Genomic DNA, 144179 nt, shown 5'->3' with positions numbered 1-144179 from the left:
GATATCCGATTTGCTTGGGTTTTTGCCATGGCAAGATGTACTAACATCCAAGCCAACAAAAAAGTCAACATGGATTTTTCGTGTTTTTAGGCGAGTGGAGAAGGCTATTTTTTTCATATCACCACTTTTTGGTACACCATGATCCTGCACATACCCTTGATTTTCATTTTTTGTATAGGATACTTATCGAATGAACGTACCAACACAAACACCCAAAGTACTATTTCCCAAAAGCTTCATCAGTTCACACCACAAACAAAAAACAAAGAAAAAGATCATGAACCATCTCGACTCCTCTAGTCACTTGGGGACATCCTTGAGTCGCATAGGAACATGACTTGTCACCAATTGATAAAAAGATAAGAATAACTAAGACAAAATCTTGCAGCCATACTGATCTATGTCTTTGTTTTGCTTGATGTGATGGTTCATAAGAATGTCTAGTTTCAAAGATTGAATACCCCGTATAAGATTGATTCGTCTAGTTTTGAGTGTACCCTCCCCTGTACAAGACAAGTTGATCATGATTGATTGATTGATAGGGTTGGATGATTCGATTGATAGGACAATTGATCGGTTTGATTGTAGATTCTAATAAGATAGTTTGATCTTGTTGTAAGTTCGTGTGAAGTATTTACTAGATATCGACTCAAGTGGTTGATCTCCGCAAGATACTTTTATTTCAAGTTTTTGTTGTTGATTTTTTTTCGATTTTTAAGGTGATTATTTGATTTTTTTATTTTTTATTTTTTCAGGACTTTTTATATATATTTTGGCATTTTGGCATTTTTTTAGGACGTTTATGATTTTCTTTTGGGATTTTTGAATTTTTTTTATTTTTGAAATTTTTGAATTTTTTTTTTTTTTTTGTATTTTTGAATTTTTTTTTTTGGATTTTGAATTTTTTTTAATTTTTTTGTATTTTGAAATTTTTTATTTTTTTTTTGTATTTTGTGAGATTTTTTTTTTTTTTGGTATATTTGAATTTTTTTTATTTTTTAAATTTTTTGTATTTTTTTTTTATTTTTTATATGTTTTTGTGAGGAGGATGCCCTAGTTTATCAATGCAACTAATAACTATGCATGTTCTATGTGCAAACTAAGATATTGAACTTAATGATCATTAATTATGCATCCTAGCATGAATATACTAACTATGCAAAACTTTCCACCCAAAGAAGGACGATTATGCGAGACTTTCATTGTATCGTACATTAACAAGATTCATAAAACATTTTAGAGATAAGGATCCACTTGGTTCTCAAAATCTTTGGATAACTCAACTCAATGCACCAAATGACTAAGATGTGTATTCAAAGGAGGAGAAAAAATCGCTATTGACTCCCAAAACATTTGTCTTCAATTACCTGTGTGTGTAATTGAGTTTATTTTGTCTCTAAGGCCATTGTCGATCCTTAGAATCCTATGTGACTAGCTACATGATTTATCCTAACTCCAAAAGCATTTTGGATAGAGCCTTGTTGGCAGCAGATGTCTATAGCCTCAACGAGGTTATCACTATAATCTCATGAATATTGCTCCATTGTCAGCGAGGTGTCCATAGCCTCAATGGAGTTAATCACATGTTCCCGAAGCCAAGTTTTTTGGTATTGCATTTTAGCTCATATTTTGCTTTTATATTTTTTGGCATTGGCTCATAAGCAATTAAGATCACACATGTTTGAGAATTACAATGACAATGAAGTAGGATTTTAGATTTTTCACTAGTCTCGTTGTCAACTAGGTATCGACAGTGATGTTGAGAAAATGATTAATGTGTGAAAGATATAACAACCAAAAGATTTTGGTAACAATAGACAACAGTGAATCCTTTACTCAACTAAAGACAAATCCTAACCACAAGGTGATGCCAAAGATAGGAAACCTTGGATTTCAAGAACTTAATCAATGATATCTAAGAAATGAGGTGAACCTAGGATCTCGTGAATGCAAATATGTGACAAACCTACATAAACGCATTTTCATTCGAATGAAAAGTGCTTAGGAAACTATTTGTGAATGCAATGCAAGTAACACAACATGAAATGTAACTATATATAAATGCATTTCCAATAAAGAAAGATGAAATGTAATCAAAGCAAAATGAAATGTGACCAAAACAAAGTAAAATGCAATCAAAGTAGGAGGCACAATGAGATGAAGTTAAATACAAATGCAATGCAAAAAAGCAAAATGAAATGCAAAAGAAAAAGAAAACCTAAATAACTATTATGCATAATACTTCTTTAAATTTATTTTGTTTATAGGTTCAGAGAGTGGATCACCCTCCATTGTTGTCAGATTGTATGCATCATTACCAATGACTTTTTATGATTACATAGGGACCCAACCAATTAGGTTCAAACTTTCATAGTCATTCTCGCTTTGCCAAAAAAAATTGATTTTCTTTTAGGACTAGATCCTCAACTTGAAAGAACCTCTCTCTTACTCATTTGTTGAAATTGCATCTTAAGTTGTTCTGATATCCTTGCAGGTGATTCGGTGCACTCTGTCTCTTCTCATCAAGTGTTTCCAATTCTTTTTACCTGACCACTTTATAGTCTTCATCAGAAATAATATTCTTCAGGGATACTCGCACTGATGACAACTCTACTTTGATAGGCAAAATTGCTTCTGATTCAAAGACTAAAGAATATGGGATAGCACTTGTATCTATTTGGACACCTATTTTGTAATCCCAAAGAGTAAAATTCAGCTGTAAATTCCAATCATGTCCACTTTCATTAACGACTTTCTTAAGGATTTTCAAGATTGTCTTGTTAGTTTATTTTGCTTGACCATTGCTCTATGGGTAATAAGGAGTACCAAAATGATGTTGAATGTGGAACCGACCACAAAGATCGTGTAAATCTCGATTCTTAAAATAGCGTCCATTATTTGTTACTATGCACATTCGGATTCCATATCGACAGATAATGTAATTGAGGATAAATTTGTATATTTACTTGTCATTTGTGTATGTGAGTGGAACAGCCTCTACCCATTTATTGAAATATTCAATGGCCGTCATAATGAATTTGTGTCCATTGGAAGAATTAGGATCAATCTTGCCAACAAGTTCCCATCCCCGTTGTGAAAAGGGCAATGGTGTTGTGATTGGTTGGAGATATTGAGTAGGTGCATGGATCATATCACCATGTATCTAGCATTGTCTGCACTTTTGTACATACTTGTATGCATCTTTTTCCATAGTCGACCAATAATATCCCATGCACAATTTAACTTCTTTGCTAGAGCAAGTATGTTGGAATGAGCGCCACAAATTCCATCTTGTACTTTTTTAAAGGTCAATTGGGCTTATTTTGCATCAAGGAATTAGAGCAATGTTCCATCTAAGACTTTTTGGTACAAGGTGTCTGTAATATGACATATCTAGAGGCTTGATGTATCAATATTTTGTGCTAATTTGAGGAATATACTAATCGTGAAGATAGTTGTATACATCTTTATACCATGGTGAATCAGGACCAACTACCATGCACACACATTCCAACTATGGGATCTCATATGTTGGTACCATTAATTGCTCCACTAGGAATTCAAATTGTGGCACATTACTTAGCATGTCTAGGATATACCCCACAGTTACCATGGTATCTGCTACTTTATTGTGGACTCAAGGGATTTGTTGAAAAACAATGTCATTGAAATACTTCTTGAAGTCATCAACCATCCTCTTGTAAGGCATCAACTTGTCATCCTTAGTGATATAGTCATCATTAACCTGGTTAACTATAAGTTGTAAATCACCATATACATGCAAATCTGTGATCTTCTATTGTACTACCATGTGAAGTCCGATAAGAAGAGTCTCATATTTAGCCATATTGTTTGTGCAAGAAAAATTGATTTTTTATGACCTTGGGATCAAATCGCCTTGAGGCATAACAAAGAGTATACCAGCTTTGGCTCCATGATTGGTACATGATCCATCACAGTATAGCTTCCATTTTGTAGAGGTTGTTAGTGTAAACACATATTCATCCAGAAAATCAATCAACAAGGGATGAGCATCTTGAATTGGGGCTTTTGTCAACTGATCTACTATAATTTGACCTTTAATATATTTTCGATCTACATACTCAATGTCAAATTCGCTAAGCATCATTGCCCATTTAGCAAATCTACCTGTCAATGTCCTTCTACTTAAAAGGTACTTGAGTGGATCAATGTTAGCGATAAGTTGTACCTTGTGACTAAGCATATAATGTCTTAGTTTATGAGATGCGAAGACTATTGCCAAACATGCTCTTTCGATAGGAGTATAATTTAATTCATATCCCACCAGTGTTTTGTTGATATAATAGATCACTCTTTCTCTCCCTTAGTGATCGTTTTGTACCAAGAGTTCTCATAGGGATGCATTAGTTGCAGACATATACAAAAATAAGAGCTTTCTTGGTGTCAGCGACACTAAAACTAGTGGTGATAGCATATAATCTTTTAAAGATTGAAAAGCTTCCTAACACTATTTTATCCACTTAAAGGCAACTCCCTTTCTCAGAAGGTGTTGAAATAGTTGGCATTTGTTTGCTAACTGTGCTATGAATCTCCTGATCAACTGTAGTTTTCCTTGTGAACTTTGCAATTGTTTCAAATTGGATGGCGGGGGCGTTTCTAGGATTGCTTTTACTTTAGCTCGATCAACCTCAATACCCCTGTTCAATACTATGAGTCCCAAGAGCTTACCCATTCTAACTCCGAACACACACTTTTTGGGGTTCAAGTAGACCTTGTGTTGTTCAATTTTGTCAAAGATATTTACAAGGACATCAAGATGGGTTTCCCTAGTTTTTGAGTTGGCTAATAGATCATCCATGTAGTCCTCGATGATATCATGGATCATGTCATGAAATAATGTTGTCGTGGTTTTTTGATATGTAGCTCCTACATTCTTTAACCTAAATGACATTGCATTCCAATAGTATGTTCTCTATGGATAGGTAAATGCAGTCTTATGTTGATCTTTTGGTGCAATTCTAATCTGATTATACTCAGAGAAACCATCCATCAAGGATAGCATTTCATGCCCAGTCGTAAGACCTACGATCATGTATATATTTGGAAGAGGGAAATCACCTTTTGGGCATGCCTTATTCAAATCTCTAAAATTTGTGCAAATCTCTATTCCTCTAGCGAATTTTGTTACTAGTACAAGTTGGAAATCCACTTTGCATAGTCTATTGGTCTGATGAAAGCCACATCTAATAGTTTTTGCAGCTCAACTTTGACTAATAGGGCTATCTAAGGATGCATTTTCCTAAGCTTCTGCATGTAGGGTTTTTCTCCAGGAAGCAATGAAAAATGATGTAAAACAAGTTCAAGATCCAATTTGGGCATGTCGGCATATGACTAGGCAAATTTTATTTATCTCTCCTTGAAAAACTAAACAAATTTCTCTTTTTCTAGTGGTTTCGAGGATCCTGCCAAATGGATTTTACATACTTCACCTTCACCAAGGTTGAATTCCTCTAATTTCCTAACCAATAGTGATTATCTTTCTTGTTCAATAGGTAAATCATCTAATCTCTCTTTGTTCTTTCTTTCGGCTTCTTCTGAATCATCGTGACTAGAGGATGTACTTGCTTCCCCGAAGAATGTTGTTTTGTCTAGATCAATTGCAAATCCACTCTTATGATCATCATAGGGTAGCCCTTTGTGTACACCAAGAAATTTCGCTATTGCTTCATCATTTTGAAACCAATCTAAATATGGCCTTTCTTGTTACCCTCAATCTTCAAGGTTTGGAAATACAAGAGATAGATTTCTACCTTCATCGACATAAGAGACTGTGGTTATCTATAGCGCATATACGAGTGTCACTGTCATCTGTTAATGAATTTGGATCAATGTCTTTGTCCTCATAAGGAATGTCCTCTATGTATGTCTCTACATCAGATGCTTCTTCTTTATTTGGTTCCCCAATAGGTGATGATGAAGGTGTCCTTGTTACTTTAGCTAGATTCATGAGATTATGACTGACTGTTCCTCGTTCTATTTATGTAACTACAAAATTATAATTTCCTGCATGAAATTCCTTTTCCAAATCTAGATTTAAGTCGTCTGATTCAATTAGCTCAGTGGGGATCACATAAAAAACCAATGCCACTTCTACCTGGTGTATCATTTTTGAATCTCTTACAGTGCTCTAATAACTCTGCTCACTTCGTCATGTCTAAATATGTGTGACCTCATCAAGATCTTGTTCTTTTCTGTATTATTCATAACTTGTCTGGGAGGAGGTTGTGTGACCAAAGGAGAATTAGGTGTCACTATTTCACTATCTTGCCTTGGATGTCTTTTTTCTACTTCACTATATCACAAACCCTAGTTTTTTGGATTCTTTGATGGTAAGATTGGTTCAACAACTACTTGATGTTGTACTCCTAAGCCCGTCGTACCCTCATATCCATTCTTTTGTAACATCTAATAGTCTTTTCCATACTAGCCCAAAGGGAGTTGAATTGATTGGTTTTTTTCTTCTTCATCCTTATATAACCATTTGCATACATCTTCCTCTAGGGATTCATCATCCAATTCTTCCCATATAATGAAGGAATGGGAAGGCAAGTTTTGGATCACATCTTTGTCTTTACATTGATCATTAGAATTTGGTGATTGTCTTCCAAAAGATTTCAGGGATAGAGGTAATTTGCCAATGCAAAGTCCCTTTGAATAGGAATACTCTCCACATCCCTTGTCCTGAATTTGTAGTTGTGCATTAGATGTGGCAGGTGTTGATGTTTCTACTATTGTCAAAGATTTAAGTTGTGATACAAGTGGAGCCACTTGATTTATCAGGACATGATTTTCCAAACTCATCTTTAGATTATTGCAATGTTGTAATGAATCTGGATCTCCTGGTATTGTAATTTCAATGTCATTATATGGGAACTTGACGCATTGATGAAATGTAGACGACACTACTTGCATCAAATGTATCCATGATTGGCCTAATAGAATATAATATCATAATTCACTGTCTAGGACTTGAAATGTAGTTTCTATGGTAATTGATCCCACTTGCACTGGTAAAATGACCACACCTTTTGACGGGTGCTCCTCATCCTCATATGCTTTAATATTTTTCTTTTTGATAGGATCAATGTCATTTTCTAAATATCCTAGACATTTGATGAAATTCAAGGTGCATATGTTCAAACCAACTCCACCATCTATAAATACTATCTTAACTCTCTTCTTGTGAACAATAACTTCAAGATGTAATGGATCATTATATGATGGTCTATCTGTTGGAATATCTTTTTTTGTGAAAGCAACATGGGGAGCCACAACCAAATTACTGACCATAGCCTAAAAAGTGTTCTCATCACTATCTCTTGAAATAACTAATTCACAAAGGGCTTTATCCAGGATGGACCTATGAGTTGGGGAGTTTTGCAGCAACTCAAAAATGGAAATTTGTGTAGGGGTTTTCTTCATTTTTTTAATAATATTATAGTTCCTCGTTGGTGGAGTAGAATTTGAAGGGACCCCTTAAAGTGTGACCTTGGAGCAACGAGTGACTATTGCACAGTTAGTATTCTTGGGATCGACAATGATGGTCACAACTATTTCATCTACTTGACTGAGAGTATTGATAGTGTAATCATAGGAGACTCTTGCATAAGTTGCCTTGTTATCTTGCGAACTTGAACTTGAAGCTTTCCCTTTACCGTGTTTAACAAATGGGTCATTGAAAATGATGTGATTTGTATTAGATGACCCTTTGGTATTGTTGAGAGTTATGTCCCCTTGATTAATGAGGTCCCGAATCAGGTTCTTGAGTTTATAACAATTGGATGTCTTATGACCCTTGGTTCAATGGTAGTCATAGAAATCATTATCATTCCACCAAGTTGGTTTGAAGGGACTCGACTCATAAGGTTTTTCTTCAGGTAGTGTTATCAAATTATTTTGGATCAAATTCTTGAGTGTTGACTCTATAGGTTCTCCAAGTGGCATGCAATTTTATCTCAACACATTATTTCTAGGAGGTTGAGGATTGGTGGATTGTATTGCATTTGTTGAAATTGCATTATTGTCCTGAGATGGATTCCTATTTTGAATGAAAGGATTGGCAAGTCCCTGTAAAGAAATGACTGGTTGAGCTCTGTCCACTACCCATGAGTCCACAACTCCATCATTTGTCACATTCTTGTTCTTTGACCAATATATAGATATGTCATTGCTAGTGTTACCTTCTTTATTAATCTTCAAGATTCCTTGATCGATGAGACCCTTTCACGTTTCAAACCCTTCTTAGTAACTTGATGGAAGAAATTTAGACACTGCATTTGTAATGGATACTCGATCTGAGGAATTAGGTTCTCTATAAATATGTCTACTTGCTCTTTTTCTGGAATGTGAGAAGGACATCTTTGAGCAAGAGAGTGTCATCATTGTAGAAAAGAGGAAAAATATTCACCTTCATTTTGTTTCGTAGCACACAAGTCCATTAGCCTAACATGATTGTTTGTGTTATGAATAAAGTTTGTGATAAAGAACTCTGCCAATTCTCCCCAAGAAGTTATCGTTGGGGGTAAGGGTGAAAACCATTCCAAAGCCTAACATATGAGAATTTTAGAGAATAGGCACATCAAATATGTTTCCTCATCCACTGCTTGTATACAGGCTATAAAGAATTCTCTGATGTGATCTTTCAGGTCACCTTTCCCTCTATATTTGTCAAATTTCGACGTTTAAAAGTGCGGAGGAAATAGTGGCATGTACAGTGTATGTTCAAATAGATATGGTTGGAGGTCTTCCATAGTATAACTCTTTTTCTCATTTCTAGTTTGAAGATTAGTCATTTGTTTTTGCAAATTCTAGACTTGCTGAGCAAGAATGTCTATTTGGGTCAATGGTACATTCAACGGATAAGTGTTTCCCACAAAATAATTTGTGTTCGTGTATATCAGGGGTTAGTGAAACATTGAATGATTATGAAGTTGTGTAATATTGGTTCCACTTGGTACTTGAAAAGTATGCAAAGCTTGTGTTGACCTCAGGTTGGGTCGAAGCGAATGGATTAGTAGATCCTTGATTCAAATTATGACCACTCTAAGTCGATCCTAGAGAGACTAACATCACTAGTTGTGAAGTATATGTTGGGGCTGAAATTTGAGAGGTGCTTGTCAGACTCTGGGCTGATGTATTTGCTTGATGTCGCAGTTGTTTGGGATGTGACGTTGATGTATGTTTGTGATATAATGTTAAGACCTGATGATGTTGTACCAAAGGTTGAACTGTTGGTGGAAGCCATGGTGGCTTGGGTTGATTCTATCTGTGTGTTTTGGTTTATACCCTGGGTGGAACTAGAGGACACAAGATGTGTTTGAGAGGAACTTGATGCTTGATTCGTACTTTGATTTAAAGTAATCCTAGGGGGTAAGATCGTTGTTACATCGAAGTTAGGTGGTAGTTTAGCCCCATTTTGCAATAGTAGTGAAAGATATCTATCTCTATAATAGTTAATGAGAGCAGTGAGGATTGAAAGGACATGTGGATCTTTTTGGGCTGCTTCAAGCTCTTCTTTTGTCAAATTGGTTGTAGTTTAGTCATTGAGGATAAACTATCTTGTTTTGTTGGTAAAGGGGGTAAAGTTGCCCCTCTTCAAGATTGTCCTTGTGAATATGTGGATATGTTCATTGTGCTCATTAGATTAAATGTATCACTATTTAGATCTATTTGACTCCTAGTTGTCTGCAATCGAGTAACGACCATAAAGACTCCTATGATAACTTAAGGATGTAATGCATATTCTACGATGGGTTATGACACTCCAAGGACTTGAATGCAAGAATCTAATATGGATGATGACCTAAGTATGCAAACTAGATTGACTCTCTACTGGGGATTAGGACGAGGAGGTTGTTGTTGTTGTAGCCTAAGTCTCTTGAGTCTTTGCTGAAGGATTTCTTTCTCAACTTGGGCCTCAATTCGATGAGCTTTTTTTATCTCTTCGCCCTAAACAATAGTAAATCCTATATACTGGAGTGCACTCTTTTTTAGTTTCCAATCAAGGTTGTAAAAAATGGAGATAATATCTTCTTGATTGTCATTCAATCATAAATCAGGTTGCAAAAATGGGAAGAGATTATCACCAAGCAACACCATCTATTATAAGACTCTTCTAAATAGATTAGGAATGACTTCTAAGATGGATATGAAGACTCTAGTCAAGTTGGTAACATTGTGCAAAGAGTATTGAGGGTTGTTTTGACCTTATTAGGATAATGATTAAGGGTACCCTATACTAGACTAAGGAGAAAGGGCACAATGATTGGTTGATGATATTAGGCCTTTATATTCTCAAAAACTCCTTGAACAAACGTTAAAACTTGACACTAAAAGATATGCAAGCTAAAGAACCTTAAGAATTCTAAGAACAATTGAGGTTATGCAATCTATATGATCCTAAGGGCATGCAACCTATACGCACATGAGGACAATGAAGGATATGCAAACTACGGGGACCTAAGGACAATGAAGGACATGGAATCTATATGCACATGAGGATAATGAAGGATATGCAAACTACAGGGACCTAAGGACAATGAAGGACATGCAACCTATATGCACCTAAAGAGTCTGCGTAGACTTTTTGATCGTAGAAGGATGGGAGGCAGTATGAATTTTTACAGTCAACTTGAGGATTTTTCTGATTGAGGATTAAATGGTGTTCTGGACAAATGCAAAAACATAGACTAATGAATGTGAAATACTGATAGAACATTTGCGAAATACTAACAGGATGAATGCAAGACACTATCTATATGAATGTGAAATCCTAACTAGACTGATGCAAAATTCTGAGTTTTCTATGATAATTTCAGTTTTTTGGACAATCTTAGTTTTCAGTGACAACCTAAGTTTTCCTATGTTTTAGTAAAATGTGAAATTGCAGACAACATGGTTGAAATAAGATAAACAACCAAGCATGATTCCTATAATTGGCCAGGACAATCCCTGTTGGATTCTCACTACGGATAAATCCGAGCCGCACTTATTCAGAGCGGACAACTTAGGAGTTTGGTAGCATTGGCTCCCCCACCATGAAACTCACTTCTAGGGCATACCAAAGTTCAAATTCCCAAAGATTCGAAGATCTAGAGGAACTGTTATCTCTACTCAAAACAGCGAGATTGTGGGACGGCTTTAGAGGTCCAACCTCTTGTGCCAATAGATAGAAGGTTTTTGGAAACTAAAACAATAGGTTCTTAGTTCAGTCATCCATTTAGGTGGCAATACATGTGGTGTTTCACTAAATTAAGAGGCCTCTCAGCCCTTGCAGATTTTACGCACCACTATGGGTACCAGGGGAGATAAACATTGGTATGACACATCAGCACCTATTGCCTGTGAGTTTCCACACATACACATTTATTTATACTGGTTTGGAAGAGCTTGGCCTTAGCTTTTTACCACTTGGGTCATTCCCTCTCACTCGACTTCAAGGGTATCTTGGGAAGCAAGCCCTCTAAAAAGGTTAAACACAAAAGAGCCTAGCACTCAAAATACAACAAACACTTGTTATTTTTAATGCACCAAATCAAAATGTTATCTATTCTAAAAATCACAGACACTTTCCTAATCTACCCCTACAAGAAAATGATTAGTAGTAGTCTATAATTTTGTCTTCGATCGCTCATAATCACCTTTGCTTGACTCCAATTGCTACATGTTGCAGACAAGAAGTTAATAACATAGAAAATAACCAGACACAAACCAAAAATATAACATCAATAATTAAAATCAGGTAGCCGAATGAAAACAAAAGAGCAAAAAATGCGACACAGAATGATAACGAATGCGAAATGCTAAATAAACAAATGCGACACACAAACTAAACGAATGCAAGAAGACAACATAACAAATTGGAAATTCTATAGATATGGATGCAGAATTTGGAATCTTATGCGTAAATCGGTATGAAATCTACAAAAGATGATAAATAAAAATCCAAATTAGTAAGTATGTAGATTCACCAAATGTATTGTGGGAAAAAGATGGCATAAGCAATTAGACTTAATGAGTTAACCACCAAAACACAAATCTGATTGACAAAATCCGCAATAATAATGAAAATAGAATTGAAATCAATAAAGCAATACAAATTAATCAAATAAACTCAAACTCCTTTCCTGATTCAATTGTTGGCTTCCATTGCTCTTCTCAATCTTTTGGTTGAATGGTTCTCAGAATCACACTTGAAAACCTGCATTAAGACACAAAGATTTCAAAGATAGTGGTTGATGAAAATAGGAGAATGATGCTAAATTTATAGAAATTGAAGAGAAATTGATTGATAGGTGGAACTAAAGTGAGCTAAAAAGCTAATTAATTGAATTAATTAATTAGTCAGAAAAGGTGGAACTCGGGGGTGCGTGTTAGTTAGAAATTAGCATGTGATGTAGGAATTTATCATGAAATTACATTTAATTAAATTTGGATTTAAAATTGATTTTCAAAAATATCTAATAACATGCACATGATGCAAAATTACAATTTATAAATTACAATTTTTGGATTGAGAAAAAGATTAATTTAAATGAATTTGAGAAATTTATTTTAATTTGGAAGACATGCTTAGCTAATTAAATAATTTAAAGAAATTATTTAATTAGGGGAAAATAGAAATTGAATTTAATTAAATAATAAAGATTATTTAATTAAAATTATAAAATTGAAATTAATTAAATAATAAAATTATTTAATTAATTTAAAGAAGAAGAGTTTGCATGATGAAATGATTGGAGGGAAATTGGAAGAAATTGAATAATTAGAAATAATGAAATGTGATGATTAATTTAGTTTAGAAGAATAAAAAATAGATTAATTAAATAATTTAAAATATATTTAATTAATAAAAAGGAATAATTAGCATGTTAATAATATGACATTTTTAGGTGTCTAGAGTTTTTATTCAAAAAATTTCTATTACTTAACCCATTAAATATTTTCATATTTGACATAACAAAATTTATTTATTTGTACATTAATTTTAGCATTTTATGAAGGCCTTTGACAAGACAATTTGAAGATGTTAATTTAGGTTACTTTTCCCTATCATAACTTAGTAAATATATTGTGATTTGTGTCATCTATAATATCTAGAACAAGACCAATTTCAATAGCTACAAATATTCAAACCATCAAACTAAAAATTTTATTTATTTATTTATTTATTTGCAAGATGGCAATGCCACTTGATATATTTTATTAATAATAAATAATTTTTACAATATTTTTAAAAACTGGTTCAAACTGAGCTCCCAAAGAAAAGAACCAGCAAGAAAAACTCTTGTCATTGCTCATCAACATGATTATAGAAGAGAAGTAGTGAACAATCCTCTAGCCGGAGCTAGTTACAAAATAGAGATCAGCAAAGGAGCATGCTGACTCATTTACACATAGGAGCATGCAAGCTCGTTTTACAGAATAGGAGCATGCAATCTTATTTACAAAATAAGTTCCTGGGATATCTTGAAGGCCCTGCAACAAAGAACTCCTGCAATCAAAATTGACATGCCCCTACACCAAAAAACAACTGCAACCAAAATATATATATATACTACAGAACACAGAGAATTTACAAGAAATGCAAGGTTCCAAAACATGACTGACACCAATGACATGAGATCTGCTATCCGCCATTATAGACAAATGCCAAAGGAGAAGAAGTGAATGCGGAAATGCTAGAGAAAAATGAAGCCCAAAATTTTTATGCTGTAAATGACAAGAAAGAGGAGATATATCATAAAAAAAATTGACAAACCAAAAGAAGCGGCGTACAGGGATAATCATGAAAACAATGTTGCGTCAAACTTTAAATGACATATGAAGGACGGATTCCCAATGTAAAAATAAATATCTCCAGATTTCGCACCAGAAGAGAGTACCAAACACACGAACAACATCAATAACAACCAACTCATCATTAATGAATGCCAAGTGATGATCAAGTAAAGCAAAGTACCTCAAATCAAAACCAAATGGAATTATGAAAAGAAATACCTCACCAAGAGAAGAGAATATCAACTCGTATAAATGAGCAATCATATAATAAGAAAGATTAAATCCTCAACTCTCTACAGGCTATAATTAATAGGTTTGGGAAGCTCATCAAATCACCCCCCAATTGAGAGGAATCAATAACAGTTTTGTCACAACCCATATTAGCGAGGCAATCAGCCAATGCATTACCTTCACGATAAACATGTGAGATGATGAGGTGCTCAAACGTATCAAGAAGAATCCATATTTGTTCAAGAATATACCGGAAATGCCAATTATCAGCTTTTCTTGCCTTGCATGCATTAATGACAATAGCTGAATCTCCTTCAATATGAAGGTATTTGAAATTCAAATCCTTAGCCATAACAAGACCTTCTAAAAGAGCACAAGCCTTGACCATATTATTTGTGCCAAGAGAAATTGGCATGGATTTTAATGTTAATAAAGAACCCAAATGATCACGAAAAACTATCCCTATTCCTGAATCACCAGGATTTCCACGGGAGGATCCATCAAAATTCAATTTATAAAAAGGGGCATTAGGAGGATGCAATTTTATGGAATTTCTGTCTACAGGTGTTTTCTAAATCCTTGGAAAGGCAGGTGATACAGGAATAATGATACTTTTCCAAGAAGAGATCATAAAATTGTCCCAAGAAGAGAACTCTGAATTCATGTTAAAATATTTCTAGACATGAGCATTAACTTGCTCAATAATACTTCTTTCCAAAATCCCAAGAACAACCGATAAATCCGATGAGTCACATCTAAAAATGCACTTGTTTCTTTCCCACCAAATGGCCCATGTGACTGAAGATGGAATTATATACCACAAACAAGCAAATAGAGAAGATGGATACAAAACTGGCCAAGACTTAAACATGTCCCATAAAGATAAAGGTAAAGGGAATGAAAGAGAACTTTTGGAGGACAAAATGCCAACAACTACTTGCAAACTCACAATGAAGAAAAAGATGATTGACATCTTCAAGAGCTTTACCACATAAGACACAAGAAAATGAGGCTGCAATATTAAATTTGACTAAATGATCACTAGTCAAAATTCTATTTTGCAACGCGAGCCAAGAAAAAACACCAGCTTTAGGTAATACTGAATTATTCCAACAGAACAAAAAGGCATGATGAGGAGCATTTTGATTGGCCATTTGTTGAACAGCAAAATATCCTTCTTTAACAGAGTAGTTTCTTGATTTAGAAGGGCACCAAATAAGTTGATCTCTGATCTTAGAAAGGAAAGCCACTCGATCTTGCAAAATAAATTTAAAATTTTGAATTTCCTGCAAGGACAATGGCAGAGTAGAGGGATCCTTCCATGAGACCTTGTGAGAAAACATATCAACACTATCTACATAATCAACCAATCTAACTCCCCATGATTGAGAAAGAACAACTGAAACAGAAGCAAGAGAATCATGTTGCGAAAGAGGGGGAAAGCCATTCCAGGAGTCTTTCCAAAAAAGAATATCCTCCCCCGAATGGACCTGCCAGGAGAGAAAATTAGAGACCACTTCCCTACATGAGATCATAAAGTTCCAAATAGCAAACCCCTGTGGAGGATTAGAAATTGTGAAGATCCTAGCAGGATTCTGGGAATCTAAATACTTAGCTTGCATAATTTGGCACCACAAAGATTGGGGCTTAGTATACATAGACCAAACTAGTTTGCCCCCAAAAGCCCTATTTCTTTTAGATAAGTCTTGAATCCCAGCACCACCAACTTGCTTGGAAAGAGACATCTTGGTCAAAGAAATCAGTGGAATCTTTTTATCTTCTATCATGTTGTTTTTCCAACGAAAAGATTGAATAATCTTTTCAATTTAGGAGATGATTGAGCTGAGAGCTTGAAGAACTGAGATATAGTAATTGGGAATGGTAGCTAAGACCGTTTTAATGAGAAGTATCCTACCTGAAAGAGACAACCACCTAGCCTTCCAAGCAGAAATACAAGATTTAAGTCTCTCAATAACCGAATTCCAAATAGAAGACTTAGTATATCCCATAAAGAAAGGAATCCCCAAGTAGGTAGAAGGAATAGAGTCTACTGGAAAACCTAAGATATTCACAAGTCTATCAGCCACCAACTAAGAAGTATTAAAAATGAAGATCTTGGATTTATGGGGGCTAATTTGTTGGTCAAATCCAGCAGTATAAGTATCCAGAATAAATTTAATATGAGTAGCCTCTTGAATAGAAGAAGACCCAAATAAAAGTGTATCATTGGCAAAAAGGTTATGAGTGATTGACATATCAGAGTTAGGAATTAATACCCCTTGCCAAAAGCCCAAATCCCTTTGCTTAATAACCAATCGACTAAAATCTTCTGCCATAATGATAAATAAGAAAGGAGATAAAGGATCTCCTTGTCTAACACCCTAGGTTGAAGAAAAGTATCCAGAGGGAGCTCCATTAATGATGACAGAAAATGAAGTAGTAGAAATACAACTCTTGATCCATTTACACCAGCTTTCAGAGAAACCAAATTTTCTCAAAACTTTGAGCAAAAATACCCAGCAAACTTTATCATAAGCCTTCATCATATCAAGTTTGACCACAAAAGTTGGGATATTAGATGAATTTATGGAATGTAAAGTTTCATGAGAAAAAATTGCTTCCTCATGAGTTTCCCGACCCGAAACAAAACCTCCTTGTTGAGGAGAGATGATATGAGGAAGGAGAATTTTAAGTCTTAAATAAATAGCCTTGGTGAAGATTTTGTAAATAGAGTTGCACAAAGAAATGGGTCTAAATTCAACAAAAGTTTGGGGATTCCTAGATTTCGGGATAAGGGCAATATAAGTGATGTTAATTTTTTTAAGGATATACCCACCCCTTCTAGACTCTTCCAAAGCCAATAATAAGTCAAAACCAATAAAATCCCAACATTTCTGAAAGAACAATATAGTAAACCCATCAGGACCTAGAGCTTTGTCAGGGGCCATGGAAAAAACAACAAAATGAAGCTCATCTAAAGAAAAAGGCCTCGTAAGAAAGTCATTATCCTCATGGGAAACAAGGGAGGGGATATAATCTAAAAGCAAATCCACATGATGATCCATGGAGGAAGAAGAAAAAGAAGGAGATAACAATCCCTTAAAAAAAGACACCCCCTTCTCTCTAATCTGCTGATCTGAATTAAGGACATAACCAGACTTAGAATCCTTAATACTAAAAATTGTAGAAGCACCTCTTTTAAGCTTGGCTTCAACTTGAAAGAAGGTAGTATTCCTGTCACCTTCTTTAAGCCAAATCTCATGAGACTTTTGCTGCCGATAGATTTCAACCCGGGAGCAAAGGATCTCCCAGTAAGCTTGCAATTTCTTTTGAGCATCATTAGTGGAGGAATTAGTGCCATGTCTAATAATATCCTCATCAACAACCTTCAAATCATTGGCAACTGCCTCTTTTTCATGAAAAATATTCTTAAAGACCAATTTATTCCAAGCCATAATTTGAGATTTCACGAATTTCAGTTTGGAATAAAATTGGAACATCTTAGTACCTTTGCAAAACGGAGCACTTATCCACCATTTCTTTAATAAAGAAAGAAAATGAGGATGAGTGAACTATATTTTCTCAAACTTAAAAGAAGGTCTAACAGAGGGAACATGATCCAATTTATCAAAATTGAGCAAAATTGGGAAATGGTCGGAATCTGAGGAGGTAAGAATCTCAAAAGAAAAGGAAAAGTTGCTCAAACGTAGGTTTAGGGAAATAAGAAATTTGTCAAGGTGAGAGGCAATCTAACATTTAGATCTCCTATTAGTCCAAGTGAAAGAACCATTAGAAGGGAAAATATCAAATAACACACTGTTTTGTACAAAGGAAGAAAAGTCATTAATAACCTTCTGAGCTGTAGGATTACCCCCTCTTTTTTCATTCGAGGAAAGGAGAGCATTAAAATCACCCCCAAGCACAACAAAAAAATCATCATATCGTAAAAACAATTTAGATAGGGAATCCCATAAGTCGGTTTTATCTGTAGGAGAAGTCGGACCATAAATATTAAATAGAACAAAAGAGACTTCAAACCAGTCAACCTTTAACAACTGCAAATTAGAAGCAAAAGATAACATCTCAACTTTGACTGATTTAGGATTCCATAAAGTTATAAGACCACCAGAAGCACCCAAAGAAGGAACATGAACTTAAGAAATAATATATTATATTACCTTATGTTGTAATTCATACACTAATATTGAATAGCCATCAACAAAACCTTTTTCTCTTTTCTTTAAGCTTCAAAGAAGGATTTTTACTTGGGAGATCTCATGGATCAAGACCATAAATATTTACCTTAAACATTTTACTTTAAAAATATTCTTTTATATGTTTTAACAATCAAAGCCCAGCGGAATTATCGGTGAATAAATATGTAATATTGTAATATTGATGAGAATCACCCAAGTAATAGTAATAAATGTTACTAATAGCTAGATAAATACGCTAGATTAACAATTTTCATCCTCATTTGAGAGGGCTACCCCTTTGTATGATTAGGATTTTAGGGGGTTTAATGTACTTTTGACCTAAAAGTACAAAAAGGAGGCAAGAAGGAAGAAACAAGAATATGAGAAAGAAAATTTTAATAGGCTTATACAAAATAGTGTTCCATATTTCTTAAAATGAGAATAAAAGGGAGAGTAGAAATATAAAGTTGGGCATACAACAACAAGGAAAGAGTCAAATTTCTTTAGGCTTTTACAACACATTCAACAATACATGTCCTTGTGGAATTCTAAAAATAGATTGAAAAGAAAAGAAAAATTCCAACATACAAGCAAAAGTTAGTTCAAAGGTTTTTTTAAGTGTATATATGTAACGAATATAACTCACATTTACAATGTGAAAAATATATCTAAAGGATGATTGTAAGTTTAACAATATCAATAATCTACAATTAATAAAGAATGATATTGGAATGAGGTCTAGTAATCTTCTATTTATTCCTTTGAAATATAATAGTTCAAAGCCTCTTTATATTTTTTGTGCAAATTTTCCAAGAAGCAAAGACTCTTTATAGTTCTTTGTCAATGACTGATGTTTTTTTGTTGAAATTTTAGGAGTAATGTGTTAACCTTAACATTACCAAATCTAGTATTGAAGTTGGGATACGACTATTGTAAGTTGACCTAAAAGTGAAAATACCTTGAGAACCCTATATATGGAATCATCCCTAATTCATTTTATCATCTCATCTTCACAATTCTAGAGAAAATAATCTTCCTCGAGCTGATCTAAGTACAAGGAGCATCAAGCTACATCAAGGCATCTTCAAGTATGTTTTCATGATGGAATTTATTATGATTTATCATTTTATTGCATCAACACTTGGAGGACTTATCCTTAGCGCATTAAATCATCGAAGGTATAATCATTTCATGCTAGCATTTCAATTCAAGCATTTCATTTAACATTTAGCCTATACTCTACAAGGGTAAGCTCTCTTTATAATCATCATTGTTGTAGGGTTAATTCCAACCCATGGTTTGACTTAGGCAAGCCCCTATACAACCCAACACCATTCTCCTCTCCTTTTGTGCATTTGTAGGCTCATAAATAGGTTCCAAACCTAGTTTGAAGGTACATGAGGACTCATGACACAAACAATAATTCGTAAAAAAAATCAGTAGAAAACAACTGGACAATGCCAATTAGCACCATAGACTCTGAGGTCATTGCCAATTGGCTCCATAGTCCTCCCAATTTATGCTCAAATTTCAAACACAAGTTCCTTTCTTATCCCCTTTCCAAATTTGAGTTTATTCTATGATTATCAATTATGTATTTCTTTGATTATGCTTGTTATTGTCAAATTGGTATCTTCTCACCTAGTTCTTGTATTTTCCCATTTCATCCCATCCAAGCATATAACATCACAAAAGAGTATAATCAATCATTGTGCCTAACTCTCCCAAGGGTTTAAATTTGGGCCTATTGATTATTCTCCAATGTATGTTGGTGTGAATGGGCTCGATTCCTAGTTTGCATGCTTAGACTAGTGAACCCCATTCTACCACATTATATGCATGCATGTATGTATGCACATGCATATATATAGATACAATACATATACATATATATACATATACATACATATACATATATAGATACATACATATATATATACATATATATACATATATATATATATATATATATACATAAATATATATAAATGTATATACATATATGTATACATATACATCTACATGTACATGTGCATACATACATAAATATATGTATGTATATGTATGTATGTACATGTACATGTATATGTATATGTATATGTATGTATGTACATGTACATGTATATGTATATGTATATGTATGTATATATACACATATTTATACACACACACACAGATATATATATATATATATATATATATATATAGAGAGAGAGAGAGAGAGAGAGAGACACACACACACACACATATTGTAGACACCTAAAATTGTCTTCGCTTAATTAAATAAATATTTTATTTATTTAATTATTTTATCCTAAGTCTTTTATTAATTAAATAGATTTTTTATTCATTTAATTAATTCACTTATCCTCTTCTAGCCTTTCCTTATTTAAATAAATATTTTTTATTTATTTAAATTATCTTTTCCCTAAATTAAATAAATATTTTATTTATTTAATTGGTTCTACTTCCTCTATTAATTAAATGAATTTTTATTTATTTAATTAATTCATTAGCTTTTTCTCTTCATGACACATGTCATTTATCTCTTAATTTTCTACCCCCTTCATATTTTATTATTTCTTTTACCTACCCTTTAATCCTAGCTGACCATTTATTTCTTTTACCTCTTAATCTTATCCCTCCATTTTCTAAAGTGTCTTCTATATAAGAGGATTCTTTCATCCTTATCAACCCTAACTATTGCGTCTATCAAGCCTTCTTGCTATCAAGCAACTTTGCAACCATAATCCGTTCTTTGTTGAGCTCTTGTGCACATACAAAATTTGAGAGCACATATATCAAACAAGATCAATGGAGATAGGAGACAATGGAAACCAAACCCTACTTGGCATGTGAATGGTATTATTGTTTCAATTTGTTAATTTGCACGTTCTTAGGTTTTCTTCATTGATGTATGGTGAATGTTTTTATTGTAGAACTAAGATTGTTTGTGGTTGGATCTTTGTGGTTTTGCGATAGTTTGTCGTCATCATTTTTCAACACACACACATACATATGTATGTATGTACATGTGTGCGTGTGCATATATACATATATATGTGTGTGTGTGTGTGTGTGTGTGTGTGTGTATAAATGTGTATACACATACATATACACACACACATGTATATGTATATGTACACACACACATTATATATATATATATATATAAAATGTGTGTGCGTGCGCGCGTACGTGTGCCCGCACACACACACACACATATCCATGTGTACATATATATACACATATATGTATGCATGCATATATACACACATACAAAAATATACATATTTATATGTATATGTGTGTGTATACACACACACACACATATATATATACATATACACACACATAGATATATCAGTTTCACATGAAAATAAATTAAATACAATACCAACCTAATGTAAGATTGACTCATCATATTTTAATTGTCCATAAATCTAGTTTTGGCATCATAATCAAAATGTAGAGTAAAATATAATATAGTCCAGAGGACTAAAAATTGGGATGTGACATAAGTCACAAAGTCCAATTCACATTGCAACTTACTAAACTACTACGAGTTTCAATTTATAGGCTTTGGATAATATGGTCAATGCAACAATCCAAGTGGCACTATTGAGGCTTGCACTATGCCATGTCATTGCCAACTCATCAAGCATCTACAAACAAATAGTTACACTCCACAACCATTTGAAAGATAAATAGTCATACAAGGAAATGGTTCCACTTCCATACGAGATGATTCAACTTACTTGTTACTCTTATTCTCTATGACACAAATCAATCTAATATATATGTATGTACTTGTAACATTAGATATTCATGTATTCAAGATAGGCAATGGATAGGTCGGTAATAGTCATTCAATGATATTAGATTTCCACAGTCCATGACGATTGTTGTTTTTGTTTTTCTGGATCTCAACTATGTAAATTTTTTTTGCTTCACTCTCACACCCTCCCTTCCCTCTCTCTCTTTTTTTTTTTTTTGACTTTTGTGGTTTTTCCCCTTCCCCTTGCCTTTATTTCTCCCACATTTTTTCTTGCTCTTATATATATTTTTTCTCATATTCATATACATATACATATACATATACATATGTATGGGTATATATATATATTCTCATATTCATATACATATACATATACATATGTATGAGTATATATGTGTGTGTATACATATATGTGTATATGTATGTATATGTATATACATAGGCACGTATGGACACACACATTTATAATTCTATGCATTTATTTATTAATACTTATTTATATATTATATCTTTATTATTTTTTAATTTTTTTATATTTTTATTGTTTAAATATATATTTATATTTGCTCTTTTATTTTATTTTATATATAGAGAGAGAGTTGTATGTGTGGGTGTATGCTTACACACATATTTTTATATTTTCATTTGTTCTTTTGATTTTCTTGTGTGTGGTTATTTTCTTCTTTTTTATTTGTTTATTTCTTGTCTTTTTAATTTTAGATTTACTTTTATTTCTATTTTTTATTTTATTTTATTTTATTTTCTATCTATTTATTTGTTCCTTTCTCTTTCTATTCTTTTTCTTTTACTTTTTGCTCTGTCTCCTTTTATTTTATTATTTCTTATATTTTGTGTGATATCTAGTTATACTTTTGTTTATTTTATTCTTAAATTTTTGCCTATGCTTTCCTTTCCCCAACCCTATTTATCCCTCCCCGGTCTGCAATTTCACTCATTCTCATCCTACAACTCTCTCATCCTGATGATGGATCATTGAATATGATCTGAAATGTTGATGCAAAAAAGTTTTACACAGTTGAAATCCATAAAAACAAAAACAACAATAGTCATTGGTGCAGGAGCACCTAGGACTTAGGCTCATAGTCCTTCCAAAATTTTGGCTTGTAATGACCTTAGCCAAGTCTGGTTTCTAATAAGGACTCCTAGAGGGTCCAAGGTGTGTGTGTGTGTGTGATATTTTATTTGGGTCAAATGTAGGCCTAATTAAGTTGGCTTTCTTTCTAGATTTGCATTTTGTGAGTAGGTGGTAGTTTGAGCAGGTAAATGGCCTTCTTGTTGGTCAAAAGAGGCATAACTTGGTATGAGTGTTAGAGAGTTTAGAATAGCCTTAGGAATGTTTAAAAAGTCATGAGTAATTCCATGTAATAGGTTGTTTAAGTTGAAAAGACAAAATGTGAGAAGTTGTAAAAGTTGTCATGACAACTTTTGAAAGTTATCATGACAACTTTGGTCCTAAAGAGCCTAGCAGTGGAGTTATGGATAGAACAATGCCCTAGGATGCCTCCACACGTGGGGAAGACTATTTAAACCTCCTCTTGCACAGTTACCAAGGTTGGAAGTTTGATTTTGTATGATTGACAATTTGAAACTAATCATTTTCGGACTGTTATCACTGTTTTTGTCTTATTTTGCATAGAATGCGAACACTAATGGATCAAATCCATTGATCTAGTTTTGTATTGTATTTATTTGGTGTGTTCTAGTGCTATTTGGTTCATTTTATTCTTTGTAGATAGAATGTGTTAGTACTTTCATTGTTTTGTGTCCAAACAGCTAGTTTTGGCTTGTAAATAGCAAATTCTTGTAAAATGGTTGCCCCATAAAATCCCTCCGTGCTACCATCACGACTTGTTGGTAAATGGAAAGAAACCCTACGTACAGTGTAAATATGCAAAGAGGAGTTCTGGAAGTGGAATTCATCATGGTTAACACCTTGTTCTAGGTGAGTCCAGGAGCAACCCGACTAGAGAAGACAGGGTGAATATTGAATGCATAGTGTAGAGGTAACTACCAAACCTTAGCCAATCCATTTGGGATGATTCATGAGGTACATAAAGAGTTTCAGTAGCAAGGAGAAACCTTGACAAGTCATTTAGATGCCCATTTCACAAACTTGAACAATCACTGCCGGTTAAAGGCCTATAAACCCTAGCAAACCCTCATTTTTGGGTTAGGGAATTGTACGGCGAGTTGGAAGACTAAAACCAACAAAATATCTTAGGGTTAGGTGAGTGATTGAAGAAAATTAAAAATATTTGCAAGGTCTTTTGGACCGTAAAACCAAAACCCCTCAAAACCCGAATTTAGGAGGCCTAATTGGGGCTCATCCTTGTAGCCCTATTTCTAGGCAATTTCATGAAATCGGTAAGGGAGATGAAGATTGCACAGCCTCAAGTGGACCTAATTGGATTGATTCCCTAGTAAAAACCACCTCCACACCTCTACAATGACTCACAACATCATGGGGGTGAAAAGTGAGAATTTTAGAAGTTGTTGTCATGATAGCAAGATTGAGCATATGGGAAACACATTGAAATGGTAGGGTTCTTAGTCAAACACTTGTTGAAAACACCTTGATATTGGTAAGGAGAAATTCCTAGCAGAGATTGGAAGGACGTAAAGGTCTTGAAGCATAGCTAGACCTGGTGAGGCTGGTGGAATTGAGCAACACCAACTAGGTGAAGTGTGAGCAAGCTAGGTAAACCTTATCAAATTGGTATTAGAGCCTATAAGATTTGGGCTAGGTGAGTTGATGTCCTCAGTGGAATTTGTAGGAGACAACACCATGGTGACCAATGCAAAGTTGGCAAAGAAAGTGGATGATCAGGAGGAAGAGAATAGACTCCTGAAGGAGAAGTTGATTGAATTGGAAAGTAAGTTTGGTGAGATTGAAACCAAGGCAGATGAAGTGTTGGTAAAGGTTGAAGGAGCAGAAGGAAAGGGTAAAGAGGTGTTGGAAGTAGAAAAAGTACCTGAACCTATTCTTGTCTTAGAACAAGAACCTTTCCTAAAGGCATTGAAAGCCTTGAGTGGTAAATCACTAGAAGGATTGCCATTGTTCACGGGTAAGATGGAGGCAGCAGTGATTCTAGAATGGATAGAGGGCATGGAGAACAATTTTGAGTGTGAAGGCATAACTAAAGCTCAAAGAATTAAAATGGCCAAGTCTAGGATGAGAGGAGCTGCTCTCACATGGTGGAAATTTGTGTAGGATGAGAGGAAGAAAGTAGGTAAACCTCTCATCTCTTCTTGGAAAGGGATGCTAGTCAAAATCAAATAAGTCTATCTCCCTTATGACTATGAAGTGCAAATTCATAGGAAAAGACAAAACCTAAGACAAAAAGACCTTGATGTGAGTGGTTATAGGGAGGAGTTTCACAAAATTAACCTTAGATCTCATGCTGTGGAAGAAGAAAGTCTTAAGGTTGCTAGGTACCTAAATGGACTAAGATGGAACATCCAATAGGAAATTAGTCTAATGACCCTAAAGACAATTCATCAAAGCTATCAACTTGCCCTTAAAGTGGAAGAAAAACTAAAAAGAAAACATGATTCAAGTAGTAATAGGGGCAAGGGTAGAGGAAAATAAAATAGAGGCCATAGGGGAGGCTTTGGAGGAAGAAACTCACAGCAAAGAACACAAGGTGAGTCTAAACTCACTGAGCAGCAAGAAAGTGGCACTCGTAAAGGAGGATTCAATAGAGGAAGGGGTCAAATGGTGTTTTTAGAGGAAGGTCTAGTGGAAAAGGTAGAGGTTCCTCATATCTTGCATCAATGAAGTGTTACCATTGCAATCAACTTGGTCATCTAGCATATAGGTGTCCAGAGAAGGGATCATCATCACAGAGTAGTGAAAGGAGAGTGAACTACCTTCAAGAAGAGACTTCAAGAAGCAAGACTTCAGAGGTTGCCTTAGAATCAGAGGTAGGTGACAACTTGATGATAAGAAGAACTTTGATAAAAAGAACTTGTCAGAGAAGAGCCTAGCCAAAGGAGGTCATTCTTTAGGATCAAATGCAAGATTATGGACAAAGTTTGCAAAGTGATCATTGATTTAGGGTCAACAGACAATATTGTGCCAGAAGAGGCAGTGAGTAAGCTTAAATTACAAAGGATACCTCACAACAACCCATATAGAGTCACTTAGTTGAACAAAGGCCAACATGTCCTATTCAATGAGCAAGCATGGGTGGATTTCACCATTAGGAGGTATAAGGACAAAGTGTTATGTGATGTCCTACCCATGGATGCATGCCATCTTCTATTGGGAAGACCATGGCAATTTGATAGACAAGCTATTCATCATGGAGCCAAGAATGCATATTCATTCAAGAAAGATGGAGTCACATTCAAGATCCAATCTATCCCTGAGGAAGGTGAAAAAAGAGAAACGGGTCCTAATGTCCTTTTGGTGAGTGAAAAGCAGTTCTTGAAGACACTTGAGGAAGGTGAAGGTATAGGGTTTGCATTAGTAATGAAGCCTAAAGAGGAAAACAAGAAAGAGCAGTCGAATTTGCCAATAAAGGTTCGGGACCTATTGGAGAAGTTCAAAGGAATAGTGAGTGATGGACAACCAGCCACCTTACCTCCTAAAAGAGCCATAAGCCACCAAATAGACTTTATTCCCGAAGCATCCTTACCTAACAAGACAGCTTACAAAATGACTCCCCAACAAAATGTTGAGGTTGCTAAACAAATCCAAGAGCTTTTAGTTAAAGGCCTAATTAGGAAAAGCATTAGCCCTTGTGTTGTACCTACCGTTTTAGCCCCACAGAAAAGTGGTACTTGGAGATTGTGCACTGACTCTAGGGCTATAAATAGGATCACCATTAGATATAGGTTTCCAATTCCTAGAATAGAAGACCTAATGGATTGTTTAGGGGAAGCAAAATACTTTACCAAGATTGACCTTAAAAGCGGATACCACCTGTGTATGGTGAAAATGGATAACAATAATAACAATATTGAAAGGCTAAATGAATCCAACCACAAAACCCTAGCCTAACAACAACAAAGATCCACCATAACATATGAAGATTACCTAAGACAATGCAAATCACATGAAATCACAAAGATTATACCATCACATGTCCGATAGGGTTTGGATCTCCATTCTTCCTATCTCCATTGATCTTGCTTGATATATTTGCTCTCAGATTTTTATGTGCACAAGAGCTCAACAAAGAACGGAATGTGGTTGCAAGTAGGATCGTAGTGTAGCCAATTGATCAAGTTGTTAGGGTTAGATAATGAAGAAGGCATCTCCTTAAATAGAAGACACAATAAGAAATGGAGGGATAAGATTGAGAGGTGTAAAAAGGAGGTCGGCTATGATTAGAGGGTAGGTAGAGGAAATAATAAAATAATGAAAGGGGTAGGTAGTGTATGAATTAAGAGATGAATGACGTGTCATGTGTAGAAAAGGCTAATGAATTGATTAAATAAATAAAGATTTATTTAATTAATAGAAGAAGTAGGATAATTAAATAAATAAAATATTTATTTAATTTAGGACAATGATAATTTAAATAAATAAATGTATTTATTTAAATGAGAAATAAGGCTAGAAGAGGATAAATGAATTAATTAAATAAATAAGGATTTATTTAATTAATAGAAGAATTAGGCTTAGATAATTAAATAAATAAAATATTTATTTAATTAGACATGACAATTTTAGGTGTCTACATTTTGCCCCTCTTTGAGACAATGCGGCTTGTCGCGTTGTTTCAAAGAAGATAAGATGAACTGATACAGAGTTGCCCCAGAATGGGAATAATATGCCCCCTCGAGAGATTGGATGAAAATGTCTGAAAAGATTGCAGACAATCTCTCAATAAGAAAGAAAGGCTAGAATGATTGACCGGATAAAGTGACAGAGTCACAGGATGAAGAAGACTGACTCGGGAAATGAATGCGAGGGCTAGGGTAGGCTATAAGATAGACCACAGGCAAAAGACATCCTCATTGTCATCTACACCCTCACGAGATCACAGTGCAGAGCGAGAAAAGAGCAGCAGCAGTCAGCAGCGATGGCTTTCGTACACAGATTCGACCGCGTTCGTCGATTTCAGAGACCAGCAGAGGCAGGAGAGCCGGTAAGTACCACCAAACCTCCTCATACTTTGACGCATTTGCTTTTGTCATTAATGCATGTCAAATAGAGCAATAAATGCACCTAGGAATAGTGTACAAAAAAAGTGCAAAAACGTAAAATCGCATCTACGTCGGTGCCAGGCGCGTCTGTGTCGGTGCCAGGCGCGTCTACGTCTGGAACCGCGTTTGTGCCAAATGCGGGTGCGTCTGCGATGTGCAGGGGCGTTTATGTTTCAAATTCGCGTTTGTGAATAAGGTAGGCACATTTATGTCAAATAGGCGCGTCTGTGTTGTTTAGGCGTGCTTGTGAAGTCAATAGGCGTGTTTGTGAGTTAGAAACACGTTTATGTCTGAAGATGCAAGGTTTTTGTCTTCTAGGTCAAATCGGCAGTTCTGTGATGAACATACGCTGTCGATTGGATAAGCTGCTGAGAGGATACACTCAAGCAGGCCCTCTAGGAAGACTAGGATAGATCAAGGCACTTTGTGATGAACAGGGAGCACCAAGATAGAGTACTTTGTGATGAACAGGGAGTACCCAAAGTATGAGCAGCACTTTGTGATGAACAGGGAGTGCAAAATGTGAGTAACACTTTGTGATGAACAGGGAATGTCACACATGTAGTACTTTGTGATGAACAGGGAGCACTACTAGGATAGAAGCAACACTTTGTGATGAACAGTGAGTGTCACTAGAATAGATAACCATATGCATTTAGATAAAAAGTAGCATTGTGTGATGAACAGTGAATGCCACCATGACTAACATGATTGATTTGCTTGACTGCAGGAGTATTTGCCTATGCTAGAGTCACGGGAGAGATTCCCGTCCACACAGAGGTTGCAACCGGAGTTGTCTTTTCAGGATAGAGCTGCCATCAAGGAGATGGGTTTGAGACACGTGTTGTATGTGCCTGAGTTTTGGGCAAACATGGGATTGCTGACTGCACTGGCCGAGAGATGGCATTCAGAGACTTGCACATTTCATTTGTCGATGGGTGAGATGGCAGTCACCCTGGAGGATGTTTACAGGATTCTGCATATACCGATCGATGGAGAGATGATTCCATACGATCGCGACAGAGACAGAGAGGCTTTGAAACGGGTGTTTCAGGATCCCGGCCTAGAGATGAGAGTAGGACATGTGGCATGGGACACCATGACCGCGACAGGATTAGCCTTGCCAGTTGTGATTGGAGGAGCTATCAGTGGGTTCCTATGTCCGGACAGGGCGACACGGGGGTTGGCAGTGGGCTGGGGAGGAGCACTGGAGATATTGGTGACACAGCACACTAGATATGCGTGGGGTCCGTGTGTGTTGGCCCACCTATATTATGAGCTTCACCAGTTTGTATACCATGGATCAGTGGGACTGGGCCGTGGAGTGACACTACTACAGGTTTGGGCATACGAGCATCTGCCTATCACGTGGCCGATACACTTCAGAGGGAGAGGTCATGGACAGAGTTTTGTGCATCTGTATGACATGATCACTTCGTAGCCTTGGATTGGCAGGTTAGAGCATTGGCGGCGAGTGATAGATGACATTGACATGGTCATCTGGAGGTCGTATCTGGGATGCGAGGAGTGGGAGGATGACGCAGTGGAGCTGCCTTACACCTTCTGGAGTAGGTATCTGATTGGGCGGACGCCCTGTATACTGGAGAGACAACTGGTGGACAGAGTATGTAGGCAGTATGGCAGGATCCAGAGGATGCCACGAGGCTCGGGTATGTATGCCCGTACAGTTAGGGATCAGGCGCAGTTCGGGCCGTTATTGTCATATGATCAGGCGCTGACACAGCTGGCAGAGATGGTGCCCCTACCCTAGGATATGTGGCCAGAGATCGAGGACATCGAGATGGATGCAGAGTATGCAGCATATTGGGCCGAGCATCCATTCCCTCGATTGACAGATCCAGGAGAGCTACTGGAGGGAGATGGAGGAGGAGATGATGATGATGATGGTGGGGGTGATGGAGGCTGAGGCCGATGGAGGCGGAGGGGAGTAGTTGGGGAGAGAAGGGTGGCACCTCAGAGAGAGGGTGGACAGGAGGGACAGGCCCAGGTGGTGAGGGGTCGTGGTGGATTGCCCCTGCAAGTACCAGCAGCACAGGGTCCTAGAGCACAGGGATAGAGACAGGGACAGGTACGGGGACAGGTACGGGGACAGGTGCAGGGACAGAGATAGGTACAGGGACCTAGACATGTACCGAGATAGGTACAGGGACAGGTACAGGAGCAGGCACCCGCAGAGGGAGAGCCACATGCAGAGGCAGAGGGTGGGGATCCAGAGGAGGATGAGCTGATTGAGCTCAGGGAGATCTGCCAGGGCCAGGCAGATGAGATCCAGGATCTGGAGAGGGAGAGGGACCGACTCAGGACCCGGCTCAGGGATATTGAGCGAGAGAGGGATCAGGTGATTCAGCGCTACACGGAGGCTGAGACAGCGCTGAGGGCAGGGAGGCAGGCGACAGAGGACACAGGAGCAGGCTACGCATATGTCCTGCGAGCCGGAGAGGAGATTGCCTACTGGAGGGACTTGTATTATGGTGTCATGCCAGCAGATCAGCTAGCGAGGAGCTTCCATAGACCATCACGGACAGTGACAGTTATGGGAGGGAGCCGGAGGAGACAGGCATCGAGTGGTGGGTTCATGGGTCCTCCACCACCACCAAATAGGGGGGACAGGCAGGGTGATCCTGGAGTGGGTCCTTCTAGGGCTCAAATTTTGTCAAGGCTAGGTGGCTCCGAGGGAGGGAGTTCATCATAGCCATAGAGGGCTCCCTTGTATCAGTATTTGTACCATTTTTTTGTATTGTAGACACCTGCGGGTGATTGTAGCCATATGATTTTTTGACATCATTGTATCATGACACTTTTGATTATATATATGAGAGATGATTCATTTTTTGCGGCAGCTATATGCATGTGTACCTATGTGATGAGATGTTCTTAGAATGTATGCTTATGATATGGATGCAAATATATACATAATGCAATGCAATATATATTTTTGTTCTTTTATGTTGTATATGTGATGCATGATGCAGAGGTGAATGTATGTAATGCAAATGAATATGATAATGCAAATGTAAATTGTGCTAATAGGTGGCGTGTGCAGGATATGATGCAGTTGTGATATCTATATGTATGTATGAAATGCTTATATGTGGTAATGCAGGTGCAGCTACATGAAATGTAAATGTTTTTTGGTGTGTCATTATACTCAGTCATGTGATAGCAGGCTACCCAGACTCGAGAAGGATGATGGAAGTCAATCAAGAAAGGGGGATGAAAGATAGAAGATATGAAAGTGAAAGAGCTTCTTGTGCGTTATCATCATTGAGCTTTATTATGGCAAGTAGGTTATGACAATCGAGGCATTTGTTCGACCCAGAAAGTCATTGTACCTGTTTGCATGGAGATAAGACAGTCACAAACAAGGAATGCCCCAGTTCATACTAGACTCACAGTGTCCTCATATCCTTGGACAAGTCATAGCATTACTAAGAGACAATCCACAGACAGCAAATGCAAATAGGTGACGATACCCCATCCTCGTCTTTCTAGTCAAAGACATCCTGGAGATAGAATCTCTAGTCAGAGACATCCTGGAAAAGCTAAAAGACATGTCACCAAAAAGATGAAATAAAAAGAAAACCAAGACTCGACACCAACATCCACTGTAGTCCTCAATTTTAGTGTCTCTTGTCACTTTTATAAGTCTTATTTTGATTGTGGTCACAATGTTTACTTTCACAAAAAGGATAGATAGCATTGAACCATATGTTGTCTGAGTCTGTTGAAAGATTTGATTTGTTGAAGCCCATTGTTGCTGCTGTGTCTCATCTGAAACTTACTGAATCCATGAAACTGATACTTTATTGTGGAGAAGATGAAACTTTATTGCGAATCTGTGATGCAAATGCTGCTTTATTGCGGATTGTGCGCGAATAGACTGAAGAAATTGGAAGAAACTGTACTCCTCGAAACATGTGGTGTTCTCAGTTCCACACCCATCACTAGACGTAGGATTTGCCGTAGCCACAGATAGGATCTAATTTATTATGGATGGAAAGGGATGAAAAGGAATGTTTATTATGAATGGCTAACCAATCTTGGGTAGATCAATAACAAGCCATGATGGGAATGGGTAAGTTTATTATGAATGGATAGGTCGTGAGTGTGTGCAATGTGAAGTGATGAAAGTGAATCCTGAAGGAGGGAGGAGAAATGTCTCTACGCATGGCGCTGGTGACCCAGTTTTCACCATGGTACTTGCCCAGGGCGCCACCGAAGTGGTTTTCACCATTGGACGAAATTATTTCTCTTTACTTTTTTTGATTTTTTGATTTTTTTTGTATTTTTGAATTAGGATACTCCGAAGAGCTATGTGTAGAATCAGCGAAGGTGCATGCTATTGATAGGATCCTCCAAAGGTTCACCTTCTGTAGTTGAGAGCTGATATGCACCGGATCCATAGGCTGCTGTAACGATGTAAGGACCAAGCTAGTTTGGTTCGAACTTGCCTTTCTTCTCTCTGTCTTGCTGATTCTTGGGGTTTTCTCTGAGAACCAAGTCACCTACCTCAAATGTGCGAGGCTTCACCTTGTGGTTGTAGCTGCGACTCATTCGTTGTTGGTAAGCCTTGAGATGATTAAAAGCAGTTTGTCTCCATTCATCCAGCAGTTCTAGTTCTTGTAAGCGAAAGATCCTGTAATCTTCATCGTTGATGATGTTTTGCAAAGAGACCCGTAAAGAAGGTAACTCGACCTCAATAGGCAAGATGGCTTCAGCGTCGTAGACAAGTGAGTAGGGTGTAGCTCCTGTAGGTGTGCAGACACTTGTGCGGTAGGCCCAAAGTGCAGGATTGAGTTGGATATGCCAATTACGGCCAGCGTCGTCGACTGTCTTTTTAAGGATTTTAAGAATTGTTTTATTAGACGCCTCAGCTTGGCCATTACCTTGGGGGTAATACGGTGTGGAGAAACGATGGGAAATATGGAAGCGGTCACAGAGTTCACGAACATCCTGATTTTTGAAGGGACGCCCGTTATCAGTAATAATGGACTTAGGAATACCATATCGGCAAATGATATAGTTAAGGATGAAGGTAGCAATTTGTTTTCCAGTGACTTGTGTGAGAGGCACGACTTCAATCCACTTTGTGAAATACTCTGTGGCTGTGATAATGAATTTATGACCATTGGAAGAAGGAGGGTGAATCTTGCCTATGAGATCGAGTCCCCACTGACAAAAGGGCCAAGGAGACGCAAGTGGTTGTAGTTCTTGTGCTGGTGCATGTATGAGGTCTCCATGAATTTGACATTGCTTCCATTTCTTGACAAACTGATATGAGTCTTTTTCCATATTGGGCCAATAATATCCAGTCCTGATGAGTTTCTTGGCCAAGGTAGGACCACTAGCATGCGGACCACATATCCCTTCATGCACTTCTCTTAATGCAATCTGAGCTTCGTCGCTTTCTAAACATCTAAGAAGAGTGCCATCTAGACCTCGTCGGTATAGGATATCAGCTAGAATGACATATCGAGAGGATTGGCGAATGAAAGTGCGACGTTGGTTATTTGATAGATCAGGAGGTAAGGTATTGTCGCGAAGATATGTGAATATGGAACCATATAACTGGGATTCAGGACCAACAACACATATCATTTCAGTAGGAGTGATCTCATATGAAGGAACCAACAGGTTGTCTACCAGGAACTCATAGCAGGTTTCATTTTGAGGTAGATCAATTAGTGAAGCAATTGTAGCCATGGCATCTGTAGCACGATTCTGCTCTCTTGGTATCTGCTCAAAATCTATCTTTGTAAAGTGCTATTTCAAATCATCCACCATTTGTTTGTAAGGCATTAATTTTTCATCTTTTGTTTGGTAATCATCAGTTGCTTGACGGATGACAAGTTGAGAATCCCCAAAAACACGAAGTTCTTGGATCTTCCACTGAACTGCAATTCGTAATCCAGTTGTTAATGCCTCATATTCCGCTATATTGTTAGTGCAAGGAAATGATAAGCGGTATGATTTTGGTATAGAATCGCCTTGAGGAGTTATAAAGAGAATACCAGCTCCTGCCCCATGTTGTGTGTATGAGTCGTCAAAGTACAGTTGGCATGGCCTTGCATGTGATATTGTTAAAATGGATTCATCTGGAAATTCTGAATTTAGAGGAACATCATCTATCATGGGAGCATTTGTTAATTGGTCCGCGATTGCTTGTCCTTTTATTGCTTTTCTGTCCACATACTCGATGTCGAATTCACTCAGGATCATTACCCATTTGGCTAGTCGCCCAGTAAGTGTAGCTTTGTTGAGAAGGTATTTTAATGGATCAATTCTTGCAATTAACTTAGTTTTATCAGTGAGCATATAATGTCGTAATTTCTGTGAAGCAAAGACCACAGCGAGACATGCACGCTCGATTGGTGTGTAGTTTAGCTCATATCCCACCAATGTGCGACTGATATAGTATACTGCTTTTTCCTTACCGTCAGCAATTTGTCGTGCTAGGAGTGCCCCTAGTGCTGTTGGAGTAGCTGGAGTAGCTGATATGTATAGTAGCAAAGGCTGATCTGGAACTGGTGGCATCAAAATTGGCGTATTCAAAAGATAATCTTTGAGCGTTTGAAAAGCTTGTTGACAGTTATCATCCCATTTGAACTTGATGTTTTTATGTAGTAGGTGCTGAAAAGGATTACACTTATCTGCAAGTTGTGCTATGAATCTTCGTATAGACTGGAGTCTCCCTTGTAAGGATCAAAGTTGACTGATATTTCTGGGTGGCGGCATGTCCAAGATAGCTTTGACTTTTGCTAGATCGGCTTCGATTCCTCTTTTGGACACAGTGAATCCTAGGAGCTTCCCGGAGGTTACTCCAAAGACACATTTCTTGGGGTTTAATCTTACCTTGTATTTTTCCAACCGATCAAAGATGACTGAAAGTATGTCCAAATGTGTATCTCTGTCTATTGATTTACCCAAGAGATCATCAACATAATCTTCCATGGTTATGTGCATGAGATCGTGAAAGATAGTGGTCATTGCTCTTTGATATGTAGCACCTGCATTTTTCAGCCCAAAGGGCATGACATTCCAACAGAAAGTTCCCCATGGACAAGTGAATGATGTTTTATGTTGATCCTCGGGTGCAATCCTAATTTGATTGTAACCAGAAAATCCATCCATTAAAGATAACATTTCGTGACTTGCTGTGAGATCAACGATCAAGTCAATATTTGGTAATGGGAAGTCATCTTTCAGACAAGCTTTGTTGATGTCTCTGAAATCTGTACATATTCTGATGCTGCGATCTGGTTTACTGACAGGTACTAAATTGGAAATCCATTCGGGATAATCAATTGGGCGTATGAATCCGACATCCAATAACTTCTCCAGCTCTGCTTTGACTAGTAATGCCACTTGTGGATGCATTTTCCTTAATTTTTGTTTCACTGGCTTTGCCCCCGGTTTGACTGTCAAATGATGCATTACCAAATCTGGATCTAGTCCAAGCATATCAGCGTATGACCATGCAAAGTTGATTTGTCATTCTTTGAAGAAGCTTATGAATTTTGACCTTTCGGATTCTGTCAATGATTGAGCCAGGAATATATTGTGTGGAACTTCTTCTGTACCAATGTTTGTTTTGATAGTCTCCTCTACCAACATGGATGATTTTTCCTCATATGATGCTAGGAGAATGTCGAGCCTTCCATCTTCAGGTGCCTCAGAGAGGTTTTTGCCCTCAGATACGTCCTTTCTTTTTACTCTTTTGGAATCAGATAGCGCCATAGTGTGGTTTTCGCCATAAGACCCTTGATTTGTTCTTATTTTCACATTTTTGCGACTGGAAGGTCCGACACCCTCACCAAAATATGCCATGTTGTTGAGTTCTATGGTGTATCCTTCTTTGTGGTCCCCAGGGGGAAGATCATCTCGTATGCCAAGGTAGTCAATAATAGCTTCATCATTTTGGAATGTGTCAAATTGTGCTGGTCCTTCATAATCCCAGTCAATGAGTTGGTGGTGAACAAGGGGAAGGCCTTTAATGTTTTTGGAGTTTGCGGGGCTAAGAGTGAAGATGTGGTTATATTCGGGTATATCGAGGCAATTGTCGAGGTCATCGATGGCACTCTCTTCATCAGTTTCGATCGCAAGCGAATCCAAATTGTCGTCACTAGTAGCGCCTTCGGGGACAGGTGTCCTCATCCTATGTGATTTCGACCTAGAACCTTGAGACGAAGACTGTGCGGAATCCTTATGGGTTGTTTCTTGACCCACCCTGAACTTTTTATAAAATTCCTCTTCTTTTGTCGGTTCATTTGGCTCTCTGAATGTCTCGGTGAGCTCATAGTCACTGGAGGATTTGTCTGAACCCCATTCTCATTCGTTGGAATCTGTGGAATAGTAATCTTCTTGTTGAACTTTGGCAACTTTGATTTGTGATGCCTCTTCTGTCCTTTTAGTGTGGATCTTGGAAGTCAGAAAACCAAGTCCCTTTGAGCGTTCCCTTTTTACAGTCAATTCAAGTTGTAAGGGTTCCATGACGCCTTCTTTGCGTAACCCAAGAGGGCTTTTTCCATCATACCCGAATTTTTGTAGAATCTTGAAGCCTTTGCCATATTTCTCATAGGGTATATTGATCTGATCTTGTGTGTCATCTTCAATGTCTTTATAGAGCATTTTGTATAAATCTTCATCTTCTAGTTCGCCCCATCTTTAAAAGGTAGTAGGATCCCATTTGAGTATCATGATGGATATTTGCTTGTTAGGATGTGGCCTTCCATATTCTTTTGGAGAGCTCATGACTTGTCGTAAATACATTGTCTGATTTAAAGTGTATTCTCCCATGGCTTTGTCTTGAAATTTGCCTTTAAGTTCACCTTGTTTTGATGTCGAAGGTTTCAATGACTCAGGGTCAATGTATGCCGAAGAAGGAACAGCTTCACGATTACTGGGAATGATGGTCTCAGTATGTGATCTCAGGTTATTGCAATATATGAACGGATTAGGATCACCGTTAACTGTTACCTCGACTCCATTATGAGGAAACTTAATGCATTGATGATATGTTGATGGGACTGCCCTCATCTCGTGAATCCAAGGACGTCCTAGCAATATATTGTATGTGAGATCTAGATCTAGGACCTGACAAACCACATCTTTTGTGACTGGCCCAATTCTTAGAGGTAAGGTGACTGTGCCCTTGGATGAATGCTCTTCATCATCATATGCCTTGATGGTGATTTGATTTGTCGAATTCACAGCTTTATCAGAATATCCCAATTGTTTAATGGTGCTCAATGTACAAATGTTTAGACCAGCTCCTCCATCTATCAGGACTCGCTTTATTCGATGTTTGTGTATGAAAGCTTCAACGTGTAAAGGTGCATTATGTGGCTGACTTACGGAGGCGTCATCGGCTTCTGTGAATGTAAGGGAATGTGGAATGGAAAGGTATCCCACCATGGCTTGAAACTGGTCCACGTTTAGATCAGTAGGAACGGCAGTGTCTCTCAAGATTTTGTCAAGAATAGCTTTATGAGCGGGGGATATACGTAAGAGCTCAAGGATGGAGATGAGCGCGGGTGTCTTCCCTAACTGTTCTACAAGGTCATACTCAGGTTTGGTTGATGAAGAAGCGGTATTTTTAGTGGAAGCACCTGGCAAAGTAATCTTACCTCGACGGGTTGTAACATGACATTCAGAGGTATGTTCGGAAGAAGATCCAACACCTCTTAGAACAATCTTGGGTCTCTGAGGAGGATTCTCAGGGTTTTTGTTCTTGATGGTAATAGCAGAGATATGATTGTCCGTCGAGATGTGATTGATAGTTGAGTCATAGTTATAAGGTGCTCTAGTATAGTTGGCCTGATCATCTGTGACTTTGGCTTTTCCCTTGTCATGCTTTGGGAATGGCTCTTTAAACATTTCATGTTCTTGATTGGATGAGTGTCCCTCAATCTCAATATCACCTCTATCAATGAGATCTTGCACAATATTCTTCAATCGATGACAATTTCCTGTCTTATGACCCTTGCTTTTATGAAATTCACAATACTCATCATCATTCCACCAATTTGGTTTGACCTTTGGTTCATATGGAGGAAAATCTGGAACTGTGATCACCTTGTTTGCCACTAGCTTCTTGAAGACTGATTCAAGTGGTTCTCCCAATGGGGTATACTTCCTTCATGATCTAGAAGTTGTTTGAGTATTCACTTGATTGTTTGTAGAACTTGATCCCGAAAAGATGAATTTGGGTCTCACTATATTGGCATCAACAACACCATCATTGACTGTGTTCTTGTTTTTATTCCAAAATCTTGGCTTGTCTTTTCCTTTAAAGTCATCTTTGTTTTCCTTGAATATCTTAATGACTCCTTGTTCAATTAAGACCTTTTCTGTTGCTAAGCCCTTTTCGATAACATCCTTGAAGGTGGACAAACAAGCTTTCCTTAGATCATAGCCAATATCCTTGTTAACGTTTTGAGTGAACATTTCTACCATTTGTTTCTGTGGAATTTCACAAGAGCATCTGCTAGCTAGATTTCTCCATCTTTGTAAAAATGATGCAAAAGATTCTCCCTCCTTTTGCTTAGTATTGCACAAAGTAGTGACTGAGATATCTGTTTCTATATTGTAGGAGAAATGTTGAATAAATGCCTCTGCTAAGTCACCCCATGACTTAATACCAGGTGGTAATTGAGAGAACCATTCCATAGCTTGATCGCCTAAGCTTTGTGGGAACAACCTCATCAAATATGTTTCTTCTGCCGCTACCTCGATGCAAGCTGTGAAAAATTGTCTTATATGTGCCTTGGGGTCTCCTTTTCCTCTATTCTTGTCAAATTTTGGCGTCACAAAGTGTGCAGGAAATGGAGGCATTGGAATGCTCTTATCAAATGGATAAGGACATATGTCTCTCATAGTGTATGTTGGTTTTGGTGTACTCATGTCCTCCATTTTCTTTTGTAAATCTCTGATTTGTTGCTCCAAATTGCTCTTAGGTGGAGATCGATTTCTTATAGCATATCCTATGTTTGAGACACCAATTTGAGGAGGAGCTTGTTGCATGTATGGATGATATTGATCATAGACATGTTCATATGGAGGAGGTCTATATTGATGCTACATATAGGGAGCACTTGGTATAGCTTCATGTTGAGGAACCCCATATTTATTTTGCACATGTATACCATATTCTACAGGCATGTCATGTTCTATTGTGTTGCCCCCAAATTTGACATGAGGTTTCCTTGTGTCCAAATTTTGAGCATGCCTTTGAACATCCAATTGTTTTGGTGGTTGATCCTTAGCATTAGTATGTGATTGAGCATATTTGTCTGCATAAGACTTCCATAATGGTCTACGAAAGTGAGTATCATATGCTTGACCATATGTATGTGGGATTTCTGGTTTTTGAAGCAAAGCTGATGGTGATTCAGGTACCATATGTGGTCCTCTATTTCCTCCACTATTAGGTCTCCTTTGATCCATGTTGGAGTGAGTTTGTTGGAAAGGCCTATTTTCCATTATTTGAGACATGTCAAAATCATGAGGTATTTTAGCTCCACTTTGTGCCATCATGTGTAAGAAGTATTGTCGATCCCTCTTCATTATTTCTTCAACCAACCTATGGAAATGAGGATTCATAATGGATTCTTCTATATCTGCTGATTGTATTGAAAATTTGTCCACATGTCATTGTGTGTAGCATTGTTGTTTGTAGTGTCTGCGTTTTCCACATTTGGGATGTTTCTATAAACATCCATGTCAGGCAATGTAGTGTGCTCAAGATTGAAAAATAAATCGTTATCATACTCATAAGAACTCATGTTTGCGGATTCTTGAGCTTCTTTAGCTTTTCTCCTAGATTTTTGAAGACGGGTTTCAACCATGAACTAGGTATTTGACCAAGATGTGCAAGACTAGATGAAAAATGGAAAGAGTATGGAAGACCAAGAATTGAATGGGATGTAAATGAATCTGAAGTTTACTTGCAATGTCCAAAGTGTAAGACCAAGTATGTATGTAGTAGAGTAGGTGTGACTTCCAAAGAGAGGATAGTTTCTCTTGATGAGGTAAGTTGACCTTGACTCTAAGTAAGACCAAATGAGACCCAAAGGTAAGAAACCTTGATGAGGGACCACTTAGCAAAGTGTAGTTGTATGTAGTATGTTGACAAAGTAAGATGAGGACAAGCAAGTGACCTTTTGACCCAAGTTTAGACAAGTATGAATGTAAAATGAGATGTAAAGCAATGATGGATTATGTGAGACCCAAGGACAGGTTGAATGCTAGATGAAACGTGAAGAAACAACCTAGGAAGCTCAAGTATTCCGAAACTGATTTCCTTTGTTTGCTGGACTGTAAAAATTTTCAATTCTGGACACAGACGCTTCTGTATGCTTCATAGACGCGATTCCCAGACACAGACGTGTCTCTGTTCGACACAGACGCTGCTAGACACACAGACGCTATTATGCCCTTCACAGACGCGCTTAGATGACCCAGACGCGGTTAAAATAGACACAGACGCGTTTCTGTAAACTTCGTGCAATTTTTCCAATCTGTGAAGTTGTTTTGTTGTGACCAAATCCGACTGTTTGACTGTTTTTCGTGACAAGAGGACACAATGTTGATGAGGACTCAATGTTTGCAAGTGTTTAGACTCCAAAAGTGTGTTGTTTGATGTAAAGTTGTTTTGCATACACTTGAAGACACAAAAGACACAATGTTTTGTTGTTTGGTCTTGAATGTTTGAATGTTTAACATAAGACAAGCACAATTCTTATGGCTGGCCAAGACAATAGTTGTTGATCCCACATAGGGTTTTACCCCCGAGGCTACGCTATTCAGAGCGAATACTTAGATGCTTGACCTCATTGGCTCCACCCTCGGCACTCACTTCTCGGGTCAGCCAAGCATCAGTCCCCATGAAAACTCCCCATGGCGAACTTTGTATCTCTACTAAGAACCGTATGTGTGTGGGCCGCTACCAGAGGTCCGACCTCCTGCCCCAACAACTAGAAGGATTTGGGCTTCTAAAACAAAAAGGTGCTAGTAAGGGCATCCGCTCGTGTGGCCATACATGCGGCACTTTCAGCTCTGTAAATACAGAAGGCTCCCAGCCGGTAGGGGTTACGCCCTACAAATGATCAAATAAATTTGATCAAACGGGTTTATGGGGAGACATAGTGTCGGTATGAACTAATCAGCACACGTTATTCATAGTTTTCACCATGAATACATTTGATTATAGTGGTTCGGATGAGGTGGGTTTTCCTCGCTACCACTTGGGTCGTTCTCTTCTCACTAGTAGTCCTAATGACCACACGAGAAGACAGGCCCTCTAAAGATAAACAAAAAGAGCCTATTGCTCAAGACACAAAAGACAATGATTCAATTTTAGTGCACCAATGGAAGTGTTTGCTAATCTATGAAAACAAGGCACACAACAAAATTTCAAAACCCTAGCCAAGGACCTGCAACACAATTTGTTAGTAGTTTGGGTTGTTTCAAATGATCACCCCTTCCTGCAAGCACACAAGTTAGGTAAATTTTAGAAACCCAAAAGACTTTGTGAAAGAGGGGCCTTCAACAAAAACGTTTTGCTTCCAAGACAAGCTGCACAAAATTAGTTAGCTAGATCTGAAAGGGTTAGTCCAAAAATAAACCAGATCTGAAACCCTAAGTGCGAAATCTGAAAATTGAATCCATGAATATTTGAAAATTTCAGAACAGTAAAAACATAGACGCTTTTACCCCAGACACAGACGCGTCTGTATGACACAGACGCGGTTCTGTGACTCACAGACGCGGCCAAAAATCACAGACGCCCCTCTCTGGCACAGACGCGAGCAGAAACAACACAGACGCGCTTATGAAACACAAACGCCCCTGTCTGAACCCTGCAAAATAAAAATTGTCAAAAACACAGACGCGACTACCGATTCTGCAGACGCTCCTGAAAATCAGAGACGCGATCCGAAAGTTCGCAGACGCGGAAAAGCCTAAAATGTCGTCGAAAAATGTCCGATCTGCAACTTCAAAACGCAAAATCTGCAACAAAAAAGGTTAAATGCAAAGGGACAAGAGTCCCACCGGGCGTGCCAAAATGTGTATGGTGAAAATGGATAACAATAATAACAATATTGAAAGGCTAAATGAATCCAACCACAAAACCCTAGCCTAACAACAACAAAGATCCACCATAACATATGAAGATTACCTAAGACAATGCAAATCACATGAAATCACAAAGATTATACCATCACATGTCCAATAGGGTTTGGATCTCCATTCTTCCTATCTCCATTGATCTTGCTTGATATATTTGCTCTCAGATTTTTATGTGCACAAGAGCTCAACAAAGAACAGAATGTGGTTGCAAGTAGGATCGTAGTGTAGCCAATTGATCAAGTTGTTAGGGTTAGATAATGAAGAAGGCATCTCCTTAAATAGAAGACACAATAAGAAATGGAGGGATAAGATTGAGAGGTGTAAAAAGGAGGTCGGCTATGATTAGAGGGTAGGTAGAGGAAATAATAAAATAATGAAAGGGGTAGGTAGTGTATGAATTAAGAGATGAATGACATGTGTCATGTGTAGAAAAGGCTAATGAATTGATTAAATAAATAAAGATTTATTTAATTAATAGAAGAAGTAGGATAATTAAATAAATAAAATATTTATTTAATTTAGGACAATGATAATTTAAATAAATAAATGTATTTATTTAAATGAGAAATAAGGCTAGAAGAGGGTAAATGAATTAATTAAATAAATAAGGATTTATTTAATTAATAAAAGAATTAGGCTTAGATAATTAATTAAATAAAATATTTATTTAATTAGACATGACAATTTTAGGTGTCTACACCACCAAATTAGGATTAAGGAGGGTGATGAATAGAAAACAACATTCAAGACAACAGAAGGTCTTTATAAATGGCTTGTAATGCCATTTGGCTTATCTAATGCTCCAAGCACCTTCATGAGACTCATAAATGAGGCGATGAAGGACTTTATAGGTGAATTTGTGGTGGTATATTTAGATGATATTCTCATTTTCAGTAAGGATAGGGTAGATTATGTTAACCATTTGCAAATTGTGCTACAAAGATTGTATGAAAGAGAAGCTAACCATGAACTTGGACAAGTGTGAATTTGTTAAGAAGGAGTTGGTTTACCTTGGGTTTGTGTTGTCACAAGGAAACCTCAAGATGGATCCTAGAAAGGTTGAAGCCATAGTAAATTGGCCTACTCCTAAGTCAGCAACAGAGGTGAGAAGCTTCCATGGACTAGCTCGGTATTATAGGAAGTTCATTAGGCAATTCAGTGCTATATGTGCACCAATGTTGGACACTATTAGAGGTGTAATGAAGGCAAAGTTTCAATGGAATGAACAAGCAAATAGAGGTTTTGAAACCTTGAAAGAGAAGATAGCTACTCAACTGGTGTTGGTGTTGCCTAGTTCTGAGAAACTCTTCACAGTGGAATGTGATGCAAGCAATGTTGCAGTAGGTGTTGTCCTAAGACAAGAAGAAAGACCAGTAGCTTTCCATAGTGAAAAGCTAAGTGATACAAAGAGGAAATACTCCTCATATGACCTAGAATTATATGCTTTAGTGCAGATTTTAAGGAAGTGGAGACACTATCTCCTTCCTAAGGAATTTGTAGTCTACACAGACAATCAAGCTTTAAGCTTTCTAAACTCACAAGACAAACTCAGTCACAAAGACATGAAGTGGGTAGAGTATATGTAATCCTACACATTCACCATCAAGCACAAAAAGGTCAATTAAACCGGGTTGTTGATGCATTGAGCAGAAGACTTTTGACAGTCCAAGAAATTCAGTTAAGGAGCATAGGTGTTGACAGTTTTAGAGACCTATACCCAGATGATAAAGACTTCTCAAATGCCTACAAGGTATGCAAAGAGTATCAAAATCATTTTCATAGTGAGTATTCAGATTTTACCTTGCAAGATGGGTTATTGTTTAGAGGAGGAGAACTTTGTGTGCCTAGAGGGTCAATGAGAAAAAATCTCATACAAGGGAAGCATAATGGTAGTCTTAGTGGTCATTTTGGAGTCAACAAGACTCAAGAGTTGGTTCAGAGGTATTACTATTGACCTAGGATGAATTGAGATGTTAAGAAGTATGTGGAAACTTGCATTGTGTGTCAAAAGGCCAAGGGCACTTCTTCAAATGCTGATTTATACCAACCTCTTCCCATACCAAATAGAACTTGGGAGTGCATTAGTATGGATTTTGTAGTAGGTTTACCAAGGACAAAGCAGGGATTTGACAACATTTATGTCATAGTGGACAGATTTAGTAAGATGACCCACTTTGTACCTTGCAAGACTACTCATGATGCATGTCATATAGCTCATTTGTTCTTCAAGGAAGTGATAAGGATACATGGTTTACCCATGAGCATTGTTTCAGATAGGGACTCAAAGTTCATGAGTCATTTTTGGAAGACACTTTGGCAAAAGCTTGGCACCAACCTATCTTTTGGATCAGCCTACCATCCACAAACAAATGGGCAGGCCGAAGTGGTTAATAGGAGCCTAGGAAACTAATTAAGGTGCCTTACCAAGGAGTATGGTCAGACATGGGATCAAGTCTTATCACAAACTGAATATGCTTACAATGACACAATAAATAGAACCACTGGCAAGAGTCCTTTTGAGGTGGTCTATGGTCTTCACCCAAGGGGTATATTGGAGCTAAGGGATTTAGGGAATGCAACAACAAGGAGTGGATATGCTGATGATTTTGCTCAGTCAATGAATGAAGTACATGAATCAGTCAAGCAAGCATTGATGGAGAACACAAGTAAGATCAAGCAAAAGGTAGACGAGAGAAGGAAAAACCTACAATTCCAAGTAGGTGATCTTGTCATGGTACATCTAAACAAAGCAAGACTACAACAAGGAGTACCTAATAAGTTGTAGATGAGAAGGTTGGGTCCATGTGGCATCCTAGCCAAGTATGGAGAAAATGCATACAAGGTGGACCTACCTAATGAAATAGGACTGTCACCGGTTTTCAACATAGCAGACTTAGTTGCTTACAAAGGGCCAATTCAAGGTTCAGAATGCAGTCACTCAGAGGTATCAAATGATGTAAATAACTTTCAAGTACCAGCAAGACCAAGTCCAAAGGCTGAAAAGGTATTAAGTTCAAGGATCACTAAGAATACAAGACACCAAATCTATTGGGAGCATCTCATCAAGTGGCAGGGTATATGTTGAAGCCACATAGGTGCTGGAGACAGAGTTCAAGAAGTTAGGCATTGATCAGAATCTAATCCCCAAAGAGGTGACTTAGTTTTCTTTTGTTTGGGAGAATGGTGTAGGAGCACCTAGGACTTAGGCTCATAGTCCTTCCATAATTTTGGCTTGTACTAACCTTAGCCAAGTCATGTTTCTAATAAGGAATCCAGGAGGGTCCAAGGTGTGTGTGTGATGTTTGATTTGGATCAAATGTAGGCGTAATTGAGTTGGTTTTCTTTCTAGGTTTGCATTTTGTGAGTAGGTGGTAGTTTGAGTAGGTAAATGGTCTTCTTGTTAGTCAAAAGAGGCATAAATTGGTATGAGAATTAGAGAGGTTTATAATAGCCTTAGGAATGTTCAAAAAGTCATGAGTAATGACTTGTAATAGGTTGTTTAAGTTGAAAAGACAAAATGTGAAAAGTTGTAAAAGTTGTCATGACAACTTTTGAAAGTTGTCATGACAACTTTGGTCCTAAAGAGCCTAGCAGTGGAGTTAGGGATAGAAAAATGCCCTAGGATTCCTCCACACGTGGGGAAGACTATTTAAACCTCCTCTTTCATAGTTACCAAGGTTGGAAGTTTGATTTTGTATGATTGACAATTTGAAACTACTCATTTTTGCATTGTTATCACTGTTTTTGTCTTATTTTGCATAGAATGTGAACACTAATGGATTGAATCCATTGATCCAGTTTTGGATTGTAGTTCTTTGGTGCTTTCTAGTGCTATTTGGTTCATTTTATGCTTTGTAGATAGGGTGTGTTAGTACTTTCACTATTTTGTTTCCAAACAACCAGTTTTGGCTTGTAAATAACAAATTCTTATAAAATGGTTGCCCCATAAAATCCCTCCGTGCTACCATCATAGATTATTGGGACATGGAAGACAACCCTATTTATAGTGTAAATATGTAGGGAGGAGTTCTGGAAGTGGAGTTCATCATGGTTAACATCTTGTTCTAGGCGAGTCCAGGAGCAACCCGACTAGAGAAGACAGGGTGAATATTGAATGCATAGTGCAGAGGTGACTACCAAACCTTAGCCAATCCATTTGGGATGATTCATGGGGTCCATACAGTGTTGGAGTAGCAAGGAGAAACCTTGACAAGTCATTTAGATGCCCATTTCACAAACTTGAACAGTCACTGCAGGTTAAAGGCCTAGAAACCCTAGCAAACCCTCATTTTTGGGTTAGGGCATTGTACGGTGAGTTGGAAGAATAAAACCAACAAAATATCTTAGGTTTAGGTGAGTGATTGAAGAAAAGTAAAACTCTTTGCAAGGTCTTTTGGACCATAAAACCAAAAACCCTCAAAAACCAGATTTAGGAGGCCTAATTGAGGCTCATCCTTGTAGCCCTATTTCTAGGCAATTTCATGAAATCGGTAAGAGAGATGAAGATTGCACAACCTCAAGTGGACCTAGTTGGATTGATTCCATGGTAAACACCACCTCCACACCTCTGCAATGACTCACAACAACATGGGGGTGAAAAGTGAGAAATTGACAAGTTGTTGTCATGATAGCAAGATTGAGCATATGGGAAACACATTGAAATGGTAGGGTTCTTAGTCAAACACTTGTTGCAAACACCTTGAGATTGGTAAGGAGAAAGTCCTAGCAGAGATTGGAAGGACTTAGAGGTATTGAAGCTTAGCTAAACCTGGCGAGGTTGGTGGAATTGAGCAACACCAACTAGGTGAAGTGTGAGCAAGCTAGGTAAACCCTATTAGTCATTCATTATCCTTAGGATTAAGTCATGTTTAGAATTAACACTTGAATACTAATAATCTCTCTCTCTCTCTCTCTCTCACACACACACACACACACACACACACACACACACACACACACACACACATTGCCCATTTCATATTGCTTTCACAAATGCCTGCAACTCCATCTAGATCTTCATTTTGAGAGTTGCCCATTGGTCTTCAATTTGGGACCTACATTACTAATACACATACATATATAGATAATTCCATTTAATCACTAATTTTATTCTACTATTAAAGTAATTTAAAAATTGTCAATATCTAGTCACCCTTGGTCTATTGGTAATGTTGAATAACTTACAAATAGTCCATTAGAGATCAAGTCTTACCTCAATTTTTTTAATGGGATAGATATCCATCATATGTTGGGTCTTAATTAAAATATATGGTTATTCATAAAATCAATTCTACATATAATAATAACAATATTTGTCGTGTATTTGTGTGGTGTACCTGTTATACCTGTTCCTGCAACACAAAACACTCAATAAATCATTGCAAGCATGGTTAGTAGATTAAATCAACGAAATGAAAAATCATAGCTAATCGACTTATTGCCTCCTAGTAAATGCGAGTATGAAAAATGCTCTCAGATCGGATTATGCAAAATTCAGTGACTTGACTACACTTAGATGGAGGATTTGAATACTGAAAATGCATGATCTAGCAAGAATAGCATGATTAAGCTATATGAATTCATGATTGATCTAGAAAATGAACTATAATGAAGATGCAATTAAGTTAAAATGAGCATGATAACATTGTTAAGAAATGATAACCTAGAAGCTAGATGCCTATAGTAACAATGCTTAAGCTACGAATGAGATGGGATCCATATTACTCAAAATGAGGTCTATTTATAGGATTTTCCAAGGCTAGGGGTGAGTTGGCATGAATCAACAGTTGAGATTGATTTGAAGATATCAATGGTTAAATTGGAGGAAGTTGGCAAAGGGGGTTGGATTAAAGGGAACACTTAGTGACAAGTGTCACAAAGGTTCTAGAAGATGTTGGATGAAAGGGGACAAGGTGGTAGGTAGAATGGGTTAGGTTTAGGAGTGGTAGAAGTTAGGAGAATTTGAATTTAAAAATTCAAATATTAGGAAAATGGCTAATTAATCTCAACAACTCATGATTTGATTTGTTTTAATTAATTAGGGGATTAGAAGAAATGATTTTGATGGGGGGAATTAATTAATTTGAATTAATTAATTAAAGGAGTGCAATGAAATGAACCTATTTAATAAATCCTTAGATTTATTAATAAGTAGATGAAAGAGAGATTTAATCAAATTGCTTAGTGAATTTAATTAAATTGGGGAGGAGAGATTAATTAAATAATTGCTTATTTAATTAATTATCTTCAGACCATTTTTAGGTGTATACAATATCTAGTCACCTTTGGTCTGTTGGTAATGTTGAATGGCTTACAAATAGTCCATTAGAGATCAAGTCTTACCTCAAGAAAATTTTATGAGATAGATTTCCATCATAAGTTGGGTCTTAATTGAAATATATGATTATTCATAAAATCAATGCTACATGTACTAAATTTGATATTATATGATGATTATCTACCCAACAAAAACAAAAAGTAAAATAAAATTTGATATTATAAAACATTTATCTTCTCAACTTACAAAATTAAAAAACTTATAAAAACTCTTAAAATTTTAAATCTTATATTAGAATCTTACATAAGATAAATTTAATAGAATTATCTAACTTAAACTCTCAACCAAAATCAACAATAATCAAATACTTTTAACTCTTAACCAAAATCAACAATAATCAAATACTTTTAACTCTTAACCAAAATCAACAATAATCAAATTTTACCTATTAACCAATATCAACAATAATTGACATTAAGGAAAATATTCTAAATCTAACATATGAAGATTCTTATCCTCCTGATTTCAAAACATGTTATCCTCCCAATAAAGAAAACTACTGTGTGTTAAATTGACTGCATAACATTTAACTAGCGACGAATTTAGAAAAAATTGAAAAATAATCGACACTACCGAAGATTCTCTCGCAGTCCTTTGTGGAACACAAACCGGTAGATATTATTCCCTGAACCATTTTTAACTAAACTGTTTAAAAATCACGAAAATTAAGGCCTCACACTAAAAGCTGTCAAATTCAAGGCTCAAGATATTTTATCCTTCAAATCAAATCAGCTGGAAAATATCTTCCTCTGGAGCGTTTTTTCTCCTTATTATAATCAGTGTTGGTCTTCTCCGCTACGTCAGTGGATTATCCCAGTCAAGTGACTATCGACCTGAAGTCTTGGGAGCCCGGAGTGTAGGTGGTGAAGAGATTCTTTTGCAGCAATGGCGAGTGAAGCAGCTAACAGGAGAATTCACCAGATTGCATGCCATCTTATTGCCAATACAGAAGCCGGAGGCGATGGCGTGTTTGCTTCGGTAGGTCTTATCCCCTTCATAGCTTCATTTGAGTTTGTTTAATGGAAGGTGATTTCATTTAGTGGATTAATTACAGTGCGATGGTTCCTCTTTAAATTTATTCGGGTAAATATTTTATCACTGGGAAGGGATATTGCGTTGAACCTCCAAGGGTTTGAGCTATGACCCTAGAGAATTTAGGGAAACTGCTGTTTGTTGTGTTATTTTATTATGCTGAATTGTTTAGTCAGAAGATTCCAGCCCTTTAAATATATCCCTCACTTTTAGTTGGCGTGACTTATTTTTTTGGGCTGTTTAGACAGAAGATTCCTGCCTTTTAAATATGGCCCTCACTTTTGGTTGGTTTGACTTCTTTTCTTGAGCTGTACATTTGAAATTATTTATGTATTTTTAATTATAGATTTTATAAACTTTTTTGGCTGAATACCTTTGGGCTCCGAAGCCACTTTCGATTAATGGTATCTCTTCCATCAAAGTCACCTGCGACTTGGATCTGGCATGTCTGTTGGAAATTGGGGAAATTCACACCCAGCTATTTGGATGTGTTTAAGTCTAGTGGCCGTTATTAGAGTTGCTTTGCATTATACTATGTGTATCTAGCAAACGCTCGAGACCGTCCATCGAGGCAGTTTTATTGTCTATGATTGTTTTCCTTCTCTATTGGAAAACAAGTTTTCTGCTTTTATTCTAAGCGTTCTGGCCACGCGGCCTTCATTTGCTCGATCTGCAATATTTGGTCTTGAAGTTCATGTTTTTTTTAAATTTAGAAAATATGTAGAATGCATGTGTTGCAGAGATTCAAGCTGTCACTGCAAAACTGGATTGCAGGCAACACCTTAAGCTTCTACCTAAATGGGGCCACGAGCTTGCTGTTTATGAACCAAAATTGGCAGTTAAGAGTAGAAAACCTGTCTTTGTTCTACAGCATTTCAGTCTGAAACATAACTTACATTGAGAAAATAATATTAATGATCTAGAGCCTATACTTAATTCAATGCTATCAAGGTCTTGGGCCATCACACCACGATATGCCTATACTTAATTCAATGCTATCAAGGTCTTGGGCCATCACACCACGATATCAATGGAGGTGACTTGATTGAAAGAAAAAGTTTAAATGGGATTTGATATCTGCATAAGAAAACTTTCAGGTGTCTTCTCCTACTTATAAAAGTGGCATTAGAAAGTTACTAGGGGGTTTATAAAGTATAAACTGGATGGAAAGAGAGTTGTCATTTTAAAGCAGATGAATAAGGTTAGGCTAACTCCAGTGCAGATGCGTATGAAGGGAGCAATTGTTTCTTTTTGAGCAAGTGAGTGAAGTGCAAGCTGAGTAATTTATCATTGCTTGGATGATTAAATTCAGAGTATGAATGAGAATGTAGGAAATCCGGATAAGGAACTCTGATAATTAATGAAATTTGGAAACATACTTTTAATCTCATTGTTCAAATGAGATGCACAATCTTATATGCACACTGTGAGGCTGGGGCTGCAAATTGATGAACGGTAATATGGGAAGAACCATAATACTATAAATTCTTGTCTATAAGCCTTGCAGAAGACATTACAATTCCGAAGAAGCTTAGCAAAGTATCTAGTGTGTCTCTGTATTATTTATGTAAGGTTCTAATGTAGTTAACATCAATGATCACATATCCATGCAAGAATTAAGGTGGTTAGCATCAGATGGTATAATTGTGGTTGAGCATTCAATGTTGTTTTAAGTAGTAACATAAAATATTTGAAAATTACGAAGCCCAACTCAGGGCACCAACTAATCTCTGTCTAAATAACAGTTCTAGAATAAGATTTCAAAATTACCTATAAGAGTCTATCTACCTGCCTATATAAGAACATTCCATTCTAGTACAATCCAAACCTAATAAAAAGACACCAAGGCTAAATAATTAAACTGCTTATCATCTGATAACACTGTATGCTTTAAATAGGCCCTTGTACAATTGCTCTTTATAATCCTGCTAAATTGGCAGTCAAGTAGAAAACCTGTCTTTGTTCTACATATAGCATGTTGCAGACCCTGATAATGCACAAAGTTATTAGCAGCTCATAAACTTGAATATTATAACAGCAGCTAGTGGACGAAGCATTATGAGGTTCTGGAGCAAATCCACAGAAATCTAATGTTCAAATTTTCTGAATTGCTCTAAGAGGACAGCCATCAACTGTGCTCTTAACGACTGCCTTATTCCTCAAATCAAGCTTTGTTAATTGTTAGATTATTTGATTGCTCACACCTACAGCTGGCAGAAATTTGTTACAACTGAAGGACTGCAATCCATTACTTACAACAAGTTCTTGGGGAAGAGTTAGCTGAACAGTCTGTGCTAGGATTGTTCTTACCTCAAGACTGATGCAAACCCGTCTTTCTAAATGTTTACCATTCTTTGAAGGCTTTACTATACCACAGAGCAGCTTGTCATGACTATCAATTTTGTGTGGCTGATAAAGTTTATTAAGAGGTGCTAAATTAGCGGGAGCATGAAGAACAGCATCAACAACTGCATTCACAACCCTCAAGTTGGGATTAATACCTTCATTACTCTCATAACAAGAGGGTGAACCAAAAACATTTAGATCTTCACTTTTTCTTACTTGGTGTCTAGGTAGATCTTCCTTTGATAGCTAGTGGTGAAGAAAAGAGCCTACCCTTAGGTTGCTTATAATGCTACAACTCTAAAATGATGAGGTGTCTTATGTCAACCTTGGGTGTTGTTGGTGTCTGTTTTATTATCTACCAAACATTTAGAATAAAGTACCCAAAGATAATTTATATTCTCTTGAAAAATCACTGTGTATGCTAAGATTGCTAGAAGATCATATGGTGATTCCAATGTTTCTTTTGTCAGGTCTTGACGTGTGGGTAAGCTCAATGGGTGTTGTGATTTGTTGGTAATACACAAAAGGACTTACGCTTGAATGAATTGTCAATGACTTTGGGACTTAGATGGATTTGTCAATGAAAGCTTTCTCTCTTTCTTTCTTTTTGGGATTTTCGGGGTTTAAGACTTTCAAAAAAAAGGACAAAGGGATAAGGGTTAAGAAATGTACTCTAATCCTATGAATTCCAGAGACGGTATTGATTCGGTCAACTCAATAAACCACACTTTGATTCGCCTCACTTAAGACAACTACACAAAGTGGATGCAATCTTCAAGGGATGTGCTTATGATCGGAAGTTTAAGCATACACAAAATGGAAAGCTCAGATTAACTTTGCACAGTGAATGAAAATCATCCATTCACCAAAAGTATGAGCAAAGATACACCATAAACCAGTACTTATCAGATCTTTCATTCATCTAACAACGTAAAATAAATTCTAACTAATGTGTTGAAGAAATTGAAAACCTTGCTTAATAACTCAAACAATAGGGATTACAAAGCCTTAAGAGAAAGCACACATGTAATATATTATCTGAAAAATGACCTTCATGCAACAATATTTCAAAAACCTCACACTCTCCAAATGAGAGGAGACAACCTTATATAGTAGTCTAGAAATTATGAATGGCCGAGATCGAACAATGATCAAGGGCTCATATTAAAAGTTCAAAACCCTAATTAGGGTTTCCCCAAACTCTAACAGTTAAAATGAATAGGAAGGAGACAAGTGGCACAACTGCTATTCTCACTGAGGTGAGTGTCCTGTAATGCCCCGCCAGGAAACCCGGAAGGGATAAGCCAAAATTACAAGAATAGAGTGCAAAATTTTTTTTTTTTAAAGTTACAACACATAAGATGCAACAAGATAACAAAGATTCAGATTACATAGCGGAAGACTTCAACTAACACCTAAAGAGTTTCCCAACGAGATTACTTCAATTTCACAATTTAGTTAACTCACACAATTAAACCAATAAACTGAATATCTTAATAACGAGATAATTCATAATCAGGATAATTTCTTTCAAAAGATGGAAATATAAATGACAAGCGAAGATTCATCATTAAGATCCATTCATAATCTTCATTCAAGCTTTTCATTTAAAATTACAACCATACATCTAACATTCTAATACACTAGGATTTCATCATAACAAAAGAGATCTTTCCAAGCATATTTAAATTCCTTAACCACAACTGAGTATAATTCATTACTCCAAGTTACATTCTTTCATATTCCAACTTATTGCATTTTAAAAGATGATTACATACAAGCATCAACGATAAATCTCATCTAAACCACTTACGCATTCGATCAACATGGCATTCAAGAAGGGACTGAATATAAGCATTTAAAGTTAATTCCAATTATCCACTTAACCATTCTAACATAAGTTAATCATACATGATAAAGCTGAATAAAGGAAACATAAGAGAATACATCACATAACACCATAATGATCTCGGAGTTCACCCCTAAAGGGCTACATCTCCGGGTCTGCGCAACTGCAAGACCCCTCTGATAATTAATAAAGTTAAGAATACAAGAGGTTACACCATACAATCCAGCCATCAAGGCGATACATAAACAATATACAAACGACCACATCGGTCCATTAATACATAAACGATCCTTGAAAAGAACAGGATCCAGCTGAACATAATCAAAGCTAAAACAAAGGTCCAGAAGAGCTTCCATAAAACTGAGCCATCACCACCCAAGGTCTAACATGAAACCGACACTCACAAGGGCAGAGACAAAAAGGACGACTCACAAAGGTACTCCTAACAGGACAAAACGACAACACACTAGCGAACGTAGGGACAAGTGTCATCACACGACCTGGTATGGATACCATGGCAAGTCTTCATAGGTTCCGGCCCCATACACTGGGTCACCCTGGCAACCTAATCCGAACTTCCGGCCCATCCAAGCCTCATGTGGACCCACACATCCTCTCGTGAAGACAAGGAAGATGGTTTGCCATTTCAGGCCTTCTCACAGCATGTCGAATCTATGATAGCACTCGTCTCATGTGTGAGGCACATTTATCTTGTTTAGAGATTACATTCTAATCTACTTAGGTTATCACTTATTAGACTCACTTTCGATGGGTTACCCAGCAGCCACTTTGGGCGCGGCCCCCAATCGAAAGCCACTTTCCCATACGACACTAGACTAAACTCAGACGAACTCAAAACCAAGGAATACACATGGTTAGACGAACGGAGTTCAAGAAGAGAGAAACAATCATCTGGTCAAAACACGACTCGAAGATGAACACTTACTGACGGTACTCTAACTAGAGACCTGACAAACTAAGGTCAACCATGAATCATCATTCGACTCACACAACGAGGATATGATCAAAACGACACTACCACAATACAATAGTCAACTCGAAATCGAGGACTGGAACAGGTACCCCAAGTCAAGCCATACGACAGGGTCCTATCAAACAAAGCAAAACTTGCCATTTCATAATTAAAGGCGAATACAGAAATTAAACTCGCAAGGCAATAATCAGAAAAGACAATATTTCCTCAAATTGATTTAATCATTACAAGTCGATCAAGTTTTCTACAAGATCTAAAACAGATTACAGTTATCTACCTCAACTAGGGATAAGTTGTTCTTGGTTTTCTAACTCTTAAGGTTCAAAGCATCGAACAGGCAATTTAAGCCATAATGAGTTTTTAAACCAATTCATATTAATAAAATTCAGACGACCATTAATCAACTAAAATAAGATATTTAATCTCCAACAAAACATCATAGACATACTGGTTCAAAATCAATCTCTACAGATTCATAATTTTCAATTCCAGATACATTATACGGATTTCGGAAATAAAAATGTAGAAAGAAAATCTAAATGGAGAATCATTTCCAAAGCACATCGTTTCAATTCAACACCCAACGATAAATATTTCACTACTTCTCAATTACTCAAATGATATGTTCTAAGATGATATTTAACCACATCAATTAGAATATAATCTACCCAATTCACTTGCGAAAATTCACAGTTGTAGAACTTAATTAGAAAGGGGCAAAGTCACGAAATGAAGTTGAATGACAATTAGCCTATAACCTCCATTGTAACATTGATCAAAATCAACTAGCATTTGCAACTATTATACCACCTTAATCAAAATTAAGAACTAAATAAACTTAATCATTAAAATAATATTATTCATTAACATGATAATAAAATCATATGCATTTTTTTTGAATGATAAAAAAAAATGCATTAAAAAAAACGTTTTATCAGCTATGTTTTTTTTAAACAAAACAAACGCATTTTAAAAAAAAGATGGAGGCGAGCTGGGAAGGGCCGTGCCCTAACCCTAGCCGCAGTCCACACCGAAACGCAGGGGAGAGACTTCGTGGGCGGCGCCACGGTGGTGCCCGCAGGTGCCGCAGCGCCCTGCGGCCACCGCGGCCCCTGCGGCCACCGCCGTGGGCTGCAGCCACAGTCGCTGCGGGTGCAAGCAAAGGATTGGGGGGGGGGGGCAAGCGGTGGAGGGGAGGGGAGCGGGTGGAGCTCCGCTCCCCGCTCTCCCAAACCCCGACCCACAGTTCGAAACAAATAAAAATCCAAATGCCCACCGCACCGTAAAATAAATAAACAACGCACAGGGGTATAAACAAATACGTTTTAAATTTTAATTAGAACACACAGTTCGTAAATAAACACAAACGCCCAGATCGGGTTTTATGACATTTTCGCCCAGCTTGATTTCATAAAAAAAAAAGGACCACGCACAGGGGCGAAACAAATATATTTTCCTTATTTTCAAAACACAGTTCGAGCTTTATAAAACAAAAACGCCCACTACCAGGTTTGATAAAGAATTCCGATTCAATACAAATTCGGTTTCAACAAACTGAGATTGATATCACATTTCCATTTCAAACAAAACTAAAATTGAGAGATAATTCCTACCTGATCTCGCGTTCCTGGCAAGATCTGTTGAGAGTCCAAATCTCCAGCTCCCAAATCCTTCCTTCTCCATCCAAAATCCTCCAATTCCATCTCCAAAATCTTTCCCAACCAAAATCTCCTCCAAAAATGTCCATCCCCTCCAATTTCCCCAAATTTGGGTTATATGGAAGAGTTGACCCAAAAATTCCATTTTTGGAATAAAAATCTTTATTTACAAATAATTCTCAACATTAATCCTTTCTAACTATCACCACAAAATAACTTGCTTTTCAAATCAAAAATCGATTTCCTCAATCAATTCAATTTAACCTTCCAAATTTAATAATCCAACAGAATACAATTAAACCTATCGCAATTAAAAACAAATCTTTCTTTTTCAACAGCATATATATATAATGCATTTAATAATCAAAATCAATCATTTAATCGAATTTACTTCCAATTAAAAACGAGCAATCCAATATCGACGAAAATCGCATAACGGAAACCAGATTACTTTAGCCCATTAATCTTCAATGCACAAACGCATATATTTAATAAAGAAAATTACTAAAGGCTAATTAATCATTTAACCAAACACACCAGGCACGCAAATCGAGAATGCCAACCAAACAGACGACTCGCAAACCCAAACAGGAAGGGATCACCGACGACGACTGACGATGCTCACTTGAGCACGACTAAGGTCGACTAGGGTCTTACGACCACCTAATCCAACTCTAAGGATTAAAAAGGTACACTCAAACCTGCAATCCAGGTGAAGACGAACTTCGCACTCATGCGGCGTGGTACCTGAAATTTCCTGCAACCAAAGATCATACATGCATACATATATAATAACTTAATGAAAGCGTTAGCTCAATGTTGATACCACGAACTAGGTACACTAACCGACTAGCATATACTAGAGTGAAAGCCACATCAATAGCTATGCGTTAAATCAAACATCTGACAATAATCATTATATTAAGATAACTAATCAAGATTAAACCAAGGTTAGAGATTGATTACGGTAGGGGTACTACATGTCCAGTTTCCTTTTCTGTAGATTTGATTTATCTGGACACAAGAAGTCGCACCTCCTCCATAGTGACGCTTGGCAAGATGCTAATTTGGAAGTCTACCATGTCCCCATCTTCAGCACAAGTGGCGAGTATGCATTCCCAATCAACTACTTGTGCAAGGAAATTCTCATCAATGAGGAGAAAACTCAAAATTCTAGAGAAATCTCCTTTGAGAATCGTTCCCGAAACCTTAAAAAAGTTTGATTGGATTCTAGCTTTCAGATTTTCAGCGCGCAGATGTTTTTCTCGCACCACCTCTCGCTGCTAGATTTTTGCTGCCACATGAAATACCTTATCTTGAATATCCTTAACAATTTTCTTGACTTCCAAACACTTGGCTTCAAATTTTTTCAAGGTTTCAACCCTGGTTATCATAGTAAAATACCAAGTGCTAAGGTCATATCTACTTCCTACTTGAATGACTCCTCCATCTACTAACTCCTGTTGAGAAAGCCCCTTGATGATCTTCAACTGTGGGAGAACCATATTCTGAATTTCTTCGACTTCCCAATTCTCAAACAAATCCTGAATTCTGGTCAACAAAGAAGAGGTAGACTCATATGCTGATACCAGATTTTCAACAAGTGTATCTGCATGCTCTAAGGTCTCAGAAGTCCATTCCTTGGCTTCTCTAAAGGTAGCCTTCATATCATCATAGTTCCTCATGTATTCTTGTGGACGAGGTGCAGGAGGAGCAACTGGTATTTCCCGATTGAGTGGCTTCGTCAAGTGTATCGCATATTTCTTCCACTGCTCGTTCTCTTCTTCCAATCTTTTCTTTTTCTCTACTTCTTTGTTCAGCCTTTCCTTCAATGTATTGCAAGTAACATCAAACTCTTGAACTTCTTGGAGTTTGGTACTCTTTCCAAGGTTCACAGTGGTGATCTCATAATCTTCTATAGCAATATTATCCTGAGTTTTATCTTCTTTGGGTACAACTATATGTACTGATCTGAATCCTCCACTATCTCTTTGAATTAAAGAGAACTTCTTAGCTAGTTTGGGCGGTCTTATCTCAATTGGTTTATTCACCATAGCTAGGAATGCTGCTGTGTTCTCTTCTGAATGAGCTTCCTCGAGAGCCTTAGCCTTTATTCTTTCTCTCAACCAATCTGGAATGGTTGATTGCTCCATGCCACTCTCATCAAATTTATCTTCAGTTTCCTTGGGCGCAGTGACAATGCCATCAAGGAATTCTCTCGAAGGCTCAGGTTCTTCAACTTCTACAGTCCTAGCAGAATTTGGCTCTTGAGCTGGTTCTTCCATTATCTCATCAACTGAAGGAGAAGGAACTCTTACCTCATTATCTCCCATATCAGTATTCATCTCCTGTTCATTAGCTGTAGTCCTGACTAGAGCAACGGATGTAGCACTTAAGGTCGAATGACCTTCATCTGATTTATACCTTCTACTTGCATCTCCAACTATTTTCTTTCCTTTACCCCTCATAGAATTTTCAATGGGTTCCTTCCTTTTCCTGGACCCAACACTGACGAAACACCATGGTTTGAAGACATCGATTCATTGGTTCCCATGAGATCATATGTGAGATCAACACCTTTTGATCTAAGACCCTTTGTCTTCTCCGTTGCCTACCATTTCAAATACTCAATCACCGGTCTCATGAGGTCACTCAAATCAGACCTCTCAGAATTTGACCAATCAACCAAGTTAAGGGGCTCATTTCTCAATTTATCAAAGTGAGGCTGCTCAAATTCAGGATCATCGTCAAGCTGATTTGCTATTCGAAATACTTTTGATACTCTTATCAAATTCAGAGGAAGTCTGGACCACAATCTCCTTCTGATTCCAAAGCTATTATTTGCATTAGCCCAATAGTCTTCAAGATCAGGTCTATGCTCGAACATCTCTCCATCAACCTTTTTTCATCAAGTGAAAAGGGTCAAAATGCCTTTTGGCCTTATATTGAAAGAATGGGTATCGAGAAAGCTCCTTTTCAACACTAGTGGCAGCTTGTGTTGATGAACATGTCTCCAATCAATTTCCAACATGAAGGGGAAAAGACGCCCCTGTCTTTTGCTTCCCTCTTTGAACAATCATAAAACTTTCAAGCTAAGCAACACTACTTTGTTGGTGGGATACAAGGGTAACTTGTAAGGAGGTCCGGAGAATCCTTGAATTCTCAGATAAGTAAATCTAGGGTATTGGATGTACCAATGCCCGAATCTGCTGACCAAATCTTTAGACTCCTGAGAGAGCCTCTAATGAAGACCACCCTGGAGCGTCCTGGTAATGTGCATCAAGAATGCATCACCGACTCTCTTAAAGTGAAGTTTTTCCTCCAAGTGCAGCTGTGGGTAGCAATCATAAACAACAAACCGACTCTCCTTATTCCCCACTTCTCCTCTACAGGTGAGTCCTCTATATCTGTAAGTTCGAGCAAGAGAGTACACCAAATAAGAACTCATATAAAATGTCCCGTTCTCTTCCAAGTTCTTTAGTTGGTCATCAAGATTATTACTTATAATCTTTTCCCAATCAATCATCTTCACTTCGGTAGTTATTTCATTGATGAAGTAGTACATCCAAGGCTCAAATGGCGCGCCTTGTGGACTACCCATGACTTCGTTCAACAAAACTATCAGGTCTCCAATTTCCTCCTTGAAGTATGCTCTCACAAGATCCTTGGGTGACTTAGAAGCACCCTTCCTTGGCTTATCCAACCACAAATGGTTGATATTGACCTCATATTCTTCAACATTATCTTGATATAGTTGTGTTGCTTCCTCCTTGGTCATGTAAATAGGGTTATGATATTCAGGGATGCAGAAAGCTTCCCTGATAGAAATCTCACTAATGTTTGCCAAGACTCTCCTGTTAGGTGCTATGATCTCTGGGTTTATAGGATTGTAATGTTTAGAGCATTCCACCACCAACTCAGTACATTGCATCGCTGGAAGGAAGCCAACAGCTTGTACAATTCCATTTCTCATCATCTTTCTGGCAGTTCCTGTAGGCATTAGGTTTTCCAGGCCATACATTCGCTTCTTGAATTCTCTCAAGTTGATATGTCCCAAGTTAGTGTCTCTGACCAACTTCCACTTGGACTTCATCTTAGATTCCGGAGGGGAATCTTTATCCACCTGAAACTTCATTCTGGCTGCGAGATATTCCAAAATTTGCAAAACAATCAAACCAACTTAAGTTAAAATCTATACTCTTAAGCGTAGTTTGTGAGTTTGGTGGCTAAGTAATTTGTGGTTTTTACCTTCTTTTCAAAACTTGGCCACAAAAAAGAATGGGATTTTCCACACTTGATTATTTTGAGAATCTTAAGAAAACCCTTGAAAATCACGGCATTTAGGAAATTTAAGGTCTGATTTTCACTTCAAAATCAGATTTTGAAAACATAAGTCCAAGAAACTCCTTTCAATCTTGATTTGAAGGGCAGAAAATAAGAAAGAGAAGAAGATTAATCTGTGAAATTTACTCTTTCTTTTCAGAACAAAACCATGTTAAAACCTTGATGAACTTTCACCTTGGAAGAATGAGAAAAGAAGCTGTCAAGAACGACTTTCAGATGCTACACTCAGAAAATCAGTGGGTTTTGTCCTCCAATCAGTCAGAAATTTTCAAAATCTGAATATAACTTGGTGAATAAGAGGTTGAAAACTCAGACTTATACTTAAAACTTCCTCAAAAACACTTTCAATCTGCAAAAAGCACTTCAAAATAACCTTCAACCTGTAAAAGATCTCTCAAACTTGCTCTCAATATGCTCAGAACTTCGAACTTCATGTGTAAAAATGAGAGAATGAATGAAGTATCTGTATAAAAGTTCGAATTCGTAATTAGAAACTCAAAATCTTCCTATACTATATGTTTCTAATCCTTCCTCAGTCCTTCGAATCTGCAGGGAATGTTTCTAATTTGGTCTTCAGTGGACTTGTCATCTCTATCAAGTTCAAAATCCTCATCTTGTTTCAAAATGAAAGTTTCTAAATTGGTTTTCAGTTGCAATTCAAACTTATCCTTCAGTATTCCTCTTTTGAAAACTTTCTAAATCTACCTTTAGTTCGAACTTGAACATCATATGTTGCTGAGAATATGAAGGAATATTCTCTTACCCCAGATTTAGCATGTTTCTTTGAGGGCGGACTTGGTTGATTTCATGACCAAGCTTAGGCAGACTTTGCTAAACTTGTACACCATATGTTGAGCGGACTTCACTGAAGTGTTGCACCTTATCATGCCATAGGGCGGACTTTGACTCATTCATGCACCTCTCTTTGCTGATCAGATTTATCAGTGTAGGGCGGGCTTTGGGGAATTCTTTCCCAGCCAAGGCGGAGTTGAGCAAAATCTTTCCATATTGCAAATATAGGGATGGACTTGGCAACTTTCTTTCCCCAATGAGGGCGGACTTCATAGCTTTCATTCCTTTTGCCAAGTTGATGAAGTGCTGATGTAGGGCGGACTTAGTCAATCCTTTGCACCTCTTTGCTTGTTGCCTCCTTAACCATTGGGCGGATTTGGTGAAGAATGTTCACCACTTGTTTGCTGTCTTCCTAAACCTTTGGGCAGACTTGGTTGCACCAGCATATGGAGGGCGGACTTCCTTTATCTCATAACCATGCTTACCCACACCTAGGCTGACTTGGTGAATGTTGGGAACCAAGGGTAGGCGGACTTCATTGAACTCTTGACCTTGTGAACATCCTTAGGCGGACTTCATTAACTTCTTGCACTTCACACTCAACCAAGGGCGAAGTTTATCAATCTTGTGCACCATGAAGGCGGACTTAGTGAGATCTATGCTCTTGCTCACATATCCCTAGGCGGACTTTGTCAAGGTTATGTACTTCTTTACCTTACACTTGGCGGACTTCATTAAGGTTGAGACCAAGTCAAGGCGGACTTGGTGAATTTCATGTACCATGAGGGTGGAGTTGAGGGATCTTGATACCCCAAGGTGAGCAAACTTAGACAAATTCATGACCCTTTGATTCAACTTGCTGGGCGGACTTGGAGAGAGATGATCTCCATGGAAACCAGATCCAAAATCTTCATAACTTGTGCAATTCTTGTCAGATCATCTTGAAATTTGAAAACCACCTTCCATTTATCCATCGAATTCCTCCTAAAATTTAGGAAGTTGGCTATTTGATCAAAACTTGAATTTTGGATGAATTTGACGATCATTTTCAGTGCGAATCAGAGTCGACAATGTAAACCCTAGATCCTTTTTCCAAAAATAGAAAAAGCAAGCATCCCTAAAAAATAGGAAAAATTTATTAAAAATAGCCACTCCAGGGATCATGCTCAAAATGCCAAAAATGAATCTTCCTAAAAAGAAGAAAAAACAAAAAAGCAAAACTTTCCAAAAATAGAAAGTTGTCCAAATCTACTCAAATCAATTGCAATCTTCGTCCTTTGGCCTTTCTAGGCAGTTTGACGGTGTCTAGACTCTGTTCTAACTTGGTTTGCACAAATTGAATTACAACTTCAAAACTCAGACCATTCAAAATTGACAAACGTGGCAATACTGATGCAGGAAGGTTACTAGGCTCTAACAAAACCCTAGAAAGCAGGAAAAAAGGGAGGGTCCCCATTCTCAATGGGGTGATGTGTGAAAAGGTCACAATAGGTGTCATCCTCTCAATGCATGTAGAGATGCCTAACCTCCCCATTCATATTTGTGAAGTTATAGGAGAAAAACTTGGGGTTGAGGTAGTACCCTTTTCCCTGTATGGGTTGGCGAAGATGATTGGATATGCAACCCTATAATGGTTTTGGATGGCCTCATAAATGTATCCCATTAGGTTTTGCTCCCCATTCACTAGTGGCTCCAATACCCGCAAAGTACAAACAAAAAAGGAATGAAATTAAATGCTTCTAAAGTTCAAAAAGAAAGAAATTAATGTGAAATTTAAATTGAACTTTGAAGTTACCTTGACAATCTTTGTAGCTCTCTTGGCAAAGACATCATCAAAAACTATCTTTGCATTCATCTTATATCAACCTTCTCTGAATATGTTGAGTCTAGTCGTACCTGACTCGCAAACATTTACTTCAAGGATGTCAATAAACTAGAAATACTTTGTAATGCCAAAAAATTAGTTGTAAACTTGTGACACTTGCACAAGCTCTTTCACCTTGGTATTATCTCTCACCAAGTTAAGAACAAATGAGGGACTAAATATATTTTGATATATTCTTTGCATCTTCTACGATCAATCTCACCCAATTGATTTTACCTATGTCCAAAATGAAGAACAAGGCAATGGGCTGCACAAGGGGTCCAAAAGAGTGTGAAATGCCTCTCTTGAAGCAATCTTTTAGTTACCACGTATGTCGCTGCATTGTCAATAACATGCACAACATTTTGTATGCCCACCTCAGAAACAATCTCCTCCAACATCAAGCTCAAAGTTTTTGCATTCTTTATTTTGGCAGATGCATCAATTTACTTAAACAAAAATCAACTTTCGATTTGAAGCCACTAAAAAGTTGTTGAGAGTATGGTTCCTTCCATTTACTCATCCATCTAAAAGAATTGTGCATTCAAACTTTCGTAATTTCTTTTTTTCATATTTCACAATTATTTTTGCATCTACAATAGCATTTTGGAGCAACTTGCCGCTTAACTCTTTTGAGGAGGGCACTTTGTACCCTTTCCTTGCAATTGTCAATGTTGTCACCAAATGCTTTCAATATGGATCCCTTCCCACATTGGAGAGAAGGTTATTCTACCACCAAAAATTTGGGCATGCCTTATTTGCTAGTTTATGTCCCTCCTTGTTACACCTTGTAACTTTCAGTGAATGTTGTGCTCCATGTATGTTTCTAGGCACAAAAAACCCCTACAACTGAGCTCTACTCAAGTTAGACATACCACATATGCATGGACCACGAGTAGAGCTTATAATACTTGTTGTGTCTACATTGGATTTTGTTGTCAAATTAGGACCAATGATTGCAGCTATAGGCTAAACAAGCAAATTTGAGGAAGCTGAATTGCTGGCTTGGGAAATGTTGACTGTCATTCGCAACATCAAAGAGTAGTTTGCTATGTTACCGTTAGGAAAAGTCATATCTTTTGTTTTAAGTAATGGGTTGCTTTCTGTGAAAAATGGAAATTGTGTAAGGAATCATGTCAATGCGAGCACTGTTTAAATTCTAGAACTGTAAAGAATCTCAAAAAATGAAATGATCCATAACAATGATCAGAACGATTCACCATGTAAGGGAAAAATAATAACATTATACGTGCTATATATTGCTTTCTGCACATGCACAGAAGTGATTTTCTGTCCACATCTCCTACTTACATCCATGATTATATACAAACAATAATAAACTGTTGAAATAGTTGTACACTCAGAGACAACACTAAATCTCAGTAGATAAGAAATTATTATAAGATATCATAATTATATATATATAACCTGTATTGTGTATGTGATTGAATTGAGTTATGGAGAGCAGTAAATTCTGGTATTATTTTGGTGGCAGGAGACTATTTTTTACTTATTTTATATATGTTTTTTAATAATTTAATGACTTGATGAAGGGGGCCTCCCCCTCAAAAACAATCATGCACAAACAACAAAACTTCGAGGACAAAGAAGTATGCAACTTTGTTTATTCTTTTATCAAAACGACTTGATGAAGGGGGCCTCCCCCTCAAAAACAATCATACACAAACAACAAAACTTTTAGGACAAAGAAGTATGCAACTTTGTTTATTCTTTTATCAAAACAACTACAAAACATACAATACAAAATATCACTGTCATAAGACCTCTGTTACAACAATATGGGCTGCCATATATGAAGGAAATCAGACATGCAAGTCTGATATTACAATAATGGTTACCAGAAACAACAACACCTAACCCTGTGCTGAAAGTGGCAATTTCAGCACTCTCCTTATCCTGAATGACCATTTGTGACGAATTTATATGATTTTCCCACGTTACGGAACTGTGACTCCCATTTGGGCGCCGTATGAATCCAGCTGTCCCTTTTTCCCGCCCAAGAATTTTTTTCCAATTTTAGTACAACTTCCAGGAGCCATAACCGATCCAGGCATTGGATCAAGTCTATTCTTTTTTGAACTCAAGTACTCGGAGTTCTCTACAAACCACACAGATTTTGGCCACAAAAAAAGGTTGTTCAAATCATGCAATTATATACAACCTTAAATGATTCATGCAAGATATGAATCATTTAAATTTCATATCTCAATCTAGAAATTTAAATGATTCATGTCTACTATTCCATATCTAATCTTGGCTCAAAACTCACCCACAATTTGTAGTTTACAAATTTGGAGCTTCGGGGAAAAATATTGAGTTCCAACACATTCATAAGCAAAATCACTAAAAATAGGAACTTGCTATTTTTAGCCCTTATTCACCAAACCAAAATAGAAATGATTTTTTGTTTTTAAATTTTGGGTGATGCAAGATTGCTCCCACACCTTGGATGCTCCCACATTAGACATTGAAGTAATTTGAAAGGTGACCAAGTCACATCTTAGGTGTTTTGAGGAAAACCAAGATAGTCAACCTTTTCCTTAGATAGCCATGATGAATCTTCAATAGGCCTTTCTTTCCACTTAACCAAATATTCTTCACATTGCTTATTTCTAATACTTCTACCCACACACCCATTCAAGATGTCTTCTATCTCTTTCTTCTCTTGGGTAGTTGTCGGGATATTCCACTGTTTTTTTATTGGTCCATCCTCCATGTCTCCCTCATGATACTTCATCAAATTAGTAATGTTGGACATAGATAATATGTTTATTCCACTCGACAACTGTATCTCATAAGCATTTCTTGAATCATGCTTCTTCAAAATTCTACATGTCCGAATTTCTTCATTTTCAACTTGTCATACATTTCCATAGGGAAACCTTTTTTTCCTTAGGTGAACCATATGACTTCATCCCCATCTTGGAATTCCTTAAATTTTTGCTTTTGATTTGCCTTAGCCTTGTATTGAGAATCCATCTTATTAATATGTTTTCTTACCTTGTCGTGCTAGCTCTTCAAATTCTTTGCAAAATCTTCAGCCTCAACAATGCTCTTTTCTCATTTGTTAATCTTTCTCAACTTAGAAGCATTCCTTAAACCAATGAAGCAATAGTCTACAAAAAATCGTGATTATACTTGATTAATCCTAAATCCTGGAGCTAGCCGATTTATTCACCGAAAAATACCCAATTCATGAAAAAATTGTTGACCAAGCGTTGACCCAATTTTCAAAGATTTTCTGCATTAAATCACGTTAAAATCATGTTAAAAACCCCCAAAATGGAAAAAAAGTGAAAAAAATCATTGTAAAAACTTGCAAAGCCCTAGAAAAATGCATGAAATTACCGAATTGCTTAGAAATAGGGTTTGTCTGAGACAAAATCAGAGTCAATGTGGAATCAATGTTGAAAAAGTTTGTTATTTTGTCCATTTTCGAGGGGTTCATCATTTCTCACACTTCACTTGTTCAAACCCATGAGCTCAACGACCCAACAAAGGTAGAAAGCCCACGAGCTCAATGGTCCAGTAGGGGCTTGAACCTTGTTGGCTACCTCGCTGTTGTGACCATTTCACACATTGCCCCATTAGAATGGGGACCCCCTCTTTTTCGCTTTTGTTTTGCTTGTTCTTCTCTTTGCTTTTAGGGTTTTGAGTGAGTGAGTTGTCTGCTTGGGCTAGGGCTAAACCTTAGGGGTTTCTTTTGATGTTATTCAAGCTAAGTCCAGTCAAATTTTGAAAGTTGTTAGGTATCCTCCCAAAGAATTGAGACGATTGAAGTAAGGTAAGCCTTTTAGGGGAGTCAAATAGGTCTTAGGTTAGGTCTAATTAGGGTTTTTAGGGTAAAATCCAATTTTGACTAAGTGTTAGCATTTTTGAAGGTGAAATTGTGTGTTCTTGCCTAGGTGAGTTTTGATCAAATTTTTGAAGCAAGATGATGCCTGAAATAGACAAATCGCTCCTGACCCTCAGAGAGGGCCCAGGGCGAAATTTATCCTGAATACCATTTCTTGTTTTTGATGAACTTGCTAACTGGTTCTTGACCTTGAAAATGACTTGACTTTGCCTTGTGAAGCAGTTGGAGACTTAAATTTGAAGCAGTTTGGCCAAAAGGGGTAAAATCGCTCCTGACCCTCAGTGAAGGCCCAGGGCGAAAATGTTGTTTAAATCATATTTGTCATTGACTTTTCTGAATTGCTTTGTGCAGGTCTCCTGGAAGGATGATTGAACGTGACTTGATGCTTTGGACGGTTTGGAGACGTGAAAGATGGTGAATTTTGGAAACTAGGCAAAAAATCGCTACGGACCCTCAGAGAGGGCCACACAACGAGATTTTGATTTCCTTCATTTTGCAATGAAAAGAGATCAAGTTTTGATCATAGATGGAAAATAAATGACTTTCCCCACCCGCCTAAGGAAGTTTTGGCTAGAATAATGAAGGACCTTGTTGAAAACAGAAAAATCGCTACGGACCCTCAGAGAGGGCCCACAGTGAGAAATCTTATAGGGGTCATTGCTAGTCTTATTTGGTCGACTTAAGATGTCAAAGGCATGGGGATGGATAGAATGAACATAATGAAGTATCCAGGCTTGATCAAAGATGATGAATTGAAGGAGTTTTGCCCAGGAAAGGTAAAATCGCTACGGACCCTCAGAGAGGGCCCACAACGATTTTCTTTGTGTGCACATTTTTGGACCTTTCTTGGACATGAATTTTTATTCATAGCAAAGAACAAGACGATATCTCCCTTGGCAAAGTGATTTTTTAGATGAAAAGTGAAACATTTTGGTCCAAGTAGCAAAAATCGCTCCGGACCCTCACTAAAGGCCCACAACGAGAAATTGCTTCAGATCCTCAGAGAAGGCCCACAGCGAGAAACCTAAAATGGGAAGTTTTCATCCAAGTTTGAGGAAAGCTAAGGTTAGGCATGGGTTATAAACGATGTTTGAAAAGCCTTGAAGTGAAAAGAAATCGTTGAGAATCAATATTTTGAAGGCAATTACAAAAATCGCTACGGACCCTCAGAGAGGGCCCATAGCAATTTTCCAGTTTTCTCTCCTTGGTTTGAAGAATTGAGATAAAATCTTGCTTGGACAGGAGGAGAACATGATGTGTTATGCCTTGGAGGTGATTTGAAGATTAAAAGATGAAGGAATTTGCCTAGAACCAAAAAATCGCTCTGGACCCTCACTCAAGGCCCACAACGAGATTTTCAAAAAATGTATGTTTTCTTCAAAATGGTGCTAAGGCAAGGTTTGGACAAGGAGAAAAGACCTCCAAGAGCAGGATGAATATTATTTTGCATTTAAAACTTGATGGTTTTGGTCAGAAAATGAAAAATCGCTCCTGACCCTCAGTGAAGGCCCACAGCGAAAAATCGCTCCGGACCCTCAGAGAGGGCCCATAGCGGTATTGTTGAAAATCCTCGTTTTACCTTACAACAACAAAGCGAATTTGGTTGGAGTGGATTAAGGGAAGGCATTGCCAAATGATGAATGAAGTTTTAATGAAAAATGAAGAAGAATCAAGCCTAAATTGCAAAAATCGCTACGGACCCTCAAAGAGGGCCCACAACGAGAAACTTCAAAATCACGCCTTTTCTCCAAAATTGGATTGAGCTAAGTTTGCAATTCAGTGAAAGGACCTAGTTGAAATGTCTTGAAGAAATTTTGGAGGTGGAAAAGTGCTAAATTTGAGCAAAAAATGAAAAATCGCTCTTGACCCTCAGTGAAGGTCCAGGGCGAAATCCTCAGGAAGTTTCATTAAGCCTTGTTTTAAAAATTAATATTCTCCAAATTGCATTAGATCGCCAAAATTGCTAATTTTGAGGCATTTGAAAAAAATAAATTAAATTGGCATTAAATAAAAGACATTTTGGCATTTAATAAATTAATTTTAAGCCTTAAAAAATCGAACTTCTATCTTGGAGGCATTTAAAATTAATTTTTATTAAATTAAAATTAAATATAAAGCTCTCAAGGCCTTATTTTCATTTATTTTGCCAAGTCGGCCCCCCTTTTTTGGAATTTTATTTATTTTTTAAACTTCTTTTTGCCAAGTCGGCCTAGAGGGAGCAAAGGGGTGAGCGCTCTATATATTGGAGGTGTTTTTTCACAATTCAAATCATTCAATCATTGCTTCAAGTGCAAATTTGGAAGGCTAATTGAAGGTGCGAAATCTGGTTTGCTTGGAGCGAATTTATTTCAAGTGTTGGAGACTAGAAGGAAGAGTTGATTCTTGTGAAGGCTAAAGGAGGCGCATTTTATCCAAGGGAGAGCTTTGATCTACATTTTGCTTAGCGAAATTCATCTATTTTTGCATCATTTCTTAGAGTTAATACTCAAGAGGAGGTATGGCGAAATCATCTTGACACCATTGTTGAAGATTTGAATTTTGAACTTTTGTTTTGAAAATTCTAAGTTTGGCGTAGTTAATTAGGAAATGATAACTCAAGATTTATCATGAAGTTTCCTAATTAAAATCTTAAATCTTCCTTTCTACTCTATATTTCTATGCTTCAAGATATATTACTAATTGTGAAATGTTGTGTAGGTGTCAAGATGGCGACTCCAAAGGCGGGAGCATCTACTAGTCACCCGGCTCTCATGAGGGAAGATCAGAAGAACGAAGAATTGGAGACCAGGATCATGTCCAAATGGAGTAATATCGGAGATACCAACTTGGGAAACTTCAGTTTGAAGAAGTTTCGAGAGGTCCCCTTCATTGGCAAGCCATCACCTATTGCGAAGAAGATAATTGAAAGTGGCATCATCAAGGCGGCCGGTTTCCCCCCAGCAGTCCAGTGTCATGAGCTGATGATCGAGTGTGCCCACCATTATGACTCACAATCAAGATCGATCTGTAAAGTGGAAAATCGATCGAACCCTAGTTGCTCTCCCCTCTTCCAACTCCAAGGAGAGAGAAGGGAGGTTGCTAGGGTTGATGGTTTTCACTTGGGAGACTTTACATTCAAAAGAGGGGTTGAAACCCACAAGATCCAATCCCACACAAGGCAAGATTGGATGCTAAATGAGTTTCAAGGGTTAAGACAGCAAGGCTACCCTCTTTTGTAAAGAATGTGCATAGAAGAATTAAGCTTGGAATGCATAGAAAGTGAGAAAGATTCGCTTATAAACTGAGATAGGGATATAGGATGAAGCTGCGGACCTGGAATTAGCAGTAAAATGTCGATATGGCGTTGTCCTGCAAATTTGAGCGAAAGTTGACGGGACGATGGCGCCCGGCGTGCACACGGTCCTCCGAAAAATCCGCGAAACGAAGGGGGATCTGTTCGTCTCTGCACAAGGATTCCAGATCTTCAATTTCAGCCGCGTACCTGCAACCTACACACAGAAAAGCGAAGACGATTGGGGGGTTAGGGATTAGGGGTTTGCCTTTAGGTCAAACCCCGGTTTTGGAATTAACCAAGAAATGAGAAATTGCTGTAAATGTAAATGTATGTAATGTAAAACAAGTACTAATACCTTGTTGTAAGGATGTTTGTATCCTTATGTGCGAAGGTATAGATGTTGTTGTTTGTTGTATGTTGTAGTATGTAGTAAGTGATCTCCTCTTCAATGGTTGAATCCTTGTCTTGAATGCAACACTTAGCCTTGAATGGAGACTTGGAATGATAAATTGCTTGAAGGAATGCTTGAATGCTTGAATGCTTGAATGTTGTTTCCACCTTTTTCCCATTCATCTTCTACCCAAAATGAGAGAGAAAATGTAGTTTATATACTTGCCAATTAGGGTTAAAAGACTGATTTTCCCGACTTTAGGCCGACCAGGAAATATTATTTCCAATTTGCAAACAAAAAGACCCGAAGTCCCATAGGAGACCGGGCCCAAAATAGGGCCAGGGACTAGGGCGCTGGGCGCTCTGGTCCCACCTCCCGGGACAGCAGGGTGCAAAGGAGGTTCAGGCCAGGGTGCTTGAAAATGCAGTTTTTGGTGTCGTGGACAAGTTTCGGGGTCTCCATTCAGGTTCCGTGTTGCGTCGCCATCGTGAAGACCGAAATGCAGTCGAAATTGCAAGTGTCGCAATTTTAGGACGCTACACGATCGTATCCAAGGAAGGAAACACTTTAGCTTACCTTTCAGAGGAGGCTATAAGCGAAGCTCTTCATCTTCCAGAGCATAATGATATGATTTACAAAAGCCTAGAAGGAGCCAGGTCAATGTATGAAGATGATCCCAACACTTGCCTGAATCTCATCAACAAGAATTGGTTGCTCAAAAGTCATCCTCGCCTGAACAAGATTCCCAATACACCGCATAGGATTAGTACAGAGATTTGATAACTTTTCTCAATCGAGTTACGGGGGCTCCTCAAGCCTTCTACTTCGAGAAATGGATGTTCTACTTCATTCAAGTGATTGTCCAAGGGAAAGGAACGATTCATTGGGCTAGAATTATTAGCAATAGCCTGGATGTGCAGTTGAGAAGACTAAGGCCTACCAAGTCGTTCCACATGAGCTCATATGTCATATATGCCTTGATCAGGAGTTTTGAGTATGCAGGGCTACCTCACAGAGGAGTGATCGGAAGAGGACCCAGAGAAGTGAGAGTTTGTGACTCTTATGTTCATTTGCATCATCCACCTGGAAGTGACTACAAGTTAGTCAATGATACCTTCACGATGAACATCACTAGGATATTGCAAGGCGGGATTCACAATTGACTATCTCTGGATGCACAAGAGCTTGTGAAGAGGTATGGTGCATGGTTCATCCGATTTCAAAAGTTTACATATATCAGAGTTCAGGGGTGTCCTTCACCTCCCTACATGTTGCCGAGGTATCCGACAGACAGGATAGTGCTACTTGAGGTAACTAGGCAGTTGGTAGCTTGTGCAAAGGTATCTAGACACAAGCATGGAAATGGAATTCCCGTACCTATCATATTGGGGAATTCAATTGAGGTATGTCCTAATACTCAAGCTTCAGAGGATGCAGAGAAGGAATTAGCCTTGTATTCATTCACCTTCTTTGCCCCACGGGAGAATTTTGATCCTTATGGTTATATGGAGGAGACAGTTGCTAGGAAGTACAGACATGAGTTTCAGGTGGAAGACTTTTGGATGAATCTCTCAAGTGATTTAGAAGTGAAAAGAAAGATGCATTCCAGATTACCTTTAGATTTCATCAGGAAATGCAAAGTTTACAGAGTAGCCGATCAAGCTCAGGACAATGGCAGACATCTCCAGTCATCCTATGACAAAGAAGATAAGAGAGTGAAGATAGATTGGAGCGAGCCTAAGATTTTGGACTTGAGAGCTTTGATGGCTCCAGTTTTGTCATGTACTCGCAGATGGGTGGATGTACAACATCAGAAGTTAAGAGAGCAGAATGTACCAATGACTTTTACTTTAGAGGAAAGACCAGAAGAAGGAGGAGCAAGCGTAAGTGAAGACAATTCTCATCCTAGAGGCGCAAAGAGGAAAGAAAGACCTGAGAAAAGAGAATCCTCCAAGAAGAAGCAAGAGGCCAATCGAGATCGCCCATCAGGCACATCTTCTCGACATGGAAAGAAGGCAAGTCAAGCTGAAGGTCAAGAGAAGATGGTACCCGAGATTGATGAATCTATGGAATCCATGGTACAGAATGATAAGCCAGAGAAGGGACAAACACCTCAACATTCATCAAGTCAACCTCTACAAATTGATGAGCTACAAGAAGATCAGGGAAATGATGATGAAGCGACATCTCCTCTCCGAGAAGATGAACCACTACCTAAAGAAATACAAGTGAGAGAGACAAGATTTGCCATTCCAGATTGGTTGAAGGAGAGACTGACAAGGGTGATTGTGATTAAAGAAGAAGAAGATGTAATTGACTTAGAGAGCCTTATAGGAAATTCTCAAGAGGTAACGGAGAAGAAGAAGGCCACCAAGATGTCCAAGGTGATCAAAGATGAGACAGGATCCAGGAAATTGCAGATAGCTACACCAGTAGTGGACAAGTATGAAGGTGAAATTCTTGCAGATGAGTATGATGTAGAAACATTTGAGCTTGGTCCACTCACTACTAAACAGGCAATGGATGAGGCAACCGATTCATTTGAAGCACTTAAGGGCAAACTTAGAGAAGAAATGGAAAAGAATAGGAAGCTTGAGAGAGAGGTTGGTGCTTGGAGAGGCTATTTTAGTCATCTCAATCAGCCCTTGAGACGTCAGGATCCAGCTGTATCTCCTGTGCAAGTACTTCCCCTTGAATCAGTTGGCGAGGCAGAAAGAGTCAAGAGCTTGGTTCAGCTTATGAGCTCTTGGATTGACAAATCCCACACGGTAGCTGTTGAATTTACAACAAGAATGATGAAGACAATCCACCGAGCTATCCAGGTCCTTGAGATCGTCCACAATCTAATGATAATTGTAGTCGCTTTCGCTCACACTAGAGATGTTATCATTCCTGTTCTGCAAGTAATCAGGAAAACACCAAGGAAGATCCTAGCACAAGAAAAGATAATGGATGGAGGAGCTCATAACCTACTTCAGTGGTTAACTCTACTCCAGATGAAAGAGGTTCTTTTCGAAGACATTAGCACCAAATGCAATCAAGTTGAAGGCGTCATCCATCCTATTCAGGATAAGGTGTTTGAAGTGTTGTGTACCATTCTTGGCAGGCGGATCGAAGTTGAGACGGATGTGGACCTCCAAGAGTTGGAAGAGAGAGTCAAGGTCATCTTTTGCAAAGATGAGAATGTCATCACAGATGAGCAACGGGATCTAATGTTTACTACTATGCTACGGGATCTAATGTTTACTACTATGCTCCTGATTGAGAAGATCAAAGAACTCGAACCTGGATGGGAAGCGGCTATTCTCACTGCCTTTGATTAGGTTATCCACTTGGAGGAACAAATAAAGAATCTTCCTGAGATTCCCATTGTTGAGGTTGAAGGAATTGTGTCCAGATTCGTTGCATATGCTAAGAAAGAGCATTGGAAAGGGAACAAGGTTCTAGAAGAGAGGTTGTTATAGGATGATGTGGCATCTTAATTATCATTGGTCTATGTTTCCTCGACTTTTGTGCCAATTAAATATTTGGCTATGCATTTAATAATGTTCATCTAAAAGGGGAACTTTTTGTAACAAACCATAATTAGGGTTTAGGTGTTAGAATCTTGGCCGTTGATCTTCATTTGATCTGTGGGCCGTTCATTGTAATTGAGGATGCTATATATACCTGTTGTGACCATTTCACACATCGCCCCATTGCAAATGGGGACCCCCTTTTTTTCGCTCGCTTTTCGCTTCGCTTTTAGGATTTTGTTAGTCAGTCAATTGTCTGGATTTAGGGTTAAGCCTTAGGGTTTTAATTAGCGTCTTTTCAAGCCAGAATCCAGTCAGTTTTGAGGGGTTTTTGAGCTTCTTTCGTAGGATGCAAACTTTGAATGCAATGATTTCGCCAAACTGGTCTATTTTCAATTGGAATTTTGAGTGCAGAGCTTAAATTTGTCTAAGTGTTGATGATGAAATGTGAATTTTTGTCCAATTGACTAATTTTGACCAAATTTTGACTTTTTTGATTTTTGATCCCGGGCATTGAGAATGATTTGTTTTCGCCTCGTGAATTGATTAAACTTGTAAAATCATGTTATTTTGGCCTGTAGGAGCAAAATCGCTCCTGTCCCTCAGTGAAGGACGGGAGCTCGTTTTCAAATATCTTACTATTCCTGCAGAGTCGAGATGAATTTCGAATTGTAAGTGATGGCGAAAGGCGAGATCTTTCCATTGAATATAAATTGAAGATTTTCATGAACACAGAAATGCCTCCAGGAGCAAAATCGCTCCTGTCCCTCAATGAAGGACCGGAGCTACAAATCAAATTTTGCTTTGTCCTTGCAAGATTTTGACGACTTGACAATTCGAAGAGGTCCAAGGGAAGATGTTTTATCAGATGAATATAATTTGAAGTGCAAATATGAAGGAAAATGACCCAGAATGCTAAAATCGCTCCTGTCCCTCAGGAAGGGACCAGGGCGAAGTACATTATAGCTCCCGTCCCTCTCCAAGGGACCAGAGCGATATTCTTCATAGGACAAAATTCAGGCAAAGATCAAGGCAAGTTTGTGTTTGATGGCAAGGAAGACGATGAAATGAACTTATTGAAGACAAATTGAAGATTTTGAAACGTCAGCAAGGACCCAAAATGCCTAGTTCGCTCCTGTCCCTCAGGAAGGGACCAGAGCGATTTTTGTTATGCATGATTTTCTTGTCCAGTTTCAATCGATCCCAAGGCATGGATGAATGGAAGGGCGCATTACGAACCCGTTGAATATAACTTTGAAGGTGATGAAGTGAAACGAAGACCACAAGAGCTAGAATCGCTCCTGTCCCTCTCCAAGGGACCAGGGCGATATGATGGTGATATTGCTTCTTATTCAAGTTTAAAACCGTTCCTCCAAGATCAAGACCTTCCAAGATGGGGAACAAGGAGGCAAGGACGTTTCAAGGCATTTCAATCAAGCACAAGTTACCAAGGTCATCACATTGAAGGAATTTGCACTCTAAGACCCAGTTCGCTCCTGTCCCTCAGGAAGGGACCAGAGCGATATTTCCATAAAGGCATGAATTTCAAAAAACAAGCAAGTGTCAAGCTACCAAGAGAATCGAAGGGACGTCATTTCACGCATTGAAGATAATTGCAAGATTGAAGAAAACAAGAACAAGCTCACAATGTTGAACTTTGCTCCTGTCCCTCAGGAAGGGACCAGAGCAATATTGGGTATATTGATCAATTTATGCAAAAATGACGTTAAGACAAGGCTTCACAAGGTCATACAAGGTTCAAGGCGTCTTTTGAAGGTGATATATCAAAGTTTGGAACGTCCAAATGTTGTCAAACAAGCTAAAAAGCTCATATCGCTCCTGTCCTTTGGACAAGGACCAAAGCGATTTCATCAAAAACACTCATACTCCTTCAAAGTCAAGGCAAGGCGAGGATGGACAAGGTAAAAGACGCTATTTGGAAGGCAATAAACGATGAACAAAGGTTAGATGTTTACGAATTTAAGCCAGGACATGGAGATCGCTCCTGTCCCTCTCCAAGGGACTAGGGCGATGTTAGCCAAAACACATGATATCCTTTGAAAATCACGTTAAGATAAAGACGCACAAGGTTTTAAATGGCATTTGGAAGATGATACAAGGAAAAGTTCATATCAAGATGGAGAATTTCAAGAAAAAAACTTAGGATCGCTCCTGTCCCTCTCCAAGGGACAAGGGCGATGATACATCCAAAGCCACTTATGCGCACGTGCAAGGCGATCTAACTTGAAGGACCCGACAAAATGGGTGATTTGAACGTGGAAATGAAGAAGTTGAACGTGGAAGTTACAAGAAATCATGACAAAAATGGTGAATCGCTCCTGTCCCTCTCCAAGGGACCAGGGCGATGAGGTACGTCTACTCCATTTTCCAAAATTTGGCGCTCAAATGAACATTTTAAATTTACCTTAAATGCTAAGATCGATGAGTTTTGAAAATCCTATTAAATTAGCATTTAAAAAATTGCGTTTGGCATTTATTAATTATTTTGCCTTGTTTAAAAATCGAAATTTATTAATTAAAAATCAAAGGCATTTAATAATTAATTAATTAATCAAAAAAAATAAAAATCGAATGGAGCGCTTTGACATGGAGGTCGGCCTTTATCATCTAATTAAAATCGTTTAAAAATTGATTTATATCACCAAGTCGGCCTTAATGAATGGAAGAGGTGAGCGCTATAAAAGGAGAGTGAAAACTATCATTTTTACATCATTATTTTATCATTCAAGTGCGAGCCTTCATCCCAATCAAAGGTGGTGCGAAATTGTGTTTGAAGAAGTGCGAATATCATCCAAAGGTGGCGCTAATACTTCCAAGGTGGTGCGATATTTGAAGATCTATATTGAGCGAATTTGCCAAGATTTGAAGGTCACGTTAAAGGCGATATTTGAAGATCACGTCAAGGACCAAGGTGGCGAAATTGATTTCTTGAGGAGATCACGTTGAAAATCATCTACACCTCAATTTTGCCTAGGCGAATTTTGTTCTTTTTGCATTCTAGAGTTAGCTCTCTATTGAGGTATGGCGATTTGATTTTATTGTTTTATTTATTCATCGTCATATTTTAAATTTTGAGTAATTTTGAATTTTGAATTCCTAGCTCAATCGTTTTTCATTTTAGGAAATGATAACTCAAAGACTTATCATGAAGTTTCCTAAAATTTATCCTCTAATCTATGTTATTTATTGCAAAATCTAGCTTCTCATTATGAAATGTTGTGTAGGTATGGCGACCCCGAAGGCGGGAGCATCCATCAGTCGCTCAGCTCTCATGAAAGAAGATTAGAAGACCGAAGAAGTGGAGACCAAGATCGTGTCGAAGAGGAACAACATTGGAGATACCAACTTGGGGAACTTCAGCACGAAGAAGTTTCGAGAGGTCCCTTACATTGGCAAGCCATCACCTGTCGCCCGGAGAATAATCGAGAGTGGTATCATTAAGGCGGCCGGTTTTCCTCCAGCTGTTCAGTGCCACGAGTTGATGATCGAGTGTGCTCGTCACTATGATCCACAGTCCAGGACGATCGTGTCCAAAGAGGGAAACACTTTGGCGTACCTTTCAGAGGAAGCTATAAGTGAAGCTTTCCATCTTCCAGAGCACAGGGACATGATATACAAGAGCATAGAAGGAGCCAGATCAATGTACGAAGATGATCCAGATGCTTGTCTAAGCATTATCAATAAGAACTGGCTACTCAAAAGCCGTCCCCGTCTGAGCAAGGTCCCGAACACACCGCACAGGATTGATTTCTAGGAGGAGTACAGAGATTTAATTACCATGCTCAACTGAGTTACAGGAGCCCCTCATGCCTTCTATTTTGAGAAGTGGATGTTTTACTTCATCCAGGTAATTGTTCAAGGGAGAGGTACGATACATTGGGCTAGGATGATTAGCCACTGCTTGGACGTACAGTTGAGGAGACTCAAGGCTACTAAGTCCTTCCACATGAGTTCATATGTCATCTATGCCTTGATCAGGAGTGTTGAATACGCAGGACTACCTCACAGAGGAGTGATTGGAAGAGGACCCGGCGAGGTCAGAGCTTGTGATTCCTACGCCTACTTGCATCATCCGCCAGGGAGCAACTATAAGTTGGTTAACGATACTTTCACGATGAACATCACCAGGACATTGCAAGGTGGAATTCACAACAGATTATCTCAGGATGCCCAGGAATTCATAAAGAGGTACGGTGCTTGGTTCATTCAGTTTCCCAAGTTCACTTATATTAGAGTGCATGGATGTCCTTTACCTCCATACATGTTGCCGAGATATCCGACAGACAGAATTGTGTTACTTGAAGTAACAAGACAGTTGGCAGCATATATGAAGGCATTTAGACACAGACATCAGAATGGAGTTCCAGTACCTATCATTTTGGGTAATTCAATTGAGGTATGTCCTAATGCTTTAGCTATGGATGACGCAGAGAAGGAGTTAGCCTTGTATTCTTTTTCATCTTTTGCTTTGAGAGAAAGCTTTGATCCACATGGACATTTAGAGGAGACAGTCGGCAGGAAGTTTAGACATGAGTACCAGATTGAAGATTTTATGATGAATCTCTTAGATGATCTTGAAGTGAAACGGAAAATGCATTCTAGATTGCCTTTGGATTTCATCAGGAAATGCAGGATTTACAGAGTGGCCGACCAAGCTCAGGACAGTGGCAGACATATCCAGTCTTCCTATGATCGAGAAAGCAAATCAATAAGGTTGGATTGGAATGAGCCCGAGGTCATGGATTTAGATACTTTGATGGCACCAGTCTTGTCTTGTACTCGCAGATGGGTTGACATTCAGCATCAGAAGTTGAGAGAACAAGGTATATCTATGTCTTTCACTTTGGAAGAGAAACCTGCCGAAGGTGGAGCTAGTGTGAGTGAAGGCAATCCTAATCCTAGGAATTCAGGTGAAGGTAACCTTCGATGTGCCAGTGAGGGCAATCTCCATTCAAGAGGTTCGAAGAGGAAAGAGAGACTTGGAAAGAGAGAGTCTTCCAAGAAGAAACAAGAGGCTAACAGAGATCGATCATCCGGTACTTCTTCTAGACCTGAGAAGAGAACAATTCAAGTTGAAGAATCCATGGAGTCGATGGTACAGAACGATAGGCAGGAGGAAAGACAGGCACAGCATGGTTCACCAGATGGATCTCTCCAAGACTATGAGTTAGATGAAGACAAAGAAGACAATGAAATAACATCTCCTCCCAGACAAGAAGAAATAGTGCATAAAGAGATTCAAGTTCAAGAAACCAGATCGATTATCCCAGATTGGTTGAAGGAAAGATTAACCAAGGTGATCGTAGTAGAGGACGAGGACAATGCAATTGATTTAGAGAGCCTTGTTGGACGCTCACATGAAGTAACAGAAAAGAAGAAGGCTACCAAGATGTCCAAGATGATTCGAGATGAGACTGGATCCAGAAAACTGCAGATAGCTACACCGGCAGCAGACAAATATGAAGGTGAGATCCTAGCAGAGGAATATGATATACAGACTTTTGAGTTAGGACCATCCACAGCAGAGCAGACTTTAGATGATGCTACCGATTCATTTGAAGCATTGAAAGACAAGCTTAGAGAAGAAATGGAGAAGAATAGAAAGCTTGAGAGAGAGGTCGGTGCATGGAGGACATATTTCAGTCACATCAGTGAACCTTTGGGACGTCAGGATCCAGTTAGATCACCAGTGCAAGCATTGCCGCTTCAATCAATCAATGAAGCAGAAAGATTCAGGAACATGGTCCAACGTACAAGTAATTGGATGGATAGATCTCATACAGTGGCTGTAGAGTTTGTAACAAGGATGATGAAGATTATTCATCAGGCTATCCAGGTTCTTGAGATGATCCACAATTTGATGATAACAGTAGCTGCATTCGCCCATACCAAGGACGTTATCATTCCTGTCTTGAAAGTTATTAGACACACATCAAGGAAGATTTTAGCGCAGGAGAAGATCTTGGATGGAGAACCTCACAGTTTGTTTCATTGGTCAACCTTACTCCATATGAAGAATGTTTTCTTCGAAGACATCAGTACTAGATGTGGCCAAGTTGAGGAGGTGATCAATCCGATCCAGGACAGAGTATTTGAGGTACTTCGTACCATTCTTGACAGAAGGATCGAGGTCGAGACAGATGTGGATATGCAGGAACTAGAGGATAGAATCAAGATCATCTTTTGCAAGGACGCAAATGTTACAGATGAGCAGTATGATCAGATGTTTGCCACCATGCTCTTGATTGAAAGAACAAAGGAACTTGAATCTACTTGGGACGCGGCTCTTCTAGATGCATTCGATCAAGTCATCCACTTAGAAGAGAGTATGAAGAATCTTCCCGAGATTCCAATTGCAGAAATCGAAGGAATCGTATCAAGATTCATTGCATATGCTAAGAAAGAGAATTGGAAAGGGAATAAGATTCTAGATGAAAGGTTGTTACAGATGACATGACATCTTATTTCTCATTGGTTTATGTCTCCTAGGTTTTTGTGCCAAATTTAATATTTGGCTATGCATTTAATATTGTTCAGTAAAAAGGAGGCCATTTGTAACAAACCCTAATTAGGGTTTAGGTGTCATGATCTTGACCGTTGATCTACTTTCGATCCGGACCTTTCATTGTAACTGGGGATGCTATTTATACCCCCATTTTTCATTTCATTTGAGGATAGTTAATAGTGTAATAGTCAATAGTTGATGTAAGAGAGATTAGAGCTAGAAGCAATTTTATTTTGTAGCAAGATTGAGTTTTGAAGAGAGGAATTCAAGCAATTGTTGTACATGATGATTTGGAAATCAATGAAATATTGAAGTTATGGTGTTTTGTTGCAAATTTCTTGAGTTATCTTCATGGTTGTTTGATTTACTTGAATTGTGCTCAATCAAAGTAGCTTGTTAGTTTGAAGGACATTGTGTGAGACTTGATCTTTGGTAGGATTCGTAATCCAAACCACTAGCTTCTTGCTGATTGTAGGAACGCCTTGCGTGGTCGACTGGAGAATACCTTGAATCCCTTAATCTTCAATCATTATCGTATCTTGGATATGTACCTTCGTGGTAGTGCCCATGATCTTTGATGCATTGAATATCAGTTTATTACCTTAGAAGATCGCACTAATTTCAATTAAGTTGTTATCTTATGGCAAAATTGAAGTTGGTTGAATCTTGCCAAGTCTTGTCTACACGAAGTCATTCTTAGGGTTAGACTAGATTAGACCTCTTTCAAACCCTATTCCTTTTGTTATTGTTTTTTTGAAAGTTCCTTTAGTTTAGTAAAATCTTGAGCTTCGGAAAACGTAAGGCCCCTTGGAGGAAACAGCAAATCACATCATACCGCTGGAAGCTTGTCCACACGTAGAGACCCTACTAAAAGAACCTTGGAGTCTACCTAATTGATCCTTTTATGCGTATCTTCAGCAGTTAGAGACTATTTTCTCAAGAGAGGATAAGATGCCTATTGGTATTTTATTCTGTGTATGATGGTGTACAAAATACACGTCAACAATACCCTCACTCATTTTCATTTTGCCATTAGAAGAGGAGATTAGATTAGATATTAGGGAGATAGATAATAGTTAAAGCTTTGGAGAGAAGAAAGTTATTTTGTAGCAAGATTGAGTAGTGAAGAAAGAATTTCGAACAATTGTTGTCTATTTTGGCTTTGAGATCAATAAAATATTGAAGTTATGGTGTTTTATTGCAATTCTTGTGACTATCTTCATGGTTGTTTACTTTCTTGAATCATTCTCAGTCGAAGTAGTATTTAAGTTTGAAGGACTAAGTGTTGTGCTTGATCTTTGGTGAGATTCACGTTCCAAACCACTAGCTTCTTACTGATTGTAAGGACGCCTTGCGTGGTCAACTGGAGATATTGAGATTGCTTGAACCTTCAATCGTTATTGAAATATTGATATGTATCTTTATGGTAGTATCTATAATTCTTGATGATTTGAAAATCGCTAATCACCTTAGAAGATCGCATCAATTCCAGTAGAGTTGTAATTCCTTGGCAATACTGAAATTGGTAGAATCTTACCAAGTCTAGCCTACATTGAGTCATTCTTAGGATTAGATTAGAATTCATCTCTTGAAACCCTATCTTTTGCTTTTTTTGAGAACCTGTTAGCATTTGGGAAAATCCTGGTCCTGCAGATCGAGAATACGTAAGGCCCCTTGAAGAAACAGCATTCACAACGACCACTGGTGCTTATCCACACGTAGAGATCTGTTGTGACCATTTCACACATCGCCCCATCGCAAATGGGGACCCCCTCTTTTTGCTTGTTTTTCGCTCGTTTTCGCTTTTGTGTTTAGGGTTTTGTTAGTTAGTTAGTTGTCTGGATTTAGGGCCAAGCCTTAGGGTTTTAAATTTTGCCTTTTCAAGCCAAAACCCAGTCGTTTTTGAGAGCTTTTGAGCTTCTTTTCTAGAATGCAAATTTTGAATGCAATGAATTCGCCAAATTGGTCTAATTTTCAATTGGAATGTTCATGCAGAGCTTAAACTTGTCTAAGTGTTGACCGTCGATATGAATTTTTGTTTGATTGAATATTTTGACCAAATTTTTGACTTTTTTGAATTTTGATCCCGGGCATTGGAATTGATTTGTTTTCACCTCGTGAAGTGTTAAAATGTGAAAAATCTTGTTATTTTGGCCTGTAGGAGCAAAATCGCTCCTGTCCCTCAGTGAAGGACGGGAGCTCAATTTCAAATATCTCATCGTCCTTGCAGAGTCGAGACAAATTTTACGTTTGAAGTGATAGAGAACGACAAGATCTTTCCATTGAATATAAATTGAAGATTTTCATGAGCACAGAAAGGCCTCCAGGAAGAAAATCGCTCCTGTCCCTCAGTGAAGGACCGGAGCTACGAATCAAATTTCACCTCGTCCTTGCAAGATTTTAATGACTTAGCAATTTGAGGACGTCCAAGGGAAGATGCTTTGCCAAATGAATATAATTTGAGATGCAAAAACGAAGGAAAATGACCTATGTTGACTAAATCGCTCCTGTCCCTCTCCAAGGGACCAGGGCGAGGTACCTTGTAGCTCTCGTCCCTCTCCTAGGGACCAGAGCGATTTCCTCCATTTTGCAAAATCCAGACAAGGGTCAAGGTAAGTTTACGTTCAAAAACGAAGGAGAACATGAGATGAATGCATTGAATAGAAATTGAAGATTTTTGGGACGTCCATACCAGTGTTAAATGCCTAGTTCGCTCCTGTCCCTCAGGAAGGGACCAGAGCGATTTTTGATATAATTGCTTTTCTTGCAAAGTTACAAATAATGTAAAGGCATGGGTGGATAGAGTGAAGAAGGACGAGCCCGTTGAATATAAACTTGGAACCAGGCAAAGTAAGATAGTGGCCACAAGGGAAGGATCGCTCCTGTCCCTCTCCAAGGGACCAGGGCGATACAATGGTGATGATACGTCCCTCCAAAGTTCAAGGTCGTTCCTCCAAGGTTCAAGGCCGATCCAAGTCAAGACGAAGGGTGGCGAAGACGTTTCAAGGCATTTCCATCAAGCGCAAGGTTGTGAAGGTCATCACATGGAAGGATTTGCGCTCTAAAGACCCAGATCGCTCCTGTCCCTTGGGAAGGGACCAGAGCGATATTTTTATTAAAGCATCGATTTCAAAAGGCAAACAAGTTTCGAGCAACCAAGAAGGTCGAAAGGACGTCATTCCACGCAACGAAGTTGATTGCAAGTTGGTACAAACAAGAACAAGCACATAATGATGAACTTCGCTCCTGTCCCTCAGGAAGGGACCAGAGCGATATTAGATGTATTGATCAATTCATGCAAAATTTACGTAAGGACAATATATTGCAATGTCCTGGAGGGTCCATGGTATGACAACAAGGTGATAAACAAGAGTTTTGAACGTCCAAGCATCGCCAAATGGTGTAAAGGCCCCACATCGCTCCTGTCCTTTGGACAAGGACCAGGGCGATCCTATCAAAACACTCACGTTCCTTCAAGGATCAAGGCGAAATGAGGATAGGAAATGCGAAGGACATCGTCGGGAAGACGTTGCAAAGGAGATCGAAGTTTAAAAGTCGCCAAGATCAAGGAGAAATGGAGATCGCTCCTGTCCCTCTCCAAGGGACAAGGGCGATGGTCCCTTTAATACATCTAAACACATAATAAAAGCAAAGGGAAATAAGCGCAAAGGACACGAGCATGGATGTTGTTCGCCTCACAATGATTTTTCGAAGGTCAAAGATACAAGGTGAACGTGAAGACATGGAAATCGCTCCTGTCCCTCTCCAAGGGACAAGGGCGATGTTAGACAAAGCGCATGATATTCTTTTAAAATCAAGGACGCACAAGGTTCTAAATGACGTTTGAAAGATGATGCAAGGAAAGGATCGTACCAAAATGGAGAATTTCAAGCAAAAACATGGAGATCGCTCCTGTCCCTCTCCAAGGGACCAGGGCGATAATGATCATAAGATGCATTTGCTCGCACAAGAAAGGCATTCAAATTCGAGGGACCACCAGATGATCGATTTGGGACGAGAAAATGAAGGAGTTGAACGTTAAAAAACGCAAGAATCTAGACCAAAATCATGGATCGCTCCTGTCCCTCTCCAAGGGACCAGAGCGATGAGGTACGTCCCTTTATTTTCATATCTTTGGCGCCAAATTAAACAATTCGAATTTCATTAAATGCTAAATCGATTTAAAAATTGAAAATCTTATTTTTTATTGGCATTTAATATAGCGTTAACATTTATTAATTATTTTTGCCTTATTTAAAAATCGAAATTTGCAATTAAAAAACGCAAGGCATTAAATAATTAATTAATTGATTCATAAAAAAATCAATTGGAGCGCTCATATATGGAGGTCGGCCTTGTCATGTCATTGCAAATCATTTAAAAAATCATTTGAAATTGTTATATTTTACTAAGTCGGCCTTAGCAAATGAGGGATGCAAGCGCTATATAAGGGGGGTAGAATTATCATTTTCTACATCATTATTTTACCTTCCTTCATGCGAATTGAGAAGAGGCGAATGTAGTGCGAGTTTCATTCATCCAAAGGTGGTGCGATTTCAAACCAAAGGTGGCGTAAACATTCCCAAGGTGGTGCGAGGCGTGCGAAGTGTGTTTGAAGAGGTGCGAATGCAAACCAAAGGTGGCGTAAGCAATCAAAAGGTGATGCGAATTTGAAGATCTATCTAAGACCACGCCAAAGGCAAATTTGCTAAGGACTTGGAGATTTGTTAGTGCGAATTTGAAGATCCATTTGAGACCACGTCCAAGGCGATAAGTGAAGATCACATTCTATCCAAAGGTGGCGAAGTCAATTTTGAGGGGATCATATTGAAGATTATCTTTATACCTCAATTTTGCCTAGGCAAATTTTGTTTTTGCATTCTAGAGTTAGCTCTCTATCGAGGTATGGCGATTTAATTATTATTGTTTTATTCATTTATCGTCATATTTCAAATTTTGAAATTTTGATTCTTGAGTATCTCTTGGCTCAATCGTTGTATTTTAGGAAATGATAACTCTAGAGACTTATCATGAGGTTTCCTAAAATTTATCTCTCTTATTTACGTTATTTATTGCAAAATCTATTTCTTATAATGAAATGTTGTGTAGGTATGGCGACCCCAAAGGCGGGAGCATCCACCAGTCGCTCGGCTCTCATGAAAGAAGATCAGAAGACTGAAGAAGTGGAGACCAAGATCGTGTCCAAGTGGAGCAACATTGGAGATACCAACTTGGGGAACTTTAGCACGAAGAAGTTCCGAGAGGTCCCTTACATCGGCAAGCCATCACCTGTCGCCCGGAGAATAATAGAGAGTGGTATCATTAAGGCGGCCGGTTTTCCTCCAGCCATTCAGTGCCACGAATTGATGATCGAGTGTGCCCGTCATTACAATCCACAGTCCAGGACAATTGTGTCCAATGAGGGAAACACTTTGGCGTACCTTTCAGAGGAAGCCATAAGTGAAGCCTTCCATCTTCCAGAGCACAGGGACATGATATACAAGAGCATTGAAGGAGCCAGATCAGTGTACGATGATGATCCAGATGCTTGCCTAAGCATAATCAACAAGAACTGGCTACTTAAGAGTCGTCCCCGTCTGAGCAAAGTACCGAACACACCACACAAGATCGATTTCCAAGAGGAGTACAGAGATTTGATCACCATGCTCAACAGAGTTACAGGGGCACCTCATGCCTTCTATTTTGAGAAATGGATGTTTTACTTCATCCAGGTGATTGTTCAGGGAAAGGGTACAATACATTGGGCTAGGATAATTAGCCATTGCTTAGACGTATAGTTGAGAAGACTCAGGGCTACTAAGTCTTTCCACATGAGTTCATACGTCGTCTATGCCTTAATCAGGAGCGTTGAGTACGCAGGACTACCTCACAGAGGAGTGATTGGAAGAGGACCCGGCGAGGTCAGAGTTTGTGAATCCTATACCTACTTGCATCATCCACCAGGGAAGAACTACAAGTTAATCAATGATACTTTCACGATGAACATCACAAGGACGTTGCAAGGAGGGATTCACAACAGATTATCTCAGGATGCCCAGGAATTCATCAAGAGGTACGGTGCTTGGTTCATTCAGTTTCCCAAGTTCACTTACATTAGGGTGTATGGATGTCCTTTACCTCCATACATGTTGCCAAGGTACCCGACAGATAGAATTGTGTTACTTGAAGTAACAAGGCAGTTGGCAGCATATGTGAAGGCATTCAGACACAGACATCAGAATGGAGTTCAGGTACCTATTATTTTGGGTAATTCAGTTGAGGTATGTCCTAATGTCTTAGCCATGGATGACGCAGAGAAGGAGTTAGCCTTGTATCCTTTTTCATCTTTTGCTTGGAGGAATAGTTTTGATCCACATGGACATTTAGAGGAGACAGTCGGTAGAAGATTTAGACATGAGTACCAGATTGAAGATTTTATGATGAATCTCCTAGATGATCTCGAAGTGAAACGAAAGATACATTCTAGATTGCCTTTGGATTTCATCAGGAAATGTAAGATTTACAGAGTAGCCGACCAAGCTCAGGACAACGGCAGGCACATCCAATCTTCATATGATAGAGAAAGCAAAACAATAAGTTTGAATTGGAATGAGCCCGAGGCCATGGATTTAGATGAATTGATGGCACCAGTCTTGTCTTGTACTCGCAGATGGGTAGACGTTCAGCATCAGAAGTTGAGAGAACAAGGCATAGCCTTGTCTTTTACTTTGGAAGAAAAGCCAGCCGAAGGTGGAGCCAGTGTTAGTGAAGGCAATCCTAATCCTAGGAATTCAGGTGAAGGTAACCTTCGATGTGCCAGTGAGGGCAATCTCCATTCGAGAGGTTCAAAGAGAAAGGAAAGATCAGAAAAGAAAGAGCCTTCCAAGAAAAAGCAAGGTGCTAACAAAGATCAAACACCAGGTACTTCTTCCAGGCCAGAGGATAGAACAGTTCGAGTGGAAGAATCCATGGAATCGATGGTACAGAATGACAGACAGGAAGAAGAACAGGCACAGCATGTTTCATCCGATGGATCTCTCCAAGACTATGATTTAGATAATGATAATGAAGTAACATCTCCTCCCAGACAAGAAGAAATGGTACATAAAGAGATTCAAGTTCAAGAGACAAGATCAAATATCCCGGATTGGTTGAAGGAAAGATTGACTAAAGTGATCGTAATTGAGGACGAGGACAGTGTAATTGATTTAGAGAGCCTTGTTGGACGCTCACATATGACAACAGAGAAAAAGAAGGCTACAAAGATGTCCAAGATGATTCGAGATGAGACTGGATCAAGAAAACTGCAGATAGCTACACCGGCGGCAGACAAATATGAGGGTGAGATCCTAGCAGAGGACTATCATATACAGACTATTGAGTTAGGACCATCCACAGCAGAGCAGACTTTAGATGATGCCACCGACACATTTGAGGCATTGAAGGACAAGTTTAGAGAAGAAGTAGAAAAGAGTAGAAAGCTTGAGAAAGAGGTCGGTGCATGGAGGACATATTTCAGTCACATCAATGAACCTTTGGGACGTCAGGATCCAGTTAGATCACCATTGCAGGCATTGCCCCTTCAATCAATCAATGAAGCAGAAAGATTCAGGAATATGGTCCAGCGTACATGTAGTTGGATGGATAGATCTCACACGGTGGCCATAGAGTTTGTTACAAGAATGTCGAAGATCACCCATCAGGCTATCCAAGTTCTTGAGATTATTCACAGATTGATGGCAACAGTAGCTGCATTTGCCCATACCAAGGACGTTGTCATCCCTGTCTTGAAAGTTATAAGACATACATCTAGGAGAATTTTAGCACAAGAGAAGATCTTAGAAGGTGATTCTCATAGTTTGTTTCAATGGTCAACCTTACTCCATATAAAGAGTGTTATCTTTGAGGACATCAGTGTTAGATGTGGTCAAATTGAGGAGGTGATCAATCCGATCCAGGACAGAGTATTTGAGGTACTTCGTACCATCCTTGGCAGAAGGATCGAGGTCGAGACAGATGTGGATTTACAAGAATTTGAAGATAGAATCAAGATCATCTTTCGCAAGGACGCAGATGTTACAGATGAGCAATATGATCAGATGTATGCCACCATGCTCCTGATTGATAGAACAAAGGAACTTGAACCTACTTGGGACACAGCTCTTCTAGATGCATTTGATCAGGTTATCCACTTAGAAGAGAGTATCAAGAATCTTCCCGAGATTCCAAGCACAGAAATCGAAGGAATCGTGGCAAAATTCATTGCATATGCTAAGAAAGAGAATTGGAAAGGGAATAAGATTCTAGATGAAAGGTTGTTACAGATGACATGACATCTCATTTCTCATTGGTTGATACCTCCTAGATTTTTGTGCCAAATTTAATATTTGGCTATGTATTTAATATTGTTTAGTAAAAAGGAGGTCATTTGTAACAAACCCTAATTAGGGTTTAGGTGTCATGATCTTGTCCATTGATTTACTTTCAATCTGGACCTTTCATTGTAACTGGGGATGCTATTTATACCCCCCATTTTTCATTTCATTTGTAAGAGAGTTAAGAGTGAAATAGAGAGATTAGAGTTGTAAGCAATTTTTATTTTGTAGCAAGATTGAGTCTTGAAGAGAGAAATTCAAGCAATTGTTGTATATGATGACTTGGAAATCAATAAAATATTGAAGTTATGGTGTTTTGTTGCAAATTTCTTAAGTTATCTTCATGGTTGTTGGATGTACTTGAATCACGCTCAATCAAAGTAGTTGTTAATTTGAAAGACTAAGTGTGAGATTTGATATTTGGTAGGATTCGCTATCCAAACCACTAGCTTCTTGCTGATTGTAGGAACGCCTTGCGTGGTCGACTGGAAAACATTTTGAGTCCTTAACTTTCAAGCATTTTCGCATCTAGGAGATGTACTTTCGTAGTAGTGTCCTCGGTCTTTGATGCATTGAATACCATTATTACCTTAGAAGATCGCACTAATTTCAATTGAGTTGTTACCTTATGGCAAAATTGAAGTTAGTTGAGTCTTGCCAAATCTCATTCATGCTAAGTCGTTCATAGGGTTAGACTAGACTTCCTTAAACCCTATCTTTTTTCCATTTTTTTAAAGTTCCTTTAGATTAGTAAAATCTTCGAGCTTTTGAATCCGTAAGACGCCTTGAAGGAAACAGCAAATCACATCATACCACTAAAAAAGCTTGTCCACACGTGGAGACCCCACTAAAAGAACCTTGGAGTCCATCTAACTGATCCTTTTTGCAGATCTTCAGTAGTTAGAGACTATTTTCTCAAGAGAGGATAAGATGCCTGTCGGTATTTTATTCTGTGTATGATGGTGTACAAAATACACGTCAACAAGATCCTACAACGAAGAACCTTGAAGTCACCCTGATTGATCCTTTTCGCGATATCTTCAGCATTCAGAGACTTTACTCAAGAGAGGATAAGGTACCATTTGGGTATTTTATTTTGTGTTTGGTTGTGTACAAAATACACGTCAACACTCGCTAATGGAGTTTTTCTACCACAACACTAAACGTTCAAAGACATTTAATATATGTAGATATAGATCTATGATTTTTAATTTATAATTGATATAGTTAATTTTTGCTCAAACAAAGACATACAATTCATTATGTGAGCAATATATCTAAAGTCCTCCATGAAATAAATCTGAATGACAACAAACAAGCTTATAGAGTTGTAATAAATGAGCCTCCTACACAATCATTAAAATTTATCTCTACCTAAAATGGTAGTTGCAAGCTAGGTATTGCCAAAACTAGTGGCTTGCTAATCTTTTACTTCAGCTAAACAAAAGCCTTTTGTTGAATTCTACCCCATATAAAAGACTTACCAATTGCCACCAGGGAATATAAAGCATTGCAATTATGGAATATGATTTGATAAGCTTTCTCAAATATTGAACTACCTCTAGAAAACTCCTTGCCTAAATCACAATGAAAGTCTTGGATCACTTCAAAATGGCTTCCACTTTTACTAAATTTCTAACGATTGTGGGATCTCTGTCTGATAAATTTTGATCTCAGCTACTTCATAGACTTGGCTAATCTTTGATCTCAGACTTAGACAACTATTTGGTGTATTTAGTGACTGCCCTTTTAAAAAGGTAAATGCATATTTGCCTATGTAATCAGCAATATGAATATAAACAACAAAATTCTATTTTCTATAATTCATGGGTTAAACTCCTTGTCACAATCACAATGAAAGTCCTGGATCACTTCAAAATGGCTTCCACTTTACTAAATTCCTAACAATTGTTGGATCTCTGGCTGATAAATTTTGATCTCAGCTACTTCATAGACTTAGCTAATACCCCTAGAAAACTCCTTGTCTCAATCACAATGAAAGTCTTGGATCACTTCAAAATGGCTTCCACTTTTACTAAATTCCTAACAATAGTTGGATCTCAGTCTGATAAATTTTGATCTTAGCTACTTCATAGACTTAGCTAATCTTTGATCTCAGACTTAGACAACTATTTAGTGTGTTTGGTAACTGCCCTTTTAAAAAGTTAAATGAATATTTGCCTATGTAATCAGCAAAATGAATATAAACAACAAAATCTATTTTCTACAATTCATGGGTTAAACTCTATTTTATTTACTCTCTATATCTCTGTGCTATGGAAATGCCCTTAAGTTTTTTTTTAAAAGTAGTTTGTGTCTATTTTTCTACAAATTTTTACGATATTTTAAAATCCAATTTCTTACCCATTTTTTCAAAAAATCTTATACTTTTGGTTTGCCGATTTTTTCCCCAAATGATTTTTTGTTACTATGATATAAAGCATTGCAATTGTGGAATATGATTTGATAAGCTTTCTAAAATATTGAATTAACCCTACAAATTTCCTTGCCTCAATCACAATGAAATTCTTGGATCACTTCAAAATGGCTTTGACCTTTACTATTTGTTGGTTAACTTTTGATCTCAGTTACTTCATAGACTTAGTTAATATTTGATCTGACTTAGACAACTATTTGGTGTATTTGGTGACTGCCCTCTTAAAAAGTTAACTGATTATTTACCTATGTAATCAGTAATATGAATATAAACAGCAAAAAATTATTTTCTACAATTCACGGGTTAAACTCTATTTTATTTGCTCTTTATATCTCTATGCTATGGAAATGCCCTGAAGTTATTTAAAAAAATAGTTTTCGTCTCTTTTTCTACAATTTTTCATGTTTTTTTTTAAATCTGATTTTTTGCTGATTTTTTCAAAAAAATTTATACTTTTGGTTTGCCGTTTTTTCCCTAAACAATTTTTGCTACTATGCCTTAAACTACTCCTATATATAGTTTGGAATGGGAATTTACTAGTACTCCTGTTGATAGAATTGTTGTATGCAAACTCTGCTTGTGGTAAATCAAATCCCATTCCTTGGGCTTATCTCCTACCAAGGACCTCAACAAGTTGCCCAAACTCCTATTCACCACCTCTGTTTGGCCATTAGTTTGTGGACGATGTGTAGAACTAAACTTCAAATTGGTCTTTAGCTTCTTCCATAATGTTCTCCAAAAATACCCAACAAATTTTGTATCTCGATTTGAAGCTATACTCTTAGGTAGACCATGTACTTTGACCAATTCTTTGAAAAATAACTCTATAATGTGAACAACATCAATAGTCTTCCAACATGGAATGAAATGTGCCATCTTCGAGAATCTGTGAACCACCACAAATATGGAATCATGTTTCCTTTGTGTCCTCGGTAAACCAAGAACAAAGTCCATGCTAATATCTTCCCACAACTTCTCTGCTATAGCTAATGGCTGACATAGCTTAGTATTTTGACCTACTCCTTTGGCCATCAAGCATACTTTGCAACTTTGCACAAACATCTTCACATCTTGGTGCAACTGTTGCTAGTAAATAATACTCGCTAACAAGAGCAATGGTCTTATCTTGACCAAAGTGCTCGACAACCCTCCATTATGCTTTTCCTTAATTAGGTTCTCTCTCATAGAACTCCTTGGAATGCACAACTGACTTCTTTTTGACAACATACCATTGTGGATTATTAAATCCAACCATCTTGTCCTTTTTAAACCAATAGGTTCCAAACAAGCCTGCTAGGGCTTTGCAAAGTTTGGATCTTTAAAATACAAACTTTTGAGCTCATTGAATCCAATTACCTCTGTCTTCATCTTTGTCAACAAATTTTGCCTTTTGCTTAAGGCATCAACAACTCTGTTTGACCTTCCTCTCCTATGTTTCAAAACAAAAGTATAGCTTTGCAAAAACTCAACCCATTTTTAAGTGCCTTCTGATTCAACTTTCCTTGATTATTAAGATATTGCAAAGTCTAATGATTAGTATATGAAACAAACTCTTTTGGCAACAAATAATGCTTTCATTTCTTCAAAGTGCGAACTATAGTATAAAACTCTTGATCATAGACAAAATACTTTTTCTTGACATCATTAAACTTCTCACTAAAATATGCAACGGGCATACCTTTCTGTTTCAAAACAGCTCCTATGGCACTACTAGTAGCATCACAATCTACTTGAAATACCTTATTAAAATCCGGAAGTGCCAAAATATGTTACTCCGTGACTTCTTCAACAGATCAAAATTCTTAGTTGCTCCTATAGTCCTTTTAAACTCCTTTCTACCACCTTTCATTGTTTTAGTTAGGGGTGCACAAATATTGCTATTGTTTTTTGATAAACTTTCTATAAAAACTTACTAGACAATGAAATGATCTTTACCTCTTTAATACTCCTTGGTGTAGGCCACTCGATGATAGCCTTACTTTCTCTAGATGCATCTAAAGACCCTTAGTTGAGACAACAAATTTGAGACATAACAACACCTATACAAAATTGCATTTCTTTAGGTTACTCAATAACCTCTCTTCACACAGCTTCTCAAAAATTCTATGACTACGCGTTAGGTGCTCCTCCAAAGTCTTACTAAAAATTGAAATGTCATCCAAATAAACAATGACAAATTTACCTAAAAATTCTTTTAATATCTCATTCATAAGCCACATGAATGTGCTCGGTGAATTGGTTAGCCCAAATGGCATGTCTAACTACTCATACAGTCCCTCCTTGGTTTTTAAGGTCATCTTCCATTCATTTCCTTTGTTGCATCGGATTTGGTGATATCCACTCTTTAGATCAATCTTCGTAAAGTACTTGGCTCCACTCAAGCAATCCATAATATCATCCTTCGTCAAAAATGGAAATTTTTACTTGATTTCAATCTTATTAAGGCCCCGAGAATCTGCACACATTCTCCACTTGCCATCTATCTTTGGTTCTAATACTATAGGTGCCACACATGGAATCAGGCTATCTCAAATCAGTCCTTTCTTCAACAACTCTTGAATTTGTCTATTCAATTCCTCATTCTTTTCAAGAGTCATTCTATGGGCTGCCTTATTTAGAAAACTAGCTCCTAGTATCAAATCCATTTGGTGACTAATCTTCCTTATTGGTGGCAAACCTTCAGGTACACTATTAGATACAATGTTTTGGAGCTCTTCTGACAATTTTGAAACTTCTACAGGCACATCTTCTTCTTCTTTGTTGACTAGAGGAATCAATGTAAAGCACACATGCTTGTGCTTCATACTCTTAAAAATTTTTGTACCATCATCTAAACAAACTCTTGCATTACTACATGCCTTTTTTCCCACCTCCTTCAAGGGATTCAACTTGTGATAAATTCCATACTTCATCAAGGAATATGTATAAGATTGGCCATCATGGACAACACATCAATCAAACTGCCATGGCCTCCCTAGTAACAAATGATATGAATACATAGGCATGATGTTACATAGTAGCTCATCATACAAATTCCCAAACTTGAACTTCACTAAGAATTGCTTAGTGACCAAAGCTCTATGGTCTTTTTGAAACCATGCAATCTGATATTGATGCGGATGCCTACATCTTTCTAATTGCAATTTGTTAAACCATCTTTTTGGAAACAATATTATCACATTTACCTCTTGAGCTGCACCTTGTGCAAAATAAACTCTTCTTTTGAATTAGTTCCTTTTCTTCATTTAGCAAGTTCTTATAACAAGAGTCTTTCCTCTTTCTGCATCTTCAGAATGCTCATATTTAGCTTCTTCATCAACATGTGCAACTGTTGCGTTACCTTCAAGTCTTCTATTTGTCTTTCCTTGATGTTGCAAACACTCGTACGATTGATGTTCTCCTTTACAATGGAAACATGATCCTTTGAAGCCTCCTCTTCGAGGTCCTTGTCTAGGTCTTCCTCTTTTTTCACCCTTATTTTGGTCATGAGGGTCATAGGCATTTTCTATGGTAGTCTTCTTGGTCAAACTTAGCTCCTCTTGAATACATGGCTTCAACCCATTTATATAATGGGCTACCTTCTTGTTGGCCTCTGAATGGCCTGTATTGAAGATTATCTTGTAGAACTCTTTTGTGTACTCTTTAACAAACTTACCTGCTTGATTCAAACCTTGCATCTTCTTCAGCAACTTTAACTTGTAATCAATAGGAATGAACTTTTTTTAACTTTTCCGCCATTTGATCCCACTTGTGAATTTTTTCTTTTCCTCTTTTGTTTCTTTGTAGGTGTACTTTCCACCAAATGATGGCATTGCCTTTCAATTTGTTGTTTGCAAATTTGACCCTCTCAGGGTTGTCTACCTCTTTGTACTCAAAGTACTTTTCCATGTCATTGATCCAATTAATCAACTCTTCAAATTGAGAGTTTCGGAATATGTAGAAACTTCAATCTTTGGCCTTTTCCCAATCTTGGAGAGGGCCTTCAACAATCTAACTTGCTCAGGCACTTCTATTGCATCTTGTTCTTCTTTGAACTGTGCTTCTTCTTCAGCTTCATCTCCTCTTCTTGGTTCAAATCCTCTATGCAATTCCTCTTGAAGTGCTTGAAATTGTTTTTGTAGGGCTCTAAAACCCTCTTTTGGTACAACAATATTTCTTCCACCCACACTGTTTCTTCGTAGAGGTATTCTAATCACTTTTCTCACAAGCCCACAACCACAACTCTTGTGCAAACTGCCTACTTTCAGCAATCTGTTTACACACTTAGGAACTCACACTTGATACCACTTACAACAATATTGACTGCAATATATGCAGGAAAAACAGACATGCAATTCTAGAATTACATTAATGGCATGAAAGTGACAACTTCACCAACCCCCTTATCCTGAATGAGCTTCTTTCCGTTTGTGATGAATTTAATGAATTTTTTATGTCACAGAACTGTGACTCCTATTTGGGTGCCCTATGAATCCAACTGTCCTTTTCCCCTGCCAAAGTATTTTTTTCCAATTTTAATACAACTTCCTGGAGCTCTGCAAAAAGTTTAGAGTTCCAACACATTCATATGCAAACTTACTAAAAATAGAAGCCTACTATTTTTAGCCCTTATTCACCAAACCAAAATAGAAATAAATAATTTTTTGGGTGATGCGAAATTGTTCTTACACCCCCGATGCTCCTGCATCATGACTTTTTCTTGGCTGGTCATTCCTAAGTTGAAGGGCCATGGATGGCATGGGACAGATGGTTGCCCCTGCTGGTAGGGGACATGTAGCCTGCCCCCTGCTGTCCCCCTTTGTTTCCTTGAAGTTGCCAAAACATTTACACATTTAAAAAAAAATTTAATGTGTGATTTTTTAGCTCTCCTTGGATCCCTGAAATGGGGGCAGCTGGAATTTTCCTTGGAATGCATCCCTGTGGAACATAGGATTCCATCTATGATGCAATTAAAATTTTAAATCGTTGAAGGTCAATCAGCTTAACCTTGCCATTCTCTACTGTTTTTAAGTGTCTGAAATGTTTATACAATTTCCTATTTAGTTTTTTTTTATAGGGAATGTTTCCTATCCATCCCTATGTCCCCAAAACATTCCTGGTATGGGGACAGTCGGAACTTCGCAGGGGATGTGTCCTTGTGGAACAAGATTAATTCCTATGTGAACACTTTTGGATCACAAAAGACCCAACATAGGGGAAGGGTCATAAGTACATTACATCTTATGTAGTCGTTCCCATCTCAAACACATGCTTTATTAATGATTACATATAATTCATGGAAAGATGCAACAGCAAACATATTATCTAAAGTGCATTCAAAGTGTTTGGGACTTGTTCTCTTATTCCACAGCGGATTGAATATCTTGTTAATAAGGAAAAAACACATTTAGGCTTCAAATTTGGTTAAATTATTACAATAACTCTTTTTTCAACCTCTATTTCTAATTCCTTGTATGACAAGCTTGATATGAACCTGATAAGGTGCTCGAGAGATTAGAGTTGGAATTTTAATTATCCTTCTCTCTGGTATAATTCTTTTATGTGAGCTTCTTGCTCACTTCATCAAGCTTCAGGTTGCAGGATACACTCAATAAGCGTTGGGCCTTATGTTCTAAAAGTTTCGAATTATTCAAGATCCACTAGAATGGGAATGCCTTGATCAAGATCAAAATTATTTTTGAAGCCTTAAGACTGTGACATTTGCACACACACACACCCCCCCATACCCTTTCTTTTTGCTTATTCTCCTAGCAATTATATCCACATAGTCTGTAGGTGTCAGTATTGTAAATCAGTTGATCTTTAACTTGAGGGTTTATTTGAAGCATGCAACCATTCTATCAGATTAGAGGGAATATGGTGTTTTAGCTTATCAGCCAAACAGAATTATTCAATCAAATTTCTATGTGGAGCAAATATTGACACAATCTACTTTATTTTGTATTTCTAGTGCAATAATCTCATTTAAGATTGTTGGAAGTTGGAAGTAGTTTGAAGTTTATTTGCTTAACCCTGATGCCAATTGTGGATTGATAGATGCCTAGTTTAAAATGTAAACTGTTATGGCCTTTTAAACTAAAAGTAAAAGCTGAGAAACTAAAAGAAAAATGCCTTGTCCTGGAGGATGCTGGAATTTGTAATGTTCTATGGGTTATCTAATTGATTTAATGTCCGCTCTTTTGGAACTCTGGAGACATCTTAGCATTTTTTTTTTCAAATGATTGAAACTACAAGCATAATCTTACCAAAGTTCATGATTGCATCTCAGAGCTGTAAAGGCACAATGAACTCTGTGATCAAGCGTTATGATAATATGGTCTTATTTGCACGTCAAGGTACTGCATCCCAAGGTTTTTTTATGCGACAAGTCACAACTGAGCAGGTATGATATTTGCAAGGCTCTGCTTAGAGAGTTAACTGATTATTTTATATAGTTGTTTCAGACTTTAAGTGGCAAACTAGATAGATGAGCTTTAGATGTTCTAATTGTCATCTATGATACAAATAAATTTGCATTTCAGTTTCCAGATCATGATGTAAGAGCAGCATCGTCATCTGTAGAGCTTTCATCCACTCCCGATAAGAAAACCTTTGCCTCCAAATCAAGTCAAGGTCCTATGTTCAGTAAACCAGTTGAATTTTGGCAAGGCTCACCTGCATCACGTCCTATCTTCAGTAAACCAGTTGAATTTTGGCAAGGCTCACCTGCATCTCATGAAGTTTCACAACAACAGCTGGCTGACCGATCACCTATGTTTTCCAAACCCGCTTCAAGCTGTACTAAAAGTGAGCAAACTACTTCAGCAGAAAGCCATTTGACTGTACAAGTCCCAAATAATCTCAATGGTATGTTGTCTTCTTCGAGGAGAGTGGTTTTAACTTAATAATCTCTGCAATATTACTAGAAGCATTGGGTTACCTTTGGATAAATACTTTTAATTCGGTAAGCATGCTACACTAACAATTTGTACGTTCACCTATTCACATATATGCATCTTGTTTGCTTGAGAATGTTATCCTAAATTTAAGATTTATTTATTTATTGAGGTCACCAAGCACTAGTATTTAATAGGGAAGTGAGAGCATTTAGATGCACGGTTCTTGTTTAGGAGCTTTTGTCTTATGGTGCTGGCCTTTCTCATGTGATATTTTACTCAACTTTAGAATGGTCTCCACGAATGGATGCTGTTGAGTCTGGCTCCGCTTATGTTGTGACAGTTGAGTTGCCTGGTGTTACTGCTTCAGGCATCCGTGTGGAGGTGGATGATAAAAGGTAGAATTCTTTTGTATCTTTTGTTGTAATTGTTAGAGAACTGGTGGTCAAAAAGTCTCTTTTTCTCTTTGTGTATATCATCTGAGGAATACATTTATGTATGTGTCCAAGGCTCAGTGTAACTGGAAAGCGATCTACAGAATGGTGGAGGGATGGAAATAACAAATATGCTGTGTATCATAAACGGGAGCTTTCAGAGGGTCCTTACTGTGTTACTTGGCAATTTCCTTCTAACAGCAACAGGGATGCTGTATCTGCTGAGTTTGTGTAAGTATTCTTTCTCTGAATTCTCTTTGTGATTTCAACAATCTTGGATGTATATAATTTAACATGGTAAGCATTGAATTTTAATGAAATTGTAACCCAATCACTGGTATTTGAAAATTTCTTTTAAGGAAACAAACAATGAAGGAAAATCAAGCAGTATATTAAAGACGTCTATTTCAGCTAAGAAAGAGAAATAATTTATAATTTCCATGAATGCTCATAAAGTAGTCAGTGAAACTTTCAAATGCTACATTAGCAACATCTGGAGAAACAATTAATTAATATCCATGAGTGCTCAAACATTAGTTACTGAGACTTGCAAAGTCTACATTGACATCTGAAGGACGTGCCGAAGGCTTCTTTAATTTAGGTATAAAGGAGCTGTGTGATTACTTCTGATTGTTTCTGCTAATGCCATACTGTAATGTCCCCATTCGGGATTAACTTTAATTTAGTCATGAAACAACAATTCTAACTTAAAATGATAGTTGTAATATATTAATAAACATAATTTTAACTTAAAATATAATATTTAACTTAAAATTCTAAGATTAGTTCGGAGGATAGAACTTATCATGGTACTTTCTCTGATTTGCACACTTGAGATACATGCCTTGATGATATACATGACTGCTGCTCAACTGAGCCTTCAGATTAGAATCATACTAGATTCTCAACAACATATGCTATAGGTCTTCCTTTTTAACTTGAACTACAGAATGACTATAAGTCTGCCACAAACTTCTCTTCAGAATGACGTTCTTTATGTCACTTTTTGAAACTGCTATAAATCGAGTCACTAGTTTGATATAATCGATCACAACCTCTTCCTTATAATTTGTTTATCACATGTATATATTCTACTGAAATAATATTTTAATTAGTTCCCAATCTACTTTTCTTAATCCACTTTTCATATCTCCACATGATCTTTATTCATACCTTCTCATATATCTGTGGTATATCTCTGGTTCCTTTGATTATCGAGGTGAAGATATATATCTGCTGGAGCTTCTAATTCCTTATTATCAAATATATTAATTGTTATGTATGATGCCTCTTCCTCATAAGTATCGCTGCATTTGATATAGTCCAGCCTTTTATAATGTTACTGTTATATTTTCATCAATGACTCCGATTACTTTCTTTCAATTTTCTTCCTTTCACGTAAATGTCTGAATACTCTCCCTATATATTTCTTTTAATTGGCATGTTCCTTTTAATAATGGTTTATGTTCTAAATAAATGGTTCGTGGTTAATATGAAAGTCTGATAACTTATTATGAAGTCGATTGCCAATTAAGGAAGTCTCCAATTAAAGATGGCACTACTCTCTATCTTCTTACAATCGTGGCTCTACATATTCGCCTAAAGGTGACTTGTCTCTGCCACGTAATCTCAATGAATTATTAATAGTACTACAGATGTTATATCTTTGGAATGCAAACATGTCCATCAGCAGTGGTGTGTGCCAGAGGCACTGCTTCAGATGAAGTATCCAAATTTCCTAGAAGAGAGTTATTCCCCCTATTGATCACCGCTTTTTGGTCAATGTTGCATGCCATTCTCATTTCTAATGTCAGTCCCCTTATATTCCTGTCTATCCCATTTGGATGGGTTGAACTTTAGCATATATCTTGCAACATCAAGGAGTCGCATCTCTTGGATGTCTAAGAGACATGTTGTTTCATTTCTAATCACTATCTTTGCAGTACTAAGTATGATCGCTGTTCTCATGACCCTTTATTGCTGTCATTGACAAACTAAATTGGAGTCTTAAGATTGTGACTCTACGGATATCAATTAGTTGTTTGATAACACCCTTCTCTTAATTGATGTTGAAAGTTAATACTCTTAATTAAACGAGTTGGCATTGGTTTGCATATCGATCTAACTATCATCAATATTATTCAGTGTTTATCTTAGTCACTGTCTTCATCGTTATACAATCGCTATATGCCTTCAAAAATGCTTCGTCTTCATCAGATGTATATCACTGTGATTGTCTCTGCAAATGTTGACTGACTGATCTTCACGAAGGTGGTCTACAGACTCGTGATGCAATCCTTACATGATGTCTTGAATGAAGGTGCTGATGAAAGTATTGATCCTTGTAGCCTTCCTATATAATATTGATTGTTTGCTATCCATCCTTGGAAAGGTGATCATCATCTTGAACATATCCTCATACCTCAATGCTTAATTAGGAAAATCGTCTTATTCATAAGGCTTTATGATTTTCCAGATATCTCATTTCTAATTGCTTATGTATATTTACTTCTAACTATAGGTAGGTGTTCAGGGCCTGCCACTCCTTGCCCATATGAGTGTTTTATTGCTATTATGTTCTAGGTCAAGGATGGGGACATCACACATACTGAACTCCCAATGCTTCTCATGAGGATAGAGCATGGTTCATAACTTCATGGAGTGTCAATCAGGTTCTGCATGGTTGATGCAGTTGGGAATAGTTTGCCTGCAATATCAACTTTTTGTAGTAGGATTAAATGAATTTTGGATCTGGATTCATTTCAAACATTCAAGAGGTGGTAGACAATCTTATACTGTATTAAACATGTCAAATTTCTCAATAACATAAATTAACTGTATCTATTAATGTGCGAAAGTGATATTGTTAGGATTGTCTATTACATTTTGCTTAGGGGATTCCCTTTGTGTAGGATTGTCTATTACATTTTGCTTAGGGGATTCCCTTTGTGTATCTGGTCTGAAGATGTTTAACGTGTACTAATCTTTGAAGGAACAACAAGTAGATGCAGTGTGAAGCTTAAATCATTCTTTTGTTAAAATTAGAAAGCAGTCATGTTCTTTGCACAATTATCACAATTATGGTCAGCTCTGTAAATGAATGCCAAAAGGATAACCTGATTAAATAAAGGTCTCAAATGATTACTTGGCCATTTTGTGATAAAAGCTATGGGCTTGGTTTCACTCAGGTTGACATTTGGCCTTTTGTCTTATATTCTTACAAAAAAACATCAGGGGATTAACCTTTGTAGTATCATTGTTGTCATGACTTTAGTCTTTAAGTTGACTTTCATCTCTATATTATCTGATACAGCATTGACATTGATGACGGGGAAGGGGTGGAGTTGGTCATCGTCATCTTTTGATTTACAATGGCATGTAAAAGGAAATTCATGGCGCCCATCAATTCTCCTAATTCCTAATTATATCTCTTTCACAGTTTCATGATTATCACCATAGCAGTGAAATTCATGGGATTGAGAGCTAAGTTGCTGAATCGTAGGATTTTTCGGGCGATTCTGAAACGAATCTCCTGTGGGTGTGTCTAGGGTTCATGTTTTTAGATGCGAAATTTTTTAGTGATTCTAGTTTGATCTTTTTGATATTTTAAGACCTACAGTGCTGATTAGTGAACTCAGAACTTATCTATCATGAGATTCTAGTTTGATCTGTTTGATATTGAAAACTGAATTTAAATTAGTATGTTATGTTTCAAAATTTGAAATTTGTAATGGTTTTGTTTAGCATATGTATTGGTATATGACATTCTAAACTTAATTCTATCTTTTAGCTATATATATGTGTGTGTGTACATACATATTTTATTTGTATATACATACATACATGCATACATACATACAGAAACTAACTATTTTTGTATGAACGTACCGAAAACGTATCGAACCCCCAAAAAATATCTGCTGTACCGGCGTTTCGTACCCAGGTACCAGTTCCCATTCCTGTACCCCATTAGGCAACTAAGATTGAGAAGTAAAAGGAATAAGAACAACATTATCCATATATCAGTTTTTGTTGTTCTGTTTATTCCAGTTTATGGATACTATGTGTATTGTTACTGAATACCCTTCTATTTCTTCTTTGTGCATCCTAAATACATTCATAGAACTACCTAAGACTGCCAAAAATAAGTGGAATCACAATCTTGCTTACAGACTCTCAACATCAGCTGGAACTTGTCACATTTAGATGTCATCAGTTCCAATAAGAAATTCATACTCTTGTAAGCTTGCTAAACCTTTACTAGCAGATATATTTTTGTCGATTTGAAGCCTTCAACTTTTAAGTGGCATGGATGTGCTAGGTGTCGGTATGTCATACATGGACATTGATCTGTAATCTGTCACAGCTATGCCACACTCAGGCGCACCAGAAATACAGACTTTATTAAATAGCATTCAAACAACATCAAGATGAATTACAACGCATATATGCTGAGTTCAAGGAAACACTAAGAGTACCACCCAAAATATGGAAAGAAAAACTACCACACAAAGCTCATACACTATTGCAAACACAGTTTAAACCCAGGGAACCCCTCAAATGGGTAGATTTTTCCAGGAAGAGTGAGCTTGGACCCTCATGCAACTAATTTATTATTTTTATGATGTATAGGTGTTTTAAATTTATAAATTTCCATATGGGCTTACAAAGCTCTACCTTTCTACAATTGAGCTCCTACACCTCCTTACTCTACCAAGGAATGAAACTACAGATGCTTTATTAGCCAACATGGCTTTCTCATTTGCCACCAATGATTACTAGGGTTGCCTGCATCTTCCTATGACTGCTTTGTTACAGCAATTGTGCAACAGTCATATTAAATGTCATTCTCCACCCCCACAGATCAGAGAGAACTCCTCCGTTGTCTGATTCTTGACTTGGCTTGACATCCTCTTCCTCTCCTTACCGCTGTTGCCCTTTCCTCATTTGCCTTTGTCCATGAAATGAACAACACTTTCCCATCAATGAAAAGCCCCTGCGCCAAATGAAAGGTTTACGTAATTGAAAGATCACCCTTCTTGGGAATATGGATGGTTGCTGCCCTCTATTTGGGAAACCAGGCCATCCCTCTACATTCCAAAAAATTGCAGCCCTAAGGCAGGAAAATGACTGCTTGCCAAGACTGTAAATACTGCCTGTTTGGGAAGGATAAATGCTGCATGGCCAGGGAAAATGAACAACTGCCTAGGCAAGGAGCCCCGTCTCCAAAATTGCCACCAATAGATTAGGTTGTAACTCATGCTGCCAGATATAACCTTCGCCAAGTCGCTGCAAACACCCGGGTAGGGTAATATTGATGTGTGTTGGAAAGGAAAAAATCAACTGTCTACAATAGTAATGGCCGCCAGCTTGGACAAAGATTTCTCTCACTTTTAATGCCTATAGTTGTCTAACTCTGCTGCCTTCTATAACTGTTTTTTGCTGCTTGTACTTATGCTGCTGAATCCAATTCATGTTGTCATGCTATGACGCCAATCTAGTTGCATGCTGACTTGAACAAACGCTCTTCAACACCATGGAGATGTCTGGTTGCCCCCTGATGTCCTCACGACCCTCATGCCAATTGCCATGCTTCTTGTTCATCCTCTTGACGCTCAATAATACCTTCTTATCTAATTGGACAAGCTGTAACATTGTTGCAAGCGATATTATTGCCTCACATAATTGACTCTAGTAAAGTGCTCCAATGGATGTTGATAAGAACCACATGTCACTTATAGCATAACCAAGCATTCAAATGTTACCACTGAACGCCTGCAACATGTTAACACCTGTGACTTGTTGAATAAGTGTAACAACCTACTGAACACCTGCAGCACCTACTATAGGTCAAACTTGTAGCACCAAGACACCTGCAGCACTGCTATTGGTGAGACCATAGTAGTACTAACCCTGCCTGACCTAACAATTTCTTAACTGCAGGAACTTCTGGATCCAAATGACCAAACTAATTTTTCAGATCATGCCTCCTTGGTCAGGGAGCATTTGGTCCTCAAAAGCCTCAAGACTATGGAAAAAGAGTGCCATGTTGTCTTGCACCATGCAATGACAAAACCCAAAATTGTGGGGCCTCAAGAAGCAACTCTTCTTCCCACTGCTCCTTCTGAGTATGCAACCTCTACATATTCCTTTTCCAATTCTTTCTTGCTTTTGTTGAAAAAACTGTCCTCTTTTCTTCCAATGAGTACCTGACCTCTTGGAAGTCTTTGTCTTCTTCTTGTTTGAAATTCTTCTAACACAGGGCTTGCTGTGATTTATCAAACCACAAACTTTGCATGGGTGTGCTACCCAACATTGCATGACAATATTGCCTATTAAATGGCAAAAGAAACACTCTATGGAAGACTTCTTCTTGACATCCCTTGTCATCTTTCTTGGACTTCTTGAACCACTTCTAGGGATGCAAGTTCCTTTGGGGCTATCTTCTCTCCCATGAGATGTTTTGCACTCACCTTGAATGCATTTCCCTTTTTCTCTTGGCTGTCCATTCTTTGGCGCTTCCTTGCTCTTACTTGAATGGTCATGGGACTCTTTGCATTGTTTTTCCCTTTTTGAGAGAAAAACAAAAGAGCTCAGACAAGTTCTCACCGTACACACCTTTGTTTGGGTTTGTGCAACTCTCATGGAGAATTGACCTTTCCTCTCTACTCCTTCATGAGTGACCTGCAATTCTGTCAACATCTCATTTTTGGCTTGCAGCTCTTCTTGCATCTTTTAAAAAATGCCCATAAGAAATTGTGCATGGCTCTCTAACTGCGCTTGCTTTTCCTTCAACCTTTAGTTCTCCTTTCCAATTTGCTGATTATCTCTTTCCAACTATGAAAGTCTGCACTTTTTGGAATTCCCCATGGTTGTACCTTACAAATCATGAAAACTTTGCCGAAAGATAGGACCATTTCTGTCCAATCATAAAGGAAGGAATGTGATTTGATACTAATTGATCCAATATCTGGAGCAGCTATGCCACACTCCATCACACCAGCAATACGGATTCAATTAAATAGCACTCAAACAACTAATCCAGAAACAAACGAGTGTGTAAAGGATATTCACAATTCCAAACACAGTTTAACACTTTAGAAACTGTCTAATTGGTAGAAAACTAGAGGAAGAGCAAGCTAGGCTCCTCATGCCACTATTTCTGCAATGTAAAAATGCCCTTTTATTGCCTAACAGGTTTGCAAAGCTTGCCTTTTGACAATTGAGCTACCACACCTTTGCATGCTGCTAGGAAGTTAAACTACAGATGCATTACCAGCCAACATGGCTTTCGCAGCCACCACCAATGGTTCCTAGAGCTGCCGACATCTGCTTATGATTTCTCTGCTACACTACCATGCATTGGCCATATTAAATGGCATTCTCCAACCTGAAAGATCAGGGAGAACACTCCTCTGTTGTCAGCCACTCAACTTGGCTCAACACCCTCATTGCCTCTTCTTACTGCAGCCTGTCTTTCCTTATTTGCCTCGACCAATGAAAAGAACAACACTCCTGCTACAATGAAAGGTTCTTGCTCCAAATGAAAGGCCCTTACACCAAATGGAAGGTTTTGGCTAATTGAAAGATCACCCTCCTCAGGAAGATGGACAGTTGCTGCCATCTATCTGAAAAACCACACCCTCCCTCCATTTACCAAATGACTGTAGCCCTTTTGCAGGAAAACTATGAGCTAACATATGGTAACTACTGCCCACCAAGACTGTAATTTCTGTTCACTTGGTAAAGATTACTGTCGTATGACCAGGGAAAATGAATGATTACCTAGGCAAGGTGCCCTGTCTTTAAAACTGTTGCCAACTGAATAGGAAGGTCATCCTTGCTTCCAGGGATAATTGTAACACTGTTGCTGCCAACAAATAGTGACCAGATAGGGTAATGCCCATCTGTCTGGAAAGGGAAAAATCAACCAGCCGGCAATAGAAATGGCTGCTAGCTTGGACAAAGGTTTTTGCCACTTCAACTTCCCCAGCATTGTTTAACTTTGTGTTGTGACGTATTCACACATCGCCCCATTGCAAATGGGGACCCCTGCTTTTTGCTTTCTAGGGTTTGTTTTCTAGGTCTTTTAGGGTTTTGTCTGTTAGCCTTTGCAGGATGAGTGTTGTCGAGGGGATCGTTGGATTACAGGCTTTGCTTGAGCCAGGGTGAGTCCACAGGGCCCCAGAATTAGGGTTTCTTTGAGAGTCTTCCTTAGGGCCTGGTTTTGCTCTCGTTGCTAATTGTGTCTTGCTTTGTGAGTGGGTATCATTCTTGAAGGTCCGAGCTAGGTCGAGTTGGTGAGTGAAGTCTGAAATGTCATCCTGACCTTCAAATGCCCTGAAATTTGGCTAAGTCTAGAATGTCCCGATCCTGAAATTTGGCTAAGTCTGGAATGTCCTGATCCTGAAATTTGACTAAGTTTGGAAAACTAAAGAATCCTCCAAAAACTAGATTTTGCAATATAACTCCTGGAGGTCCGAAACCACTCTCAAACATCCTGAAAGTATATATGGAATATAACTTAAAGTATATGTCACTTATACTTAAATGTTATATTCCATAAAATGATCCTGACGGAGAGTCCAAAGCGTCAAATTTCGCTCCTGACCCTTCCAAAGGGTCCAAAGCGAATTTCGCTCATGACCCTTCCAAAGGGTCCAGAGCGAAATTCTCCATAAGACATTCCACTTTGACCAAAACTTAGAACTAATGCATTCCTAGGCTTGAGTTTGGGCAAAGTTAAGCTTAGACATGGGTGTGAAAAGACATTTGAATTGCCTTGAAGTGAAATTGGATTGCTAAGGATGCAAATTTTGATGCCAATTGGGAAAATCGCTCCTAACCCTTCCAGAGGGTCCAGGGCGAAAATCATAAAACCAACATGTTCCTTTCAAGTATGTGCTAAGGCAAGACTATACCAAGGTAGAAAAGACCTTTGAGACCCCTGATGAGAAAATGTTTGTTTCAAAAGTTGATGATTCTAGGTTAGAGAAGAAAAATCGCTCCTGACCCTTCCAGAGGGTCCAGGGCGAAAATCTAAAAATCCCCTATTTTACCTTGCAAGAACAAGCCAAACTTGGATGGAGTGAATGAGGAAAACCATTGCCTAACTTTGAGTGAAGGATTCAAGATAAAATGATGGAGAAGTAAGCCAAAGGAAGAAAAATCGCTCCTGACCCTTCCAGAGGGTCCAGGGCGAAAAACCCTAAAATCACCTTTTTCCTCCTGATTTGAGTGAAACTAAACCTGGAATTCAATGAAAGAACCTATTTGGAATGCCTTGAAAAGGTTTTGGACCTTCAAAAATGAGAATTTTGAGCTCAGGAGAGAATTTCGCTCCTGACCCTTCCAGAGGGTCCAGAGCGAAATTCCCAAAAATGCAATATTTCCTTCAAAGTTTTGATGAGCTAACCCAGTAATGGAAGGAAATGAACCCTGGAGATTGCCTTGGGGGAGTTTAAAGATCAAACTAAGGTGAATTTTGGCCTAAAATGAAAAAATCGCTCCTGACCCTTCCAGAGGGTCCAGGGCGAAATTCACATTTTCACCTAGTTCCTGCATGAAAAATGATATAAATTCGAAATACAAGACCTTGAGTAGGTCAAGACACGCATAAACTCACCTTCCAGGAGATTTTGGAGTCAAGAAATGAGAGATTTAGGACCTAATTGAAAAAATCGCTCCTGACCCTTCCAGAGGGTCCAGTGCGAAATCATCAGGAAGCTTCATTAAGCCTCAATCAAACCTCCATATTCCTAAATTTTCACCAAATTTGCCAAATTCAAGACATTTGGGAGGTTGAATTAAATTCGCATGAATTAAGGCATTTACAATTTAATTAATTAATTTCTAGGCCTTGAAATAATTGAAAAAATCCACCTTTGAGCTTTGGAATTAATTTAAAAATTAAAAAATTATGCTTAAGCGCTCAAAAATCATTATTGTGCCTTTACAAACAAGTCGGCCATCTTTTGAGAGGAGTTTTATTTTATTTTATTCCCTATTTGCCAAGTCGGCCTTGAGGGAAATCAAGGTGAGCGCCCTATATAAGGGAGGTGTATTGTAGCATATTCAAATCATTCTTTCATTATCTCTCATGCGAACTTGAAGAGCATATTTGGAGGTGCGAAATTGAACAAGTTGGAGGATAATTTCCAGATTTTGGAAGGTGTTTGAAGGCGAATTTCCAGATTTTGAGAAGCTAGTGGAAGGCGAAGCTTTTTGAAGGCTAATTGAGGCGTAATTCATCCAAAGGAAGACCACAATTCAATCCTTACCCAGCAAAATCTGATCTTCTTCCTTCATTTTTCAAGGTTCATAGTTAGGCTTTCAAAGGAGAAGGTATGAAGAATCCTTTTTGAAGTTCTTATTCAAGACTTGTTTTGATTTCATAGCAATCTTTTAAAGTCTAAAGTCTTGAAAAATCTAATCTCCATTCATAATTAATTTGAAAATTTAGAATTCTGGATTTATCATGTCATTTTCAAATTAATATCTTAAATCATTCTCTTTGAAGGTCCTAAATTCTATGCTTTAAGGTATGATGCTCAAAGACTAACTTTAATCTTTTGTTTAAGCATCAAATGGCGACCCCCGGAGTCGGAGGATCAACTACTTGGCGGACCCTCATCAAAGAAGATCAAGTCAGGACAAGGGCGACCTCCTCCAATCCAGTTTCATTAATGACGACCTTCTCCATCTATCTTCCAGTCCAACATTTGAAGGAAAACATCACCAAATTGAGCATCAACCAAGTGTTAGACAGGGTGGCATCCCAGTCATCACTCCTCCAGTCGGATTGGTCCACCTCAGCGTGTCCAGATTCAATGCACTTGACTCATGGGAGATGGCACAGACTTCGATGTACCTACCCCAGTTATCCATTGGTCGAATATTCCAGAGAAGACATGTGTCCAAATAATGCAATTATTTCATTGGTCAGAATTAAGTTGGTTGTAACAAACCCTAATTAGGGTTTCATTGTAAGATCTTGGCCATTGATCTCAAATTGATCTAAGCCATTGAATTGTATTGTGGGCACTATATAAGCCCTGGCTCCTCATTTTTAAAGGCTAATAGTTAGTGAATAGGAGTCAACAATAGTTAGTCAATAGTTGATAGTAGGTGAATAGTTAGCTAGTAGTGAATAATTAGTTGATAGAATAGCAATTAGAGTAGAATAGCAAGAGAAGGCAAAGATTGTTGCCAAGATGTTGTAAAAGACTTGTAAAACTTCATTGAAGAAATGGTGAAATCTATGGGTCGATTCAACAATTTGCATGGTCTCTATACTTCTCATATTTGATTTCATGTTATTAGATGAGTGGAAGAAATGTGTTTGATTGATGGTGAAATTTGTATTTCCATACTACTAGCAGTTTGTTGATTGTAGACTTGCCTTGTGTAGTCAACTGGAATCATTCAGCTTAAGCTCAACTTCAATTGTCGCTTCTTCACTGATATGCATCAGCTTGATGGTGTCTATGCCTATAGCGATGATCTGAACATGATAAAGCTTTCCTCTGAAGATCGTACTAACCTTGTGGAGATGGTCCTGTGATGTCAAAACAAGACTTAGTTAGAATTTCATCAAAGATCAATCATTGCTCCTACATTTCTTAGTATCAGAATTAGATCCTTTCCTTGCCCTCGTCCTTTTTCCTTTTTTCAAAATCTAAGCCAGTGAAATCCTGTGATTCCAGCAAAACAGACGTTTAGGTCGTCAAGTGTAAGTCCCCTTGTGATTCCAGCAAAATCACATCATACCACAGAGAGCTTATCCACACGTAGAGATCCTACATAACAGAACCTTGGAGTTACTTCGACTGATCCTTCAGCGAGATCTTCAGCAGTCGGGAACTTTGTTCAAGAGAGGATAAGATACTTCGGTATTTTATTCTGTGTTCGCATGTGCTTAAAAGCACGTCAACACTCTGCTACCTTCTATTCTTTTTGTCTAATGTTTCAGCTTTTGCTGCCAAATCCTCTTAATGATGTCATGCCATGATGCTAATCCAGTTGCATGCTGAATCGAGCAAACAGTCTTCAATGCCATCCTCAAATGGATGCTGACAAGAACTCCATGTCACTTGCAGCATTACCAGGCATTCACAGAATTGCCACCAAACATCTGCCAGATGTTATTTTAACACCTGTAACCGCACTTTGTATAACTGCATCACATTCACAATATCCTGCAACACCAAGGCACTTGCAGCATTGCTATCCATTACTAATGCAGTACTGATCGTGCCTATTCTGACAATTGCCTGACTATGGGACCTGGTTTTGGAGATCTGAATGACTGAACCATGTTTTGGGATCACACACAGATCTTAACAAACTCCCGAGGATATGATTAATCCAAATGGGCTTGATAGAGGAGAGAAGGAAACACAACTGATTCACTTGTTTTGTTATCTATCTTTATATCAAATCTTGAAAATTATGAACTTAAAATATATATTGCAGTCTCATGTTGCCTATTTTGTTCGATACTTTAAACAGTAATATAACAGTAGATAGCTCTTTGTGTGGAACTCTACCTGTTTCCTTGATTTGTCTTCACCAGTTGTGGATCATCTGTATTCATTATTCTCTGGATCATCTGTTTAAGTACTCGTTATTTCCTTTTCTTGTACTCTGAATTTACCAGATGAATTGATTTACATGACATAAGCAAACAACTATTACCGAAGTGCTGAAATTCAGGTTTGGTTCTTTCTCACAAGAACTGGTTCGATTTAACTTCACATGGGACAAACAAAGTGCATTAGATCCCAAGCTACATGTAGGAAGTTGTTTCCTTCCAAATTTAGTATGCTTTAGAAACATTGGACAGTCAATGCAAAGAATTGTGGTGGCTTTTTGAAAGGGATGTTTCTTTTGATGTTTCACTGCTAGTGCAATTTAGCTTTGCGTGTATCAGGCATCTAACAGATTCCAAGATATTTCAGTAAGTGCCTGGAATTTCCTTATCAAGGGAAAATAATTCGTCCACTGTTTGTATGGTGGTTTTGAGTTCTATTCTTCCCCGTAAAAATTAGGAGGGCAAATTACTTGTGACTTTTGATCTTCATGCCTCTCAGTTTCTTTGGTTCTTGACTCTTGTACTTTGAGGCCATTGATCTTGCACCCAAACTTAAGTGCTGCTTTAGTTTCCGGCATAAATATAACACGATATTTCATTGAGAGATACGATTAATAATGATAATGATGGATTATCCTCCAATTAGCCCCTAAATAATGATGGGCATGGAGAAAATAAGACTTAAATAGTGTAGGAATTAGTGTTTTGTAGTTTGGCCATGGGTGATATGAAATTTGGAGAATGGCATTGCTTTTTTGAACTTATATCATACTTGAAAGTTGCATGTGTCTTACCTTGTGGTGGTGAAAGAAATTGCTGAGAATTATTTTAATTTTTTTAAAGTTGTGTTTTAAATTTTAACCATCGGAAGTGTGTTTTCTTGACAAATAACTGTTTAACAAAAGTACAGTTTTAGCTGTACCTATATGGTTGTTATCTGGTGAACAGAAACATCTTAGAAAACATATCAAGGTACCCTATGAAAGGGGAAGTGTGTGTATAATATTTGCAATTGTCTTTTGGGATAAATTGTGTGGTTTGATTAGGTTCCAATGATTTCGGTCTTTCTAGTGGACCTGCTATCATGGAGAGAACTAAAGCCATTGTTTCAACATGGCATTTTACTTTTCATTTTTAACTAAATTTCCCATGTCTGATAGGTTCTCTCTCACACACACATAAATATAATCAAAACTTTCACATTACCTTTTCATGTGTGTGTATACACACACAAGAGAAGGTAATGCCCAAGTTTAACTATATATATGTATGTATATGTATACACACACATATACATGCACACATGCTTGCACACACACACACACACACACACACATGTCATGCCCCTGTACTTTTATGAACAAATCGCATGTGTTAATAGATGAAATTCAGATGTTCTAGGGCCAACCTGATAGGATAACCTAAGCAGTGAAATAAACGAAGGAGCTAGGTCCGACTTAGTTTAGGGAATTATCGACTTAGTTTAGGGAATTATCTGCCATGTCCAAGGAAATAATCCTTCCTAAGAGAGCCAACTAACAAGGTAGGGTTACAGCAATTTGTAAGGTCAACCAGAATTAATTACATGGCAATTTATTTTAATTAGGCCGACTAAGTGAAAAGGCAGCAGGTATGATGACAAGGCATTGGGTGTATCTCTTCAAAGTAAGGGGTGTATCTCTTCAAAGTAAGGGATGTATCCTTTCTCCAAATTAATTATATAAAAAGGGAATTCAAACCCCACTTGAAGGGCATCGAATGGAAAAGGAATACAATGAAAATCATTTTGAGTTAGAGCAGGTCCATAGCAGAAGTAGCACAGAAATATATGTGATGGATCTGCAATCAGATTAGAACGGATAAAGTAGAAATAAGGAATAAGAATTCTGAGATCTGAGTTGAAATCAGATGGGGAATTAAGGTAGAAACAGCAGAAAAAAGAGATCCGATTTCAATTATCAGGCAATAAGAATAAGATACAGCAGTTAATTTAGAAAGGACGCCTCTTTATGAGGAGGGATATTCTTAGTAAAGGTTGACTCTACATTTCCCTTGGGGGCTATAATGGAGGACCTACTCTTTGAGGAAAGGCATCGAACCAGTTCAGATCTTATATGCATAACCTGCATTCAGAAAACAACAGACTTGTGATCTAGCAAGTAAATGGTATGCAATGTGACTGATTATATTGTTTAAAATATAATCTCTTTTGTATCTTTAATCTAGTTATTAGAGGGAATTGCTAATCTAATTAGACTCTTATAATTATTGATTTAATCTATTTATTTTCCTACAAACGATCATGCATGGATTAGCAAGGAAATCTGTTAGGGAAAGGCAGTAAGATGGATTCACACAATAAGTTCCTGCCACTTGTGGGCCAAGGGGTGTTATACCACGCTCTTGGGCTTAATTGTGGTGAAGAGTTTCCCGGTGCCCTATTGTGCTTTCCTCTCCAATCCCTACGATGATTGGTTGTTGGAAGTGGAACTAAAGAATAGAAGCAATCATGTATGGGTTAGTAAGGAGACACGATTGCGAGAGGCAGTAGATGGGTTCCACAATCTAAGTAGACCACCCCATGTTGGATGGACGGGAGTTCCTACCACTTGTGGACCAAGGGGTGTTTTACCATGCCCTTGGGCTTAGTTGCAGCAAATGATTTCCGGGCGCCCTATCATGCTTTCCTCTCCAATCCCTACTATGGTTGATTATTGGAAATGAAATTATAGATCAGATCCAAATAGGTGATGTTATTCAACTTAAATGCTTATTTACTTTTAAAAAGTTCAATAGCTCTTATATGATTTAATTATAGATTACTATTTGTAAACAAATTATGTTATGAAATTGTTACTTAGGGCAAAAATCAGGTATACCCCAATTAGGGGACATTACTATACACACACACACACACATCCACACATAAATATATAATACATATATATAGATATATATGTATATATAGATATACGTATAATATATATGGGTACTTATATGTATATGTATGTATGTATGTATCTATCTATCTACACACACATAGATACACATATATACATATACACACGTAATTTTCTTTTGGGATCAACTTCATAGTTTGATTAGGTTCCTATGTTTTGGGTTTCTTTTCTGGATCCATCATCATTGCAAGGATTAAAGCCAGTGCTTCAATTGGCCACATAACCTGTGGGCTCATATCTATGTCAATGGTGAAGGCATATTCCATGGGATGAGAACTGTTTGGTGTGCTGCAGAGGTGCGCGCCTTGGTGCGCTTATTTTGTCCATTAGATTATAACAATTTATTGTGGCTGTTGTTATGTATGCATATTTTTTTCTTTGTGCTGGACAGTATTATCACTGTTTTTACTGAAAGCACAATAGTGAGTGTGTATTTTGGGCATGGTGGATAGATATACTATAGGTATTTGATGAAGGGGGGACTTCATTCGACTCTTGTGACTGGAAGCCCAAATTGGATGCAGTTATATTTGCAATGACAAGTTCTTAGGCATTAAAGTTAGTCATCATGTGGTTGAAGTGTTTGATGCATGGGCAAAGTAGCTTTGTGGGGCACAATAATTATGATAAAGGGATCGATGCATATAGCAGAGCTGAATAACTCTATGCCATTAGAACTGACTTGGTCTGCCCAACATGGGAATAAGGGGTGACTATCAGTAATAAATAGCAGCAAGCATGCAAAATGGCATGTAATGAACTAAAACATGTGCTGGAATGTGGTCGTCTGAGGCTGTTTATTCTTCTCCCTTTCAAGAATTGCTTTTGTATGCTTAGTATCAAAATCATAAACTTGTCTACCAGCCTGGTTTCAACACTTGTTTTCCTCTCAGAACTATTTTAGTTATTTATTGGTAGTTAATAGTGTAAAATATTGCTTTTGTAGCTGAATGGCCTCCCTTCATAACAGTTTTTTATTTGCATATTTTCTAGGTTGACCTAGGGAATGTCCATCGTGGAATTGGGACTGGATGTTTTGTGCACAAAATTGCTCCACCTTGCCACTAGATCAAAGCCAAGCAGATGCACCTCAGATTTTTTTATTGCCCATTCCTTTCTTTTAATGCTATTGGACCCCTGGAATTTCTATGCTCTTTAGTTCTATATATTAAAGATTGGACATGTTTTGCGTTGGAGATTTTAACACACTATTATTCAGACTTGAAATTCATTAAAACTTTTAAAAGTAAATTATTTGGTATTAAAATTAACTGATCTCTTTATTGTTTTTGTAATTATTGCTAAGTTCGCTGCACATGTTAGTAGAGATTAGACATAGAATGCATCCTTCATGTATGAACAAAAATAACTCAGACTAAATACTTGGTGTTTTTTCGCAGTGATGGATTGCTGCAAATCAGAATTCCCAAAAATGATCAGTAAAATGAGCTGGTGCATTCCTTGCTGCTGCTGGAGTATACAACTATTAGCAATTTCTTTCATGTTTTGTTTGTGTGGTGGAGGGTGGATAGGGCATTTAGCTGTTATTATATTATGTACTTATATCTTCTAGGGATAGAGCAGTTAGCTGTTATTATATTATGTATTTATATCTTCTACGGATAGGGCATTTAGTAGTTATTGTATTATGCATTTGTAACTTATATGATAACTGTTGGGGAACTCTTGAAATATACATTTTAGCTGTTATATTATATATTTACATCCATGTTTGGTAATAGTTAATTTTATGTTTCATGTATTTATGCACTCCTTTAGTTGGATTTGGAAGATTCAGATTTGCATTTTTGTATGTTCTGATACCATAAATCCATAATGGTAAATTCTAGTTTGTCTAACAGGTTGGTTCTAGAAGCACATATACGCCGAACCTGATGAAGCAGCAATGGCTTTGTTGATCGAAACTTTCATATTATGATTTCTTTCAACCTAACCTGGCATCAGCTGTGCTTTAAGCTCATTTTTACACTAACAGCTCTTTCCCTTCTTTAATACAATCTTTGTGTTTGTCTGATTGACAAAACTCATAATGCTTTAACCATCGCACAATTGTGAAGGATGGAATCTTTCACTTGTGAACCCTTCAATGATAGAACCTCCCATTTGTAGACCTCAAGGGTATAATCTTTCCCTTATGATCCCTTCCATTTGAACCTTTCTTATCGCAACTGTGATATTTTGAAGTCCGTTTCACTTTGTGCTTCCATTCTGTAAGCAGCATATTCCTATACCCCTTTTATGGGATCTGATGTACTACTGTTGCTGCTTTTGGGTTTCATATTCCTTTGGTTTCCTTAAAAATTAAAAAATTGTTTACTGTCATGAATTTTTGGTATTTTATTTGGCCAGGCGCTATGCCTCCAGAACTAACATTTCGCTCGCGGTGAGGCCCTTGCCACATTAGATTTTGAGCATTGTTTATATATTTAAAAATCATCAAAAAGCACTTATGAGCTCACTTTATCTTTTATACAAAATGAATAAAATCTCGCTAAGTAATTGCAAGTATAATTATATTGTCAGCTTACTTAAAATTTTACTATAATTTATCAAGTTTCAAGGAACACCCCTTTAGAGACATACACTTAAATTTTAAAAAATGTGCCTATAGACTATTGCATGGTGTTTGGTTCTTTTCTTTGGATGCGAGGTTTGATGATCTCGATTTGCAGGGCTTAGATTTTGCGGTGGCGTTTGGGTGGTGTCCGCTGAATTAAAATTGATGGCGTTTGGGTGGTGTCCGCTGAATTAAAATTGATAACTGGATGGATAACAATTTGATGTTTTGGTTATTATCAACCTAGTTAGAGGCTGTTTAGTTGGGCCAAGGAGAAATGAGATATGTTTAGTCACACAAGTCTTAAAAGCAGAATTTAAAAATAAAATAATATTTTTTATCTATTCTGAACTGCCTGAAGTATTGCCACTCTTATTGAGATGCTAAGTTTTCACGTTAACAATTGAGTTGGTACTTAATTATATTTCAAGTTAAAAGTAGGAAAGCAAAACAATGTGTACAAGGTACGGATTTATGGTAGTCTAGCCAGTTCTAATATTATAATTTAGCATTAAAAAAGATTTTCAAGTAAATTTAGCATTAAAAAAGTTTTTCAAGTAAATTTAGCTCAATATTATAATGTACCATGAAGAAAATATTTTGGAAAACTTTAGAAATTGTAATCAAGAATTTTGTGCTGCATTTTTTTTTATGTCATTTGGATAAGAAGAAGAGGCTAAATGGTTGTGGAATAATTTAAAAAAAATAGAATTATGATATTAAAAATAGGATGCAGGAATAAAATAGAATAGTCATTTAACACCATTAATTTTGAAGAAAAAACCAAAACTATAGATGCTATTCTTATTAGGTGGTATTTGAAAAAAAAAAATGTATACATCTCTGAGTGGCTTAAAACAATAACTAACTCTTTATTGAAATTAGTTTGATCTTAAAAAAGAAAAGGCTAGAGCATCACTGAGTTAAAAGGGAATAAAATAACTATAAGGTTAAATGGTTAGATTTAGAATTTGAAGTGAATTTCAATTTTCATGGAGTCTACAAAGGTAATCAAGGGGTTGTACGTGTTGGATATATGATGAGTTCAAATTCAAATTGAATGTAATGCAACAAATTCAACATTGGTGATGTTACTTCTCCTGCCCCATTTGCTAATGGCAGCCATGTACCTGCGATAGCCGTAGCTCCCTCTCCTCTCACTCCTTCCTCCAATCCGCATAGATTGGTGTTGGGCTGATTGGTATGCGGCGGCTGCTAGAGTTGAAGAGGGTTGGATTATTGTAAAGGGGAAACATTCAAAGACGTCCAAGGCTTCCTTCGAAATCACTCTTTGTTCACACAAGGCTAGTTGTAAATCTTGAGGGCTCTCGTTGTGGGCTGCTTGGGTCGTTTTTTCTAATCGTCTTTGGATGGGTTACCTATTGTCTTTCGGGGCAGACTTCTCTCTCTTCTCTTTGTTGAGAAGTCAAGTTCTATCCCTAGTTTGATTTTTATGGGTTACCTCTTGTCTTTTGGAGTAGTCCTTTTTTTTTTTTTTTTGGTTCTATCTTGTTGGGCTTTCAATGCTATATCTATTTTATATTCTGATGTAAAGGGTTTTAAGGGCCCTTCAAAACCTGCTTTCCCTTAATCAAAAACAAATTTAACATTGGGGTGGATCCCAAGAAAGCAAGTATAGCATGGTCCCTTACTTTTGCAACTTCAATTTGAACATTGATGATAATGAAGTTGAGTGCTCGTTGGGGTTTCTTTAATTATGTTCAATGTGTGGATTGACCATATATGGATTGGAGTGTGTTGCAATTATGAAGTGGTATATTGACCATATTTGGATTGGAGTGTGTTGCAATTATGAAGTGGTATATTGACCATATTTGGATTGGAGTTGTTGCAATTATGAAGTGATATATTGGCCTTATGTTGGCATTAGAGCATAGCGTAATATGAATGTTGATAGTGGATGGTGGTTGTAGGCATAGTGATTGGTTTATATTTTGCATGCTACTAATAGCAGGCAAGCCTTAAACATCACACACTAAGCCTTTGATCGCTTAGTTGGCAGTTGTGGGGCCATTTCCTTTGCCAAGGTCTGCTTCCGTCTGTGCCCGTTTCCGTTAGCGTTCAAATTCAAAAATTTCTCCCACGCAAATTTTAGTGGATGTTCGTATATGTTCCATCGCAGCCCGTGGGCAGTTTTTGTTTCCCACCGCTCTCCTGGCCTATGCTAAAATGGGAGCTTTCTGAACAGGGTTTGGACATCCAAGAAAGTGCCATAGAACGGCGATTATTGTTAGATATCAGTTGGAAATGCTCGGGTAAACATGCAAAACCAAGGCACGTGAACTTTTTGATCGGATGCCTCAAAGAAATGCGGTCTCATTGAACGCTTTTGTAGAAGCCAAGATTGTTGCCATTGATTTGAACAGGGTGTCGTTTATTCCCCTTTGAAGGGAATCGACACCAACGATCCCTGAGCAGCAATGACACAGAAAGAATACTCTCCGTTTCGGGACCTCCAATGTCTGTTTTTGGCTATCATCCCGTGGAATGAATAAGGAGTGGAGTAAACTGACTTAGCAGCAACTGTGCCGTCATCTTTTACCATGTATGATTAGAGGATATGCACAAAAATGCATTTGTTGAAAAGGATTTAGAAGCTTCCAACAAAATGCGATTGGCAGGTGTAATGCCAAACTCCACAACGTCTGCCAACATCCTCACAGCCTGCGCGAAAATGGGAGCTTTGGAACAACAGGGCATGGAGATCTATCAAACAATAAACAGTAGAGGAATTTTGGAGATGTTGTAGCTGAAACTTCCCTAGCAAACATGTATGCAAAATGTGTAAGCATAGAAAAGGAGCGTGAACTGTTTGATAGAATGCCTCCAAAAATTGTTTGGCAGAAATATATGTAAAATGCGGAAGCACAGACAAGGGACCTGAAATGTTTGACAGAACACCTCAAAGGAACATGCTTTTTTCGAAAGCCCTGATTGCAGGATATTAAGAAAATGAGTTGGGGATCTCTTCTTTGGTACATCATGCCAAAACATTCAATAGTGTTACAAAGGGATTCTGGGAATTTATGTAATAAATATATAGTTGAGTTCTTTTAGAATCTTTTGAATCTTTGGGCTTCAATACAAATAAAAGAGCTTCAAATTCTACTTCATTGTAAAATCTTCCTAGAAGGAAACTTTTTTAAGAATTTTTATGAATAGCCTTTAATTACTCTATCATATGATTTGCTAATATTAAGCTTGAGTATCGTGCTTTTTTATTTGCATTAGAAATTGAGTGATTTATTTTATGTCTAGTGTGATACCTTCAATGATGAATATTTCAAAGTTTCAGCCACTTTGTTCTTGGGAGATTAGAAAAAGGAGCGTGTATTTTTAGATGGTCCTTTGTTGACTTTTATAGGATTTTTTATAGTGATACAAAGGGAGATTTTAAAAAAATCTATAAAAGACTTTAGGGAAGAATTCTTGGGATTTATGTAATAAACATACAATTGAATTCTTTTAGAACCTTTTGAATCTTTTGGCTTCAATACAAGTCACCACGATTTATTTTTCAATGATATAGCAACAAGGAAACATGAAATTCATTAGGGCTTTGGGCTTTGTTTAAGTTCACTTCAAATGAATCTCAATTCATCTCCTCCTTAATGAAAGGTGCCATTAATATTTGACTATCTTCACTTGTGTTAAAAAAGAGAATGAAGTATAATAATTCTATTTTCTCCTACAATTTTAAATCCCCCTCACTTGTAATAATTTCACTAAAAAGGAAAATTCATTCATGTTTGATGGGTTTAGGCTCAATGAGAGGTTCTCCTCCTAAATTTTATAAAAGTGATTTTTGTAGCTCCTTCTTTCCCTACTTAAGTTGTTCAAAAGTTTTATGTTCTTTTCACATTAAGCTAGCTAGCTGTCTCAAGAGTTTTATTTCTAGATTTTATTTTCCTTTGCTTTGACATCTATTAATTTTAATATAAGAGATCTTTTTTCATGAATTGATCCTAGTCTATTCCTCTAAATATGATTAATCCATTGAGAGTGTTTAGTTTCATTTCTATCTATTCCTTTCCAATAGAATGTTCTTGAAAATTAGAATTACTATTCCAATCCTTAATTTTTTTAGGAGTATGATCTTTTTAGTAGAGCATAGTATTGGTGATTCTTATTTTTAGAAGCTTGCTTCATCAATGTTCAACGGGATATATGAAGGGTTGATCATAAAACTACATATTTTTTTAAAGTTGAAGGTGAATTTGAGCTTTAGATGATCTTTCATGACTTGTAAAGTCAAAGGAAGGTCTTCTAAAACCAAGCATATAATTATTTCAAATTTTATAAAATCATTATGCTCAATCAATTTGGGAAATATAAAAATAATATCCTATCTCTTTACTATTATAATTAAACCATGCCTTTTTTGTTTTGTTTATGTGAGTGTTCCATTCCTAGGTGTTAAATCTAAGAGTGTAGTCATCCAGATGATGGGGCTAAAATCAATATGTGACATAGTGTAGTCAAGGGGGGGCATCAATTTTTAAAGTGGACATGGAGGAAGGAGAAGTAGTAGGAAGTCAAGGATTGACATTCCAAAATTGTAATTTGAGTTTCATGAAATCCTCTAAGATCCTAGTTGACAAAGACTCTCCAAGATAGCCACTATGAGAGTGTAGGGCATGCATGAAAATTACTACAAAATTCCTAGTCAAACTAATCTATATAGTACTGAAAAGATAAGAAGTTAAATAGAAATTATTTAACAATTAATGAGGGAATATATCCCCTAGTTGAGGCTCACCCATTTTATCATCATAGGAAATGACAACTTGATTACAAATAGTTGATGGTAGAAAAAAGATTGAATGTACTCATAAGTGATTATATATGGGAAGTTTATATCCTAGACTAAGCCTGAATAGCTAGAGATGAAATTAGAGAGGACACCAAAGTAGCAAATTATCTTCGTGCCACCTTGAATATCATCACCTAAAGTACCTAACCATAAATTATCTTGGTGCCCTAGTTGAGGCTCCCCATTTTATCATCATAGGAAATGACAACTTGCCTACAAATAGTTGATGGTAAAAAAAAATCTTGAATGTACCCATAAGTGATTATATATATGGGAAGTTTATATCCTAGACCAAGTCTGAATAGCTAGAGAGGAAAATAAAGATGATACCAAAGTAGCAAAGTATCTTGGTGCCACCTTGAAGATCCTCACCTAAAATAGAGATGAAAGATGAATAATTTTTGTATGATTTTTTTTAAAACCTATCATAAAGTGTGATAAATCTTTGGAATTTTACCTAATCATAAACCCAAGTTATTGATTTCTTCCTTAGTGATGGGTTTGAAGATAATATCTCCTATTTGGAATGTATATTGAATGTCTCAATCAGTTTAGTCATTGTTTAAATTTAATAATGTGCTCATAAATTGCATGATAGAATATTATGTTTTATTCTCCTAATTGGTTCTTTATTTTGAATTTTTGTGTTATGTTTCAATAGATTGATTAGTTGGGGATTTTATTAGGGCCTTTTTATAAGAAATGAAAAATATAAAGATTGCATTCATAAAAAATAAATTACCATAATAGTCAAATATGAAGCATCTATACAAAAACACAAAGGAACATTAAATTACTATAACAAACTTATAAAATAAAATAAAAAATAAAAAATAAATATAAAATTATAAATGTCACTCCCTACAAACACCATAACCATAACAAAAAATATCGTAAATAGCAAAGGAATCAACAAACTCCATAATGCTAAAATCTTGAATTCTCTACCACGTTGCAATCCGCTAACTTTTTAATCAATATTCTGTTAAAGTTTTGCTTTAGATCCTTAGATCCTTAAAACACCTATTATCCAAGAATTCATTTCAGATAATGCCAACATTGACATCTCTTTCATCTTTGTGTAATATCTACACCCTCATTAATGATAAGGAATTTAGGAAGGCCATTAGACAATATAATATTTGGAATAAGAGCATTACAGACTTTGAAACAATTGTTGACAAATGTGAATACTTTTTTTTCTCAAAAATATCTGAATGCTTTGAATTTGCTTCAATTGATAATTACCCATGACATTAAAAGTAGATTCATAATATTGGATAAAGAAATTGTAAATATTTGAAGTTAATGAGATTTTAAAACCCACTATTGAATGTTTTGGCACTCTGTGTACCAAAGAAGAGATCCCATCCCATTTTTTTAATGTCCTGCAATCAGGGCTTTCGAAAAAAGCATGTTCCTTTGAGGCGTTCTGTCAAACAGTTCAGGTCCCTTGTCTGCGCTTCCACATTTTACATATATTTCTGCCAAACAGTTTTTGGAGGCATTCTATCAAACAGTTCACGCTCCTTTTCTATGCTTACACATTTTGCATACATGTCTGCGAGGGAAGTTTCATCTACATCTCCAAAATTCCTCTACCGTTTATTGTGTGATAGATCTCCATGCCCGGTTCCAAAGCTCCCATTTTCCCGCAGGCTGGGAGGATGTTGGCAGACGTTGCGGAGTTTGGCATTACGCCTGCCAATCGCATTTCGTTGGAATTAAGCTTCTAAATCCTTTTCAAATAATGCATTTTTGTGCATATTCTCTAATCATATGGGGTAAAAGATGACAGCACAGTTGCTGCTAAGTCAGTTTGCTCCACTCCTTATTCATTCCACGGGATGATAGCCAAAAACAGACATTGGAGGTCCTGGAACGGAGAGTATTCTTTCTGTGTCATTGCTGCTCAGGGATCATTGGTGTCGATTCTCTTCAATGGGAATAAACGACGCCCTGTTCAAATCAATGGCACCAATCTCGGCTTCTGCAAAAGCGTTCAATGAGACCGCATTTCTTTGAGGCATCCGATCAAAAAGTTCACGGGCCTTGGTTTTGCATGTTTACCCGAGCATTTCCAACTGATATCTAACAATAATTGCCGTTCTATTGCACTTTCTTGGATGTCCAAACCCTGTTCAGAAAACTCCCATTTTAGCATAGGCCAGGAGAGCGATGGGAAACAAAAACTGCCCACGGGCTGCGATGGAACATATACGGACATCCACTGAAATTTGGGTGGGAGAAATTTTTGAATTTGAACGCTAACGGAAACGGGAACAGACGGAAGCAGACCTTGGCAAAGGAAATGGCCCCACAACTGCCACCTAAGCGGTCAAAGGCTTAGTGTGTGATGTTTAAGCCAGGCCCTAATAGCATGGCAAAATGGAGCTAGAGAGCCCTATATGTTTGGGAACTAGTCGATCATAGCCTAAAAGGATCCATAGTTGTAATAGCAAGGTGAAGTTAGTTGATAAAATCAATTTTAGATTTTGTCAACTTAAAAGAGGGGTATGCATGTTCCAAGGGTTCCATTATGGACAAATTTTGAAGTAAATTAAATTTGGCAATAGTGGATTGAGTTGTATGTCTTGGAGTGGAGATCTTATGGAGTTAATGAGTAGCTATACAATATCATTCTTGGATAATGACAAGTTGGTGTGCATGTTGAGGTGAGCTAAGCTTGTTTATGGTTTTAAAATTTACGGCATAGAGGTGGCATTTGGGTCTATAACGATGTTGATGGATATCATTGCTAAGTGTTTATAGTAGGGTGCATGACGAGTGGTTGATAACACCCCTGTGTGTGACATCTCTTTTGACATAGGCCTTGATGATTGACTTGTGTGGTGAGTTGACATTCTAAACTCTGTTGTTGTCTTATTATTAAGTTACTAATTTTCATTAGTTATATGCTAATATACCAATTTTAAGCATTCTATTATTTTAAATAATTATTCTATCTTATTTTTATCTTAAATTATTAATTTATTTAATAATAATATTATATACATAAAGATATAGAATAGAAAGGGTCCCACTAATAAAATCCTATACTATATATTAAAAAATGCAATAAACATTAAAAGATTGGCAAGATCTATATTTCTACATGGTCCCAAATCTCAAATTTACAATGATTATTTTAATTTGTGATGGTATTTTTGGACTTTGGTCTGATAGAGTTGTAGCTTCTTTGACCCAACCCTTGTGTATGTTGTAGTTAATTTTTTATACCTAATCCTTGTAATTTATTTTTCTTTCTTCAATAATTTTTCATATGGTATTTACATACATTTAATCAATGAATAAATTAAAAAATCGTTTCCATCAAAGCTTGAAAGATTGTTCATTACATGTCAAAGTTATATTTGTATCCCTTTAATGAACCAAGGTAAAAACATTCATTTAAGGCCAATGGAATTAAATTATGACTCCTCAATTCTTAATGATGCAAAGTAAAGGAGGAAAGACTCCTATGCTCATGACTTTGAATGTGCATTAGCCTATTTAGGTGATGATCACTCATCATTCAATTTGTACCATATCTTAGAGTATTTGTTTCATTGTAAAAGAATTTTCGCTTTTCCAAAAATCCAATTTATCAAAATATCAAAAGCAAAGAATAAGAATAATTAAAAAAGACATAATTGTCATAAAATCATTATTAACCCTCCTCTCCACACGACCCTTAAAAAGATGATTAAAATTAAATTAAAAATTAAAATTTCATTACTTGATAATGTTAACGCTCACTACAATTTAAATTTTTTAAAATAATATAATTATAAAATAAAATAAATAATTTTAGTTTATTATTTTTTAATTTTTTTTAAATGATAATTTTTTTTTACATTTACATCAAAGAACCATTTTGTTTGCTTTTATTTTTCCCCATTGATACCAATTTGTCAAGACCAAAGAGATCCTCTTGCTTCATAATTATTTTCTATAATATTAGATCTTCCTAAAAAAAATTGATTATTTTTCCACCCAACATTAATGGCTCATATGCATGCATGCAAGTTCTCATGAACTAATTAAATCCACATGAACAAAAGTAGGCCGGTAGTGAAATTATTTTCTTTAACATGTTCAAGATTGAACTTCGTACCTTGTCCTTGAAATCTTTTGCTTAACTCTAACCCAAGCCCAGCCGTGTTTCCTACCTTGAATGTGTGTAGCCTTACATTGCTATATAACCATTTGTCTAATCGTTTCATTACTTTGAGATAGGTTTATTTAATCATCTCTTGAATATAGATTTGAAACAAATGAAAATGAATATGTTAAAAAGGCATGCTTTTAAATTTGCTACTATGTGCGGGAAAATTGGTACAATGAAACGGAAATTTCAGTTTCTAGACAAGTCCACACACCAATGGGACTCTTGGTGCAAGTTATGGAGCTATGTTGAGTATAGCTCAACTCCCCAAGGGACGTTCCATTGTTCTCTCTCACAGGATCCCTCAAGCCAATGCCTTTTCTCTTAGATCACTGAGCAAAGAGACTTAGGAATGACAACTATGAGAACGAGGGATATTGATCAACTTAATATGAATGAATTCCTAGTTATGCATGATAAATCTAGTATGAGTTAAACTAGCATGGATATGATGATAAGATGAAAGATTAGTAAAATCTATCCTAACATGATATACTAGTCTAATATGAGAATGCTATGATAATAGAAATACTTCTAAAAATGCTTATTTCGATGATTTCTATGCAAAGAGAGGCTAAATGCTTGATTTAAAATGATTATATTAGATGCTTAGTAAAATGTCTATAAGTTTGATACTAAAGACTTGGATATGAAAATGACAGAAGAGAGGCTCTATTTATAGGAAAAATAGGGCAATGGATGGTCAAGATTGGATAATCTTAACATGGGCCAGGATTGAAAGTTAATCAATCCATGTTTACAATTCTCACCAATGAAATGGTGACAATTGTCAACAAAAGATTGTTTGAAAGGAGATGTAAGAAGCATTAAATGCTTGAGAAGACTTCATGGTTACCTTAGGAGGTAAGGGTTAAGGTTAGGCTAAGATAATCCATTGGGTAAAGCTTTAACCCAAAGGCTAAACTCTTGTGCAAGGGTTAAAGGGATAACCATGGTCAAAGCAATGAATGTTTGATGAGACCCTTGGGTTAGATGAAGGTTGAGTTAGAGAGAAAGTCTCAAATAATGCAAGAGGGTTGAGTTAACTATTAATGGTTTGGAAGACTTTGTTAACTTGTTGAAGACATAAAGCCTTTAATGGTTTTCAAAAACTTTGAGGGTTTGAGAAGTGACTTCCCTTTGCTTAGGGATGTGACAATATTTAAGAGATGGGTTAGACTAATTTAGAAGTGATTAGAAGAATCTAGAAGGGAGTTTAGAGAGGCAAGTGGAAGATGTAGAAGAATGCAAGTGGATGGAGGGTAATTTTAATTAAAATAAATTACTTTATTTCAACTAAATAGATGCAACTTGCATAAATACAAGTGGGGGATTTAAATAAATAAATTAGATTTATTTATTTGCAATGAATAATTTAATTAAATGTAAATTTAATTAAAAGGGGAGAAAGGGGAATTAATTAAATAAAGTGATTTATTTAATTAAAGGCTATGAAAGGCCTAGGTGAATTTAATTAAATAAATTGAGTAATTCATTTAATCAAATAGATGAATGTGAATAATTTAATTAAACAAAATTTAATTAAATAGGGGAATGAGGTTAAAATGAATATTAAATATTCATTTAGGAAAGTGGTCATTTTTATACGTCTACAACTACCACTTAAAGTATTTTTTTAAGTTCGTAAAATATTATTGTATTTGTGATAAACAAATTATACATTGTTGTAAGGGGGCTTGCTCCCTTGGTTTGTTTTGTCTTTTTGATAGTTTACTATGTTAAGGGTTGGCGCCCTAGTTAATGCTTCTTTTTTAATAAAAAAATAAATTATATATTTTTAAAAATAATTAAGAATGAAATATTATTTAGTGAAAATATTTGGTATCATAATAATTTTTTTATATCTTTTTGTTTGAAAATTTATGATACACATTACAAATGTGGGCGGGAAGGGCAAAGATGGTGGTAGAGGGTTTGGTGTCTGCAACTACGGTTGGAGTATGAGTGGTAGGTTGGTTGTTGGTGTGTGAATGGGGTAGGTGTGGTAGATGGGGTTGACGACAATAGTTTGGGAGGAAGTGATGATGACAGTTCGGATTTGGAGGGGACGACTAAGGAAAATGAAGGTAAGTTTGTAAAAGTCTTTAACAAACCTCCTAATCTTGGTGGAGGCCTACAAGTGGTTGTTCTTAGTGGAATCTCAAAGACTTTTGTCCTTAGATTTGAGGCCTTTTTTTTTAGTAGGTCAGGTTGTCGGCTTGATGCTTTCAGTGGTCAACCTTTGAATGTCCACTCAAGGTGGGTCCTAAGTGGTGGGTCTCACTCTTTGAACCTAAACCAAAAAGAAGTGTTTTCTCATCAATCAGGGTTTATTTTGACCCTTTCTCTTGAGAGTTATCCATATCTATTCTTGATGGTGTTAATGACAAAAGTGTCTCTAAGATGGAGATGACCCTAGTTGGATTTTTTGGGGTCCTAGATCAGATATTGGAATGGCAAGAACCTCGACAAGGAAGAAATGGAGAATGAAGGGTCAATTGGAGGTTGTTGCCCTCTCGAAAGATGTTTTAACCTTTTCTTTTACATTTGAAGAGGATTTGTGCAATATCCTTTATGGAGGTCCCTAGCTTATTAGTGAATTGACCTTGACCATTAAGAGATGTGAATTAAACTTTGATGCCTCAATTTTATTTTTTATATGGCCCTAGCGTGGGTTCTACTGTCTTTTCTTCCTATTGAATATTGGGACGAAGAAATTTTCAAATGAGTTGCCAATGCCTTTGGCCACCTCATTTCCAGTGACCTTAAAAAATGGACACTTTTCTAGGATATGTTTGTGTGGAACGTCAAACTAATATCTCCTCTTTTGTTGGTATTAAATCAAAGATCGAGAAACCTATCAAAAAAATGTGGAAGGAGAAGGCCCTTGAGGCTCAAGTAAAAGCATTTCTCCTCTTCTTCAACAATATTTTTGCACTAGCAATCTTTCTCCTTTGGTGGTAGAACCTATTTCAAACTTCCAAGAAGTCTCCATACATTATAGGTCACTTAGCGTGTTTGGTTGTTCATCCTTCTTCAATGTGTTATCTAATGAAGAAGATAATGGGCTTCCTCTGATTATCTCAGATGCCCCAAAATCACAAAAGAAATATTTGGCTTCCTAAGAGTTAAAGGACTACCTTGGAGGGGAGACAATGGAGAGGGATCCAATGAAAAATTTGGAAACTCTAGAACTAGGAAGGAAAGTTTTTATATGGGATACAAAAGAAAGGGAGTTGGACATGTCAAGGGATCCTATTATATATTATATATTCCTATGTATAATAAGGAGAAGCACTTGTGGCATGCTTAACCCTAACATAAATATTACTTAATACACTAACCCTTCTTAATTAAGATGAAGGGGTATATCCCTACATAATTAAGCCTATTTAAGTAAGAGAACTCTCTCCAATATTGTCATTGTTGGCACTACAATAAGTTAGGAGATTGTTGGCATTACAATAAGTTTGATGGTTGATGATATTGACAAGGTTGTTGGAGATGAATGATATAATTGATAAAGGATGATTACTGTCTTAATATTATTATTTTGTCATTGATGTCAAGCAATTGATTTTCTAATTCAGTATGATGTTGTCATATCTTAAAAAGTATGTTTTGATGAGTATAAAGAAGTCGGTAAGTGACACAAAAAGAATGTGAAAATAAAGGGGAGTAATGAGTTATTCAATGGGCAACTATTACTGAGTTAAACAGTGATGAGATTATGATGTTTTGATTGTTTTGATATCCTACATATATGTATTCGAAGACTGAACAAGGGGAAAAGATTTCATGTAATAGAATGAGTAAAGGTTTGATACTATTCTATTTTACTGAGCAAGGAGCTAGTCGGTAAACTTCAAGGTTACCGATGTCGGTTAATGAAAGAAAAAGTCACCGAGAAGAGAATGTCTATCGAGTAAAGTTCAGTATTAACCGAGTATCAACCAAGCAGTAACAAAATGCATAAAATAAGTGTATACATTATTAAATGAAGGATGCCAATGAGCTGGAGGTTCATTGAAGATAGGAATGTCTTGCAAGAAGTTTGTTAAGGATCAACGACAATTAAAATTCAAGAGTAAGATCTACATCACAGATTGAACGGTCCTAATCGAGCACAAATACCAAGAAAGTTATACAAGTTTCAAGGCAAGATAAAACGTTTTTCAGATCGAAGGATACAATGAACCTAGTCAAGTTTGAAGATCTGATGGCTAAGATTAATCATGGGAAATGTGATTAAGGAGATTAAGCGGTTGGGAATTGCTTATAAATAAAGTAATGTTGTTGAACAAAGTATGCAGGCAAGCTGAAACACAATGATGCTACAAAGGTGATTACCGAGTACAAAAGATTGAAGATTTGATTGAAGAACAGATTGAGAAGCCCAGCAAGGAGAAAGATAAATCTTATGACAAGATTATCTTGAGCACATAGAATCTACTGTAACATTTTAGATGTGAAGTTGCAGATATATTTTATTACTGTTATTTATTTTTGTAAGTGATAGGAAATCTTTTAATCGAGTGGACTTAACACCCTTATTTGTAAATCCTCTTGGAAGGTAACATTCTGAATGAGTGTTTGAAATCCTTTGACAAGGTCACTTCTAACAAAGTGAAGATTCTAACAGATTTGAGGGAAATCCCTTGACCGGGTCACATCTAGCAATGTGTATGTAATCTTTAACATGATTTACTTTTAATCGAGCATACTCTAGAAGAGTATATTTTCTTGTGGGTCCGAAATCCCACAGTGGTTTTTCCCTATTAGGGTTTCCATGTTAAATCTGGTGTCAAATGTGATTTAATGTTTCATGTTTATCTGTTTATAATTTTGAATGATTTACAGTCATAAGTTGCATATCAAGTAAATGCTACCGAGGTTGAATCCGATTAGAGTAATTATTATTGAGGTTATCTGATTCACCCCCCCCCCCTCTCATCTAACTAACAATTGGTATCAAAAATTGGACTCTGGAAGAAAAGTTTAAAGGTACTTGAGGCAAGATCATAAGATGTATAAAAGGGATGCACCAAAGCTGAACAAGTCAAGTTTCACCACATGGCAGAAAAGGATGAAGCTGCACTTATTAGAAATTGGAGAATATGCAACATATTATCTAGAGAATGATTACATTGCACCTAGCACCTACCCTATGACAATGGAAGAAATAAAGGAAAAGCAAGAACACATTCAAGCAATGATAGAGATAACATCAGCTTTGATCGACTCAAAGTTTAATGATCTAGAAGGTTGTAATGATGCCAAAGCAATGTGGAATAAGCTCACATTTTTGTATGGTGGAGATGAACATGTTCAAAGAGAAAAATCAGACAGTCTAAGAGGACAACTTGAATCCATGAGAATGAATGAAGGTGAGAACATAATCCAATACAGTACAAGGTTAAAGGAATCTGTCAATCAAATCAAAGGAGCAGGAGGAACTATTGAAGAAAATGATGTAACAAGTAAGTTGCTAAGAACAGTTCTACCTGCTTATGCCATTAGAGTCTATGCAATTAATGAATTGAGGTTTGTACCAAACATGTCACTCTCTTTGGATGCTACTATCGGTAAGCTACATGCTTTTGAGTTAAGTAATTTTGATAATAGTGGGTCTTCGGTAAACAAAGTTGAATATGCATTCAGTTCTTTTCATCTCAGTGAATCTGAAGATTATAATGATAGAATGTCTAAGTATGCTGAAAGAAATCACAGTGGAGCAAGTGAGAGATTTCGCAAAAACATGGAAGAAGTACACAAACTATATGAGGAAATCAGAAAGCAAGAAGAGTTTGAAGCATTATTGGCCAGAAGGTTACCGAGAGGCAAAGGTATGTATAAAGGGAAGTTACCTTTAAAATGTTTTAACTATGATAAAATTGGACATATGGCTTCTAACTGTCCTGACAAAGATGATGAAAAGAAAGAATACCGAGATGACAGACAGAAAGACAACCAATACAGAAGGCACCGAGATTTCAGAAGGAGAGAAAGAAAGACATGCCTAGTAGCTGATGAGGAATCCAATGATGATAAATCTGATGAGACTGAGATAGAGGAAGTTGTATATGTGCCTATCAAAGATGGATCAGATGAAGAAAGGTATGAAGAAAAATCCTTAATATCACACATAAATAAAAATGATTCTTAGATCATAGATAGTGGATGCTCACATCACATGACAGGTGATAAACATAAGTTTGTTAAATTAGAAGATTATGATGGAGGTCATGTAAGATTTGGTAATGATGCACCATGTCCTGTGAAAGGTAAAGGTTCAATTACACTTATTGACAATGCTAAATGTGATGATGTATATTGGGTTGAAGGTCTGAAATACAATTTGTTGAGTGTAGCACAGCTGAATAATACAGGATACTGAATAGAATTTCAGAAAGGAATTATCAAAGTTCATGACAAACATGGAAAGTTGGCTGCTACTGGGACTCAAACAAGAGGTAATACATTTTACCTTGACTCAACTCGGAACAATTGTCTGTATGCAAAAATAGAAGATACCTGGTTATGGCATAAAAGGTTTTGTCATGTAAATTTTGATAATCCGATCAAAATAAGTAAGAAGCATCATGTAAGAGGTCTACCGAGCTTGGAAAAACCTGAGAATGCAATATGCCGAGGATGCCAGATGGGTAAGATGACAAAATCAAGCTTTACAAGTAAGTTTTACACTTCTAAAGGAATTTTAGATCTTGTACACACTGATTTTTGTGGTCCTATGAAAGTTCAAAGTTACTATGGTGATAAATACTTCATATTATTTGTGGATGATTACTCAAGGATAATGTCAGTTATGTTTCTAAAAGAGAAATCCGAATCTTTTCAAATGTTCAAATGGTATAAGGCAAGAGTTGAAAAAGAAACAGGAAGACAGTTGAAATGTCTTAGATCTGATAGAGGAGGAGAATTCATTTCTGATGAATTTAACTTATTTTGCAATGATCATGGTATAAAGAGACAAGTGTCAGCACCAAGGACACCACAACAAAATGGAATAGCTGAAAGAAGGAACATATCAATTGTAGATTGTGTTAGAACTTTGATGATAGAAAAAAGAGTACCTCAAATATTTTGGAGAGAAGCAATAAGCACTGCAGTTTACACCTTGAACCGAGTACAACTGAAGAAAGGAACTATGAAGACACCTTATGAAATCTGGTATGACAAGAAACCAAATGTAAGTTATTTTAAAATATTTGGAAGTAGATGTTATGTTCACAAAGATGATAGAAATGGAAAATTTGATCAAAAAGCGAGGAAGGAACATTTCTTGATTATTCCTCTAGGAGTAAAGCATTTAAATGTTTGATCAAATCATCTAACAAAATTGTGGAAAATGCAAATGTGAAAATTGATGATTTTGCAGAAAGGAATGATGAAGGAAACTCCAAAGAACTAGAAGATAATGAAGAGTTTGTATATGTACAACTGACAAGTTTTACTGAGAAAGCCAATGAAGAAATTACTCAGTTACCGAGTGATGAAGAAGATCATACAGAGCCTACCGAGCCTATATTAGCAAAATATGTCAGAAGAAATCATGCATCAAGTCAGATTATAGGAGATAAGGATGCTCTAGTGATGACAAGGAACAAACTGAGACACAACACATGTCGGATATATGAATTTGAACCGAGGATAGTAAAAGAGGCATTAAGCAATGAAGATTGGGTAAATGCTATGACAGAAGAGATTGATCAAATCAAGAAAAATGAAACATGGACACTGGTCCCAAGACCAAAAGAGAAAAATGTAATCGGTACAAAGCGGATTTTCAGGAATAAGCTAAATAAAAAAGGTGAGGTCATTCGGAATATAGCAAGGCTGGTTTGCAAAGGTTATGCTCAAGAAGAAGGAATAGACTATGGAGAAACTTTTGCACTTGTAGCAAGACTTGAAGGAGTAAGAACATTTTTGGCATATGTTGCTTACAAAAATTTCAAGGTATATCAAATAGATGTTAAATCTGCATTTTTGAATGGTATACTAGAAGAAGAAGTCTATATTGAACAGCCTGAAGGATTTATTGAAGAGAAGAATAAAGATCAGGTATGTAAGTTGAACAAAGCTTTATATGGTCTAAAGCAAGCACCTAGAACATGGTATGAAAGGTTGCACTCTTACTTATTAAAGGTTGGATTTATGAGGACTAGTGAGAACAACAACATGTATATGAAGAATGATGAAAATGGAATACTGATGTCAGCCATATTTGTTGATGATATTATTTTTTGTGAAAATGATTCTTTATGTAAGAACTTTGGAAATGAAATGTGCAAAGAATTTGAGATGTCATTAATCGGTGAGATAAAGTATTTTATAGGTTTACAAATACTGCAAATGAAAAATGGGATTTTCATTACTCAATCCAAGTATATAAAGGAAATCTTGAATAAATTTGGAGTAGAGGATTCTAAACCTGTAAGTACTCCTATGACTACTAATTGTAAACTATTAAAGAATGATGAATCTGCATCTGTTGATGAGACACTTTACCAATCTATGATTGGAAAGTTGTAATATGTAGTTCACAGCAGGCCTGATATAGCACATGTAGTAGGTACAACTGCAAGATTTTTTGTAGATCCCAAAGAAACTCATATGACAACAGTCAAGAGAATTTTTAGATATTTGAGAGGCACTGAAGATTATGGTCTACTATATGAAAAGAGGAATGATTTTGACTTCAAAGTCTATATTGATGCTGATTGAGCAGGAAATATTGATGACAGGAAAAGCAGAAGCGGTGGAGCTTTCTTTTTGGGAGAAAGACTAGTAAGTTGGCTTAGCAAGAAACAAGGATGCATTTTACAGTCAACAGCTGAAGCTGAATATGTCGTTGTAGCATTGAATTGTACCAATATAGCATGGATCAAACAACTATTGGAAGGAATGAATGAGACAGTTACCAAGCCAGTAACTATATTTTGTGATAATACAAGTGCTATTAACATTTCAAAGAATCCGGTAATGCACTCTAAGACAAAACATATCTCTATAAAGTATCATTATCTTAGAGAAGAAGTTCAAGAAAAAAATGTTGTGCTGGAATATGTTAGCACAAAGGAACAAATTGCAAACATCTTCACAAAGCCACTGCCAAGGGACACTTTTGAGTACCTCAGAAGTAAGTTAGGGGTCCTACCCCTATCTAGCACTCACTGACAGAGTTCGGTGACATCATCAATTCTATGACTCCAAAGAATACTATTTGTAAGTTGATGTTGATTTGCACACTGTAGAAGGATGTCTAAAGTTGTGCAGGAAATAGTGAATGAAGAAAAGTTGCTATGACTGAGATACATTTGTATATGTTTGAACTGCAAGGAAATTACTTCACAGGGGGATTAATTATGGATCAGTCTTACTTTTGGCATTGTTGTCAAAGGGGGAGATGATTGTTACAACTCAAAGGGGAGAAGACTAATAACAGAAGATTATAAGACAAGTTTACAACTCAAGGATAACAGGAGAAGAATAACAGCAATTTGAATCAATTGGAATAAATCAAGTTGGTATTGCCATCAAAGCCAAAGGGGGAGATTGTTGGCATTACAATAAGTTGGGAGATTGTTGGTATTACAATAAGTTTGATGGTTGATGATATTGAGAAGGTTGTTGGAGATGAATGATATAATTGATAAAGGATGATTACTGTCTTAATATTATTATTTTGGCATTGATGTCAAGCAATTGATTTTTTAATTCAGTATGATGTTGCCATATCTTCAAAAGTATGTTTTGATGAGTATAAAGATGTCGGTAAATGACACAGAAAGAATGTGAAAATGAAATGGTGCAATAAGTTATTCAATGGGCAACTATTACCGAGTTAGACAATGATGAGATTATGATGTTTTGATTGTTTTGATATCCTATATATATGTATTCGAAGACTAAACAAGAAGGGGAAAAGATTTCATGTAATAGAATGAGTAAAGGTTTGATACTATTCTATTTTACCGAGCAAGGAGCTAGTCGGTAAACTCCAAGGTTACCGATGTCGGTTAATGAAAGAAAAAGTCACCGAGAAGAGAATGTCTACCGAATAAAGTTCAGTATTTACCGAGTATCAATCGAGCAGTAATAGAATGCATTAAATAAGTGTATACATTATTAAATGAAGGATGCCAATAAGTTGGAGGTTTATTGAAGATAGGAATGTCGTGCAAGAAGTTTGTTAAGGATCAACGACAATTAAAATTCAAGAGTAAGATCTACAACATAGATTGAACGGTCCTAACCGAGCACAAGTATCAAGAAAGGTATACAAGTTTCAAGGCAAGATAAAACATTTTTCAGATCAAAGGATACAATGAACCTAGTCAAGTTTGAAGATTTGATAGCTAAGATTAATCATGGGAAATGCGATTAAGGAGATTAAGCGGTTGGGAATTGCTTATAAATAAAGTAATGTTGTTGAACGAAGTATGCGGGCAAACTGAAGCATAGTGATGCTACAAAGGTGATTACCGAGTACAGAAGATTGGAGATCTGATTGAAGAACAAATTGAGAAGCCCGGCAAGGAGAAAGATAAATCTTATGACAAGATTATCTTGAGCACATTGAACACATAGAATCCGCTTTAACATTTTAGATGTGAAGTTGCAGATCTATTTTATTACTATTATTTATTTTTGTAATTGACAGGAAATCTCTTAACCGAGTGGACTTAACAATCTTATTTGTAAATCCTCTTGGAAGGTGACATTCTGAATGAGTGTTTGAAATCCTTTGACAAGGTCACTTCTAACAAAGTGAAGATTCTAACAGATCTGAGGGAAATCCCTTGACCGGGTCATATCTAGCAATGTGTATGTAATCTTTAACAAGATTTGCTTTTAACTGAGCATACTCTAGAAGAGTATATTTTCTTGTGGGTTCGAAATCCCACAGTGGTTTTTCCCTATTAGGGTTTCCATGTTAAATCTGGTGTCAAATGTGATTTAATGTTTCATGTTTATCTGTTTATAAGTTTGAATGATTTACAATCATAAGTTGCATATCAAGTAAATGCTACCGAGGTTGAATCTGATTAGAGTAATTATTATTGAGGTTATCTGATTCACCCACCCCCCCCGCCTCTCATCTAACTAAAAATCATATCATTAAATATTGAATTCATATATTATAATGTGATTATTGGAGATCAACCCCTCAAAGTGGTCTACTACATTTTCTATTTTTACAAATATTTTCAAAAACATCATAATAGAGTTGTAGGTGTTGATGGATTAGTTTGGCCTCTCAAGACCTGTTCAAGTTAAGGATAAAATTTTATTGGATTCTAGTATGAGTTTATCCTTTGTTTGGTACTCATACTAGACTAGACCTGTCTTAATTGTGAGGCTTCGGTCTTGCCAAAAGGTGCAAAGGTGGAGGAGAAAGGTCCTCTCAGGATTAAGACAAAAGCAAGAAGATCAACAACCTCTGAAGGAAAGAAAACATAGCAACAAATATCCTCCTCCAAGACAGAATCTTAGGATTCATACTAGAAGCAAGAAAAATGTAGACTGTGGTTTAGATCTAAAAGCCCAAGGTCAATATTCAAATAGAGCATAAAGGGAATGATAATGTAAGAGAGATGTTGCTAATAGTTTTTTGAAGACTATTTTGGGCATGTGCTTTAAGAGCACACCTCTGCCTATTAAATAAAGATCCCATAAGAATGACCTATTGTTTAATCATATTTGAGAACATAAATCAAATTATTTATTCAAGAAAGTAAGATATTGATTGATGGGAAAATGGGGTCTTAGCCATGGGACATAAACTAAGATCGTAATTCACAAATCACTATCAATCATTGGAGGAAATAACTCACAAGATCCAACTTTAGACCCAAAGGAAATTTTTATGCCTTGTTTGATTACTTACTGATGCTTTGCAAAATGGGGTTAATGTTTAGACTAAAACCTATGGTCGTATAACACATAAGAAACACAAGAAACAAAGAAGAGTTGGTATTAATCAACCAAAAACTAGTCTAAGCAGGCATAACAAGAGAGACACTAAAAACAAAGTAAAGCATTTAACTATGAATATAAATGCAAGAAGACATCTCCAAATGTCTTCTACCATGCTCGTAGCTCCTCTTCCCTTGTTCCTCTCCTCTCCAAGTTCCAAATTAGTGTAGCTCTCAACAACTTTTTGCACTATGGATGCCTTATGGAGGTTCAAGATTGACAAATGATTGTTCTCAAAATGATATGCAAATGTGAACAAAAACTAATATTAGATGCTATGAAATGAGAATGATTTATTTTAGACCAAAATAACAATGTATGTGATTTATGCTAAATGCTCTTCTCTAAAATTCACTATAATCCATGCAAGTTTTTAGGATTATGACTAAGAATGCTAAATGCTTGAGAGTGCTTCTGGATTTGAAAATGAGGAATGTGAGCTCTATTTATAGGAAAAATGGAGCAATGGATGGTTGAGATTGAGTAATCTCAACAAGGGTCAGGATTGAATGATCCATGTGAGGGCTTTCAACCCAATCCTAGGATGACAAGTGTCAATATGAGATAGGTTGAGAGGAGAAGGAAGAAACATTAAATGCTTGACATGACTTGAGAGTTAACTTGGGAGTTAAGGTTAAGGTTGGGTTGAGTGAATAAATTCATTATCCAAAGAATAATGCTTTTATACAATGGATAAACTCTTGTGCAAGAGTTAGTGAGGATAACCATAGTCAAAGCAATAAATGCTTGAGAAAACACATGGGTCACATGAGGGTTAAGTTAGGGGTCAAAGTCCCTAACCATGTGGGTGAGTTGAGTTAACGATTAATGGTCATGTAAGAGCAATAAGTGGTTTGGAAGACTTTAGAGGTTAAATTGTTGAACACACAAAGCATTTAATGCTTTTCAAAGACTTTGACGTCTTTGAGAAGTGACTCCAAGTTGCTTAGGAATGTGACAATATTTAAGGGATGGATTAGGGTAATTAGAAAGGGGTTTAGAAGAATCTAGAAGGGGATTAAGATTGCAAGTGGGTTTGGTGGGTGAGAGAAAATAGGATTTTTATTAAAATAAAATTCATTTATTTCAACAAATAGGTGCAAGTTGCATTTTTAGGAGAATGCAAGTGGGGGGTTTTTAATGATTTAAATAAATGTTTTATTTAATTTATTCAAAAGAGGAAAGGGGATTAAATGAAATAAATAGAATTTATTCATGTCATTGATTGTGATTTTAGTTTAATGAATTAATTAAAATAAATTGAATAATTTATTTAATTGATAGGAGAATGTTTGAGGACGAATTAATTAAATATTAATTTAATTAACTGATGGCTAGTGGATTTTTAATCAAATAAATAACAAATATTCATTTAATTAAAATGGATAGATTTATGTGACTACATTTGCCCCTCTTTGAGATGATGTGGTTTATCGTGTCATTTCAAAGAAAGAAAAATAGGTGTGAAAAATATGCCCCATAAAATGTTAATTTAATGGGTGGTATGCCCCCTCGAGAGATGGGCCGAAAATTTTGAAAAATCGGGCAATCTCTCGAAAAAGAATGAAAATTGGCAGGATGGTAGAAGAGAAGAATTTAACAATACTGGTGAAAAATAGAAGAAATCAGAGATAAAATGAAGAAATGGGAGGCTTTGGAAGTTCATGGGGACCACGGCGGTGAGCGGGGTAAAATTTAGGGTTACGGCGAAGGGTATATATGGGAGGAAAGGGGTGAAAACTGACTCATTTGCATTCGTCTCCTTGGTGATTTCAGAGCTCTGATAGTGACCTTTTGGAAGAGCAAGCAATAGTCAAGATGTCGGTTCATGTAGCAGATCATCGACTAGAGTGAGTCTGTCAATTCCAACGGCCAGACGACTACGAACCAGTGGTATGTGAATTTGAATTTTTGAATTTTATGCATTTTTGATAGGTTTTTTGCTTGGTCCAAGTTGAGTCAACACAGTAGTGCTAAAACTGTGTTTTGGCGCTATTGCCAACTAATTTAGCGCTTTTGTGCCGCTATGACACTTTTGTATAGTCGTTTTAGCGCATTTATAAAGTGTAGCACTATTGTATAGTTGATTTAGCGCTATTGGGTTTTTAGTGCTATTGAGTAGTTGATTGGGCGCTTTTGTTGTGAAGTGGCGCTATTGTGTAGTCAATATAGTGCTATTGGGTAGTTGATTTAGCGCTTGTGTGAGCATATTAGCACTTTTGTGGGTAGAATAGCGCTTTTGTTAGGAAGGTAGATGCCCAGTGTGTTTGAAAAAAAATCTCCTGATGTCATTGATGGATGGATGGAGATGTGAGTTGAGAGTTGTTTTGAACCATAGCAGCCCTGATGAGACTTAGGTCATTAGGATAAATGTCTGTTGTAGTCTAGGTGTGCCATGATTGTTTACCTGTTGAGACCCGAAGATACTTGATCAAAGTATCTGTAGATAGTCTAAGTTTAAACTTAGCAAAGTTTGAAACAAAACAACTGATGATGATGGTTGATGAACGTGTGTAGGAGGAGCTTCGTGTCTTACAAATGTGAGAGAGGCATCCCGCCACACAGGTGTTGCGTGATCGTTTGACAAAGGCTGAGGTGGATTGCATTGCAACAACTAGCCTGTACGATGTTATGTATATGCCCGTGATTCAGACGAATCGCGGGTTGATCACAACATTGGCAGAGCGATGACATAGTGAGACATGCACGTTTCCCTTAGCGCAGGGGGAGATGACAATTACACTGGAGGATATATGGCGCATCCTGCACATTCTCATTCGTGGAGAGCTAGTGACGTATGACCGAGCTTGGGGGACAACAGTAGTGCATAGATCTTTGATGAGGATTCCTTCATTGATGATGGGTCAGTAACATGGGAGGACATAACTGCTTTGTATGAGCCATTACCATCTGTGCTATCAGGGATTTTTGGGGGATTGTTATATCCAGATCGACGATCGCATGGACTGGCCGTTGGTTGGGGTCAGGTGATCGAGCAGATGATGACAGAGGGGACCCGGTTTGCATGGGGACCGTGCGTACTATCACATGTATATCGAGAGCTACATGAGGTAGTATACTGAGAGGTGGGCTCGTTGGGAGTGGGGATCACTCTGCTGCATATTTGGGTGTGGGAGAACTTACCTGTTACTCGACCGGTGAGTCTGAGATTCCAAGCAGTGGACCAACCATATGTATACATGTATGGTGGTATGATGAGTCAGCCCCACCTGGGGAAGTTAGAGTGGTGGCGGCGGACACTGGACGATTTGGATACAGTGATCTGGAGGTCGTATATTGAGTGCGAGCCCTGGGAGGATGATGCAAAGGCTTTGCCGTATGTATTTATGACACGATACCTCATTGGTAGGACAACCTACAATGTGGAGAGACAGCTTCCTGGTAGAGTACTGAGACAGTTTGAACGGAGGCAGAGATTGCCTAGTGGATCGGGAGAGTATGCACGAGTGGTACAAGAGAGGTTTTTATGGGGGCCGGTGTTACCCTATGACCAGGCTTTGGCAGAGTTCTACATGCTATAGGCGAGACCATGGTAGATGAGGTTGGGGGTGGTAGATGCAGGGGTGTCAGATGAGTACACTCAGTACATTGCAGCACATCAAATTCCTCGGATGTCAGATCCAGCGGAGCCTATTCCATCCTTTGAGGAGGAGAGGAGACAAGGACAAAGGAGGAGAGGAGGTCGCGTAGGTAGACGAGGGAGAGGAGATGGTGGTGGGGATGGAGGAGGTGGTGATGGAGGAAGAGGAGGAGGGGGTGGGGTTTTTGGAGGAGGTGGTGGATTTGAAGATGGAGGTGGTGGTGGTGGTGGTGGACGATTACAGCGAAGAGGGAGAGGTGGGCAGCCATTGCGGCTATCGTAGGGACCTTTGATGCAGGGAGGCATGAGATTAGGTGGCAGGGATGCGGGGGAGGGACAAGTACCTATGGAGATAGGGGAGGGAGCTACTGGAGAGGGAGCCACTGAAGAGGCACCGATGGATACAAGGGAGGGAGCTACTAGTGGTGGAGATCTACAGGATCATATGATATTATTTTTGCAGACTCGGCTAGAGGATATGGAGGCAAAGGTTGCAGCTAGAAATGTGCAGCTGTTTGCACGAGAGTCGGAGCTGACTGTAGTGCTGTTGGAGAGATCACGTTATGAAGAGATTTGCGGAGTTGCAGGAGAGATTTGCGGAGTTGCAGGAGAGAGTACGGGTTGGGGTAGGAGCACAGGGTCCTATCGGGGAGGCGATGAGGGAGATGCGGTGAGAACAGACAAAGATAGATTATTGGCGGGGGTTATATGAGTAGGTGGTGCCAGCTAGTCAGCGATCACTTAGCTATTCCCAGATGCAGTGAGCGAGATTGGAGCGATCTCATAGGATGTAGAGTAGTGGTGGTGTGATGGGTTCTCCACAACGAGATAGATCAGGTGGTGCAGGGGGTAGTGGGGGAGCAGGTGGTGATGGTGGTGCAGGTGATGATGGTGGTGCAACATCTAGTCAGAGTGGCATTTGAGAGGGCATTGTTGTATGCTTTACATTGTCATTTTGGACTGTGCCTTGGATGGCTCTTGGTAGCTGATATTTTGGACATCATTGTACTCTGATACATATATGTTTTTGTCGATATGATATGATATATGAGGAGATCTCATATTTTGTGATGATATGCATGTTGATGATATGTATGGATTTATGCAGGATGAGGATTTTATGAGTTTTGCTTTGATGGATAGTTGTACGTGCTATATGTATGTGTTTTATGAGATGATTCCTATATGTATGTTTTTATGATGAATTTGATGCTAACATGTGGATGCAGGTTTATATGCATGATTTATTGATGTAATGCTTTATGTATGCAATGTCATGATGATGATGTATGTATAATGAAATGATGATATTTTGTTTCTTATGTCGATGTGATTAGGAGATGATTATATGCACTAATATTTGATGTAATGTGTTTAAACAAATGATTGATATAAATGTATCTAGATGGTGAGAATGAATGTATATGGATAAACAAATGTAAAGTATACATGTTTATATGATAATTTCTAAATGAATGTATATGTGCAATGCATAAACCAATGTTAAAACAAATGATTTTTGTAATGATCTAAATGTTGATAAAATATAGCTGAGTGAAATGATAATGCAACACATGGGTAATGAATAAGTGCACCTTAATGCAATTAAAAGGAGAATGAATGCATTTTAATGAATCCTAAATGAAATGAAATGAATGAGTATAAGAATATACTAGATGTATAGATGAATGTACTTAACTAATGGATAGATATATAAATGCATGCAACTATGGGAATCTAAACAAATGCATGGTAAACAAGTTTTAAGTGATGATAAATGATGATTGATAAATGACACTAAATGAATGCATAGTAATGGCTAATAATGGTAGTAAATGCAATGATGAAGAATTTATCATACAAATGAATCTAAATGTCATGATTTGTGCAATGATGAAATGATATAATGATGTTAATGCAAATAAATGATAATGAACTATATGTATTTAACTGCAACTAAATGATATTAAATGCACTCTAATGAAGATTTGAAAAAAAACCTATATGCAATTTAGATGATAATGAACTAGGTTTATGCAAATGCAACTAAATGTAATGAAATGATGATGCAATTATGATAGATGAATGCAAGGTTGTGTAGACTTTGCATGATGCACTGATGATTTATCAGAGAACTCTGTCGTGATTGTATCCAAGACCAACTCATTTTTC

At 37.3% G+C, this 144179-nt stretch overlaps 1 protein-coding gene across 1 annotated transcript; it reads left to right on the top strand.

The window, feature by feature from the left end:
- Positions 1-49310: 49310 nt before the first annotated feature.
- Positions 49311-116588, top strand: LOC131076019 (uncharacterized). The gene is made up of 6 exons (XM_058013030.2): positions 49311-49669; positions 98234-98347; positions 98487-98811; positions 99130-99238; positions 99350-99505; positions 116227-116588. Exons 1-6 carry the CDS (start codon positions 49577-49579, stop codon positions 116267-116269), a joined length of 840 nt encoding a protein of 279 aa, XP_057869013.1. The 5' UTR covers positions 49311-49576; the 3' UTR covers positions 116270-116588.
- The last annotated feature ends 27591 nt before the right edge of the window (positions 116589-144179 follow it).

This window comes from Cryptomeria japonica, chromosome 3, assembly GCF_030272615.1.
Source record: "Cryptomeria japonica chromosome 3, Sugi_1.0, whole genome shotgun sequence".
NCBI lineage: Eukaryota > Viridiplantae > Streptophyta > Pinopsida > Cupressales > Cupressaceae > Cryptomeria > Cryptomeria japonica.
The sequence above is the reverse complement of the archived record's forward strand: the minus strand, read 5'-3'. Positions and strand labels throughout refer to the sequence as shown.

Coding starts and splice junctions, on each gene's coding strand:
- LOC131076019 (XM_058013030.2), top strand. CDS start 49,577: ATGGCGAGTGAAGCAGCTAACAGGAGAATTCACCAGATTGCATGCCAT. Junction 98,348..98,486: donor GACAAGTCACAACTGAGCAG/GTATGATATTTG, acceptor TTTGCATTTCAG/TTTCCAGATCATGATGTAAG. Junction 99,506..116,226: donor GCTGTATCTGCTGAGTTTGT/GTAAGTATTCTT, acceptor GTTTTTTCGCAG/TGATGGATTGCTGCAAATCA.